This window comes from Saccopteryx bilineata, chromosome 1, assembly GCF_036850765.1.
Source record: "Saccopteryx bilineata isolate mSacBil1 chromosome 1, mSacBil1_pri_phased_curated, whole genome shotgun sequence".
In the NCBI taxonomy this organism is placed as follows: domain Eukaryota; kingdom Metazoa; phylum Chordata; class Mammalia; order Chiroptera; family Emballonuridae; genus Saccopteryx; species Saccopteryx bilineata.
In genome coordinates, this window is record NC_089490.1 from 239,126,858 (window position 1) to 239,271,036 (window position 144,179).

The following is a 144,179-nucleotide window of genomic DNA, read 5'->3' on the forward strand; positions in this document are numbered from 1 at the left end:
TGGCCTCTGCCTCAGGCGCTAGAGTGGCTCTGGTCGCAATATGGCGACGCCCAGGATGGGCAGAGCATCGCCCCCTGGGGGGCAGAGCACCGCCCCTGGTGGGCGTGCCGGGTGGATCCCGGTCGGGCGCATGCGGGAGTCTGTCTGACTGTCTCTCCCTGTTTCCAGCTTCAGAAAAATGAAAAAAAAAAAGAAAATGTTTTAAATGCATATTTACCTTTACCTAGAAAAGCTTTGGGGGATTTCTGTTCTGGTCCTGAAGTGCTATTTTTGATGTTGTTTTTACTAAGAGACTTTGTTGTTAAAGCCTTTTAAGATGTATTTGTTAAAGAGCAAAGTTTAACCGAGCACATCCGAAGGTCTAATTGGCTTTATTAAGTGATTCATGAATCGGGCAGCCTCCCATCCAAGGATTAGATGGGCACTCCGAAGAGGTCCACAGAATGGAAGGATTGGTAGAAGGAAGGGTGGGGAGGGGAGCTATTAACACAAGAAAAAAAAGGAGTATTTTTATTTTTTAAATTAAAAAAAATTATTATTTTTTTTAGCAAACTGCAATAAAATGTACTAGGTTTTGGAACTGTGAGTAATGATGCTCTTACCTCCTCTGATCGGAATACCATTCCACCCTCCTGAGCATTCCTTGGCTGTCTCTAAGGAAGGAGGGCAGGAAATGGGTCCTTCATTGGGACGCTGGAAGCCCCTGCAGTCACTGCTAACCCCTCCTGGCCCCTCCCAGTGAGTTCTCCAAAGCTGAAAACCATGCTGACAACCAGTTCAAACCTGAATGTCCCAGCACGGCACAGGAGGCCAGTGTGACTTGGCCTCGGCCTCCCTCTCTGACTTCATGTCCAGGGGCTCTTTTCTCCCTTTGCCTCATTCCGGCCACCCTTGTCCTCACCTGCCACTAGCCACAGCTGCTTTGTCCTCTGCTTGGTCCTCTCCTTCCATTTCTGGACAGGTCCAGCTCAAAAAAAAAAAAAAAAAGAAAAAGAAAAGAAAAGGATTATTTTTAGACTGGAACACTGCCTTGATAAGGCAGTTTTATACTTTTCTGAAGCTGGAAACGGGGAGGCAGTCAGACAGACTCCCGCATGCGCCCGACCGGGATCCACCCGGGCTCTGCCCATCCGGGGCGTCGCTCTGTGGAGACCAGAGCCACTCTAGCGCCTGGGGCAGAGGCCAAGGAGCCATCCCCAGAGCCCGGGCCATCCTCCGCTCCAATGGAGCTTCGGCTGCGGGAGGGGAAGAGAGGGAGACAGAGAGGAAGGAGAGGGGGAGGGGTTGAGAAGCAGATGGGCGCTTCTCCTGTGTGCCCTGGCCGGGAATCAAACCCAGGACTCCTGCACACCAGGCCGACACTCTACCACTGAGCCAACCGGCCAGGGCATAAGGCAGTTTTATGGTGCAGATTGCCTCTTCTTCCTGAGGTGGGGTGGAGAGGGTCCATGGGACCCATGACCTCATTGGCATTGACCAGAAAACTGCAACACTGGTTGATTAATTAAGGTGATGTTTCTGGGAGAGCTTGCCACAGCTACAAGGAGAGGTATTAAATCGGGCTTGGTGTTAGGGGTTTTAGCACAAGTGATGCCATATTCGACCTGTGGTTTTTTAACACATTGTTTTGTTAAATGAATTTCCGGTGAAGGAAAGACAAAGGGTGAAGTCCTAGTAACATCAGCATCCCTACCGGTCTCCTAGGGTGAGCCTTTGAAAAGCTTAGTGCCTGCAGAAGGGGTGGGGGTGGGTGGGGTCAGAGGAAGTCAGCCAGGTTAGTCTCTGCTTGCCCGTTCATGTCCATGTCTGTGCACACCCCTATTAGTCACGCCCCCACCCCAGACTGAGTCTACCTCCTGCTCACTCTTTTTTTTTTAAAGATTTTATTTATTTATTTTGGAGAGGGGGGAAGAGAGAGAGAGAAAGAGAGAATGGGGGAGGAGCAGGAAGCATCTACTCCCTTATGTGCCTTGATTAGGCAAGCCTGGATTTTTGAACTGGCGTTCTCAGCGTTCCAGGTCAACACTTTAGCCACCACAGGTCAGGTGCTGCTCACTCTTCTGCTTTGGGGAAGACCTGTGCCTGAGGATAGGAAGAGGTCTCATCCTCAAGATCCGCCATGATGCAGCAGTCTGGAGCTATGTCCCTTCTTATAGTGGAGGTTTGCACGCACATCACCAAACCCCTAAACTAGCTTTTACTGGCTGCTCTTTTTGCTCCACCCCCTCACACCACCCAACCCACCCGGGCTGCGCTCTGGGGATGCTGTTATTGCTATAACTCGGCATCTTTCAGAAACAAGGATGTCTACGGAAGGTTTTGTCATGACCTTCTGCCCCATGGCCTAAGCTATTTCTAATCATGAGAACAAATTGCACATACATTTCTGCTGAAATACTTTCAAATATCTGAAAGCAAAAAAGAAATAGTCCCCTAGACTCTCATCATTTGCTCTCCTAAACTTTGCCATTTTCCAAAATATACGGTTTTCGAAAGACGATGCTGTTGTGGCGATCAGCCATCATTGTTTAAATGAATAAAATAAATTAATGTGAAAGGAAAGTGGATATAGTTGGGGAACTGTTGTCTGCCGGGCTTTTCAGCTGGATGTCCAGAATTCAGGACTTTTGGGCAAAGTTCCTATTAATTGGCAGGAGTTAAAAAAAAAAAAAAAAAAAAAAAAAAATATATATATATATATATATATTCCCCCCCTAAGAAATTGTAGTTGCTCTTTTTGGAAAATGCCTACTTTCTCTGAACTCTTATCTGTAGGGCACAACATAAAATCATTTTTTCTTCCCGTCTTTCTTGCTTCCTTGCTATCTTTTTTCCTTTTGCAGCAGGGGACTGAAGCTTTATGATCCTGGTGGGTCCTCTTTCTCAGAAGGACCATAGAAGAACCTCAGTTTTGTCAATTTTATGAACACCTAAGACCATAGAAACAGTTTCCTGGGGCTTTGAGAGAGGCTTGAGTTAGCCAGGGCCCTGAGATGTGCATATAATGGGACGTTTGTTTTTATTTCTGCACTCTCCAACTCCAGATATTAATATTTGCCTTTATTTCTTTTGTGTGAAAACATTTTGGCAAAATTGACACTCGGTCAGGTAAGATAAATAATTTGCAGAGACCACGCAGTTCATTCATAGCAGAACATAAGACTACAGTCTAGATCTTTGGATTTTAGTTGAGGACTTCGCTACATCAGGGATTTTCCTGGTTCTTTCCTGAGAGCAGGTTGCTCAGAAAAAGGAATGGAACCAACCAGAAAGAAAGGCATTAGTGATGGTGTCGATTCACTGTTTTATGCATCAGCCACCCTGAGCATAATCGCACATGAGATATTGAGCAGGTTCTGATCCTTGAGGAAGAGAGGGAAGGTCACCGCAATCTTCTTTAAGAATCAGCTCCTCTTTTGTTCTGCTTGTTGGTGTTGCCAAGTCTTCAAATACTTAGAAGTGCTACTTTGTCAGTGGGGTCCAAGTCTAGCCATGGTGACCAGCTAACCAACACGGCTGCCAATGTTAGCGAGGATGGATAAATGGGACCACTTTGGTAAACACGGCGAGGAGAAGGGTGCTCCCTACAACAGCGCAGTCCTGAATTTGTTCTGGCTCATGATTGTGTGCACTTGTGTAAAGTAATAACATGTGCACCTCTTTGATTAGTTACCCCGTGAGGCGAGAGGGAATGTCAAAGACCCCTCTTAGGACGTGCGTAGGTTCCCTGGCTGATGATACTCTAAAGGAGTAGAAAGAGATTTTCACCGACAATGGGATAGTCTGGCTGACTTTTCTCATGGGTGAGCTTGCCTACAGTGTATAAATAAGTTTTTCCTTCGATGTGGAGGAAAATATGGTGTTGGAGGCTGCCGAAGTTCAGAATGTCAAATTCTTTGAAATAAAAACCCCATACTCAAATACAATCCCAATGGGGAAGGGAGGGACATGGGTCTAACTACAATCTAAAATTAGTTGCCTGCCAGTGCATTGTTCTTGAAAAAGTTCTTATCTGCCATGCAGACTGTGCACCTAGAACACATTTTTCTGGTCTACAAGTTCAGATATTTCTTATAGGATAGGATTCAAGTCAATGTGTCATGTCTTTGCCATGTCCGAAGTTTGCATCTTGAAGTGATATAATACTCGTAAAAGTGAAGCAAGACTAACATGTACAAGGAAAAGAATGTCCCTTGGATACCTGACTCTCAAAGACAAACACTGTTTTCCTCCTGGTAAACATACATTTGGACATCTATCTATTTCCACTGGGGTTACAGGGATGAATCTACTAGAATGAGTTGAATTCCTTTGGCAGTCTTTAATTCTATTTCATAACATACTTGAGAAGGTGAAGTCAGCTGTCATTAATACAGTCCTAGTCAACTCCTCCTCCCCCTTTCTTTTTCAATCGTTGGTTTGCCATTTTTTAGTCCACGACAGTCACGGTAACAAAGAGGGCTCTCTCCTCGCAGTTCTCTATTCCTGGTCTGACAGATGTTTCTAACCCATTGCAGGTGGTGTTGAGTCCCACACTGTTTATTTAAGAGAAGGAGGATCCTGACCGGAGTGGTGATGGCTACATTAGGCAGGGGGCAGGGATGTATGTGAGGGGAGGAGCTGCTGTTGTTAGCCTGCTTGTCACATACACGAGAACACTCATCTGTGGACATGTGAAAGTTAGAACCCTGGTTGGCCTCCACCGACCGCAGCCACAGGGGCCTCTAACCCGGGCACTGAACTCAGCTCTGAGCTCTCAGCTCTCAGCTCCAAGCTCAGGGTTGAGAACAACCTGTGCTGTGAACCCCAGCCTGCTGCTTCCTGCCCTGTGGCAACCCCCACCCCACTCAGCCACTGCAGAGACGTCCCCCAGGAGGACAACCAGTGGTATGAGGCGAGGCAGCCAGGGCAGCCAGAGGAGGCTCAGCTGCCAGCAGGTATTGTTAAAAGGGGAACCACGGACTTCCTGTGAGCGCTTTCCGGTAGCACCTCGCCCTGCCGCAGAGGGGGTGCTCTGAGCCCTGGCGGACCTCCTCCCAGGAGCTGTGACTGTGCTTGGCCAGGCAGGCATTTCACAGTGAGATAAAGGCCTTGTTCCTGTTGATGAGGGCACTGCGCCCCTTCCTAACTCACTGCCACAGTCATGGCTGGTGGCTCCCTAGTGGGATTCACAGCACTGCTCTGCAGCTGCAGCACCTGCTGGTCCCCGCGGGGTGGGAAGGCGAGGGGGGGGGAGGGGGGGGCGGGGGCGGGGGAGGGGGGCGGGGGCGGGGGCGGGGGAGGGGAGGGGAGGGGGTATTTGGGGGTAGTGGAGCATTTCAGGCCCAGCTGGTCTCCGCCCACATCAGAAGCAGCACAAGGGGGTGTGAAGTGCGGCATCAAGCCTCCGTGAGCTGTTTTTCATCTTGCAGACCAAAGTGCTACTTCCTACCCCATGTGTTGTGGGGCCCATGTGGGCATGGTGCTGGAGAGGGACTCAGCCCCGAATGTGTTCCCTTAGGCACCCTGGCTTTCTAGTGGCGTTCTTCCCACCAGCCCCCTGCCCTCTGCCCTCTCTGGGAGTGTATGCCACTCACACACGTGGAGGGCTTGGAGGAGAGGGAGTGAGGGAGAGAGCGAGAGAGAGAGAATGTATGCACCAAAAATTGCTTAGAAGGGACATGGCATAAAGAAGATGAAATTTTTTTTAAAAAATTGAGATGTTACCAAGTTGTCTATTCTTTTTCTTATTATCATTTGAAATTAAATTTTTGTTTTACCATCTTCCCAAGTCCTCACCTTTGGCAACCATCAACTTATTGTCTGTATCTATGGGTCTGTTCCTGTTTAGTTTATTCATTTGTGTGTGTGTGTGTGTAGTTGTTTTTTTTTTTAAAGAAAAAACAGAAATAAGTTGGTAGCCAAGAAGAATGAGGAAGTGTCTATAAGCTACAAAACAAGGAGTCGGAATTGAGTGTGATGAGGGAGGTCTTTGCTTTGACCCACCTCTACCTTCATGACGAGCATGACTGGTGGAAACACAGGCAAATAATCCAAGAGCTCATTACCACATCCCCCCCACCCCACTGCAGAGCATCCCAAATGGGTGGACCCAACATCTTGACTGTCTTTGGCTATTGGTTCCAACCACCTGACCCATGGTTTTTCCTTTGGCTCTGGCCTTCTTCATGGTGCCATGATTATTGTCCCTCCTCTCTAATGTCATGCTCTTTAGGCTATTGATTGGCCAAGATCACATTTCATCTCATATCCCTTCTTGCTCACAAGGCTTGAATGATCCTGCCCACCGGCTAAAATTGAAATGCGTTCCCATCCCATCTGAGCCCAGAGCCCGTCCCTCCCAGCCCCTCCCCTGCACAGTGAGGCTGCGAAGCTGAAGCACTTCCCTGCCGCACATAGTGGTCTAGGTGTGCCTGCCGCGATCCCCTCTGGGCACTGTCCCCGAGCCACTCAGGCATGGTTGATCACTTCCTCCTCCAGGCCACAGGGACGGTGCCTGTTCTCACTGCAGGTCAATGGTTTGCTTACAAGCCTGTTTTCACTACAGGCCGGTGAGCGCCCAATGGGGATGGACTTCGTCTGCTCCCACGCAAGTTTTCTGTTAGCACTGCCGCCGATGCACACACCAGATATAACGCTAAGAATATTTGTTAAAGAGCAAATTAGTGCCACAGCCCAATGAGGTGGCTCAGGGTATGAATTTTGGGACTTTCACAAAGCCTGACTTCTTGTAATTTAAGCAAAGAGGTGATCTGTTGGTTAGCATATTGGTTAATGTGAGCTATATATGATAGCAAGGACAGCTAGTACTAGATTACATGGGACTAGACTGCCCACCCAGCAAGAGGATGTTTCCCCCCTTCTCCCAGACCCCATCCCCGTGGTTGCCTGTCAGCTGTCTTGGCTTTTGATTTAGGATTGGAATGGTGCCAAGATCAAACTCCAGCCATTTTTATTGTTTCCATTTTCAGTCCAGCAGAAAGAAAAAATGGAAGGGCTCTTTCCCAGAAAGACCAGTTACAGTTGTCTGAACCGAATGGACTCTGATTGGGTTAAGCACCCGCCATGGAACCGGTTTCTCTGGCCAGGAGGATGCTCTACCCAGGTGGATGGAGACCTGGTGTCGCATGCTCCACCTGTGCGGTTGGCTTCTCCAGAGCCTGGGGGCTGAGCGAGCATGGAGGAGGACAGATGAAAGAGAGAGACGGAAGCAACAGGTCAGTCACAGGTACCGGAGAGCACACCTCTCCCTGTACACCTGGGTTAGGAAAGTGGGGCCTCATTTGTTGCTAATTTCTTATGGAAAAATCAGAAAACCCATCCCTACTTGATTCTAGTATAACTTGAATGTTCCAACATGCTTTTCAAGTGGAAACTTGACTCATTTTGACAGTGGAACCAAGAAAAGGAAATATGTGGATTGGTACAGTCAACATTATTGATTGAGATGGCCTGAGGGAAAAGGGCATCTGTGAGGGGTAAGACTAGTGAGATAGTCACAGAGTTTATTTATTTTTTATTTATTTATTTATTTTGTGACAGTGACAGAGAGAGAGACAGAGAGAGGGACATATAGGGACAGACATATAGGGAAGGGAGAGAGATGAGAAGCATAAATTCTTTGTTGTGTCTCCTTAGTCTCCTTTAGTTGTTTATTGATTGCTTTCTCATATGTGCTTTGACCTGGGGGGCTACAACAGAGCGAGTGACCCCTTGCTCAAGCCAGTAACCTTGGGCTCAAGCCAGCGACCTTGGGCTTCAAGTCAGTGACCTTTGGGCTCAAGCCAGCAACTGTGGGGTCATGTCTATGATCCCACACTCAAGCTAGTGACCCCACACTCAAGCCTGCACTCAAGCCGGCAACCTCAGAGTTTTGAACCTGGGTTATCCGCATCCCAGTCCGACGCTCTATTCATTGAGCCACCGCCTGGTCAGGTGATAGTCACAGAGTTTAAAAAAAAAATGTAGCTTTCTATTGTTGTGTGTGTTATGAATTTTTCCAATTATCTGTTGCTGCTTAATGAACTATCCTCAAAAATCAGGTCTTAAAACATGTATTATTATCATAAGCCATGAGTATGAGGACCAAAAATTTGACTAGGACACAACCAGCTGACTCATCCAGCCCGGAGTTGGGGGGCTAGAGGGAGGTGGGGGGGACTCAGCAGGATAACAGGTCTGAGAACAGAAACAATCAAGGGCAGAACATCTGGAATATCTTCCTGTCTCTCTGCCAAACCCTGTCTTCATCTTGTTCTCCCACAGCCCACGAGCTAAGAAGGGTTTTCAAGTGTGTTGATGTTTAAAAACTATCTAAGGAATAATGAAGTTCAAGAATGTACCCATAAATAAAGCTTAATTGGAACACGGCCACACATATTTGTTTAAATATGGTCTACTCTCTGCAACTGTGTATCCTGTGGAACCTAACCGTTATGCTCTGGCCCTTTACGGAAACACCGGGTGACCTCTGATTTAAATGTCCTCAGTCACGTGGCTCAAGGCATCAAGAGCGAGTATTCAAGGGGCATGGCACGAAGCTGCCACTTTCTTAAGACCTTTTCCCTTGTCCATTGTCTTGTTGCAGAAAAGGTGGCATCTTAAATCTCTCCACACTTGACCCACAGCCTCTTTCCAAAAGAGGACACTTGTGAAGGGCAGAGGGTATCTGTTGAACAACTTTTCTCCTAAGCTGGTGAACATTTTCACAATTACCCTTAGGTTAGTTAAAGGGATGAAGTCTCTTCGCCTTGATTTCAAACTTGAAAAAGAAAAACGCTAGTTTTATTTTACTTTCCCCTTTAGTTTGGAAACGAGGATCAAATGTGGAAACTGGGGACATTAGAACTCAAATAGCATTTAGGGTTCTTGACCTCATGCTAATAAACTTAAAAGCTTTTGCTTCTGATCTTACTGTTAGTATAGTTTTTATCATCCTGACGTTTCCAAACTAAGATAATCAAATCCTAGTTAATGAAGAGGTTTGGAGGATGAAATGGCAGTCCCCTTGATTTTCTAGTTTATGCTAATTTACAATGATATGAAACTTTATTAGCTGGTAGCCCTGTCATGTGTTCAGACTGGAAGATGAAGTTCAGTCCATCCTTCTTGGCCCGTGTGCTGATGAGAACGGTGAGAGTGGCTTCCTTTGACTGTCTCCCCAAAACTTAATGCTTCCTTCCAAGGCAGCAAAGGTCAAAATGCCTGAATGGTTCGTCGGAACCAACAGATTGCATGTGAGAGCAACGCTCATTGATTCAAATCACAGGTGCCTCTATTGGTACGATGGCAGGTCCCTGTTGGTTAGTGATGCTCAAGAACTTGTGCATGGTTCTTTTTTATTTTTTAGCAAGAGAGACAGACAGGAAGGGAGAGAGATGAGAAGCATCAATTCTTTGTTGCAGCACCTTAGTTGTTTATGGATTGCTTTCTCATGTATGCCTTGCCTGGGGAGGGGGAGAAACTCCAGCTGAGCCAGTGACCCCTTGTTCAAGCCAGTGACATTGGGGTAATGTCCATGATTCCTTGCTCCAGCCAGCGACCCCACGCTCAAGTTGGTGAGCCCGTGCTCAAGCTGGACAAGCCTGTGCTCAAGCCAGTGACCTCGAGGTTTCAAACCCAAGTCCTCAGCATCCCAGGCCAATGCTGTATCTACTGTGCCCCTGCCTGGTCAGGCTTGTGTACGGTTCTTAAATTGTTACAGGAAAGGTTGGAAAGGATGGGTTTGTAGATTTTCAAAATTCCTGTTTAAAGATGGTTCCACATTACCGAGTGAAATATTTTGAAAATTGGAGTAGAATCTCATTTGGAAATAGCATTTTAATGCTTGTTCCTCTTGACACCATTAAGATTCAGTAAGAAATTATTTTAAACTTTTTCCAATCGAGACCATGATGGGTTGTCTAATTCTTAGCCGAGGGAACTAACGTGTGAGAGAGAATTTTATAGGTAGGAAAAGGTGGAGAATTTCCTTTCAATAGAGAAATTAAAAAGAAAAAAGTGGCCAAGTGGTCACAGAGAAGGTCAGTGGGAAGTCCAAAAACAGAAAGAAGATCTTCTGGTTCCTGGGTTAATGTCTAGGCCACGGGCCAAGTTCTCTAAGGAAGTGACATTTCTCAAGCCCTTCCTGAGTATAAGACATTATGCTAGGTGCTTGATAGGTCATTTTATTGAGTTCATATTCTAATTGTGTCAAGTAGTATCCACCATTTTGAACGGCTAAAACTGTGCTGAGAAATGGTCCTGCTACATGTCGATAGCAAAATAACTTTTTCGTAAGGTCTCAAAACTTAATGGCAGCAGTTAAATTTTTTCGGAAGGAAAGCTGATGAGAAATGTCTATATATCATGCTATCTCTCTCTCTCTCTCTTCTTTTTTCTTAAGTGAGAAGCGAGGAGGCAGAGAGACAGGCTCCCACATGCGCCCTGACTGGGATCTACTTGGCAAGCCCCCTATAGGGTGATGTTCTGCCTAGCTGGGGTTGTTGTTCTGTTGCTCAGCAACCAAGCTATTTTAGCACCTGTGGGGAGGCCATGGAGCCATCCTCAGCACCCAGGGCCAACTTGCTCATTTGAACAATGACAACAGGAGGGGAAGGGGGGGGAAGGGGAAGGGAAGGGGTGAAAAAGCAGATGGGCGCTTCTCCTGTGTGCTCTGATCAGGAACAAACCCAGGACTTTCACACACCAGGCTGATGCTTTACCACTGAGCCAGCTGACCAGGGCCCTTCCTAACTATTTTTGAGGGGAAATAGTGCATTCCAGCTGAGTTGAACCCTTCACTCTCATGCTCAGGTCACCTGGCTCACATGCCCCTTCCTTCCAGCAGCTAGCAGGCTTGCACATGGGATTTACAGAAGGAATGGCATGGTCCAGTCTTTCTCTCCCTCCATCCTTTGATCTCTATTCCTTTTATTTTATTTTATTTTTCAATTACAATGTACAGTCAATATACAATGTACAGTGTACAATGGGTAGCTTAGATGCCAAACTATCATCTACTTGACAAAATGATCCTCCCAATATTTCCAGCACCCACCTGGCACCATGCATAGTTATTACACTATTATCGACTACACTCCCTATGCTGTACTTTACATCCCTGTGGCTTTTTTGTAGCTACCAATTTGTACTTTTTAGTCACTTCCCCGTTTTTACCCAGCCCCCCAGTCCCCCTCCCCTCTGGCAACCACCAGCCTCTTCTTTGTATCCTTGGGTCTGTTTCTGTTTTGTTTGTTGTTTGTTTGTTCTTTAGAATCCACAGTAGAAGGGAAATCATGCGGTATTTATTTTTTTCTGACTGACTTGTTTCACTTAGTGTATTACCCTCTAGGTCCATCGATGCTGTCACCAACGGTAAGGTTTAGCTTATTTTTATGGCCAAGTCATATTCCATTGCATATAGGTCCCACCAATTTTTTTTATCCACTTGTCTATTGATGGACCCTTGGGTTGCTGTCAGATCTCAGCTATTGTAAATAATGCTGCAATGAATGTACGACCATGTATGTCCTTTTGAATTAGTGTTTGGGTTTTTGTTTGTTTGTTTTTGGATAAATATGTGGAAGTGTAATCACTGGGTCACCAGGCAGTTCTATTTTTAGTTTTTTAAGGAAACTCCATACTGCTTTCCACAGAGACTGCCCCAGTCTGCATTCCCACCAATAGTGCACGAGGGTTCCCTTTTCTGCACAACCTCTCCAGCACTTTTTGTTTGTTGATTTACTGATGAACAAATACTTCTGTTTCTATGAGAGTTTTTATCTGCTGCATGCTCCGGGCCCAGAGGCTTGGCCCAGATGTGATAACATGGAGATTTCCTCAGATGCCCTCTGGAAAAGCCAGCTGCTCATTGGACTCCTGCCTAGGTGCCCAGGTTAGAGTTGCCCACCACCAAAGTGGCACTGTGCTTGGTCCCCCAGCAAGCTGCTTGGCCCTTCCCCTCACATCTCTGCTGACGGAAGTACCTGAGGGAGGCTATAGTCTGGCTCACCACTGCCTCCGTTCTGAGAGCAGCTGAACCATGTACATACTTACCCATCTATGCCTCTACATTAGGCTTTATTTGGTGATGCAATATACATTTTGCTACCAAAGTCCCATATTTTCTGTAGACACTGAACTCCATTTTAACACATTAAAATGATACTAGCCCAACTCACTTACTGATAAGTAATCTCTGTGTTCATTGGTAGAGTCTCTCTGCCCACCTGTCCATATGGACTTGAATCTCCTAAATGCCTACTATTTCTTTAAAGCCATGATCGTCAAAGTCCTTTTTAATGTCTCTTTACAGCATCTATAGCCCTGTCCCCAGCTTGTTATAGAGTATATTTTATAGACTTAACTCCCTTTTGAAAGATTGGATACTAGTTTTGCCTGGCTGCTGGTTTTGCCAGAATGGCAAGCTAACAGAACACAAGTATTTGCTTAAAAACAGTCAAAGCTAACCCCGAAATGGTTTTTACACTGAAAATGTATTTTCAGAACTAGGCTGTGGTACAATCAGACACCATGAGTTTGAACTGTGAAGGTCCTCTAACACTTGGATTTTTTTCAATAAATATATAGTTGGTCTTTTGTATCCTCGGTTTGCAAATCTGTGGATTCAACCAAGTGTAGATGAAAAACTTCATTTTCTATTTGGGGTTGGGAATCCCTGGATGTGGGCACCAACCATATACATTGCTCTATGTCCTTTTATAGAAAGAAAACACTTGAGCACCCATGAATTTTGGTATCCATGGGGGTCCTGGAGCCCATCCTCTTCAGAAATCTAGGGGTGGCTATAGATAATTTTTTAGTCAGTCAAAAGTTACACTTGAATTTTTGGCTGTGCTGAGGGCTGGTGCCCTTAACCATTGTGTTCTTCAAGGGTCAACCATACTTATATTTGTGACTTCTGACATATTTTTCAATAGAGCTACCTACTGAAACATAGAACTTATATTTACGGCTGGTTTATTTAAAACCATATTTGCAAAAAGAGAACAACATAATTTTTGTGGAACCAATGTTCTATCTTTTAGAGATTGAAAATTATAAAGAAGAAATTAAAAGAAAAAAAAGACTGCGGAATAAAAGGAGAAAATGGAGGAGATGAGTAAGGTAAGTAAGGAAAGGAAGATGAAACTGAGAGAAGTGTTCAAAGCATAACCTGTCCACTCCCTACCTGTGAGACCTTGAACGTAGCCCCTAACCTCTCTGAGCTTCACGGGTAAAATGAGGGATAATGACATCATCTATCTCAAACATTGTTGTACAGATTAGATCACGCAACTGAAGTGTTCAGCGCAGCCCAGGGTATGATTAACAGCCCTGTAAGTTAGCTATGATAATAATTATGATACAGTCATGATCAAAACAAAAATCTTATTATGATGTTTATAACACGTACCTTAATTTAAGTTGTAAGATTATTTCTGTTTGCACAAAGGGTGTGTGTGTGTGTGTGTGTGTGTGTGCGTGCAAATTTGGCTGTATGGATCCTAGCAGAGAAAAGTAAGAGTAAGACAAGTACGTTCATAAATATCAAAAGATTCATTTACTTAGAGTTCTGCTCCCTAACTCAAGACTGAGGACTTCCTGCAAGGGCCCAGTCTGTCTGTCTAGACGTCCCCGATGTAATCTGGTTCGAATAATCATGTCTTGTATTATTTTTAAATGAGGAAGGCATTGTGATGATTCATGTCATTGTACTGCTGAATTAATCGTGACTTTTGTGCCAGGGTGCACTCTGATGGACTCACCAAAGGTCCCCATCAGAACCACAAAGAGCATTGTGTGTTTATTTGTTGTCTTTTAATGAAAAAGGTTGGGAAGTACTGCTGCGAGGGGGAAAAGAAAATATAGCTCCCTTTTGTAGAAGACAGATCTCAGACTTTTCCTGTCATTCCTTTTCTCGTCAACGGCGCCAAGACCTCAAAGTCACAGAAGCGGTCATGGCTGGGGGCTAGGTGGGCTGCATAGATGTGAGTTCTGGCGGCATTCCTGGCCCCGCAAGGGTGGTCTGTGAGAGGTTGGGGGCAAACCTGTCAAGCTCTCAGAGGGCCTGTGCCTAGGAAACGGGTTGGACTGTCCAACCTGTCCCATTGCTGGGTGTGGAGTGCCCGAATGCTACAAAGTAATGGCTGCCCAAAATGACCAGATAGGTAGCCGTGGAGTCATTCATTTTGTCATCTAAAATCGAGCACTGGTGCTTTCTACCACTTAATTAGGGAATCCTCTTGTTACCATCCACCCCATGCCAAATCTGAATCTGTTTCATCATCTCTTAAGTAAGGAAATGATTGGTTATTTATTTGTTTATTTTTGGTGGGGAGGGGAAGATATGGTATTTTTAAACAGTTATGGATATTGGAAAGGAACATTATTTGGATACTTTAAAAAAGCTTAGACTAATTAGTTGAATTAAGGAAGTCAGATGCTTTTGCACTGACTTGGGACAACTTTCTTGACTTCCTGCAAAGAGGACCTTGTACAGTAGTTTTGGAGAAGTTAGTAAAACTGAATCTGACATCACTACCTAGCAGGGCGTGCAGCTAGCGAGTGGCTTGTGCTGCGGGCCCCAGAGGAGGAAATCGCTCTCCGTCCGATAAGACATCAGCGAAGGGTACGTGTTCGTGTCTCTTGTATTTTTCACTTGGTTTCAGAGAGGAACATTTTTTCAGAGATAACCATTATTTTTGCCCTTTCAGAAGGACGCATGCTGTTTCATAGGGATACGGCTGATCTCCAGATATGACCATGTCTTTGTGGCTTAAACTCCTGGGCTGTGTTTTTCTGGCCAGAGTAACATTCGGTCAGGGTAAGTGCACGCAGTTCTTATTTCCTTACCTGGTTTTTCTCCTCGTGGACGGGCATGGGTTTTGACATCAGCATAAAAAGTAAGGGATCAGTGACCAGAAGTGAGAAGGCCTTTGGTGGAATTGTTAGGGCTGTTGTAGCTCAGAGGACATGGCTTGCCATGAGACAGAATACAGAATTTCTGCTTTAAAAAGACATAAATGGTTTGGGATGGGGGATCACAATTTAAAAGGAAAACCTTGTCTATCTGTGTCTTTGTTTACAAATGGTTCAAGGGTGTTACAAAAGCAATTGTTACTTAACCCTTCAAAATACATGGATGTAAGTTTATGTAAGTCTAAGGAAATTTTAGGACAAAAAAGTGAATTTTTATCCTTAAAAAAATATTTTTAAAGGTCCTCATATGCCTTGTGTATGCAGCTACCCCCCTTTCCGGGCTAGGAAGTTGCTTCCTCAAATTTTAATTAATAGTAATATATTCTATTGAATATTAACCTATGTGATAGTTTAAAAGAATACACTTGACTATTTAATAAAATATTAAGTTTTTTGCATATTCTTATCACAGAATGTATTATAAATCAAGTTTGCTGGCTCCTTGCTAGTAGTTATAAGACTTCTTTGCTTTGAAAATTCTTACAGGGCCACCGCCCTTCCTGGGTGATGGGTAGATGTTAGACTGTCGTGAACTCAGCAGTCATGCAAATGCTGTATTCTGTAGGAAAATCTAACAAATCGGACTTTAGGTACCTATTTAAGTTGGAGATCTTTGTACACTTCTGGTCTATTTAATGAACATCTATCCAACAGTTTCAGTTCGGGTCATGAGCACGTTTCGGCTGATGATTAAACGTAGCTAGCAAAGTGTTATTCAGTATTACTCCTTATACTGTGGTATCTGAAGCTGTCTTTTTTTGTTGTTATTGAAAGGGCCTCAAAATGGTATTTTGGTAGAAATTCCAAATAAGTAAAGAAATAGAAAATTATTTTTAAAAATCTTGCCTGTCAGGCTTCTGAAATCTCTTTTTGACTGTCACCTCATTTCCTCTAAAGGTCAGGGTAGCAGCTACATTCTGAGCATATGGCATTGCCAATTTATATCTGTGTGACCCAGGACAGTGCATAGAAGTGTGAGATAGTGTGCTTAATTTTTTTTAAAACTGCAGAGATGGATAAACGTGATTTTATATGGGTACAGCACTTGGTCTTAATGCCGAAAATGTTTCTTCATTACCATCCTTGTAGAGTTGCTTTTCATTATCAAAAACAAAAATGATAATGTCAATAGGGTGAGAATATATGTATGATCATAAATCAGAGTAACTTTCCGTGAACAATTCCCACTCAAGAACAATTGCAAAAAAATTTCTAAAAGGGCACCAAGAAATGTGGAAATATTTTGTTGGCCACAGAATAAACCACCATAAAAATTTTAATTTAGTTTATTAAGGTTTTTTACCATAAGAAGCGTTTTTGAATTTGTAATCAAAATAAGAGTATAGAATGATCTCAAAACCTCTCAACCCATTCTGCTGCATAACTTATACTAGAAATTAATTAATAGATACAGTAGATTTATTTGGAAAGATCAAGTTTAACTTTAACTGCTCACATTAATATTGAGAACAAACACTTTTTCTAAAGGTTGTCAGTAGTCTTCCTGAAATATACACTTAGTTTTTTGGGGAAAAATATAGATATAATGATCTTTGTCTGCAAATCTTGTTTACCATGCTTTTAAGTTCTGACGAACTTTTTGTGATTTGGTGTGTCATTTGGAAAGTTCCTAATGCTTTAAATTTTACATTTTTCTCTATTAGCAGTAAATGAGTTGGATCATGTTTTATTTTAATGTGTTAAATCTGATTAGTGTTTATAAGAAATATTAGACTTTGTACTATCAAATTTCTATTGCACACTCTAAAGAAGTAGGACCCAATACAGACAGACACCCATGGATAAACATAGACATAATCCAGGTGTTCTCTCACCTCTAGAAACACAGCAGAGTCAAGTTTTGTCAGGAGTTACAACCATGCTGGCTGGAGTTTTACACAAAAGTTTGTCATCTCTTTGCTCTGGGCCTCTTTGGGCATGAAAAGTAGAAACCAAGACTTTGTTCAAAATTTCTAAGTTAAGTCCAAGGGGCAAGGAAGGTTTTGAGAACGCAGCAATGGGGCTGTGAGCTGTGAGTCATAACAGTCAAGATTCATTTCCTGGGCCTCATTCTTCATTTTTCCATCCACATTAAAAAGGAACCATCTCATGTTACAAACATGTTCTCTGTCTTGCACCTCACAGGTGTTTAATACAACTTGTGAACTAAACTTGATAAACAATCCTATCCAGTTCTCAAGACTCTACAATTTAGAGATTGTCAGGGGTTGGGTGTGTGTGTGATTATTTATTGATTTCTTTTAAAGTATTTTTGTAATAAAAACCTGCCCATGACCCTTACCATTTCTAAAATTTAAAGTGCATTGTGCTAGAGGATAGGTAAGGTGGGACTAAGGGTCTTTCTTCCTTTTCTGCCTTGTTCTACATAATTAAGCACAGGGTCAATTTGGTTAGCTTGGGCTGGGTCATATGTGTGAGTGATATACACGAGTTCTGTGTTATAAATATATATTTATAAATAAACAAACATATATATTTTATATGCAGTTATATTTACATATTATATATCAATCTATCACCTATCTACTGGTTCTCCATAGTTATCTAGTTTTAAAAATTAGAGTTCTGGGATCTTCCATCCTTGGCCATTTTTTCCTCTGTGTTTTCTAACACTCGGAACTTCTTATCATTACCCACTACTTGTGAATAATCTTGATTCTCTTGTCTCCAGACTCACGTCTGAGGTATAGTGGGACCTGCCTTCTTTACATTTAATCTCGTTCTATGTTTGCAGAAAAAAAAAGTCATCTGAAATATATATGTAAATGTCCCTCGCATTTTGGAATATTCTCTTTTAACCATCTATGAGCTCTGTCTCCTTGTCCCCTCCGCCACCCGCCCCTTGACTCGTGATCCATGTCCGTTCAGGTTCTTAATTTCCTCTGGAATCTCATGTGCTCCTCTCCACACTCTTCAGCTTAAACACATAAAAACGGGGAGGGGGGAGTAATCCGCTTTCTTCTCACTGCCTTGGGACTCCATTCGAAACCCCTGGCCACAGTCCCTGAGTCAGTGGCTGAGTTTGGGGCTGGCCCCGGAGCTCAGCAGTGATCTTTCTTTCTTTTTTGTGACTCATTCTGACAGCACAAGCATCAGGCCATGTCGACAGCAGGTCCCCTGCACTTCCTCAAAACCTTTGCTGCAGGTGCTGACAAATCCTGTGTCCTCTCCCACATTCTCTTTTTGCTTTCTTGCCACAAAATAGCGCCACTGAAATTGCACACTTTTTTTTTTTGCCCTCTTTCCTTAGCATTTCCCCACATACTAGTTCAATTTGCTCTTGGTGGTGTTTTTATTTTTATTTACCAACCAGGACATTGCCTGACATTGTCACCCACACGGAAGCAGAAACCGTGTCTCAATGCCTTCTTTTCTGTCTCCTGTACCGGATCGCTTAGTGGGCGCTGAGAAAGTAATGGGTGCTTTTGGATAAAACTGCAGATTCTGATAAAGGAGGAGAAAGAGGAAGAGAAAGAGTTCAGGAAGAGGGGAGAGAAAGGGGAAGAAACACAGGGCTGGGAACTTCCTCAGAGGCCAGCGGTGTAGGATGGAGGCAGTGAGACCAACCTGTTAGAAACTGTTTTGGATCAAAACAAAGGTTTTTCCTTTGTTTCCCCCTCGTTTTCTCTTTCCGCTCCTGTTTTACCTCTTGTCTGGAAAGATTCTTCTACTCTTTAAAAATTCAGAGTTTAGCCATGTTGTTCCTGAATTTTCCTTGGCTTATGCTGGGGGTGTTCTTGCTTGGGGCATTTCACTGGTGGGTCAGGCATGTTGTTCAGGTTCAGGTGCTCATAGGAAAACTTCCATGGCGGGGGAACAAGACAATGGGGCGGGGTGCAGCCCTGCAGGAGCTGACCACCCCAGACACTGGTGCTCGTGCTGCGGGGCTGTTCCAAGGACAGTGGAAGAGGTCACATCCAACACATTGTCTTGTGTACACAGGATGTTTGCAGACAGGCTGGGCATCATTTCTTATTAGATAACATGATGGTGAATTCCAGTCTGGGTTGGTCCAGAGCAGAGATGGATAGGCTCTTTTTGTTTCTTTTCTTTTTTTAAAATTTGATTGATTCATTGGTGAAAACACAGAGTTAATGTAGAAACGGCTTTGAGTACAGAGTATGGGAATATAAGTAATCTTGGTGCAGAAAAGGAAATCTCTTCCAGTTAAAAGTTTATGGGAGTATTTACACAGGGGAAAACTGGAATGACAATTTAACTCATTAATAATTTAAACTTAATTTCAATCTAGTCTAAATAAATTTGTCAGTAATGGATATCTACATCAGTTGCTTATTACAGAGGATTAGTGCTATGACTTATGTACTTGTAAACATAGTATTCTTTAGGCCCTGGCCAGTTGGCTCAGTGGTAACATGGTGGCCCAAAGTATGGATGTCCTGGGTTCAATTCCTGGTCGAACTCCTTGGCCATTTGGAGCCAAGAAGATGGAGAAACACCATTTGCTTCTCTCCCCCCCCTCTCCATTCTCTCTATCTCTCTCTTCTCCTCCTGCAGCCATAGCTCAGTTGGAGCAAGTGGGCCCCAGGTGCTGAGGATGGCTCCATGGTCTCGCCTCAGGCACTAAAATAGCTCAGTTGCTGAGCAACAAAGCAACAGCCCCAGATTGCCAGAGCATCACCCGGTAGGGGAGTTTTCTGGGTGGATCCCAGATGGGGCACATGTATGAGGTGTCTATCTCTCTGCTCCCCGCTTCTCACTTGAGAAAAATTAAAATAGAAAAAAGATAATACTCTTTAGGGAAAGATAAAGTAAAAAAATGAATATTGCAGGCTAATTCTTTGGCAAGATGATGTGATTGATATCTATTTCTATGTGATCCTGAAATATAGAGAAATAAAAATTATAGTAACTGTTATATTTTTGGCTACATGACTCTAACCAATATTTATATTAGAAGAATACATAATTATTGCTTAACATCTTTAATAACATATGATCCTTTTTTATATGTCAATGAGGTCCTTCAACTTCAGTCTGTCTAGATTCTTGGGAATGGCTATATTAAATAAGTAAAACATTGTGTGCTCAGTAACCATAACGAAGCCAAGAAAACATAAAGAAACAAAAACTTTCCTGCTCTTTCAGCCAGGACATTTCTAAGTATGCAATGTTAGTGAAATACATGAGCTTCTTCCATTCATAGCATCTTCAATTCATTCACTTTTGGAAAGAGAGTCACAAAAAGTATCAGTGTTGGCATTAGATTCATCACTGAACACCCAAACTCAAGCAAACTTGAACTATGATGCTTAGTTATGCAGTGCTTGGTGATAAAACATGCATTCCCTGCTAAAAAAGAATGCGACACAAGTCTCTGAAGTGAAAATTTACTTTATTAAAACTACAATTTCATGTGGAGTGTGATAAGATGGTACATTCCATGTAGTGATATTCAAGTGGAAGTGATCATCATTTTTATATTTTAAAAAATTCCTCTCCACCAAAATGTGAGCAACTGGTATCAACCGTACCAAAACGTGGTCTGCTGACTCGGGAGCAGCAGTCACGATGCTCATCTTGAGTGCCACTCAGATGAGACTTGGATGGATTAGGAAATGAACTGCTGGTAAACTGAACATAAAAATCACTGATAGACAAGAAGAGACTCACTCCATTATAGATAAAAACAAAGACAAAACATATAGAAAAATTCATGAAAGTAGGCTAGAGAAACCTACGTAGTTAATAATGATGCTAAAAGATAATATCAAAGAGACGATATCATGGCCATAACATGTGGTCACTATATTTTAATTATCTCCCCTTAAATTAAATATTTATATATACAATAATTTGTTTATTGACTAAAAAATATTAAGCATCATAGGAAGTGAGTCAATAGCCATTCCAAGTTGGAGTATACCTGTGCATTTGCAGAGAGAACTGTTTTGGAAATTTAATTCTGTGAATTGTATATTCTTGACCCAAATACTTTTCTATCTTGGAGACACATGTTCCTCATACATAGGGTCATAGGCATTTACAATTGGTAATATTTGTGAAGATGCTTTGGAAATCATGAGATACTCTGCAAAGTTGTAAAGATTATTTCTGTGATCCCGTGAAATCACAGCCCGTAGCTTTCTACCTGTGGACCGGGGTTCCAGATCACATCTCATCCTTTAAGTGACTCTGTGGCCAGGTGTAAGTGATGTAAGGCCAGGTGGCAGATGCATACACCCTTAAAAGGTCTTTGGATTCTTTTAACTTTGATTCCCCTCTTTTAGGGGTTCTTCAGGATAGTCTGGAGCTACCTTTTAAACAGTTTGCAAATCTATCCCCTTTTACAAGCCTTGGCTGGGATTCTTATAATTTCGGACTGAAATAGCCCCTTCCATCTTGCCTTCCTTCAAACCCTCCTGCATCATACCTGCCCCTCCAGGAGCATCTCTGTAGAAGGTGGAACTCACCTTTGTCATGCCTCCCTTCTGTTGTTTCCCGTGCGGGAGGGAATACATGGACCCCATCATTTTGATCCCAAGTGTTTTGACTCAGCTTTTATGAAAGTAAATATTTCATTAGACTATGCCAACATTTATGAGTTTTCCTTGAGGATAAGTTTCACAGGAAAAAAAAAAATTCTATGAAGCCAATTTAATTCCCTGAGCATTTTTTATATATAAACTGATTAGATCATTACCAAGTTTTTCCATTTTTATTTTTATTTTCCTGAACTACTGTTCAATGAAATCAATTTTCATTCAATTTTTATAATTACTATTAAATTTATGAATGAATTTTTATCCACATAATTTAACTGATTATATAGCTTATGCCTCTGGAAATTTTCCTTTATAGTTATGACTTTCATAAGTATAATAATACTACCTGGCAAATAACATAGATCTTAATTTTCCAAAAAGGTTTTAATTCTTGATTTTAGTCAGAAACATTTTTTTTGTGTGCAGTTTTAGCCACAGCTGGTTTCTTTCTTTTTTCTTCTTTCCTTTCTTTCTTTCTCTTTCTTTCTTTCTTTCTTTCTTTCTTTCTTTCTTTCTTTCTTTCTTTCTTTCTTTTTAATGTTACATAAAAATTTATGCAATTTTTACTTTTGTTAAACTTTAGATGAGTCAGTGTTAGCTATTCTCAAATTATGTGTTGACATTGTATCAGTAACATTCATTTTGCAATTGAGAACTTTTAATAAGATTCATTTTGAGATTTAGAGCATTCATGTGATTTCTTAGCCAATGGACAGCCGAATAGACTAGAATAGTTGTATTTTAGTTCTTATTCATGTGTGTGTCATTCTTCTGGTTCGCTTACATACCTGTGCCAACTTCTTACTCAATGGCAGGGCAAAAACTAAGGAGAAAAATCAACTGAATAAGTTTAAAATGTTCTCAGTAAACAGTGGTGGGCGGGGCCAAAATGACATGTCAAATCATCCTGTGTTGGTCTCTGCACTTAGCAAACAATACAAGCTGTCATGTGGCTCCCGCAGTCCTAATGCAGATTTTCCCAGCTCTGTCTGTAGCCATTTTGATGTAGATCGTGTCCTCTTGTTGTTAATGTGCATTTCCCTAAAACTCTATTGTTTTCCTGTCTCCAAGTGGTTGGCCATGCTGTTTTTTTCTTACCTCCGTATGTTTTCCTTTAACTGGGCAAATTATAATTGCTGTTAAAAGGTTGATTCTGGGCTTCTGGACAGAGGAGTTCTACTGTGGTGATCCCATGAAAGATACTATTGGGGGTCCCTTTCCATGGCTGTGTCACAGTAGCTAGTGAGCTCCTGCCCGGGGATCAAGGGTCACCATTTACCAGGGAGTCCCTGCAGATCTGGGAACTCCTTAGTGGAATGGATGGAAGGCCTGACACAGGAACCCAACCCAGCATGGAGAAAGGACTTACCAACTCATAACAGTTTTAAGGTTGTCTTTGCATTGCTTTTATGCATGACTCATGGTAAAATGTCTACAGACAGAAAATTTCAAGAAATAGGGAGAAGGAAAAAAATTGCATAAAATCCAGGCTGACCTCTTGTGTGTGTCTTTCTCTCTTCCCCTTTCTCTTTCTCTCTTGCAGTTAAACACAGTATAGGAAAATGAGTATCCTGAGTGTTTTCTAGATAAACTGTGATCATGGTAGGCAGTGTGAAAATTACAGAAATGAATGGCCCTGGCCGGTTGGCTCAGCGGTAGAGCGTCGGCCTAGCGTGCGGAGGACCCGGGTTCGATTCCCGGCCAGGGCACATAGGAGAAGCGCCCATTTGCTTCTCCACCCCTCCGCCGCGCTTTCCTCTCTGTCTCTCTCTTCCCCTCCCGCAGCCAAGGCTCCATTGGAGCAAAGATGGCCCGGGCGCTGGGCATGGCTCTGTGGCCTCTGCCTCAGGCGCTAGAGTGGCTCTGGTCGCAATATTGCGACGCCCAGGATGGGCAGAGCATCGCCCCCGGGGGGCAGAGCACCGCCCCTGGTGGGCGTGCCGGGTGGATCCCGGTCGGGGGCATGCGGGAGTCTGTCTGACTGTCTCTCTCTGTTTCCAGCTTCAGAAAAATTAAAAAAAAAAAAAAAAAAAAAAAGAAATGAATGAATAGGCAAGAGAAAGTTCACAGATTCCCAGGACCCCTCACCCACAAACTTCCTGAGTGTTTCAACAGACTGGCTAAATCTATATGTACGCTCATCACTTGATTCTGCGAACAAATATTTTGAGAGCTTTCCGCGCCCCACAGCTGTGAACACCACATCCCGAGCCTCCCTCGCGAAGTCTGCAATCTCACTATAGAAGTGGCTGCTTAGAGAAGGGATTTTAAATCTTCCAAATTCTCCACAATCTTTCTCCCCAAAGTAATCATACTGGTTTTGCAGCAGTTAAGTGTTTGTGCCCTCAGTCTTTAGAAGTTATACATAAAACTTTATTTTTAAATCGACACATAATACACAATTTACATAAAAACTCTGTTCTTGCCAGACTACACCAAGGCTCCTGTTCCAACCCAATTTCTTTTTTTCTTTTTCTTTTAGGTTTTAGTTATTCATTTTAGAGAGGAGAGGAGAGAGAGAAAGAGAGAAGGGAGAGAGAAGGGAGAGAGAAGGGGGGAGGAGCAGGAATCATCAACTCCCTAATGTACCTTGACCAGGCAAGCCCAGGGTTTTGAACCAGTGACCTCAGCTTTCCAGGTTAACACTTAATCCACTGTGCCCCCACGGGGCAGACCCAACCCAATTTCTTGTGCCAGCTTTCAGTTGTAGAAGTTCTGAAACTGCCACTGAGTCGTGTAGATTATTATTTGATATTTAATAAATAAATGTGGTCAGTGGGACCAGCCAATAGTCCCAATTTGTTTTGGTTGGTTTTGTGATTTATACTGAAAATAAAAGATTTATTTGGAGAGAAATGTTAAAACATACACACAGATACACCACACAAATAAATCCTGAAGGCTTTTTTTTTTTTGGTGATTTTTCACAGTAATGTTTTAAGGTCACCAGCTTATAAGGAGTGGGAGACAGGCCGGTGGGGGGGGTGGTTGGTGAGAATCAAGATTTTTATCCTGGGTCAATCTGATTCCAGGTTCATTCTTTCCCACTGGGACATGCTTAGTGGTACACGTAAGAGCCAGGGTATTGAGGACTGAACCCTTTGATGGTGGGCGAATAGCACCAACTAAGACTGAAGGGCTGTGAAGCCTTTCCTCGGAGGTCATCTGTGTGAAATATACATTTAAGCCCCATCCACCTGAATTAGTTATGTGGGTAAACCACTGTGCACTTAGCCACTTGCATATCTGTAGCAAGATCTAAGTAAGCTAAGACCACGTGTCCCTTATGAAAAGCTGCAAGAAGACGTCTTTGATGACTGAGTCTTGACTGTGAATGCCAATGCCACGTGAACAATGTAAAGGCAATATGTTCCATTCCCACCACCTTGAAAAGGGGCTGACGAAGCCTGGTGCCCGGTCTGTCTCGAGCTGAGTGCTACCATGGAAAGAATGGATTTCCCCCCACCCCAACGTTTTTGATGTCACCTAAAGTGAAAACCATTGAATAGTTTACCAAAATGTCTAGATTTTTTTTTCTAAGTGCAAGGGAAGTAATTTGACCTTTGCTGAATACTTTAATCATGAAATTAAGAAAACAACAACAATACATGAGGTTCTCATCTTGTTCCAGAAAGTATAGAGACCAAATAATCTCTCCAGAGTCATCCCACAGGCATAGTAAATGAATCAGGTGGGAGGGGTCTTGTGGATTTCCACTCCAGAACTAGTGGGCTGTGCCTTGAGGGCAACGAAAGAAAAAAAATTGTCTATGGTTTGGTTACTATGGTAAATGGGCCATTAGGCAATTTAGGCCCAATATTCTACTTTCACTTCTTAGGCACAGGTTTCCAAATCCGCCTTTGTTTTCTAAATGAAGATTGTCACTAATGTCTGATAAACCCTAAGTCTTTCAGCTTTTCAGTGACCGTGTTTTTATTATCTGAGTTGACTTATTGACACTTGAGCGATGGTCAAGATAGATACATAAAGGCAAAGGAAAAAAGGGAGCAGAGCAGATGTTGGTTCCACGTTTTGGCCATAAGAAGAAGTGGTCCTGGGGAAGTGGATAAACAAATGAGTAGGGTCAGGGAACTGATGGGTCAGGGACCTGCTGAAAGCCATTTGAAGACAGAATGCTTGAAATGTTGGATGTAGACAAGCTTTGCTTTCCAAGTGCTTAAGAGTCAGCCTTTGATGGCTTGCCTGGTCTCCATCCTGGGCTTTCCCATGGTGAGACATGAGGGGTTTACCTTTCAGAGCCTCAGTCTCCTTATCTGTACAATGGGCACAATGGCAGCTAGCTATTAAATAAGATGGTTTTACTTGTTGATTTCACGGCTGTGGAGAGAGCTCCTACTCTGTGCCAGGAAGTGTTAGAAGCGCAGGCGCATGGTAAATAAAACAGAAAACGAACCAACTTTCACATAGGTTACCACTTAGCGAGAGAGATAACAAGCGAACAAAAAAACCCCAACTAAATAAGGAAGAAAATTTCAGATCCTGACAAGTACTGAGAAATAAATGACACAGGGTGCTAAGCTAGGGACAGGCCAGACTGGGGGCGTGAATGGCCCCTTAGAGTTAACCCAGAAGGAGTCTTCGAAGAGGTGTCCTTGAGCTACCCCGTTGGCTGACAAGATGTGAAGATTTGTGTGAACAGGAACTGGCAGGTGCAAAGGCCCTTCAGAAGAAAGCAAGAAATTGGCGGGCTCCAGGCTCAGAGAGGCGGGCAGGTGCCTGTGAGCGGTGGGGAGAGGCTGAGTCTCACGTGGGAGGGGAAGCTGGAGGGGGGGCAACACAGGGTTGGGGGGCAGGGCCAGCAGGGCCTTGATGGGAATGGGAAGGGTTTGGATCACTGCCTGAGTGGCATGGGAAGAAGCCCTTTGGAAGCTTTAAGCAGACAGGTGACCTAATTTTATTTCTATGTTAGAAAGTGATTACCCTGCCTGTTTGAGGAGACTACATTGGAAATGAGTTGAAAGCCTGCAGGGCAGCTGGGAGCCAGCTGGGTGGGTGGGAGGGAGATGGGGTGGAGGTGCAGAGAAAGCTGGGAGCCACACAGGAGCAGGGACCCTGCTGTGCGGACAGGAAGTAGGGAGCAACACAGAAGCGCTCATGTTTTCCACCACGCGCAGCCCGGATGGGAAAGCACCCCAGTGAGGGCCAGGAGGCCAAGGGTTCTGCTTTGTCCAGAGTCATGCTTGACTTCTCATTAGATGCCCAGCAAAGAGGTTTAGAAATCCCTGGAACCATTCCTCTGCAAGCCACTGCTGGTGGAGGGAATTGAGAGCGAAGGGACCGGGCCCCAACAGGGAAGGAGGAGCATGTTCAGATGAACCAGTTCCAATGGGCAAGTTTAGAGGACTCATCCGGAGCCTGGCCCATGTCCTGTTTGGAGGGATTGGATGGAGAAGGCTGGAAAAGAGAGTGAGAGGAGCAGCCAAAGAAGAAGAGGAGAAAAAATATTTTGCTTTGGATGTTGGAAAAAAAGATCAGATAATTGTAAAGAACTTAGCATGCTCACTGACATGGAATGAAAATCTAGTCAATTCCATAAAAAAGCCAAAATCCTCATCTCCTCTTGAAAGATGGATTGTGAACATACTAATTATTGTCAAATATACCCTCCCTCCATTGAACTGTAACATTGTCAGAAAAGTAAATGTGAAGTAATTTATAACCATATTTGGAAAAATTTAATATCATATATATCTTGCTGGATTAGCTATTAACAAGGGAAAGCTATGTAGACTATATTGAGAGGCTAATGATTCAAAATTTAATTAAAAATGTCTGCAAAGGGGTAATGCTCTGTTGAGCTCCCCATGGTGTAGATTTTCTTTTGATGCGTATTTAAAATATTTTAAAAATACAATTGAAGCTAGTACTTGGACAGGTTGGAAGGTTTGTTGAGAGTTGCATAAAAGAGTTATTTCTGAATCAAATGTTCTATTTTTCATTTCCTTCAGAAATTTGAAAAATAATTGCTTACCACTTGGGGTTATTTTAGGTAGGACCTTACTTGTGTTGATAATTATACCATATACAAATAGAGATTTGTTCTTTTGGGAACATATGTATATAAAACTTTAATTTCAGACTTGGCTGGTTTTCTTAACAGAGATATATATATTTAGAGCAACTTGTTTTTGTACTAACTGGTAGTTAGTTAATAAGAGAAATAGTGAGCTAATAAGAAAAAGAGTGTTACCATGTGCCAGGCACCTGTTCATAGCATTTTATATAAATGTGGTCTCATTTAACTTAAGTATACCAATCATTATGCAGTCTAGCCTGTACTGTGCTGTAAGTATATTTGTTCCCGACGGTTATCATAAAATGTCCTGATCATCATATCCTAAAAGGGTAACAGTTCAATTTAATTTTCCTTGTCCTCATTTTAAGTACTAAAACTGAGAAAGAAGGAGTGAGGGGAGAGAATAGTCCCTGGGCTTGTCCCACGTGCTCTGCAAGACGTTTCACCTGCATTGTGTGCTTCAGACTTTGATTTCCTTGTACCTGTCGATTCTAATTCTTTCAAGTATTAAATAAAGGTCCAGATGATCCTTGGTCACTAGACTTATGAGAGGAAGACAGAACTGCAGTTAAATCAAAAGACTGGGCAATCTAACGTTATTGATATTCAGTTTTGTATGATAGTATTCTGCTGATGTTGACAAATGAACACATCAAAGGTCTTGGCATATATTGTGATCTTGACAATGGGATCATATGGCAAAGCTCAGCCCAGGAGAAAGTCCTGCCGTTTTCTCTTCCTGCTCTGCTTAGTTTTCATAAGGTCAGAAGGCAGTGGTTTGTGAACATCTGCTTCAGCTCCAGAGAAAAGGGAGGGGGGGCAGAGGGACGATTGATTGTCAATAGGGTAGTAGCAGCATGTGGGCATCAGTAATATCACACATATTGGTCAGTGAGCCGGAAGAAGAATTTATTGCAGTGCAGAAAAAAATCTAGCTATGTGTAAGTCCTCAGGAGATAAAAGCCTTGTGGACCTAAGTAATCCATGTTCAGTTGGGTTAGCTTAATTATGCATGCTTTTTAAATTTTTTAATTTTTGCCCATGGATTCAAGGATAAAGTTGAAGGAAGGAAATAAGTTTTCATCTCAATAAGAGAGGAGTCACATCATTCCTCCTGGACACCTGGTGAGTTGAGGACTGTTGGAACCTAGGAGTCCAAGAGGTTCTCACACAGGGAGATGTTATGTTCAGGGTGACCTGCCACAGAAGCCTGCCCAGGCCCTTGAGACAAAGAGTCCCCCTGTTCTGAGAATAGAAGGTAGTGTTGTGTGGAGGGCAGTTAGAAGGCATGGATTAGAGATGGGCTGGGGTGGCCAGTGGATCAAAGCACCGAGCACCTACCTCATGGTTCTGGAAGTGGGACAAGTGGGCACTTCAGAGACCGGAAGTACAGATACTAAAAACACCTTCAGTTGCTCAATGCAGGATTTGTGCCTGTTTTCTCACATTCTGTTTCTCAGGAGCACTGGAACGCTAAAGATAGTTTCAATTAACATCAACTTAACTATCCATCTTTTCTCCATCTGTCTTAGTCAGCTTTTGAAAAGTAAAAACCAAACAAACAAAAAAATGATGCTAAAAGGATCCAAAATGGCTTTTTTGGGGGTATTGGGGGGGTTATCCTTAAGAGAATACCTTCTCTTAGGCTAAATTTTATTTCTAAGTAGAGGAAAATAAATGTGAAGACACTGTATCAGTTACAGTGCAATGGAATAATACCAGAGACTGGAATGCTCTGAAGGGTGTGGAAAACTGTGAAGCAATGCAGTTCAGTTACGGCCATGCCGATCAGCTTCTCTTGTTTTTCCACTCTAAAGTTGGACTCAGAGTTGAGATCTTGATTTAAAGAAAGGAGGAATGGTTCGTTCACCTAGTAGCCTGTAAGTCTAAGTACAGACATAGGGAGTGTTCCGCCCCTGTTCGGGTGGATTTCTAGTCTGTAATTAAATGATTCTCCACCCATCTGTATTTGCTAAAGAGTGAAGAGGCAGAGGAAAAGGATCACTGGAGTCCCTTAAGCCATGGTGTTGTACCATCTTTGCTTCAGTATATGTTTTATCAGTTTATATATTTTTAAAAATGCTTATCATGGATCTATTTTTTGCTGAAGAGTAAGCTTTGTAGCTTCCATCAGAATATTTATGCAATGGTGTTTCTGGAAGAAGCATTCCCCGGATGCCTTTTATCTTAAGCCATCCATTCTTCCATTCGATATTGAATTTAGAAAATAATTGCTATAATTTCTTTCAAACAAAAGTGAAGCATGACTCATCAAAGAATCTCTTTGAGCTCTTGCTGGGGATGAATTTTCTCTGAAGTGTCACTTCTCAAAGCCATCAGGTACCGTAACCCGCCTTGCGCGCTGAGCCTCTGCTTTACGAGCTCGGCATCTGGATTTGATAGAGGAGAAAACATTTCCTTCCGCTGACTTTTCTAATAATCCTCTCCCACAGATACACATGCCTCATGTTTGTTAATAAAATTGACATGATTTTAATATCTAAAGTTTTAACACGCAATGAATTATGGAATTTTCAATGGCCCTTTTAATTAAATACATCTTACACTCCCTTGGGGGGGAAAAAAACTATATTAAGAGCCACTCTAAGAAGTATTATGACCACAGATGTTTTCCTTTATAGTGTTAATTGATTTAAGATCCATCAAAATGTTGTTAAAATGTCCAGAGGTTAACAATAATGATGGCACATGGGTCAGATTAAAATTCTTGTTGTGTTAAAAAAAAAAAGTAATAACGTGATAGCTTAATTTCTTCTGATTGAAAAAAGTTTAGTTAGTGGAATGTAGTAATCTGACATCTAAAAATTTATTCTTTTGTTTTTATAAGAAAAGGGGATTTAAAATGAGGACTGTGGAATTAGGTGGTACCTCCAAAATTTATGCACAAAGATTACAAGCACTAGTTTCATTTTCTCTTTCTAGCTGTTGTTTTATTGTATAATTGTAGCAGTTAATCTACTGAACTCTTCCATCTAAAAAATATAGCACCTAACAAACAACTCTGGGCTCTCTCCCATTCTAAACACATGAGTATTAAATCAAAAATTTTAAACACTGATCAATTTTTTTCTTACAACATTAAAATTGCTAAGTATGATTTACAGGTTCATGAATACTTGGGGGAAACTTTTATGTCATAAATAGATCGTTGGGTTGTCTGTGCCAAACCAAATCAATGAATTCAGTAACAACAGTTTGCTGTTCACATGGCTGATTTCCTTTCATTGATTACAGTTTTTATATTGCATGTGTATAGTCCAAAGTAAGTTAATATATACACAGGATATAAAAGAACAGGAAGAACTGGTCTTCCTATAAAAATACTGGACAATGAGCATGACTTTACTTTTGCCACTTTATTTTTAGATAACACATTTGAACTTTATTCTGTTCTTCACTAGTTACTGAAACTCAAGTATTGCTCAAGACAGTGGGTAGTTTGGATTAGTGGCAATATTTTCTGCTTTCATTTGGGTGAGGATTCCTCCAGAAAAAGTTTAAAAAAAGAGGGAAAATGAATTTGGAAATTTGGAGGCTGCCATAAAGGAAGCATCATCATTTACACGATAATGCAAATTTTAGAGGAAAGAAAAAAGAGACCTTAGAAACCATCTATTTTACAAGTGGGGAAACCAAAGCTCAGAAAGACTTAGTGACTTGTCCTGTGTTTACCAAAAATGAGGAAATTTGGACCAGGATTCCTTCAGTGCATCACAAGGGATCTTACCTGTTTGTCTGATGTGATGAAATGAATATTGGATTAGACATGTAGGGATGCATTTTGAATCCTAACTCTATAACTAACTCATCTTTACTAGACTTAGATTTTGAGGTGTGGTCTCTGAGACCACACTCAGAGAGTTAACTCTTGGACAGTTTGTCAGAAAGCACTTTTCGGCAGGAAGCTTGTTGGGAACCCTTTACAAGGACCAAAGAGGACATCATACAGTGTTTAGAAACAAAGAAGTAAAACATCAGAAGCAGTTACAGGGAGTACTTTATAGCAGCAATGAGATCTTATCAGAAAGGTCCAAGAACGCTTAATAAAACAATACAAAAACTCATTCACTGTAATGGCATACATTTTTTTTCATGCAAGAATTATCTATGGATATACACATTATACCCAAAGCATAACAGCAATTGAGTCATCATTTCATCCATGAATAGGGACCCACCTGCCTACCTGAGGTGCTCACAATCCATGTTTCTTTCTAAGACCATTTCCACCTTGTGGGTAATAGTTTCTGCTAAGATTTTGCTAAGACAAACACCCAACATTTCATAGTTACAAAGGGTCACAGATGTATTTTCATTCTTTGCACATGGAAGAAAGGGATACTTTCACTGCTTTTTTCTTTTTCTCCTGCACCTTCATTTTTCCCCCCATTGGGTCCAGACACCTGTCAGTAGAAGGTGGCCGCCTAATACAGACCCAGTGTACAGGCTACAAAGGGCCATCGGACACTTATGTTAAGTACTTGATGTCAGACCCGAGAGCTACAAGCGAACCCCGTTGCACCCCATAGGGGCACTCTGTTGCCGGGCATTGCCACAGTTCCCTGAGGAAGTTGACTCGAACTTGTGGTTTTACGAGAAATATGCATCATGGAGGTGGGGTGGGGGGCGGGTGCTTGGGGGAAAGTTGAGTCGCTGTAAAGTGGAAGCTGAGAGCTCAGATAGGTTGCTTTTGTTCTGCCAGATGGAGATAAGACTCAAGGCAGCCACATCCTGTGACTAGAACTTGTTAAAGTGAGCAGACTTCTATAGGGGAGCAGGGGCGATGTTCACTGGACCAACTTAGCCAGGGAAAATCCGTGTGGCTGAAATGGAAAGGTTCGTCTCTTGTGTTTGCAGAACACTTTAGTTCCCCCACAAGATGGTTCGGATCATTGCGTACCTACTGTATACAGTATGTAGAATAACTATCGTCATTTATCTTTTTTTCTGGAAAAGCAGACTTTGGACTGATGGCCACAGAATTTGGCTGCTAATGCACAGCAGATTAGCTATTTGTTTTTTAAAATCATAGTGTTGATACTCACTCTTTCAGAAAATTCAGTTTTGCCAAGGTCGCCGGTTGATAAAATGTTCTTGGAGAAAAGAACTTTTTTGATACTGAATACTGTCACTAGAGGACTGGCATTTTAGATTCTTTTTTTTTTAATTAAAGAAACCCAACTTTTATAAGCCTTACTTACCATTTTCTGTTTTTATTGGAGTCAAACAATGGTGATTTTCTTTTTCCACAAGCTAAGCTAAAGGATGTCAAGAGTAAATGAGGTTTTCATTTTAATAGAAATAGATTTATTATAGTCATCTACAATCCCAAACCTGCCTAAAGTATACTAAGTGTTGTTGATTTTTTAAAAAAATTCAATTATCATTGGAACTAATAAACAATGTTTTCATTTCTTAACTGTCTTGCTGCTTCCGGGTTCTGAAAGTACGGAAGCAGAAGTTGGGAAACATTCTGAGAAAACTTGCTCTCTCTCTTTCTGTCCCCCAACTTCCTGGGGACAGATTGACATGGGTAGAGTCAGAATGTGTGCCATGACTTAACTGTCTCCAGTAGACAAGAAAATACGGCTTTTGTCAAGTGAGGTGCGCTGTCAAGTCTTTCTTGACTTTTTACAGATGAAGGGAACAAGTTTTTAATGCCTCTTTGACTCTTTCCTGTTCTTCTCACCCCCAAAAAGGTGGTTAACACTTTGGTCTTATAGATAACACTTTGGGATAATAAATGGAAATTCTCTCTCTTTCTTATATGCGTGCACGTGCATACATGGGCATGCACACACACACCAACATCAAAGACAAGTTGATGAAATTTCTCTTCTGTTCTTCATCTGCTACTTTCCAAAAATCATTCAGGCCCCCTGCAAAGACTTTAGAATGAGTCGCATAGTTTCTGGTTGCTTTTCATAATCATTCTTAAAAAACCATATTCTCCCTTTTCTTTGGAGTAGGTTCTTAGAAGAAGTAGTCTTTCCACCCCAACCACTTGAGAACAGTGGGTGAGTAAGCAGTGTGGTCCACTTTGCAGAGGCAGGCAGCTGAGGGCCCCGGTGGGAGGCAGCTTCCGCCTTTGTGGCGGCGAATGAGAAAAAATATTTTGTTCCTAGATTTTTCAAGAAAACATTTTTTTTTAATGTCTTAATGATGAATTTACAATTAAGGAGCAAGTTGCCCCCCCCCCCAAGTAAAATGAACACTCTAGTGATGTGAGATTCGATTTCCTTAAGGGCAGAACTAGAGGCTGATTAAGACGGACCAGTGGAGACACCTGGGCCTAAGGCAGTGTCTGCAGGAGTCTTTAGTTCCCAAGAAGGACGTACCAGCTTTTTTGTATTTTGACTTTGCCTTATTCTTTCCTGTTTGTCACTACTGGACACACACTGTGTCATAGTAAATATTTGCTTAGTAATTACAGATGCACAGTAATTATATGCATTGTAGGGAACAATGACAAAGAAGTGACCAGACACATGTGGCTCCTCCCTGTGTGGAGCTTCTGGTGTGGCCCCCACGCTGTGGAGGTACTCCACCAGGAAGAAACAGCTGATGGGGGGGTGGGGGGGGGGGGTGGACAAGGCGTGTCTGGTGACCAAATCTGTGTAATTCAAAATGGTAGTTTGCTTAATGTTTCTGTAGAACTAGTTCATACGTTTGCAGTTGAAGAAGAATATATATATATTTTTATTTATTTATTTATTTTTCATTGTTTTCAAATAAGTGTTCATTTCAGAGCAGGGGTCGGGAACCTATGGCTCATGAGCCAGATGTGGCTCTTTTGTTGGCTGCATCTGGCTCGTAGACAAATCTTTAATAAAAAAATAATAACGTTAAAAATATAAAAATTCTCATATATTACAATTCATTCATTTCCTACCGCTGATGTTCATGGTTGCAGGTGGCTGGAGCCAGTCACAGCTGTTCTCTGGGACAACACCAAATTTTTATTGGATAATGTGTAACATACACGGGTCATTGTATGGCTCTCATGGAATTACATTTTAAAATATGTGGCTTTCATGGCTCTCTCAGCCAAAAAGGTCCCCGACCCCTGGGCTAGAGAGACCAGGGGTATTTTTTGAAATTTCTGTTTTGCATTTCAGATTTTTATTGCGTGTTGTTTTTCTTCATTGGCCTATCCTCACTTGCATTTCTTCTGTGAATTGCATTCACAGGCTTTGTACACTTATCTCTTGTGCAGCTGTTGAAATTTTGATGTAGAGCTTCAGGGAAGGGAAGCGGAGAGGAATCTATACATATTCTGAATTGATACAGGTGTTAGAGTCAGGACAATGAGTAGGGGTCACCCCGGTGTCCTCTGTGACATCGTCTGAAAGTAAATCTTATGGACTCTGCCAATTTTTCTCTTTGAAAAAGCTCTTTCTTAACTCTTCGTGGCTGGAATGTTCAGGGGGGACTTGTGAGGCCGTCTTGGAAGCTTGTCTCCATTGTCCCAGGAACAGGTCCCCTTACGGACTGTAGGTGACGTGGGCAGCGAGCCCTGAGCCTCGCTGCGCTCATTGGAGACCGTCCACCAGCTCAGTGACTCATACCTGGCATCCCCTGCTCCGTGCCTCAACCCTAACCACACGCCTTGCTGCCGATTTCTCATAAGCCGGTGAGAACCTCATTCTCAGGAAGGTCCCTTTTCAATTCCTTCCGCAGCGAATTGCACAATCGGGTTGAAAAGGAACTTGGAGGCCACCAGCGCCAGCGCATGTCTCCCCTGGGGCACGTTGCCTCCCTGTTGGATCAGTTTCTAAAAACCACTCTTTTAGAAAGAGAAGCCTAGCTTGCCGGTAAATAACTCCCATTATTAAAAATGTCTAGTTTCAACATCTGCCGTATGGCCGACCCAGTGCTTCTCAAACACTGTGGTCTCAGCCCTCCTCTGGCAGTGCCCTCAAAAATAAAAAACTCTACATGGAAACGGGCCTGTGGGCCCTGGAGAATATTTCTTTGTGTGAGTAGTATCTCAAGTCACTATAATGAAAGTTAAAACTGAGGACTTAAAAATATTTACTTACAATTAACTTAATGATAATAATAAACCCAACATATATTCATGTAAATGAATATTATTATGAAAAAATAACCACATATTTAAAAAACAGATTTTAAAAGAATGGTGGCACTGTTTTCTGTTTATACAAATCTCTTTACTGTTGGTCTGAAAAGAAGACAGCTGAATGATCAGATCTGCCCTTTTCATTCTATCTGTTGCCGTATCCCATGTCATCTGGCCTCCGGAGACATCCTTGTCTGTGAGTGAGAGGAATGAATGTAAATAATATCTTAATATTACTGTTAAGGTAGTTTTGACCTTGAAGACACCTTGAACGGTTCTTAGGGACCCTCTTGAGTCTCCAGAACCCACTTGGAGAACCACAGACTTAAGCCAACTGGATGAAATTGTTTCCATTACATAAAAGTCATAGACTATAGCAATAGTTCCATGTAACAGTATTTCAGGTATTTGGATGTATATCGTGTATTCTTACACTATTTATTCTCAGGAAAAAAAAAATATCCTGTGTTATCTTAACTTTTCTATATTCAGCATGCTGTGCCTTACTCTTCCTTACCCCCGCTTTCTGGTTAGCCTCTTTGGAATCCTGCATTTTTAATTTTTTATTTTTTTATTTTTATTTTTTTTAGAGAGAGAGAGAGAGAGAGAGAGAGAGAGGGAGAGAGGCAGACAGAAAGGGAGAGATGAGAAGCATCAACTCATAGTTGGGGCACTTTAGTTGTTCATTGATTGCTTTCTCATATATGCCTTGACTGGGGGGCTCCAGCTGAGCCAGTGACCCCTTGCTCAAGCCAGTGACCTTTGGCTTCAAGCCAGCAACCTTTAGGCTCAAGCCACTGACCATGAGGACATGTCTATGATCCCACACTCAAGCCAGCACCCCTGCGCTCAAGCCAGCTACCTTGGAGTTTCAAACCTGGATCCTCAGCATCCCAGATCAACACTCTGTTCACTGCACCACCACCTGGTCAAGCTGAATCCTCCTGCATTTTAATTCCATTCTTAATATGTGACATTTCAGATTGGACACAGCAATTCAGAAACCTGGTACCTAGACTCAAAAAGTATGTTATCTTCCAAAGGATGGATCTTGGAGAGATACCATGTGTGACTGGTTGGCCGACTTTTCGCATTGTGTTAAACACCAGTAATCTCCATGACAACATAATCAGGTTCTGGCCTTGCATTTCTTCCATGCTGTGTTGGGTATTTAACCAATGATATCAGTAGGAATAATCATTAATATTACTGACAATATTCAGCACTTATAATGTGCAAGGCTCTATGTTTTATGCATGTATTCACTCCTCTAATTCTTACAATAACCTTATTTGTACATATCCTTAATAGATCTTATAGGCAGAGAATGTGAGGCCCAGAGAAATTAAAGTCATTCAAGGTTACCTAGCTAGTCAGAGGCAGGGCCAAGATTTGATCCCAAACAGTTTGAGTCCAGACTCCTTCCAACTAGGAATTTTTGGGGAGCTGTGTGTTTAGGGAAATATATAAAAATATAAACAAGCTGATGTTAGTATAAGCATAAATATCAATATATGTTTTGCAACTAGAATGCCTTAAGTAGGAGTGGTTTATTTGGTCGTGGTGAGAAGATCAAAGAGGCAGGAAAGAGAAGGAAGGAAAAGGCAATTATGAAGCCTGAAAAACCTAAGAAGTCATCCTCTCCTGATTCTAGGTGCTCCTGACTTTTTTTTTCACCTTTAAATTCACAGTGTGTGACTTTGCACACACGCTGATGAGGTCCCCTCTGTCCTTCTTTGGGACAGCCTTGCAGATAGCTTTGTGTCTCTGTTCCTTTAACAAGCCAGCCTCTGTAAAACTGTCTTATGTAGTCATCTTCACAGGACTTAGGGAAGTTAGCTTTGGGTTTTTTTTCTTAAACTTCGAGGACCTCGGGTTAAGCCCACATGCTGGCTATGCGGTCCCTTTTTGCAGTTACTAGAACTCTGCCCTGTGTCCCTTGTACAGTCATAGGAGGAAGGGGCTGAGTCTCCATGGTCCCCAGGCAGGGCCAAGCCACTGGCCGTAGGAGCATCTGGGTCCTACTTTGCAGGCCTGTGCACTGGGACAATGTGTCGGACTTCTGAGTCCAAGATCACACACCTGGGGAATAAAGATATTCCTCCGTCACAATGGCACGGCAGGCAGCTTCCTCTGTGTGACTCTGAGTCCCCTAGACCTGAGCCCTGCGGAGAGCACCAGCTTCCCCTCAACCTTGCTGAATTTCATTCTTTTCAGTCCATTAATGGAGCCAATGCAAGCTGGTAGTGGAAGCCATTTGAACAATAATGGTCTTGAATGTTTCATCTTTCTTTAAAAAAAAATAGCGTTCTGAGTTACACTTTTAGCCACAGGTTTTCTTTACCGAATTGAAATATGCTTCAACTTCTTGTGAAGTGTTAAAAGGACACGGGTGGTGTGTGGCAGAAGGAACCCATCCGAGAGTCAGAATGATTTGAGGGACTGGCAAGCTTCCGGAAGCAGTCGAAGACTTTCCTTAGAAGCTTGGTCTCACAGATAACATCCTGCCTGGACCTGGGAGCCCAGCAGCCTCCTTTCAAATCCAGAGCTGACCCAGTGTCCTTGACCAATAGTATCAATTACAGAGTAGTGTTGTGGTTGGTTAAGATTGCAGACTTTCATAAAGAGACTTACTAGACTTAAATCTCAACCCTGCCACTTTCCTGTGTGTCTTTAATAAAGTTGCTTGACCACTCTGTGCCTGTGTTTTCTCTTCTGCAAATGGTGCTCATTTGAGCATCTACCCACCAGGGACTAAAGCATAAGTGGTTGGCTTTTAGAAAGTATGGCTATGCATGAACAGTTATTATCATGGCCATGCATAACATCACGTCACCTGCCTCCCAACAGAGGAGGTGGACACAAATGAAAGGATTTTTCTGTAGTAATCATTGCAGTAAATACTTTCAATGCCTTAGAAGCTAAACTTGTCCCCTCCCCAAATGCCTTTAGGTCATCTGGGTGTATTATGTCAAAAGTAGCAAGAATAGACTAGGATAAACAGAAAGAGACATGCTCTTATTTAAGGCAGTGTCTGGTGTAATTTTTATATATTCCCGTAAGCTTATGTGTTCTAAGAAAATCGGTCTGTGGCTCATTAAGAGGAGGGTGTGGGTTTAATTTTGCTTCCTTCAGACGGGGCTTGTGGCCCGCTGTGAGAAAAAAGGAACAGGCGCTCTTCCCACTTTTGAAAGGGAAGTGCTCAACAAGATCAGGAAAATGTCTGTTCCACACGGGCTGTTTGGTGTGAATTCTGCTGTGACTGTGAAGGGTGTGACCACTGAAGACATTGCTTGGTGGATCAGAAGAGATTTCAAGATGCCGTTGTGTGTAGGAAAACCAACTCCCTACCCAGTCTTTGTGAGAACAGGTTCCATTGGACAGAACATAGTCTCCTGGGTCCTTACAGCGACCTCATGTGGTGCCCAGCATGGAGCCTGTTTCCCTGCAGAAAGCAACTGTGTTTTTTTTTTTTAACTCTTTTGTTAACTAATTAATTTTAATAGTCAAGTCACTTGATGACAAAGTCAAGTAGATCATTACTGAACGCTTAGGGAAAGTTTTGTAATCTTCCAGCTCAAGGGAGACTGGGAGCTGCTTTCCTCCCCTCTCTGGTGTTCGCTTCTGGCTTGTGTGTGTCCAAGCTCCCACACAGACTGGGAAAGAATGCAAAACCTCCCCTTGGAGGCCATGCGACCTTGAGATTTACCAAGGAGGCGTCTGCACCCCCATGGCCCCTTCCCCGTGGATAGCGTACAGATGCTAACCCGGGAGGAAATGCTTGGTCAGTTCTTTTGATTTTGTGATGCATATCAACAGTGTTTATGGATAGAAGAGAAAGAAAGACAAATGCTCCCTTTGTGCTCTTCAGCCTGATTGTCTGGGGCCCAGCGTTAAAGTCCAAGCCACCCAGCCTGACCTGTGGTGGCGCAGTGGGATAAAGCATCGACCTGGAACACTGAGGTTGCTGGTTCGAAACCTTGGGCTTGCCTGGTCAAGGCACATATGGGAGTTGATGCTTCCTGCTCCTCCCCCTTCTCTCTCTCTCTCTCTCTCTCTCTCTCTCTCTCTCTCTCACTCCTCTCTCTCTAAAAATCAATCAATAAATAAAAAATTTAAAAAAAAGTCCAAGCCATTCAGTTGGGACAGTATCTTTTGAATCTGAACGGCACTGGAGCCAGTAGCAGGGGGACATGTCTGGAACTCGCCTGTAGCCTTTTAGAGCAGCTTAATAAGAAGTTGTTTGTTTGGATGTCGTGTGTCATAAGGGAACGCGTTTTATCATTCGCTATAGTTTTGATGAGCGTGTTTTGACATCAACATGGGCCAAAGAAGTCCAGTAAGGCTTGCGAGGGGCAAGAGCAGGCCGGAGCCTGGACCATGAGGCAGGGTCAGCCCCCAGGTATAGGCTGAGCCAGTTTGTAATGCAGGTGCCCTGGGCTGTCTGAGCCAGAGTCCTGACTGGAGGGAATGGATCACGGTGACGATACCTCATCCTGATCTCTCCACACAGGTGTGTGTCCCCAAGAACAGGTCCACTCAGGCACCTAACGTGTGTCCCTCTTCTGCGGTTCCTCTCCATCTGACCAGTGGAGACAACAACAGCGTTCCCACACGTTCAATACAGTGCCCGGCTATCGGTCCCAGGGTGCTGACCGAGGGAGGGAAGTAGTTGGCCAAGCACTGAAGTGTTGACAAATAAATGTGCTCCGCACTTAAAGATAAAATGAGAATATGAGGAAATATGCGTGGACCCTGTCCTGGGGAGGAGGCTTACAGCGTGCACTGTGTATCATCATTAGAATTCCTTTACCTCCAGCGGGCCGCTTGTCACCTTTTCCTCTGATCAGATCTCCCCGTTGAAAGATGGAAGGTGAGTTGTGAACAATAGGAGTAGACGAGTGTGTGTGTCTGGAATAGTGTGTCTCTTTACTTGGGTGGGACAGAGAGGTCAGGAACAAGGGAGAGATAATTTTGGTGATCATTGTGGCCCCAAAACAGATTCTCTGGAATTAACAGGTCTTTTCTGGGCCAGTTTTGGAAGACTAGTCTAGCTTATGAAGAAAAAGAAATAAAGCATTTGTGAAGCTGCCTATTAGCTGAGTTTAGGAGATGCTCTCAGCAGCTTTATATGAACAGAGGGTCGTAATAGAGGTTAGGCCAGACCCAGAAGTTAGGGGCGTAAAATATACCTTGAGCGAAGTGCTTTTAACACTATTCCCAAAGCAGGCTATGAGTGTTTCCACCATGGATAGACTATTTCAAATAGATTCCTTCTCATGTATCTTTATGAGTTAAACAGTCTTGCTTGGATACATGTAATTGAAGGAAACCTCAGGAATAATCCTGCCATGTCCCCTCTGTTGGTCAGCTTAATATTCAGCTTGCAGACGAAAGAGATGTCATTGCTGGTGGTCCAAATAAGGAGGGGCTACACACGAGCGATCTGGAGGAATCCAGTCTGTGCCAGCTGACACAGAGGCATGAGCATGCCTTTACCAACCACCCTGACCTCCTTCATGTGTCTTTCCTTCCATCCTGTTCTGGCTTGTGTCTTTCTTGCGACCTCGTGTCTCTCAGTGGCTGCTGTGCATCCGCCCCTTTCATCTGAGTTCTAGCAACAAGACAAGCATGGGCAAAGTGTCTAGACTTCTCGGCCAGAAATCTATCATAGGGCCGCTCATTGCTTTAAGGAGTGGAAAGGGGACACTGAGAAAGAAAATATTCTAGCTTGCCAGCCTCTCTTGTAACATTAGACAAGGACTAATGGGATTATGAAGTGCTTTGGAGTATTTGTTGTGTCCACCAGTTGCCGCAACTGGCCGTCCCTTCATGTGATTGAATCTCCATGAGGTCATTGTATCTGACAAGCTTACCAAGTGTCCAAAGATCAAAGGAAACCAGATGGGAATAATTCTATCTCATAATAGGTGGTGATGTAAGATGCCAGCTTCTCTGGCCAAATGCATCTGGAAAGCCAGATTTGCCATTGTTGCATTGTTGGTGGACAAGAAAGGGTGGACAGATTCCTTCCTTCCTTCCTTCCTTCCTTCCTTCCTTCCTTCCTTCCTTCCTTCACTCACTGTACAATGTGTTATTGAATTTTTACTTACCGTGAAGCAGGGAGCTCCACAGTGGGGGAGGGCACAGCAGAGGAAAAGTCAGGGGTCTCTGCCCTGAAAAACTTGCTCTCTATTCGTGGGGCAAGACACAGACCCATGTAAGAAACCAGCAAGTCACAACACACCACGGAAATAGAGAAACCAACATATCGACAACAGCTGGAATGCTCAGAGGACTATTCAGGTGGTCAATAGAACTTGAATCCTAAGATTCAGACTCATAGTCTCTGGGTCACAGCATTTTGGGCAGATGCTCAGAATGAGAAAATAAAAAATAAATACAGGAGAAGGAACGGATGTGTGTCCTATTTGTTTGCAGTGTGAGAGAATGTCAGAAAATTACACAGGGATTTAGTGGGAGTTCAAGAGATTTTAACAAAAGTCTGCCTTCCATCCACATTGGGAGCGCTTTAGGCAACCCCTGTGTTTTGGTCGTTCGACCACCGCTGGAGTCGCGACCCACAGGTTGAGAACCGCTGAGCTAGACGGTGTTTTCACATGGGACACGTGAACTTGGTGATGTTGAGTTGTTGCTGACTTACAAAAGATACCATTTTATAGGATTCAGCCTAATGTCACCTGCTTCAAAGTAGTGATCTCTGTGCAGATGACACGGGTGACATAGAGCCCACAGCTCACATGCTGGGCAAAAATCACAAAAGAATAGCTAATCAGTAGCCTTGCAACCACAAAAAGTGACCACACTTCTTTTCAGAATTCAAATCATGGTAGATTTTAGAGCGTGTTTGGAAATGACTAACCCTTTGAGTTGTTGCTTGTGTGAAGTTCTGTATCTCCAGCCATGCTCACGTCGGTGGGTGGCCAGCTCTCTGGGGCCGCCCCGCCCACCTGCTCTGCTTGCCTGCCCCGCCCACCTGCCCTGCTTGCCTGCCCCTGCCCACCTGCACCCAGCGCTTCCTTTTCCTGGGCTCAGCCTCCTCTCTGGCACTGTGTGGGCATCCCCACTGCCTAATCTGCTGTGCACTCTTAAAAATAGATTTTTTTAAAAAAAAATACCCTGAGACCTTTGGCCAACTGCTAATGAATCATTGTTTCACAGATGAAGATCATGTTTGCTTGTGTGTACCTGTGTGTTTATGGACAGAAGACGCCACTCTCATTTCTGACACTAAACTAGACACAATCGCATGCTTAGAAGATATGCCCTGTTCGTGGGCTGAGACATACTCTGATGACTTAGAGCACTGGTTCTCAAACTTTTTGAAGTCAGGTGCATTTAAAATCCTCCAAATAATTGTAGGCACACTATATACAAATTTCTGAGAAATATGTTATAATAAGTCAAATATTAAAAAAATATAAAGTCCAAGCATGTTTTTATGGTAATTAAATGAAATATGACAAAATAAATTTATTCTGACATTAAAAAACATTTATATGTTACATTTTTTGTTACGCTTTTTCGAATTTGTAAAAAGGAGGGGTTAAAGAATGACAAAAAGTTATCTTTTTATATATATAGATACATTCTTATAAGATTTAGTAAATTCGGCAGGTCCTGGTGCAAATGTGTTAAGTTTTTCATTCTTGTGTTTATGAGAAACTTGAGCCTGATGTGTCCTACTGATTTCTTCAATGTTTGAGCATATATTTGAAAGGCAAACTCTCATTTCCTCATCAATACATTGAAGAATTCCTCTCTTTTTACTCTTAATTGTGTTGAGTATAGAAAACCCCCACCATACACATCATCTTAACTTTACACCAAACAAAGGATAGACGAAACTTGCCTCCTGTCTTTCCTGGAAACATGGGGAGTAGTGTAAATAATCCAGCACCACAGCTTAACAGCCTTTTGCAACTTAATCAGGCAAGTGAGGTGGGGGTTGGGCAGACTGTCAGTTTACAGCCAATTACTCCCTACACCTCTGTCCCCCAAAAATCTAAACTCCAAAAACCCTGTTGGTTTTTTGGTCCCCAACAGGCACATATTTCTCTGGAATACCATAGGGCGCACCTGGAAATCTTCTAGGGTACACCAGTGCACCCTGGCGCACACTTTGAGAACCACTGACTTAGAGAGACAAGTCAACCTGTAGATGTCCTTGGTGCCGGGAGTGGAATCATGGAATGGTTTGGTCAAGATTTTTTTTCCTTCAAATTATGAAGTCTGAGACAATAAACTGACCTACCTGTTTTCAAAGAAGTTATGTAGATTTAAATGCCAAATGTTTCTTTAAATATATTTTCCTTCAATTTAACGTCTTCACATGATTTTTGTGCCCTGTTTTAATGTGAGCTGAGCATCCCGCTGCTGAGCCCAACAGACATGGAAACCAGGGATCCAGTCAGTCTTCAGCTTCCTGCTCTGGTAGAGGCAGGGACAGAGTCCAGTCCCCTCCATGATCCCTCTTCTCCCCCCAGCCAGTGAAAAACCTACTTCTCTTGTGAACAGATATCACTGGGAAATGTTTACCAATCAAGTTGTATTTCCACTCAACTAGTAACCTAGTCTTGCAGCTCTGAATTTCACTGAACAATGGGATCATTTTTCTTCCAAACGATACCCCCACCCCCTCTAATCCACATTTCATCCTGAAAATTGCATTTGCAAAGGGAATGAATTTAAATTAGATGGTTCGTTGGCCTCCCTCAGATGAGACCTTCATGAAGAAAATCTCATGTATGTTCCTCTTTCATTTTTTCCATTATATCTTAATTCAGAACTGTAAAACAAATGCTACTTCTATGCTACACGAAGCCTAAAAGTATTATTAGCTTCTGATTTGAATTCATTTTTATACTTACCTCAGGGGTGTTCACAGTGACAGAGACGTCATGCTTTTTGTCTTCATTCAGCGCATGTAAATCAGGTCACGAGCGAGGTGCGCCTGGCATAGTTTGGTTAGAGCCCGCACGACAGACTTAGCCTCAAATGCTAAATCTGAGTGTTTCTATTGTTGGTTTCTCTGAACATTTTTTAAAGAAAGACACTGGAATCCAACATCTCTGTAATAATTTAAATGACAACATTTCTGTAATAATTTATTATAGTTACATGGCCGTGTTTGGTGTAAGAATTATATTCAACTCCCAAAATACAAAACCTGATCATTTTAGGGGGTGAAACATTGGTAAGAAAAAGAAACACCATTGAAAAGAAACATGGCAAAAGGGACTCAAGATAGCTCTGGACATATCCAGTACTGAAAATTTAAACATAAACTTAAAAAAAAACACCAAAAAATGTTCCTAATGGATTTAGTATATAATAAACACCAAAAATGTTTACATTATATATATAACATATATATATGTTATACATATACATATATATGTAAATATATATATTAAATTATAGAGCTTTCTTTCTATAGACTCCAAACAATTTATAGATATTATCCTCCAAGCACAGCTTAAGAGAAGCCATTTAAATGGCGGACAAGTCAATGCAGAAACACCTGCTCCGCCCTCCATGTCTCTATCTAGTTACTGTGCTCTCTCTTCCCCTTCATGGATGTCTTGAATATATTCTTCCAACCTCAGCATCTACATTCCCTCCCTTCGCATTTACTTGTCTGCCTGCTACTTTCTGGCTTCTCCCAGGAGCCGCTGCTATGTCTTGCTTCAGTATCACAGTATCTTCAGTACCCCAGTATACCTGACATGACCCTCCAGTTACTAAAACACTCAACCCAACAGACCAAGCTTGAGCGGCTAGCTTCCTTTACCTCTCAGAGATGCTTGACATCATGCACAGCTTCTTTCTCTTTGAAAATCTCTCCCATCTCTATCCCACCCTAGTTTTTGTGAAACGCGAAACCGCCTTCAGTGGGTGGTCCTCTTTGCCTCAGTCCTCTGGCTCCTGTTTTGTTGTTTTGTTTTGTTTTTGCTGGGGTTGGTATCTTTCTGGTGACATCACTCACCCCCATGGCTTCATGTGTCTGACACAAGTTGGTGACTCCTACATCTCTTCCCCCAGCTTTGCATCTGCTTGTCCAACTAAGCTCTCGACACCCAGCTGGAACACCCCTGGCATCGCAGACACAACACCACCGCTGACCCCAGACTCAACGTCTTCTCAATGAACTTCCTCTGCTTTTGTGGTTTCTGTACAGTGAATTCTCTCAGCTTCCAGACAGTTGCCCAAGCCAGAAACTGAGAACCTACCCTGAATTTCTCCATCTCCCTTAGCTCAGTGAGAAAATATCACTCACTCTATATTGTTTGTATCTCTTGAACTGTCCACTTCTGTCAATGTCCATTGCTCCAAATTTGACTCGGGCTGCTTGGCTCGCTATAGTAGCCTGCCTGGCAGTCAGCCCCACCCTTCTGTGTTTCTCTTGCTAAGGAAAAGTCCCTTTTTAAAAAGAAAAATATTTTGTATCTAATTATTGAACGATTCCTGTCTTTCCGTGAGACTTAAAGTATGACGAGATCTTGCTGTTTCCCTGTGACCTGAACTGTGGTCCTGGTTAGTCAAAGTGAGTCATGGTGCTGACCTGTTCTTTGACAGCCTTGCACATTAGACCCATAAAACAATATGGGGGGTTTGGAAAAATGTTGCCTTAGAAAGAAACAAAAAGGAGAGATATATATTGATATATATATATATTTAACCTTTTTTATGCTCATAGTCAAGTCTTTCCTTTTCTTTTTTATTTTATTTTATTTCTTCATTTTAGAGAGGAGAGAGAGAGAAAGGGGGAGGAGCAGGAAGCAGGCAACTCCCATATGTGCCTTGACCAGACAAGTGCACGGTTTTGAACCGGCGACCTCAGTGTTCCAGGTTGACACTTTATCCACTGTGCCACCACAGGTCAGGCCTCTGGTTGATGTTTCATGAGAAGGAGTCATTCTGAGACCAAGAGGACTGTTAGGTCCAGACCCTGGGACGTCAGAGAAAGAATGTGGGACGGACCTGGGATCCAGAACATGACTGAGACATGGAATGAACATTTCTAGTGAAATAAAACATTCCTCAGTGTTTATTCTGTTTGAGTTACTTTTCTTAGTTGCACTTGAACATATTTGAATACATTTTACACGCATTTTGCAGCCCCCTTCCCCATATCCTCCAATGCCCCTCACACCGCAGATGGTACCCCTCTCTTTGGGTCCCCTCCCCTGCGTGGGGCTCTGTAATAGTTCCTGTTGCCTGAGGGTAACAGGATCTTATGCATAGTAGGGATTTAAAAATACCTATTGGATGGATAAAGAGTTGAGCGTTAGTTTTAAATGGATGAAAAGACAATTGTCTGGGTTGTGCCCCATCAGAAAGGGACAGTCTTACTCTTTTACCCTCAGTTAGTTCTTTAGAGAAACGAAAGAGTTCATGTTTATCACTCTTTCAGTGATATTGAGGAAAACAATCTCTTAGGAAAGTTAAAACATCTGATAAATGTACTCTCAGAGTGAGATAGACTTCCCGGGAATACAGTAGAATAAGTCTTCTGGCTTGTGATTTTTTTTTTTAATTGCTGGTATTTTTTAAAAAGCAAAAATTTTAAAAAGTGAACACAAATCTAAGAGTTTTGAAGTTGTAAGATGTTCATGATATACTTCTCTCCAAACATTGTATTTGTGTGTGTGTGTGTGTGTGTGCGTGAGAGAGAGAGAGACAGAGAGAGGGACAGATAGGGACAGACAGACAGGAAGGGAGAGAGATAAGAAGCATCAATTCTTCGTTGTGGCTCTTTAGTCTCCTTAGTTGTTCATTGATTGCTTTCTTATATGTGCTTTGATCAGGGAGCAACAGCAGAATGAGTGACCCCTTGCTCAAGCCAGTGACCATGCAGTCATGTCTATGATTCCACGCTCAAGCCAGAGACCCAGCACTCAAACCAGCAACCTCGGGGTTTCAAATCTGGGTCTTCCACGTCCCAGTCCAACGCTCTCTCCACTGTGCCACCACCTGGTCAGGTTCTCCAAAAGTTGTGTTAATTAAGTAATTTTTTACAATCTGGGCAAGTTATATGTATGTTATGAGGGTTACAAACAAGCTTTTACAGTTGATGAGTAGACTTTTGTGTATTTTTTTGGTATCATGTAAACTAATCATCAAAACTTTCTTTGGAAAATAATTCTGTTCATACTCCTTGCACCGAATGCAGAGTTATCTTCCTAACGCAAACAGCTTTCTTCCCCCACGCTTGCTCCTCCCTGCATTTAGTAGACGTGACGCTGCCTCTCTGCTCTAAGGCCAGGCCATCTCTTCCATGGAGCTGGCGCAGGGCCCCAGGGTCACTGTCAGGTCAGTTAGCTAGCGGATGCTGTTGCCATTCACAATAAGCCGTGAGTGAATTTTCAATGAAAACCCTGAAGAGTGAACTCACCACTGGTGACTGGAGATTTTATAGACCAATTTCACATATGGTGTAGATGGTTTGCCTCCTGGTCGGCAAACTGCAGCTCGCAAGCCGCATGCAGCTCTTTGGCCCCTTGAGTGTGGCTCTTCCACAAAATACCACACATGGGCGCTACCTTGATAAACAATGTACTTTCCTATATAGTTTAAGTTTAAAAAATTTGGCTCTCAAAAGAAATTTCAATCGTTGTACTGTTGATATTTGGCTCTGTTGACTAATGAGTTTGCCAACCACTGGAGACGATTAGGTAAGCCTTATTGTCTCTTCCAATTATGACATTTTACAATTCCTTAAACATGACACCACGTGTGTAACCAACATTGGTTTTGGAGCCATGGTTATTTCTACCATCTTCCTCTTGATGGGGTGACATCCAGGGTCGTGACTGCAAACATCCACCAGAGGCATTAGGCACCTGCCCCATTCTCCAAGATACTCTATTGGAAAATGAAAGAAAATTACTTCATCTTTCTCTCAACTCTAAATATAATTAAAAAAAATAACCTTTAATTTGGGAATAACTTCAAATGGACAGAAAAGTTGCCAAGACTTAGTTGCCACTTCCTCTCCCCTCAGCTTCCTCCTCTGTTTGCATTTGCATAACCAGAGGACATTTGTCAAAACCAAGAAACACTCTCTCAGGTGTCAGTCAGCAGCTCTGCCTCCAGCGTTGTTTCTTTCTGCTGCGACCGAGGCCAAGCCCCAGCCCATGCTGGGTTTACTCATCACGCCTCCTTTGGCTCCTCCAATCTGTGACCAACGGTCAGTCTTTCCTTGTGTTTTGCGGTCAGGAAACTTCAGAAGAGCAACTGGTTAGATATTTTGTAGGATGTCTTTGCATTTGGGATGGTCTCATGTCCACATGGAATTCTGATGCTAATCATAAGTAATTTTTAGGAGAATATTATTCTGAAAACCATTCTTTTTTTAGGACTGAGTAATTTACAGTATGGTCACTAACCTGATACCATTTAATAGTCACAACACAGAAGCTCAGCAGTATGATTAGCCAGTGGTCCCTCCTCGCCTGGATTGCACTGACCTCCTCTTTGTGAAGTTCACATACAGATTCCCTTCCACAAATATTCTTGAACATGGATTTTCTTATAGAAACTCTCAACTTGATGTGTTCCTCCACCTTCCTATCACTTAGGTTGGCAGTGGACGCTATCCACAGAGATCCAGGTCTGACAAGCGATGTCCCGAGATTCTAAATGGTGCCTTTTTTAGCATAGGTTTAACAGAAGCCTATGGTGCTGTTTGAATGTTTGGAAATCCCCAATCAGTGAAGAAGGAGTAACACAAAATGGACTTCAAAGCCCAAAAGAGGCTATGTCTTTTCTCCATCCAGCTGAGGAAGCCTGTTTTTGAACCGAATGGTAGATCTCTATCAGCCAGTTAGTTCGCCAGGTGGGTGGTAGGAAGTTGGGTCCTCAAGATGGCATGGCATTGGCCCTGTCTGAGCACCTCTGTCAGCAAAGGTCTGGGACTCCAAACCCAGGGGACACAGCTGTTAATGCTGTTGGCTCAGAGATAGAGTCACAGGTGATAGGTTGCCAAAAAATCATGTGTTTTTTGAGGGCCTGTGTCTTGATTGTCTCTCATGTGCCTTGCTTTTGATGAGGGGAAGTTCGAAAGGCATGTGATAAGATACAGCCTCGAGTGTGGCAAGCACGTGTGAGCAGAGGGGGGTGCCCTGCCCGCTACAATCTGAGAAGTTAGCTCGGGCTCTTCTCATCCGTTCCCAGCACAAGTTGCATGATTGAAGAAAAGTTAAGCAGAAATCCTGAATTCAAAACGGTTGTCACACAGAGACTCACCTAACTCATAATCAAACATGAAATGAGATTTTTTTGTACCCATTAAATGAATAGATGACTCAGCCCTGATAACATCCTAAGATACCTTTAACTATTACTGGCTTCCTGAATCTCATTTGAAAATTGTTCCCATTGATGGCCACCGAGCAGATGAGGCAGAGAAAATGGTTATCTGTAATGATCGTGCAGGCTATGCACCTTGTGAAGCCCTCGCTGGTCTGACTGCACCTGATACGCATGGCATCCCACAGAGATGCTAGCACGACGATTCTGTGTCTATGGAAAAAAATGCTCACAAATATTACCTAACCTGTGCACAAGGTCCTGGTTGGCTGAGCTGGACTCCAAACCAGGTGGGAGCACAAAGCAAAGCCAGCTTCTGCTGGCCACGGTTTTGCATTCTGCTCTTCATTGTGATGACACAGGTACAGATATGTATGAAAATGGGAAAGCACCTGAGCATGCCAAGAGGAAATGCAATGCCATCTTGTGAAATAAGAATTGACACATGACGTATCTTACAACGAGTTTCAACAAGATATTGCTCAAAGCTTTGCTGCCGTGGGACCGTGGGCACACACATTAAGATTAAGACCACAAACATTCGTTATTTACCTTCCACAAACCAGCCATTATGTAAGACACAGGGGGCACTATATCATCAGAGCATCTAAGAAAGAGACTTCACAAGTCAAATGTCAAAGGTGATCATCTTGATGGGGTTGATGAGAGGAGCAGTAATTGCTACCTTTTACTGGGTTCCTAAGCAGGGATTGATTGCTCAGTGCTTGCTTGCTAAGTGCTTCAAAAAAACTGTCCTGTTTAATAGCCACAGAAGCCCTGTGAATAGATAGGTACTCTGGATTAACTGAGAAGGAGTTAATGTTCAGAGAGGGTTTCTCACTTGTCCAAGGTCACACAGCTAGAGAAGGGGCAGTATAATAGTTCAAACCTGTGTGCTGTTTCCAAAGTCTGTGATAAACTGGAACCTCCATGTAAACATATTAACTAATTAGATAAACCAGCTTATCATCTGTGTACCCCATAAGTGGTACACATGGTTATTATGCTAAGTGTTAGAATGCCTGGGAAGACCAGGAAAATTGTCATGATGCTGGAATTTGAACCAAGTCTTGAGGATGGCTGTCATTCAGGGTCATTCAAAGAAGGAAAGACATAAGGTTATGTCAAAGTGGAAGGGAGAGAAAGACATGCATGGAAACCTTATTGGGGCACAATAGGTGCATTTGAACTAAATTTGAAATGAAATAAGCAATTTCTTTTTAAGCATGTGGATAATGTTAACCTGGCTTTCCAGATTGGGTTGTGGAAGGCTTTCAACAACAATAGTACAGATGTTGGAATCCCTACTCACATACCTTAACAAGAAAGAAACACTACATTTCAAGTAGACCCATGGGGTCGTATCTGGCATGCATGCCGAAGGGAAGGGGAAGCTGTCGTTTAGAAACTGAAGATAAAGTTTGGTAAAATAGGGCACAGTCAAAACTTACATGAGGGTAAAGGCAGTGGACAGGGAAGGCAGCACAGATTCCAGATATTAAGTATTCAAGGGCTGTGTACCTACTCTCAGTCACATGATGTGAAATGTATTTTCTGCTCCCAGGAAGTGGCATTAACATGGTTAGTAGGAAAGGCACAGGCTTAGGCATCTGGTAGACTTGAGACTGAGTTATAGCCCTTTTACTTACTCATTCTATAGCTAAACAATTCTTAAACTCTCATTGAATTCTTTTTCTCATTTCTAAAACAAGAGTAATACTACTGTCACATAGAGAGATGAGGATTCAAAAAACTGTGGGGTTTTTTTTTTTGGATTTTTTACTCAAGATAGAGGAAAACTATTCTCACATAAAAAAAAAAAAGCATGGAAAAAAACTGTCCCAATATAAATTTTACCAAAGCGGTTAAATCAACTGCTCCTAACCTCTGAACATTTTCCATGATTTATAATACATGAGTGTTCATATATTAGTCCAATATTTTCTATATTGTGAAACAATTAATTTTAATCTTAGTGAAAACATAAGACGAGCAGTAGATGTACTCAGCATAGAAAATGGTCATCACCCAGGGCTGAAACGTGTCCCATAGTGTGGCAAGGGGGCAGAATGACCCTGCGTTTCTGTGTTCAGACAGTGTCTCTGTGGGACTTTGAGGGGGGCTAGTGAGAAAGCCCTTCCCCTTATTGAGTTTAGGACATTCGCTCGCAGGGGGTCTGATGTGGTCGGTCCGGGGTGGAGTCTTACTCACTCGTGATGAGATGGAGTTCTGCGTAGGCATGGAATAGCTTTGCCTTGTCTGGTCATCTTATCATCATGAGGTCAAAGAACTGAGGACTCTGTTTACAAAGGAACACAATTATCCTGCTTCTGTTTTCTCTCTGTCATCCGCTTTCTCCAAGTGTCCGTATGTCAGTAATTACTCTCACTTCCTTGCTGGCCGGAAAGAGAGGACTACTCGTGAGTTATTAAAGACAGGATTGGCCTTCAAGTTTGGGGTGTTTTCCGCCCCATGAATATCTCATGGGCCAAGGCTTTCCAAAACAAACTCTTTCTGAGGGGATGCGAGTCCCCCTCATTCTCACCAACATTAACCCTGGAACAGGAACCAATGACCCTGACATTCAGTTTCACGGGGAGGGGGTGGGCCAGCAGGTCAGGGTCCCCTCAGACAGTGCAGTCGACTTCAAGTGGATGGAGAAACTGCGATTTCACCCTCCCCTCCCCCAGAGAGGGCTGCTTCTGCTGGTGCCATGGCAACCCGTTGTACCACGAGGAAGGACCTGTGAGCTTAACCACACACGGCTGCACCTCTTCCTCTCCTACAAAGACCTAGAGGAAGAAAAACAGAAGCAGAGGGAGGAGGAGAAACCGCAGGGCCGGCAAGGACCCATTGTCGTTGTAAGCTCTGACACGGGAAACTGCAGCATTCTCCGCAAGGCCTGGGCTCCCAGCCTGGTTCTGGGGGGTAAACAAGCGTCCCTGTTCAGAGGTGTCAGCAAGGGGCAGTGAGAAGAAGCCAGAAGGCCTGTCTCAGTCTTACGACCAGCTCCCGGGAACAGAGCATCCTGTCTGCGGGAGGGAACCGTCACTGGTGGGCAGACTCCCTGCGCCCGGGTGCACTGCCTGGGTGGCTCTCGCTGCCCTGTACTTGGCTCACGTATACAGAGAGCATTGTGGAGCCTTCAGCTCTGGCTCCTCTGGGGAAGTCTGTGGATGGCGCTTCCAGGAGCCGGTGGGCAGAGGGAAGGCACAGCCCTTCTCACCCTCCTCGCTCCTGCCGTCCCCTCCTGGAGCGGGGCTCAGCCAGTCACTTCCTCACACCACTTTTTTTGACAAGATTCCATTTTTTCCCCCTTGTGTGTGTATGTTTTAGCAACAGCATCATAAGAGTAAACCATTTTCAAGCTTCTTCGACTTTTTCCCTCCTTGAGGATCTGAGTAGAAGTTCAGAAGCAGAAGTTCATCCCACGGTTGTCACGAACCAGTTCATGTTACCCCCTTTCTCTCTCTCTCTTTCTTCCTTAACCCCATGAATCTACCCCGTGTGCTGTCATTGTTCAGCAATTTGCACTTTTTTGAAAAACAAATTGCCATCTGTGACTCTCCTGGTTCTCCTGGTTGGTACTTTGAGAGCCGTTCAGGATTACCATAGACTTTTACTTCTCCTGTACTGGAGAATCTAGTTGAATAAACCTGGGGATTTTTAGAGGCAGACAGATCAGCTCTCGTGGCTGTGAGCTCTTTAGCCTTGCATAGATTTATTTATTTTTTCAGCCTTCATTTGCATGGTTACCTACTTGTAGGGCTTCTGTAATTAGATCAAGTCATACGCACAATTATTTAGCATAGTGCCATCCACCTAGTAGCTGGTTATTAAATAGTAAATATTATCCATAGTATAAAGACTGTAATAAAATAATTCACTGCTGGTGCAGATGTCATTTTTGATTCTTTGTTTATTTCTCTGACTATGAGCTCACTCTCTCCCCTAGGGGAAGCAGAGAGCTACAAAAAACATGCCCTTACTTAAGGGGTTCATATAATTAAAAAGTGCTTGCTGCCTCAAATATAGCTGATAAGTTAGGTATTTATCCCAGGATTTAGATGAGTGGAAACAGATATTTTTTAAAATAAGAAACAAAGAGATTTCATATGAAAAGCAACCCATCCTGGGAAATGTTTTTCCCAGGAGTATATGCATAAGGAAGCCTCTTCACTGACTGTTCTGAGCCTGTTCCCCTCTATAGCCACCTCGAGAGCTTCAAGAAACACCACCAATCCCATCACACCTCAGATCTACTGAACCAGAATTTATAGGGCTGGGGCCCAGGACTTTCCATCTGATTTAATCTGATTAATTGTTATTTTCAAGTTGTTTGCACAGCCAAGAGGAATATAAACCCAGATTTCATATTAACCTGCATCACACGCCTGTTCATTCTCTCTCTCTCTCTCTCTGTCTTTCTCATACACACTCTCTCTTTTCACTGTATATGTAAATATGTCACCTAACTGATACCAACCAGAACCATAAACTCTGTTCCTAGGACACGGGGTTCCTTGGTCCCCACATTCCATGACAGTGTCTACAGTATCTCTGTGGGGAGAAAATATTGAGTCTGTGGCAAAAAAAAATTGGGGGAGGTATTAGATTTTCCAACTCCTTGTTATTTTGTTGTTGTTCATGGAGGCAGTGGCCTCATCCCTGGAAGCGAGAGTGGCACTTGGTCTCGGGGTTTCCTCTGTGGCTGGGTCGGCTCCGCTGCTCCCAGGGTTCCTTCTGGTCCTGTCTCTCTTGTCCTCTTGGTCTCTGTCTTTCTTGTCCGAGGTTTTGGGCCAGTGTTTCTGGAATGTCTAGTAGTATTTAAGAGTGAAGACCCCAAAAAGGTATGCTGCGATTCTGTGGCGGTTGGTGGGGCTCGTGGACTGTGCCTTTATTACATTGCACAGAATCTGAAAAGCATTTAAGCTCCCTGAGTCCATCGAAGGAACTGCACGTCTATAGCGACTAACATCCCATGTTTCTAAATGGGGTGAAATGTCTGAATGACCTTCTGGTGGTGAGTGGCACCTGCTTTATTCGTGGGATCCCAGCTGTACTAACAATAGAATCAACATTTTCACATAAAAAAGGGTGAGAAAAGTATTATCAGACACACTCTCCTTTCCACCTAACATTTCCTAGGCATGCAGCTACACAGTTGACCAACCTCTTGAAGTCTCAGCATCGCTCCCTGAGAAATAGGAACAGTAACTGCCCACTCCTTGGCTTGCTGGAGTGATGACCTGCACGGTCCTAGGTAAGGAGATTGGCATCGTGTCCGATGCCTAATAATGTTTCAGCCACTGGTGCTATCGTGGTTACAGGGACTGGGAAGCTAATGGAGGCGCTCTGCAATCCAGATAATAAACTGTCATTGTGGACAGCTCACTCCATAAATACTATCACTTGGTGTGACTTGGATTTGCTGTCTCTGTGCTGCGTATCAGGTTTATGGAGTGAGTCAATGCAGAGCCCTTCCCTTCTATTTATGTTGTATTATTGTGCCTTACGAAGTGAGGAAAACCATGCATATGTTTTAGCTGGCCCTTATTTTTTTTCTTCATTTGCTTTTTCCTTATTTTTTTTAAATGGGAGATGTTGAGAATCAACATTGATCTGATCTTGCATGTTCTGTTCCACCCTTCTGACCTTGAACTTGTCTTAGATTTGTCGAGCCAGACAGGTCTAAATACCTTTGGAAAAGACAGCCGGTTTCTTTCTTTCTTGAAGGGTGGGGGAATGGGTAGGAAGGTGGCATGTAAAGCCCAAGTACGTGTTTCAAAATGTCATTTTTGCTCAACCAATTTCCAGTGTTTGCTGAAATCTCCAGTGGGGACTCAGGGGGCGTGCCTTCAAGGTAACTGAATTGTGATCTCTTGAAAACATTTTGAATTGTGTAAAAAGAAACACACTGGGAAACATAAATTCAGTAAGGATACGTGTGTTCAAATAATGCAGCTTTAGAAGATCAAGTGCTCTGTTATCTACGTTCTCATCCCTTTACTGTCCCCGGTCAATTCCACTGGGGACTAGTAACACGGACTATAACAGGCAGAGCCCCCTGCTCAATGGCTGAGATATTTTTGGTGCATTGGTGCCACCTACTGGAAAATGTCTAGATATTCTTTTGTCTAAATGAAAATTCAGACACATTAAAAAAAGGCAAGAAAAGAAAATGTTCTCAGAAGTGTAAAGTCAAATAAAAACAATAAGCATATCACTGTGCTCTATTTTATTAAAATGTTTAGTGTGATTATGGAATGTAAGAGAGAATTCAAGAGCAGGTCATTCTTTCCGCAAAGACAGATGCCTTTTCTTCATTATCACACACCGATTCACATTCCTAATTTGAGATCTGCAATTCATGTGTTTGCTATTCAAAAAGATAACTGAAATATAAATATTATGTAATGTAGCAGCTATGGCTTCTTGGAATGCAATTGTTGTTTCAAGTTACGTTGCTGGGATGCATGAACATTTTCTTAAGAACACTGGCTTCCCTTTGGGAAGGACTGGCACTTGGGAAGCCTTCTCTTAGAGTGCTCGCATCAGTTCTGAGCGCCTAAATACTTTGCCTATGATTTTCATGGTGTGAACTGAAAGTGTTACAGGAACTTGAAATCTGCTGATAAAGGTTTTGCGACTGTGAGAACAAGCAATTTTAAGTTTCAGATGGAGTCTCAACTGTAATGCTGAACACTTGGCATTTTCTTTCAAGAAGATAAAAGACCGTGTGTGTGTGTGTGTGTGTGTGTGTGTGTGTGTGTGATTTACATTGTAAAGAAAGTGAACTGAAATATTAGATAGGCTACAGTGTTTTCATCTAGCCTCATAACCGCTCAGTGGAGGAAGTTAGAATCAGAGTCTGAGATCAACAGCTATGGAATAAAATAAATATTTTGTCTGAGAAGCCCTGCTGGGAAGAGAGCAGGCAGGCAGAAGGGGAAAATGTGATGTATCTTTGCATTGTGTCATTTTCCCTGGTGGCTACATTTTGTTGCATTAAAGATGAAAGGATTTGTTTCAGCCCTTCACCTGCGACTCTTGGACACAGATGAGTAGGGTGATGACCAGACAGAAAGGAGGGTGGGGGGAGGTGGGAGAGGGGAAAGAGAGAGAAATGCTGATGGAAGGAGATTTGCCTTGGGGGGATGAACACACAATTCAATATACAGATGCTGTATGATAGAATTGTAAGTCTGAAACCTATATAATTTTATTAACCAACGTCACTCCAATAAATTCAATTTAATTAAAAAAAAGAGTAAAGGATTTAGAGAACCACGATAAGACCAGAAATATAGACATAGATGGAACTATAGATAAAACTATTGAAAAGGATAAAGGTATATGTAAAGATATAGCTAGATAAAGACGGAGATGTGTAGATGACTTGTTTTTCTGTTCCCAAGCTCCTGAAGCCTCCCCACAGCTAACCCGGAGGTCTGCGGTCCACTGTCCCTGTAGTTTGGTTGCCTTTCCTGTCAAAATAATGTTCGGTCTTCAGTTAAATGGACAGCCCTCTGGATTCTCTATCATCCGTCGGTACCATGCATATGGAGTTGAATCTGAGTATCTCTATCTAGGGTCCAGTTTATTTTAGCATTTGTAGCCCTTTGTGTCATTTACTCTGTAGTTCAATTCTTATTTCAGAGGGCTTTTTTTTCTTTCTTTCTTAGCTTGTGAGCTTTTAATGAACACCAGTCTCTCTGGAGCCTAAAACATTGGCTGAGTGAATCTCCCCATGGAAAAGGCTGATGGAGAGAGAGAACAGGCTACAAGGATGAGGACCGCGGGGTGCCCGGGGGCTGAAGAGAGTGGCCCGCGGGGTCCTCGGCCTCAAGGTCAAGCCTGAGCAAGCTCACATTAGCCTCGGGAACCTAGCCAGACACTTGCTTCTTAGGGTTGCTGTGATGCTTAGGAGAGAATGTACTAGCAAAGGGCATAGTATAGTGTCTGTCACCCGGGAAACAGTAAATATGGGCAATTCATAATAACACACTGTTCTTACAATAGTCTTCAAAAAAAGATAAACCTCTACGAAACTGTCTTTGTGGTGGTAATCAATAATCGTGCTATCCTTTTCAAAACTTGGATTAAAATAACTCTGTGTCAGGTTTCTCCTTTTAAAGAGGCACAGCGTTGGAACCAGTCAGAATGACCTTGACATCTCTGAGGAGTCTATGGTGCCTGTAGGCTAATGAAGAATTGAAGGCATTTCTAGTGTATTCTCCCCTGATCATGCACAAGGCTGATGTGGGAAAGGAAATAGCTTTCTTGTGGTTCCAGCATTCTTTTTCTCATTTCCATAATAAATAAGTGATAGATTTTAATTCCTTTTTTATTTTTATTTTAAATAACATGCTCTGTACCTAGTATGGGTGGTACATCAGAGCCACAGAGCACAGTGGTCTGTGGGATGACTGATGGGGACAGAACAGGTGACATGACCTTCCTCTTTTCTCTGCTGCCAGATCTACCACCCAGTTTCCCCTCTGTGTCTGTGGAGACAATGGTGTTTGTCATTCAGGAAAAATTCTACCTTCTTATCATGGCCGGTTGCCTAAATTACTCTACGGCACTTTTTAAGGTTTTTTGTTTTGTTTTGTTCTAAATCTCACCCTGAACTGAGTTTATTTGGAACAGAGACTTGCTCTATCCTGATCACATTGCATCCTTGCAAGATGACGTTCTACCTAGCATACAGTCGGTGCTCAATAAATAATCATCGCTTGAAAAAGAGGTGATGCGCTTGGGAAAAAACTTTCCATAAGGTTTTGCAGGCTGGAAATTTGTCCCACTAGCTCTCTTTCATTCTGTGATTTTTCTGATTGTACCTGAGAATTCGATACTTTTGGCATAGCTTTGACATACTTGGTCTGTGTTAACCTAACATTAAGAGAAGGCGTATAGTTTCATTGGGGCAAAAGGTACAGAAGATTGCCACTTTGTGATGTTAACTAGCAACGATGATATATGTGTGTGTGTGTGTGTATAATATGTATACATCTAACTTATATTTACCTCTGTATGTATAAAATATGACGCTTTCTAAGAGATGTTTGTTTTCCTTTTTTTGCAGGAAATAACACAAGTACTATCACTCCTGGTAAGAATTAATGTTTGCATTTTACTTGTAAGAATTAGTATTTGCATTTTACTTTTTTTTGTTGTTGCAGAGTTTATATATTTAATATTGATGGAATTTTCTCTTATTAGCTAATAAAATCATTTTGTAAGGACAGACTTTCATGAGTAGAATATTCCCTTGTTCTTAACATTTCTGCTTGTAAAAAAAAGTTTGGTAAGTACCTGAACATATTATTATTTGTATATGTATTATTGTGCATGAAGTATAGCTTTTCTTAAACTTGACAGTAAGTCACATGACATAATTCCAATCTCTTTAAATTTTAACACTATAAATAAATCAACTCAAGTTAGATCACAAAACTTTATAGTTAAAAATAGGTTAAGGAATTATTTGAGAAATTAGAGAAAACTTTAAGCATAATTATCTATAAAACATATATGTCCCTTCAAGAGAAAACTTTGAGACTATTAAGATATTTTGTTATAATTTTTTTCCAAATTCTACTGTCACACCTGAATTTAGTTTTAACAAGGGCCCTAATCTGTGATAAATTAAATTTAAACAGTGTAAGTGCTGAAAATAAATGTACACATACTACATTGCAAAGTAAAAGAGGAACATTATGTTGCGTTTGGTTAAAAATAAATTACATCACTTAAATGTTTACTGTTATTGAAAACGTATTATTGACTCCCTGATTAATCATGTGGTTGGTGGTACAAATTAAAGAAGGTGAGTGTAAAGCCATAGGCTTATTAAATTCTGAGTTAAATTAAAGTTAATTATTAAATTCTGATTTAATCATTAGAATGCACGCTTCTACTGAGGCACATTCAAAATGTTCTGAGAAGTGGATTGTTAAAGAAATTGTTGTGATTAAATAAATATCCATTGCAAACTATGGAAACAAAGGGCTATGCAAAGAGTAACAAAGCACCTCCATATTCTTTCTTTTCTTTTTTTTAAATGTAGTATTAGAATTTTAGAGTTTTGCAATATGGCAGAGAAGTTTTATAACTGTATGAAAGCCACTAATACATACCACATTGTAATCGGCTTGTGCCACTTACGTGCAACTTGGCATCTGTGCCTTTTCCAGGACAGTAAGTTCATTTCAACCGTGTAACGGGTTGTTCCTGCAGGAGGGTGTGGGAATGGGGTGGTGTGGGAGCGAATGTTTAAAATGGTAGATGACTCGTCATCTTGTTGAGAGAGTTCCCACAGTCTCTGCACTGACTCTGTTATCATGAGCTTCCGAATGATGAGATGGGGTCAATGCAAAATCATAACCCAAAATTCAAATGAAAACTGTCTCTCCCTGACACTAGAGGGGTCTCTAAAGTGAGGAGGTCAGGGACCATGCTGACTTGGCAATGGAAGCGTGTCTTCTCACCCCCAATGAAAGTCTTATTTATGGAAGTAGGGAGTTGGCACAGAGCTGAGGACAGGTGCAAGGGCATTAGGGCATCCGGGTTTGCTCCATCCAGCCTGGCCTGGGTTTGCTCGGCAAGGGGTCATCTTCACGAATGCTGCTTGTCCAAATACTACGGCCCTACTGTATTGGGAGTGATTTTCCTTCTAGTCTCTGTCACCCAGATCTGACAGAAGAGGGGAGCCAAGGAACAAAGGGAGAATGTTGCAACATTTTCTTAAAGCGAAAGTGAGCATTGGAACTCTGCCCACAGCAAAGTTAGTGTCACCTAAAACAACAAACTCATCATTGGTCAAGGCTGTAATGAGGAAACTGAATCATGGTTAAGCCGTAGAATTTTAAGGTCCTTTCCTCCCTCCTTTCTAATCTGACCCCTCTCTCCCTTTCTTTCTTCACCTTCCTCTCTTTCTTTCATTCAGATAGAGCTGGTGAGAGAATGTGGAAGTTAGACTTAAGGTTTTACCTTGAAGACAGCCAGTAGTGACATGCCTATTTCTTGAATATTTTGGCATTAATGATGGGCAAATGTTTGTTAGCACATATATTTGTTTGTGCGCTATCAGGTTGTGAAATTTTAGGGACTGAAAACTTTTCTTGGGGAAAATTACACGATATCACTTTGGATTTCTGGAAGCACTAGATAGCTCTGTAGTACTGTACGTGCTCTGGGAGCAATTAGTTCAACGAGTCCAGAGAGGTTTTATCGGGATGTAGTAAAAAGTGGTTTCCCTTTATCTCTGATGGGAATAAATGAGGCGAGGACATCTCTGTGTCGTTTGTTTCCACGGCCTTCCTCCCTGGCTCAGGAATCTCTCTATTTCAGTTCCCCGTTCTTGCCTTCTCTTGATTTCTATTCTTTTTCCTTCTCCCATCCTCTCTCTTGTCCCGTAGCCATGCTGCTTTCCAGCACCCGAACTTGTTGAGCTGAACTGACTAAAATACTCAAAAGATGTAGCTCTGTTTTTGTTCATTAAATTCTGAATGGAATCAGCTTGCCATTCATGGAAGTAAATGCATGTCACACGCAGAACATTTAGAAACCATTTGTCTCTGTAATCCCAATAGCCACAGATCACAATGTCTTTCCAAAAAGAAAAAAAAGAAACAATTTTGGTGCATTTCCCCATTATTTCCTGTATGCAGAGATGCACGTCCTAAGCAAGCACCCGCACACAAAAACAAGGATGTTCTGACACGGGGTGGGCGAAGCTGCCCTGCAGGGGCTCGTACCTCTTTTCGGCTGTGCATGCTCTTCACACCACACAGCCATCTTGTTTCTGAAGACCCAAAACTGCGGGAAATGCTATTTCAGGACCTCAGGGGGCTTCCTTTGTTATCATGCGGCTGAACACATTTTTTGTAGACGTGGGTTGTTGGTAGATCTGAGGGTGAATTTGGTTTTCTAGTCTTCCACCCAGTCTTTGCTTTGTTGAAATTTGATTTATTTAAAAAACAGATAATAATGTATGTAGAGCATTAGCCTTTTCTTCCCCTTCAGAGAACCATCTTCCTCCCAATACTCCTCCTCCGATTCCATCTCTATTCTTTTCTCCCTGGGTCAGTCTTTTGTAGTTTCTTTGAACAGGCTCACCCTTCTGAACCCAACTGCACTGGACAGTTGGTTGCCTGGGAAGAGCTCAGGAAACAGGGGCTCCAGCTCCATTCCCCGGTTTTATCTGTAGCCACTGCTCTGTGGCTGGTCTCTATGTCGCATATATAGAGTCTATACCCTATCTGAGTCTCGATATCGTATCGACACCCCTGTATGCCTCTGCTGGTAAACCTGCTTGTGGGTGTATTCACAGCTATTCACACACTCATTGCATCTGGAGAGAGTGTGTGTGTGCAGACATGCGTGCCTATGCAGTGTATACACAGCAGGATGACTGGGATATGTTTTGGGATGTGGTTCTCATGTTCATTTTCTCCTCCTCTGTCTCTCATGAATATCACAGGACTGAACGCAACGGGGAAGCCCGGCACCCAGCCTCCACCTGCCCACTCACCCGCAAGCACCTCTGAGCCAGGGACTGGCTCCAGGGGAGAGACCACGCCATCTCTTAGTGACGGGGACCCTTCCACAGAAACACCCCAGAGTTTTGGGCATAACGCTAGTAGGCCTGATGCGACAGGTTGGCACAGATGCTACCAAAAGTGGGATGAGGGAGATGCCCCCCCCTCTTTAAATTCTAAACTTATCAGAATAGTGTTTCTTTACATCATGTGTTCAGTTCCTATGCATGTATTTCTATTAAAGTGCATTCAATGTAGACATCTAGGTGTTTATGAAATGTTAGCGGATCAAAGTAACGAATGCACATTGTTAGGGAGAGGGAGGGCGGGAGGGAAACTCCTGTGAGTAAAATCAGGGTGGGAGGTGGAGGGGGCTGTCTCTGGTTTCCTGGTTTCTGGTCACCTAGGTTTTCTGTAGCCCCGGACAAGTCACAACACCCTGTCTCGGGTTTCTGTCAATCTTGACCTTCTGGACTATTACCCCAAAGCAGAGTCTTCCTTAGTTTGATGCTAGATTCTCGATATCATAAAATTATTGGAGATAATTTATTTTAAAAAACCCCACACCTATATTGAGGATTAATAATCCAGCTTGGGTATTCATATCTCTTTCCTCTCCCCTGCTCCATGCGCAGGAATATTGCAATATTTTTTAAAAAATAAATTAATTAAATACAGGCAGATGCACATTTGAGTAGAGTAGGTCATTCCAGAGTTTGGTAAATGATAATAGTAACTGATACCCTCCTAGCATTTAACTTTTCCATCTGCAGTGGGTGCGTACTGATGATCTGATGTCGCTTTCTTACCTTAGGTCTTACAGCCACGCCGAGACCTCTCTCTACCATGCACGCAGCGACAGACTCGCAGACACCCCAGCAGGCTCCCCTTACCACACTCACCCCGGCTCTGGGCGGCAATGAGACAACAGGTTTGCCTGTCCTTTAGACTTGTGTGAACGTGCAGAGGTGTGAAAACTGCCTATGTTTCAGGACAGTCTGAGGGCATCCTACATCTGTTCCAATGGCTGCATCTGCCACGACCTGCTTTTGTTTCATAGTTAGCATGTGAGAATTCAGCGGGCAGGTCCTTGTAGCAGAGGCGCTGTGATAAGGAGGAGAGTGATGAGATTCAGATTAACCCTGCTCAGGAGGAAGCAGCTGTTCTAGGTACTCGTGTGTTTCTTAATATTGGGAGCAGGTGTCTGGACACTGACGACATTCAGCTAGTGCTGATAGGAATACAGAGTAACCTATGTGAACCTTTGCTTACAAACCTCCTTCCAATAAACCAAACAGGCAAGTGTAGGTAACTTTTGTTGTCACTGAGAGACTGGAAACACCATTAGGTTACTTTTTAAAAGAACGCTTTGAGGCATCAGGATGCTTTGAGTTTAACATAGCTAGATTTAAAAAAGGAAAGTGAAACAGTCCCTGTCCCCGTGGTCTTCCCAAAATTGGTATCTGAATCACTTCTTGGCACCCCTCTGGCTTTTATCCTGAAATGCAGGCACTATTGTCAGGTTACAAACCCTCACAGCCCCAGAGAGCAATGAGCGACCCCAGCGCCCAGTAGTTTGACGGTATAAATGAGCTTGGTACTCAGGTGACCTGGCGCTAAGTCGGAATCGCACATGGAAAAGTCAAACATAGCACATAGAATCACTGCCATTTCAAAGTAGTAAACCATTCCCTTGGCATAAAAAAATAAAATAAAAAATCATTCCAGGCAACCTAAAAACTTTAAACAGCTGGGAAAAGAGCTGTTCTCACCTCTCTGCCTCAATCCTGCTGCCATGGGAACCACAGTTAAAATGATTCAGAGCTTTCAGCCAAGCCACAGATTCAGACGCTTGTGGCTGGAAGGAGCCGGAAAATAAGCAGAGAGGACTGGCCCGCTGGGGCCGATTGTCACAGACTCGTCGGCTCTGCCCCTGATTAAGGGATTCTCACAGTGGCTAATCCCATGCATTAAAAACCTATTAGAATGAATTAACCTAATTAAATTGTAAATGCCACTCCTCAGCCTCCATGCAGATTCCTTACACAAGGGACACTCATTTTCAAACGAAGCAGGGAAGGAAGGAGGGAGGGGGAGAGTGGACAGGGTCTCTCTTGAAAAGAGAAAAGCAGAAAAGGCTGGAAACAAACCCACAGAGGGTCAATGCCCTGTCTAAATTCTTTTCTGAAAGGCTATGAAACCTTCCTCCTCTCCTTGCTCTCTTGGTGTCCTAGAGTGAGGACCTGGTGTTGACATTATCCATTCTTCAATTGTTTGGTTAAATGTGGGGCTACAGCAACTTTAGAAGACCACGCTGAGACCCCAGACTCAGAATTCTGCAGGGTGCATTTTCTGTCCTAATGGGAGGCCCGTATGAACTCGAGGAAGCGACGGGAAGAAGCCCGAGCGCTGGCACCACAGCCAGTTTCAGAGTGTGCCCATGGGCGTGTCCCTGTGTGAGAACACAGCTGCACATAGCAGTGAGCTGATGACCGTGACATCACGTGACGGGGACCGTGACAGAGAGATACCCAAGCAAGCTCAAACAGGGGCTGGCTTGCCATCCTTTTGCTTTGGCTATGACATCCACCCCATGGGTCTCCATTGGCTGCCTGCGATGAACTTCTGGGGCTGATGCCTGGGGGACCACGTGACAGGCACTGGGTGCTTCGAAGCTTGACAATACAAAGCCCTACTGAACACCCCGTGTGCGGCCTCTTCGGCTGCTGCGCTTTGTTCTGTACGGATGAGCTCACCTGTGATGAGGAAATGAGGGTGATGATGGCCATCGGACGGGGACACCTTTTGGTTCGAAGCCAGTTAGCTATTTCCTGGTTGTTGGGGGGGGGGGCGCTGACAGAATGAAAGTAGAATTTTAACTGTCAGCTGGAAAGGGAAACGCCCCAAGCTCAGCAGCTGCATGGGCAGGAGCCCTCTCAGCTCTATTTTAAGAAAACTAGAACAGAGCACCTGCACCAGCAACCCCTCCCCAGAGAGGTGCCCCCCCATGCGGGGCTCCCAGCATGTGGCGTGGAACATTTCCCCCCTGTGACAACACAGCTCTTGACTCTCAAAACACCACTCTCACTTTTGGGGTTTCAGCACCAGCAAGCCAGCCTCCCATGTCCTCGCTTTGGTGCATTTTTGATGTGGCAGGCTGGCCACACTGCCTCCCAAAGACATTTACAACTTGGGCTCAGATGGAGCAAAGCATCCTAGACCCTGAGCCGCCATCCCTTAACATGCATCTCTCCCATGGCCTGGATGTTTCCCGTAGTTTTGCAAAATGCACGCGTTGCAGTGTCACTGATTTGGCTGATTGACTGTTGCTTGGCTTAGCCTCAGTAACTTTCATTATGTTGGCTGTCTGGACACTGCCCTGGTGTGGCAGGGCCAAGGGACAGTACGATGGTCTTTCTAATTGCAGGTGCTCCCGCAGAGACAGAGCCATCCAGAGCCCTTCCTGCAGCCAGCGCTGTCCCGTCAGCAGCCGCCCCCAGCCCTACACACAGCAGCCCGGCTGCCTCACCCGCACGCACCTCCTACAACACCACCGGCGCCTCAGGTTGGCCCACAGCAGTCTGGAGTCTGGGTCACTTATACACGATGGCAAGGACCCTAGGACACAGCTCTGTTTTCTCACTCTAAATACTGTTGGCAGGCTTCTCACCTTACACTCGTTTGCATAGGCATACCACATTAGGCAAAGGACACTTGCCAGGGAGAATTTTTTCCAGGCATATTTTATTCTCCTCTTTGGCATAAAATTTCATGGCATGGAACAAAGAGAAGAGCCTTCCATATCGTGTAGCCCAGGGACCCAATCCGGCCTCTCACCTTCGTCACTGATGCCAGCATGAGTGGCTGGTACTTTCTGTGTTTCAGTTTTCCCTTCTGTCCAATGGGTATAATAACAGTCGTTTTTATAGGATGGCAGTAAGGAGGGGAAAATGTAAAAAGCCTGGGATGAAATGGAAAGTATGAGGGTGATTGGCATGTCTTGCTAGCAATGAAAACAAGGAAAGTTATAATGAAGGGGGAGGGAGTTGGTTGAAGATCGCATGTCAAGAGGGAATCCCACCAAGACACGGATGCTGGCTTTGCTGTCAACCAACACAATGTTTAGTTCCAACAATGGGGACTATGGGTTATCGGAAAGGGTTAAGCATAGGTAAGGCTGCGATTCATGATCTCCTTCTGAAAACAAACGACTATCAGTTCACAGGGGGACCCCTCTAGTTCGGCTAGGAGCTTCTCTTTGCTCAAGCGTCCCCCACTTCTTCCTCCAATGTGGCCTCTCGCATTAACTTTTGTTCTGTCCATTTCCTTGCAGATACGAGCATGTCCACTGCACCAACCAATCAGACCAATCCAACAATCAGCACATCTGTTTCCACAGACATAGGTGACAACCACACCCCCAGTCATGCAACCAAAGCACCAACACGTGCCTGGGACGTAATCCCAGGAGGAGGGTCTTTACTTTTGAGAAGTTCAATTGATGGTTCCTAGCCCTGAGGGTGGGAATGACAACCTTGTGACAACTGATGAAACCAGGAAATACTGTATAGAATGTATATGACGTTAATACCCGATCATGCCCCATAATACCATCCCAGAGGAGTTGTGTCCTTTATGAAATCCTGTGCAGAAATGATCCCAAATTGAATCTCTCAGTGTGGGGTTAGGGATTGGTGTAAAAATTAAAAAAGAGCAATTCTATCAATGGACTGTGCATTCCAGGGGGTGAGTAACAGAGGTGTGAGCTCTGGCTACACAGTATGGGCCATGGGCAGAGACCCTCCAGGGTATAACATGCCCAGCCATTGGGGTGCCTGCCAGTCAGTGGTCTCCAGGACCAAGCCTGTGAGGCCACCGACCTCCCACAAATTCTTCAGCCTGAAGGCCAGAGTAGCAGAGACCTCTCAGTTCTTGTGAAGCGTGCAGCCGCCCAGTTTTGCCGAATCCTACGCTCATCCAAGATAGGTCTCAATTTGTTGAGAGAGCGATTGATTGCGAAGAGCGTACAAAAACCCGACTAGAAGATGAAGAGGCCCTTGCCTATTTTCTGATGTCCCCCCCCCCAACAAACCTGTCAACTGAACTCTCTGCAGGGGTCCCCAAACTTTTTACACAGGGGGCCAGTTCACTGTCCCTCAGACCGTTGGAGGGCTGCCACATACAGTGCTCCTCTCACTGACCACCAATGAAAGAGGTGCCCCTTCTGGAAGTGCGGTGGAGGCCAGATAAATGGCCTCAGGGGGCCGCATGCAACCCCCGGGCCGGGCCATAGTTTGGGGATGCCTGCTCTAGAGGTTCTAATAATGTAAATGTATTTTGAGATAAATCTAGGGACGGAGACCTTGAAGATTTTTTGGCTGCCTGTCGCCACAGCATAATCAGATGTATGCCCCAAAAGTTCTTATTACTCTTGTTATCATGATTGTGTTGATTGGGTGAACTCACAAAAATGTTTTATAGAACTAGTTCACTCTCTTAGAACATCTGAAGTGTGCTGAGCTCAAACTTTGTCCTAAAGGCACTGCAGACCCTGTGTGATCTGTTAAACCTAATTTGGTAGATTCTACATACCGCCCCCGCCTCCAAATGACTATAGTAGAGATATTGTCTAACATGATTTTTTCCCCTCTATTACAGCTGCTACTGAACCTAAGCCAACATGTGGTAAGTGTGCCTACCGAGAGTTAGCCTATGTCATTTTAGAAGAGCATTTTAGTGATTTCTATCTTTGTGCTTGCCTTCCAAGACCACCCTCCACCCACCCCCCAGCCGGCTCAGTTCACTGACTTTAATTTCTCAACAATGATCATCTCCAGCTCTCAAGAGCCAGTCTTTTTTCGGGGGCAGGAGGCTTCGATGTCATCGTAGTCAGACCCCGTTTTGAGTACCGGGATTCACAATCACGAGCTAAACAATTCAGGGGAAGCCACATAGCTTCGGTTTGGGTATTTGTAAAATGAAGAGACAGTGAGTTTAGGGTGGAATTGAGTGTTCTGATAAATACAGAATGTGAATAATCCCGAAAGGCTTTATCATGGAGAAAAAAACACATCTCTGTGTCTCTGAGTCTCTGTCTCTGTGGTGTGCCTTAAAGCAGATTCCTTAGAGTACTTTGTATCCATCTTTTTTCCCCTCCTATGTTTCCTCTGTTCCCAGTGGTAACAAAGTCCTTCTTCATGGCCAGGGCTTAACCCTCTGCTTCCCAAATCTCCCGGCTTTAGTCTCCACCTTCTGTGGCTCTCTGTACATTCGTGGGTTTGCTTCATGAGCACACTCTCTGATGCATGGGGTCCTCTGCAACCTTTGCCTCCTTCCATCACTTCCTTAAGGAATTTGGAAGAAAACCCTTACAGGTGTTAAAGCAAAGCATGTGTCTTCCTGCTTCTGCTTTATCTTCCCCTCCTCGGCGTGGAGGTCTCATCTCTGTCTCCACCTCCTGGTCCTATTCTAAATGCAAACTGGTCCTTCATGGCTGGCAGCTTTGTATCCCCACAGAGGCATGAGATCATAGGGTCCTACACAATTTTTCTTTCCCATCTGACTTATTTCACTTGGCATGATATCCTCAAGGTCTGTTGGTGTTGCCACAAATGGCAGTATTATTTTACCTCTTCTGATGGCTGAGGTGAATTCCATTGTGTCTATGTACCACATCTTCTTTATCCAATCCTCTATCCAAGGGCACCTCAGTTGTTTCCCTGTTTTGGCCAACATGAATAATGTGCACATGAACATCGGGGTGCATGTATCCTTGCAAATAAATGTTTTCAAATTTTTTGCAGGTAAAGACCCAGAAGAGGAATTGCTAGGTCTTATGGCAACTCTAGTCTTAATTTTTCAAGGAGCCTCCGTAGTATTATCCCTAATGATGGTACCAATTTACATTCCCACCAGCAGTGAATGAGGATATCATAGAATTGTACATTTGAAACTATAAAATTTTATTAACTGATATCACCCCAACAAATTTAATATAGATAAATAGATAGATAATAGATAAATAGGCAAACAAAATATAAACTGAGTCATCTTCTCTGGAAAGCCCCTCTATCCCTCCCACCTGAATAGATTTCTCTCTTTAATTATTCCAGTGTACTTTGTGTAAAACCTTATTTTAGGTCTTTCCACATATTGTGTGATCACGTCTGTGTCTGTCTGCATGTTAGACAACAGCTTGTTACAACCTGATCATTCGTATTCCTTGTGGTTGGGACAATGTCTTAAATATAATAAGGTCTGAATTCTTTTTTTGTTGCATTATTAAATGAGTGAATAAATTAATACCGTATTTCCCCATATAAGAGACTCAACCTTTTTTGAAAAATTTGGGGTCTAAAAATTGGGTGCATCTTATACAGTGGTTGAGCCATTTCAAAAGCCATAAATGGAACTGAGGACGAGGCAGTATATGAAGCCAGTGATTCACCATGTGACACAGATAAGGACAAGCTAATGGATGGGAGTTTTGACAGTGATAAGGCGTTGTATAAATTTCATGATGAATAAGACTTGAGTTCAATAACTTTATGTAACACATTTTTTATTCACATTTCGGGCCCCAAAATTAAAGTATGTCTTACACATGGGGAAATATGTTATTTGTTGAAAGGATATGGTTTCCAGCCCACAGAATTTAAGTAAAGGCGAGAATGGGAGGGGACCCTAACAAAGTTGTTCAAGAGGGCTTATTCTCAATACTTTTATGTGAAGTCAGGGAAGGACGAGGCCCCAGGGAGGAGGGAGATCTCTAAATAATTACCACTTCCACATAGTTGGAGAAAGAGAAAATTGAGAACGGTGTTTTAGAATGCGAAGTGAAAAGCGGGAGGAAGCTTGTCCGACATGGCCTCCATTTGGTCACCAATTCAAGAAGACATTCTTGAGTTGCCCCCACCGGAGACAGTTCAGGCCCAGGCGATGGCCTGGCTATGTGGCGGTGATCACAATGCTCTGGCCTCAGCTCTCGTGGTGGTTCGTGCGGTCCAGAAAGGAGGACAGGTGTTAATCCTGTGACATCCAAATATGAACTGAGGAGCCGGGGCTCCTGGGTAAAGCAGTCACGGGAAGGTGTGAGAGACCCCCCACGGAGGCGCCAGGCATGTACCTTTGGTGCCCATGTTCCTGGGGGTCTCTGGGAAGCGGGTTGAGGTTTTGAAACTGTATACTAAGGGGTTTGCATTTGACGTAGGTCTGGCTGTTCTGGAAAATAAAATAACCCTCCCTATTTTACTTTCTTTCAGAAGAGAAATTTAAAAACATCACTGTGACTTACCATTATGACAATGGAACTGCATCATTTACTGCAAAACTAAATGTTGATGATGAAGTGACATGTGACAAGGGATGTGTCAACAAAATGCTCTCTGGCCTAAAAGAATGTCAAACTGTCAATGTTGAGGTATCTCATGCCTCCTGTAGACCTCCATTTAAACCCTTAACATTGTTTGTACCACCAGGTAAATATAAATTGATACTAGCTGTCTATTAACAAAAACAGTATTTTTCATGCGTGGTGGCTTCCAGGGCCCACGGGAGTCATCCAGCGACCGCACAGGACCGGGTGACCAATCTCCCTGCTCGGCTAACCCCATGAAGATCATACATGCCTATCAGCCATCCGCGTCCATCCCTCGCCCCCTCCTGGCCCTTCTGGGACAGAGGGGTTCATGTAGATCTGCTCTAACCAACCCCACTGAGTGATTATCTGCAGGAGTTCTTTTCCTTCCTGGACTTCACTCCAGTCATTAGACACAGATGTGCGCTTCATATCCCTTTGAACACAGGAGAGTCTGGGATCCGGGCTGGGAAATCACCAAGTCAAGGGTTTGATGTTCTTGGAAACAACTCCTTTCACACGGAATAGGAGAGTTACTAGTCAGGGCAGGGCCATCAAGTGGGTTCTGCTGGCTCAGCCGCTGCCGAGAGAAGGGACTGAGGTCTCACGCCGGCAGCCCTCAAGCAGGGTCTTGAGAAGTTTGGAGAAAGCGTTCAGAGACTGTGTAAACTGGTGGGATCTCTCACGTCACTGAGTAACTTAAGGTGATCGATCAGTTGATGAACACTTAAGTAGGTTAAGTCGGATGTTTTTCTGTGAAAAAAGTTATTTAGGTTATTCATTTTCTCTAGCTATTACTGAAATAGATTATTAATCCGGCCCTGGCCAGTTGGCTCAGCGGTGGAGCATCGGCCTGGCGTGCGGGGGACCCAGGTTCGATTCCCAGCCGGGGCACATGGGAGAGGCGCCCATTTGCTTCTCCACCCCACCCCCCCTTCCTCTCTGTGTCTCTCTTCCCCTCCCGCAGCCGAGGCTCCACTGGAGCAAGGATGGCCCGGGCGCTGGGGATGGCTCCTTGGCCTCTGCCCCAGGCGCTGGAGTGGCTCTGGTCGCGGCGGAGCGACGCCCCGGAGGGGCAGAGCATCGCCCCCTGGTGGGCAGAGCGTTGCCCCTGGTGGGCGTGCCGGGTGGATCCCGGTCGGGCGCATGCGGGAGTCTGACTGTCTCTCCCTGTTTCCAGCTTCAGAAAAATACAAAAAATAAAAATAAAAATAAAAAAATAATAAAAAGAAATAGATTATTAATCCAAAACAGAAAAGAATTTTTTTTTTTTAAAAAAAAGGCACTCGCCAAGAGGAAGACACCCCCCCAGCCCCGTACTCTGTGTAACAGTTGTTCAGTGATGAAATAAATCAACAGGTCAATGAAAAAACTGAAGACAGAAATAAAACAGAATGGATCTAGTGTTTTAAAATGTGTTTAAAAATGTAGTTTTATCTAGATGTTCGCTTGGGCTCTGTTTTTTAAAGGAGCATAAATTCTAAATAAAATGCCACCAAAATGTGTGATGTCAGAAAAAGAATAAACAACAGAACCCTGAATTTAGGCTTTTTCAAAAGTAATCTTCATGCTTGCAGAGTTTCTATTATAAGTATAGTTTCAGTGACCCTACCTGGGCATTGGACACTCATTATGGAATATTAATTACCTATTTCTCTATCTTCTTTTGACAGGTCCTGCCAATTTTCATTTACAGGATTGTGTGAAGGATGAGGAAGCAAACACTTCTATTTGTTTAAGTTGGGAGGGAAATACACCACTCTCTTGTGCTCGAACAATTGAGTACTGTCATCAGTGTGGTAAGAATAGAGCCTTGATCAGAGAATTCTTTTTGTAGTGAGAGGTTGTTCCCTTCCTTCTTTCTCTCTCTCTTCCTCTTTTTCCTTCTTCTTCCTCCTGTTCCTCCTCCTCCTTTCTCTCATATGTTTGGAGTCAAATCATTGTCTGCTCGATACCACTAAAATTTACAACATAGACAAATACTCCCCTGAAAAATTACTTTTAAAATAGTAAAAGCCTACTGTGCATTCCCAAGCACTTCCTTGGCTACTAGTAAATACAGGGCATTGTTAAAGAGATGAGCAGAGACGAGTGTTACCCATAAAACCATGGTGCACATACTCTGAGAAGAAAAGGAACAATAAACGTAAAATCATATGCATCAGAAGCTCACCTGGTCAGCCCTCCACCAGCAGAATTCACAAACAATGTGAAGAGCACCCAGAGGAAAGAAATATGTGGGGAAAGAACAACCTGTGCTCCTAAGAACATGAGTTTGGGTTCATGTGAGTGGGAGGGCACTAATTGAGGTAACATTTCTTTTTAGTGATTAATGATGGAGTAACTTTTATTATTATTATTATTATTATTATTATTCCGTTTTATTCATCTGAATTGATTGAGTAGGAATCTCGCTCCCTTTGCATAAAGCCATCCACAGTCTCATATTTGGGAAGACAGACAGACAGACACAAATCCACAAAGGATGAGCCCGCCAATGGTTGTCATCGCCCTGTTTCAGGGGAGACCCCTGACCATGATACAAGTGGTTCGAGGGAAGCAAGCCCAGACTTGCTAAGAGGGACTGATGATGACACAATGATCTACTAAACAGTCTGTTAGGTGATGTCTGACTCAGGTGTCGTCTCCATTCTGAACAGAGAATGGTGAGCTAATCTCATCACTTAAATTAGAGACACTCTTATGAGCTACTTACTGCCTAATAATTTCTTTGAAATTGAGTGTGACAGCCTGACCAGGCGATGGCGCAGAGGATAGAGCATCAGACTGGGATGAGGAGGACCCAGGTTCGAAACCCTGAGGTTGCCAGCTTGAGCGTGGGCTCATCTGGTTTGAGCAAGGCTCACCAGCTTGAGCCCAAGGTTGCTGGCTTGAGCAAGGGGTTACTCGGTCTGCTGTAGTGCCTCGGTCAAGGCACATATGAGAAAGCAATCAGTGAACAACTGAAGTGCTGCAACAAAGAATTGATGCTTCTCATTTCTCTCCCTTCCTGTCTGTCTATCCCTATCTATCACTCTCTCTGACTCTCTCTCTGTCTCTGCCAAAAAAAAAAAAAAAAAAAATTGAGTGTGACAAATGGATGGGTATAGTAGTTTTAAAGGATCTTTTATGTGTTATTTTGACTATTTGCATAGGTTTTTCAATCTGATAGGTACTGATTATAAATATGAAATCCAAAAAGAAAGTTAAATGTGATATATTGTATTACTATAGTCATGTGCTTATTTCTTTCAGGTAGCAATAATTCAACTGATAAGCAATTTAAACTAAAAGACCGTACACCCAAAACTACTTATAACTGTACTTCAAAAGTATTCTATGATGACTATGAAGTTACTAATGAAACTAGACATTTTGAAACAGATTTTGGAAGTGAGTATGGTTCTTATATTTATATGTAATTTTTATTTTCTCCTTTTACATGTCCTTTTATATTCTTATGGTTCTTTGAGCATCACAGGAATTGAGGTCATAGATTTGGAGAAAGGGTTTCAGAAAATGTACTTGTAGCTTATATTAACATTTTAAAGTAGAATTTAGAAATAAATGACCAAGGAGCCAAACCTCAGTCAAGTTGTTATTTGTCTATTTGTTGTGTTGTGTTGTATTCTGCAAACTGTTGGCTGTTGTGAGCTTGTGATGGAAACAAATGGTGAAGCTAGTGAAACACTTGTTCACTCATGGCCCACTTCCTTCCCCCTTTCCCGAAGCATCCCCCCTTTTTGGGGTGCACCCTCCCCTGCCCCTCTCAGATCCTGCCTCTGATGGACATAAAGTGGGCAATGCGCTAATAAAACACAGTGGCAAATCCAAGAATTGATGGCAAAGTAATAATCATGATGACTACAATGCCAGCAGTATTAGTAACAACAAGAGTGTAATAACTAATACCAGTTGGGAAATTCCAGAAAATGATAGCTTTTGAGAGACGGATGGGAGAACGAAATAAAAAGTGATAAAATTCCACTCTGAGTGGAAGTAGAGAGATTTCAATTAAATTTAGAATCTGCTAAAAAATGTATGTCTATCTGTATATGACAATTTATGATTAACTGCTAAAAAAAAAAGACAGAAATAGATAGCATTGCCAGTGAGCAGTAGAAGAAAGTTATAGAATGGAAAAAATTCTACATGTTACAGGAGAAAAAGATGTTGGAAAACAGGAGGAAGTGAAAGAAACAGAGAAAGAAAGGGGACGAGGCCAAGAAGGTAGGAGAGAGAATATTAACTAGAAAACAGTAGAAAAGATAGCAGGAACAGGTCATATTATGTAAAAAATCACTATAAATATAAATATAAATGTGTTAAATTTATCTTTTGAAATAGGTGCTCAGATTTGAGTCAAGTAAGGGCGTATTTGGGGGAAATTTTGTAGCCTTGTAGAAGATCAAGTCATAGTTTACAGAGAATTTTATCACTTTGCTAGAACAGTTAAAAAATATACTTATGCTTTGATAGATTTGCCTATTCTGGACACTTAGTATAAACAGAATCATAGAATATGTTGTCTTTTGTGACTGCCTGTTTTCACTTGGCATAATGTTTCCCAGGTGCATCCACGTTGTGACATGTATCAATAATTCAGTTTTATATTAATTGCCTAATAATATGCTATTGTGTAGATGTACATTATTTTGTTTGTCCCTTCATTGGTTTGACATGTAAATTGTTTCCACTTTTTGGCTATTATAAGGAACGCTGCTGTGACATTTGTGTGTTAATTTTTCGGGTAGACATACTTTTGTTTCTCTTCTGTTTATACCTAGGATTGGAATTTTGGGGTCATATGGCAACTTTACGTTTTGCATTTAGAAGACCTGCCCATCTGTTTTCCAAAGTGGGTATCCCTTCACATTCCCACCCACAGTGTATGGGGGTTCCAATTTCTCCACCAAAAGTCATTCTTCTGTCTTTCTTATTTCAAGCATCCCAGTAGGGTGTGAAATGGTATCTCATTGTAATTTGGATTCGTGACTAATGATTTTGAACATAGCTACATTTATAGACCATTTGTATATCTTTTATCAACTCAAATCTTTTGCCCATTTTTAATTTTTTTATTGAGTTGTAAGAGTTCTTATAGACGATCAAGTAAACTATGTCCCCACAATAACTAGAAAAAATGACTATTTTTGTCTTTTAAGTACTAAAATTATTATAATCTTTATAAATCAATGTAACAAAATAGGAATCCCAGAATAAAATTTTTCATTTTTTATAAAAGTGCAAAGGTAATTAATTCAGTGAAGGGGAAAGCATAGTTTTTCAACCAATGATTCAGGCACCCCTATTAAAAAAAAATGAACCTCAACCCTGACCTCTCAGCAAACACAAAAATTAACTCAAAATGGATTGCAGACCTAAACACTAACGCTATGACTATGAGATGTCTGCATGAAGACATTAGAGAAAAATCTTTGCTACTTTAGTGTAGTGAAAAATTTCTCAGACAAGGCATAGAAAGTCAGAATTTTAAAAATAGCTATTAATTGGACTTTATCAAAATCAAACATTCTTGCTTTTCAAATAAAGCCATTAAGGGAATTAAAAAAATCAAGCTATACACACTGTGAAAATATATCCACAATTAAGTTTTTCAACAAAGGAAGTGTTTTCAAAATACAGAGACCTCTTTCAACTACAAAATGAGACATCAAGTAACTCAATTAAAAATGGGCAAACATTTTGAACATATGCTTCACCAAATAAAAAGAAAAAGATATCTATGAATGGCCAATTAGCATGTAAAAAGAAGCTCGATGTCATTAGCATCTGGGAGATGCCAATTAAAACAACAATGATGATAACATCACACACTCACTAGCATAGCTAATGTTGAAAAGACTGGCAACACTCTTGGTGGGAATGTCAAGCTGTGACCCAGAAAAGTCACTCTAGGTATTGACCAACAAGGGAAGAACATGCCCACATGAAGGGTTCTACACAAATATTCATAGCAGATTCATTCATAATAGCCAAAAGCCTGGAAACGACGCCAGTGTCCATCGACACTGAATGACTAGAGACGACGCGGTATATCCTTACGTTGGAACACCACTCCCAAGTAAAGGGAACTAACCAGTGACACGATCTGATCCAATCACTGGCACATCACATCAATTGTTAGGTGCTGGGCACAAGAGGTACTTACCCCTTGATTTCATCTGTAGGAAATGCACGAGAAGACAAATTGAATCTGTAGCAACAGGTGACTGGGACGACAGAAATGTTCTATGTTTTGATTGTGATAGTGGTGCTATATAGGTGCGTGCGTGTGTGTGTGTGTGTGTGTGTGTCAAAATGCATCACACAGCACCTCAAAGGAGTATGTTTTAAGGTACTCTACATCTTGTAAACTTAATAGAAGCATGTATTGTATTCTTCATCTTGGTGGCAAGTTCCTAGAAACAAGGAGAGGTGATACTTAAGTGAATGACTGGGAAATTTATCGGCCCTACCAACAGCAGATTATCAATACAGGGCCATTGAGAAATCCCGAGACAGGTGGGCAGTAATAAACAGGAAAGGAAGAAGGGGCTCTCAGATATTTTCAAGTCAGTGGAATGTTTGTATGTCACAGAGACACTCTGGAATGACATTCATGCTGTTAAACGATCAGTAAAGCAAATTGAATGTGACCAGATGTCTTTTTAAAATCTTTTCATTATTAATTCAGGATTGATTAAAATATGGCTATTGACAATGCATGCTTATGATACAAAGAATGTTTTCCCCCATGTCTTCATTTTTTATATGTTATTATTTTTCTTTTAACAGCTCCAGGAAATGTTCGGGACCTTACCTGTCAGAATAAAAGTGCAGAAGAAGGAAAGGCTACCTGGACACCCCCTCAGAACCCTCAGAATGATCCTCTTAACTTTACTCTTTGTTATCTATCTAGTCCTCTACCAGGTAATTTGTGTAGAATTTAATTCCATATCAGGAAGGAGAAATCAGGAATTGGAAAGCACTAGAAATGGGGCTTGAGGTAGTCAGCTATGGCGCTCTAAACTGTGACAGCAATGACATCTGTACACCAGGTTCTAGAACTGCCTCTGCTCCCTGTGGCATCTCCAGACTTGGAAATGACTGACTATCCCAATATCTGCTTGCTTTTCTTGATCTGTCTTGGTTCCGATCATTACAGTCCAAAGGCTGGAGAAGGAATATCTCTGGAAGACAATACTATCTTCCAAATTTGATGGAAGTGAGTTGCAGTGGTTTGAACTTATTATTCGGGCTCACAAACACCCTCCAAAACTTGATACACCCCAAGGTAAAATGAATGGAAATGAACATATGCCCATTTAGTCACGGGGGCCACTTGGATGGCAGGTGGGATCTTGGAACACAGTTCTAGTTAGAATTAGACTCCTGCACAAACACAAGTACTTTCAAACAGGTGCTGTGACTAGTTCAATCATGAGTTCAAAACCTCGAGATGAGAGGCCATTGAAATAAAAACATCTTCCAGGCAATTGAAAGGATCTCAAATGCTTGTAGAAAACATTGAGCCTCAACGAACCATGTCAGAGCAGGCAGGACCTGAGATAGCTCACTTGCCAACCCTCTTCCAGAAGGTAGGATGGAGCTAAGCATATCACAGAATTCCAGCTTTGCTGGGTGGCTGTGGAGCAAACCTACATTCCAGCAATCAAAAAGTAGGAAACCATAGGCCTTCAGCCTCTTGTTTTATTTTTCGATAATATATGTATGGCCTTTGCTGGTTGTTTAAATCTTAACAGTGGAACTCCTGAAGCACAGGCTAAATACACATGTAGTTTTCCAGTGAGCAGAACAGGACTCACATGCCGCAGGGAGGACACATAGGCCATGTACCTAAGGTCAAGGCCGTAGCAAAAGTTAGGTCTATGAGGAGGAGACATGGAAGTTTCAGGAAGATCAACAACAAGGTGGTTAGGTAGTCTTGGCCTCACTGGACACTTCTTGAATGAATTCTGCTGGGTGTCTGTGTGAATACATTGTCAAGGGTTCTCTTCTCTCCTCCGGGGCATCTGCTCACTCCCCTCTCTGCGTTCCTCACTCCTGTCCTCTCTCCACTCCAGAGTAATTTGTATGCCAGAGCATATGGTGGAAATTTATGGAGCAATGGTTATGGTCCCTTTGTACTCTAGACAGTTTAAAATACCCAAATTTCCATATTTAGGCTAAGAAGGATGTCATGAGTTGGTTTTGAGCATTCTGATGAATTGATTATGGGTGTTTTCTTTTTTATAACTAGGACTAGTTTGTTTGTTTTTGCTATTAGTACGGTTCCCGGTTCCTTTCCTAGTTAGTGCTGCCCAATAGTATGACTGCAAACGTTAACACTTGAAAAGGCTGGGGGGGAGGGGGAGTGCAGGACCGTATCAGGCTAGAGGTTCAAAGCAGAGGGGAGATGTGATTGATAGGTCGTTTTTCTCTCTTGGGTGTTTTCATAATGTTTGAAGATCTTGTTAAATGTTTTGGTAACAACTCAGAGAGCAGAGGGGGCATAAATTCTTTCCTAGTTCACCTGATGCCGCTGAGGACGTCAGGACTCAAGATACATATTCAAGAGCCTGACACAGTGTGAACTGTGCTGTTTTTGCTACCATGGTGTTCACGCTTTCATGGGATGCCGTGGACAAAGGCAGTGTTGTGTATTCAGTGACAACAAAGCACCCTCAGTCACAGAGGGGTTTCCTTGCCTTCGAAAGACGACTTTTGAGAAGTCGTCGAAACCAGTGTTCATCCTTCAAGCTCACAAGGATGTTGCCGAGAATGCTTTTGTGCAATATCTTTTTTACTCTTATGAAAGAAAAGCTATCTGTTTTATTTTTAATTTTTGTTGGTGTTTTTTTAGCAGCACACAGTCCTTTAGGATCAACCGGTTACGCTGTTTGGCATAGTGTGCAAGAATACTCTTTCGAGCAGTTCAAATGGGGAAGCAGTTAGTGGATTTCCTGAAATGTTTTCTGAGAAAGAGAGGTGACAAATGGGGAAGCCATTGTCTCTCTAGACATTTCCAGTTGGATATGTATGATGCAAGGGCTAGGCATGTCCCTGTTGCCCAAAGGAAAAACAAATTTCAAGCCCTAAGTCAAATCAGTCCTTAACTTTTGCCTTGCAACTGTGGTTCTCACATAACAGTCCTAAGAAAGTGTTCCAACACACAAGGAGGCAGGGATGTGCAGAGAAGATATTTTGGCCTTCTACCAAACCTTGAAACCCTCAGCTATTGGAAGGGAACATTTAGAACTACATTTGTAAGCACTGAAAATTTTGACCCCCCTCAAACAGCAATGGCTCTCGAAAAATGCATCTTTCAAAATTAAATCAACAGTTTGACTTTTGTCAAGCAGGCTATGATAAAAGCCCCATACATAAAAGCTATTTTGATATGGCATGGTTGTGAGGTCCTTTGTGCAGATATAAGGAATTAAGTCACCGAATTAAAGCCAGATTGATCCAGAGAATGGGTCCTTGACCCTTGGATGGCGGCTGAGTTCAAGCCTGTCATTGTCCTAGCCGCCAGGTTCCACAGAAGAAGCTGGCAGACGCCATGAGTCAGAGGTGCCACCTGCCCCTCTCTGGAGCTCACACCTTTCCTGCCCTCAAAGAGAGTTCTTCTTCAAGACAGGGCAGAACTCGATCGGTGGTCCTAAGTCAGTTAACCCCAGCTTTGAGGACTTCTGAGAAGTAGACACCAAACCAGGCTAGAACAGACACTTTTTTTTCCTCACTGGTGAGCATCCCAGGGTGAGGTGGAGACATTGGATAAATAATGGAGACTAGCAACTTGCACATGTTGGAACTTCCCTTATACAGTGTCTGCATGTCCAGCTCAACCAGGGGAGTGGGGAATGAGTCCCCGACACTAGGAGAAAGCTCAGCCCCACTGCAGAACCTTGTCCCTCACCCACACTGGACAGCAGGCATGGTGGTGTAGACTAGAGCAGAGACCCCAGACCTCCGTGCCTGGTCCCATCCTGGCTCGTTCTTCCTTTCCGATGAAACCATGGACAGGTTGCTTCCAGTCTCTGTGGGTTAGTTGTCTCATCTTTAAAGTCAGATGAGGGGATGGTTAGTTAATTCACCCCCCCCCTTAAAACGGTGCTTGGCACATAGAGTGATCTCTGCATTATTATTATTATTTTTTAATAATTTTATTTTTTTAATGGGGTGACATCAATAAATCAGGATACATATATTCAAAGATAACAAGTCCAGGTTATCTTGTCGTTCAATTATGTTGCATTCCCACCACCCAAAGTCAGATTGTCCTCTGTCACCTTCTATCTTGTTTTCTTTGTGCCCCTCCCCACCCCCTTTCCCTCTCCCATTCCCCCCTCCCCCCTGTAACCACCACATTCTTATCAATGTCTCTTAGTTTCACTGTTATGTCCCACCTACGTATGGAATAATACATTTCCTGGTTTTTTCTGATTTACTTATTTCGCTTCGTATCATGTTATCAAGATCCCACCATTTTGCTGTAAATGTTCCGATGTCATCATTTCTTATGGCTGAGTAGTATTCCATAGTGTATATGTGCCACATCTTCTTTATCCAGTCATCTATTGATGGGCTTTTTGGTTGTCTCCATGTCCTGGCCACTGTGAACAATGCTGCAATAAACATGGGGCTGCATGTGTCTTTACATATCAATATTTCTGAGTTTTTGGGATATATACCCAGTAGAGGGATTGCTGGGTCATAAGGTAGTTCTATTTTCAGTTTTTTGAGGAACCACCATACTTTCTTCCATAATGGTTGTACTACTTTACATTCCCACCAACAGTGGATGAGGGTTCCTTTTTCTCCACAGCCTCTCCAACATTTGCTATTACCTGTCTTGCTAATAACAGCTAATCGAACAGGTGTGAGGTGGTATCTCATTGCCGTTTTGATTTGCATTTCTCTAATAGCTAAAGAAGATGAGCATCTTTTCATATATCTGTTGGCCATTTGTATTTCTTCCTGGGAGAAGTGTCTATTCATATCCTCTTCCCATTTTTTTATTGGATTGTTTGTTTGTTTGTTGTTGAGTTTTATGAGTTCTTTGTATATTTTGGATATTAGGCCCTTATCTGAGCTGTCGTTTGAAAATATCATTTCCCATTTAGTTGGCTTTCTGTTTATTTTGTTATCAGTTTCTCTTGCTGAGCAAAAACTTCTTAGTCTGATGTAGTCCCATTCATTAATTTTTGCCTTCACTTCTCTTGCCTGTGGAGTCAAATTCATAAAATGCTCTTTAAAACCCAGGTCCATGTCTTCTTCTATGTACTTAATTGTTTCAGGCCTTATGTTTAGATCTTTGATCCATTTTGAGTTAATTTTTGTACAGGGGAAGAGACTATAGTCCAGCTTCATTCTTTTGCATGTGGCTTTCCAGTTTTCCCAGCACCATTTATTGAAGAGGCTTTCTTTTCTCCATTGTGTGTTGTTGGCCCCTTTATCAAAAATTATTTGACTATATATATGTGGTTTTATTTCTGGACTTTCTATTCTGTTCCATTGGTCTGAGTGTCTATTTTTCTGCCAATACCATGCTGTTTTGATTGTCGTGGCCCTATAATAGAGTTTGAAGTCAGGTATTGTAATGCCCCCAGCTTCATTCTTTTTCTTTAGGATTGCTTCGGCTATTCGGGGTTTTTTATAGTTCCATATAAATCTGATGATTTTTTGCTCTATTTCTTTAAAAAACGTCATTGGAAGTTTGATGGGAATTGCATTAAATTTGTATATTGCTTTGGGTAATATAGCCATCTTGATTATATTTATTCTTCCTAGCCAAGAACAAGGTATATTCTTCCATCTCATTATATCTTTTTCGATTTCCCTTAACAATGGTTTATAGTTTTCATTATATAAGTCCTTTACATTCTTTGTTATGTTTATTCCTAAGTATTTTATTTTTTTGTTGCAATCGTGAAGGGGATTATTCTTTTGAGTTCCTTCTCAGTTGTTTCATTGTTGGCATATAGAAAGGCTATTGACTTCTGTATGTCAATTTTGTATCCTGCGACCTTACTGTATTGGCTTATTGTTTCTAGTAGTTTTTTGTGGATTCTTTGGGGTTTTCGATATATAGGATCATATCATCTGCAAAAAGTGATACCTTTACTTCTTCTTTTCCGATATGGATGCCTTTTATTTCTTTGTCTTGTCTGATTGCTCTGGCTAGAACCTCTAGTACCACATTAAATAAGAGTGGAGAGAGTGGACAACCCTGTCTTGTTCCTGATTTAAGGGGGAAAGCCTTCAGTTTAGTGCCATTTAATATGATGTTAGCTGATGGTTTATCATATATGGCCTTTATCATGCTGAAATATTTTCCTTCTATACCCATTTTGTTGAGAGTCTTAAACATAAAATTGTGTTGTATTTTATCGAAAGTCATTCCTGCATCTATTGATAAGATCATGTGGTTTTTGTTCTTTGTTTTGTTGATATGGTATATTATGTTAACCATTTTACGTATGTTGAACCATCCTTGAGATTCTGGGATGAATCCCACTCGATCATGATGTATTATTTTTTTAATATGTTGTTGTATTCAATTTGCTAGTATTTTGTTTAGTATTTTAGCATCTGTATTCATTAGAGATATTGGTCTGTAGTTTTCTTTTTTTGTGCCATCCTTGCCTGGTTTTGGTATGAGGGTTATGTTGGCCTCATAAAATGTGTTTGGAAGTATTGCTTCTTCTTCAATTTTTTGGAAGACTTTCAGTAGAACCAAGTCTTCTTTGAATGTTGATAAAATTTGCTGGTATAGCCGTCAGGGCCTGGACTTTTATTTTTAGGGAGGTTTTTAATGGTTTTTTCTATTTCTTCTCTACTGATAGGTCTGTTTAGGCTTTCTGCTTCTTCTTGACTCAGTCTAGGAAGGTTGTATTTTCTAGGAATGTATCCATTTCTTCTAGGTTGTTGAATTTAGTGGCATAAAGTTTTTCATAGTATTCTACAATAATTCTTTGTATATCTACGGTGTCCGTGGTGATTTCTCCTCTTTCATTTTGGATTTTGTTTATATGAGTTCTTTCTCTTTTTTCTTTGGTAAGTCTTGCCAAGGGTTTGTCAATTTTGTTGATCTTTTCAAAGAACCAGCTCCTTGTTCTATTAATTTTTTCTATAGTTTTTCTGTTCTCTAATTCATTTATTTCTGCTCTGATTTTTATTATCTCCTTTCTTCGGCTGGTTTTGTGTTGTCTTTGTTCTTCTTTTTCTAGTTCCTTAAGGTGGGAAGTTAAGTGGTTCACTTGGGCTCTCTCTTGTTTGTTCATATATGCCTGAAGTGATATGAACTTCCCTCTTATCACTGCTTTTGCTGCATCCAATAGATTCTGATATGTCGTATTATCATTTTCATTAGTCTGTATATATCTTTTGATCTCTGCACTTATTTCTTCTTTGACCCATTCATTTTTTAAAAGTATATTGTTTAGTTTCCACATTTTTGTGGGATTTTTTTCTTCTTTTTTGCAGTTGAATTCTAGTTTCAAGGCTTTATGATCAGAAAATATGCTTGGTACAACTTCAATTTTTCTGAATTTGCTGATGTTGTTTTTGTGGCCCAACATATGGTCAATTCTTGAGAATGATCCATGTACACTGGAGAAAAATGTATACTCAGTCACTTTGGGATGAAATGTCCTGTAGATGTCTATCATATCCAGGTGCTCTAGTGTTTTGTTTAAGGCCACTATGTCTTTATTGATTCTCTGTTTGGATGACCGATCTAGAGCCGTCAGCGGTGTATTGAGGTCTCCAAGTATGATTGTGTTTTTGTCAGTTTTTGTTTTAAGATCAATAAGTAGCTGTCTTATATATTTTGGTGCTCCTTGGTTTGGTGCATATATATTAAGAATTGTTATGTCTTCTTGATTCAGTGTTCCCTTAGCCATTATGAAATGGCCATTTTTGTCTCTGAGTACTTTTCCTGTCTTGTAGTCAGCATTATCTGATATGAGTATTGCGACACCTGCTTTTTTTTGGATGTTATTTGCTTGGAGTATTGTTTTCCAGCCTTTCACTTTGAATTTGTTTTTATCCTTGTTACTTAGATGAGTTTCCTGTAGGCAGCATACAGTTGGATTTTCTTTTTTAATCCATTCTGCTACTCTGTGCCTTTTTATTGGTGAGTTTAATCCGTTTACATTTAGTGTAATTATTGATACTTGTGAGTTCCCTATTGCCATTTTATATCTTGCTTTCTGTTAGTTTTGTGTCTTGTTTGATCCTTCTCTTTCGTTTTTCTATCTTTTGTTTTTATTTGGTTGTATTCCATACATCTTTCCTCCGTTGCTATCTTTTTTATCTCATGTGCTTCTGTGGTGGTTTTTTCAATGGTGGTTACCTTTGAGTAATGAAAAGGGTCCCTACCCTGTTCATTGTAGCGAACTATTTTGTGAGTACTTTTGCACTCCATCGTCCTTTGCTACTGTTAATCTCCATCTTCTCCCCCTCTTTTTGTTGTTGTCACAGTTTAAATTTGGTTTTATTGTGTTCTTCTTGGAGCTTTTACTTGTGGCTCTGTTTTTTTTTTTTTTTTTTTTTGTTCTTTGTATCTGATTGGAGAACCCCCTTTAGTAATTCCTGGAGTGGGGGTTTTCTGATGATAAATTCCCTTATCTTTTCTGTATCTGTGAATGTTTTTATTTCTCCTTCATATTTGAAGGATAGCTTTGATGGGTATAGTATTCGTGGCTGAAAGTTCCTCTCTTTCAGGACTTTAAATATTGGGGTCCACTCTCTTCTAGCTTGTAGAGTTTCTGCTGAGAAATCTGATGATAATCTAATGGGCCTTCCTTTATATGTTGTATTCTTCTTTTCCTTGGCTGCCTTGAGAATTTTTTCTTTGCTGTTGGTTTGTGTCAATTTCATTATGATATGCCTTGGAGTAGGTTTGTTGGGCTTAAGAAAACTCGGAGTTCTGTTTACTTCTTGAACTTGAGGCTTTAGTTCTTTCCACAGGCTTGGGAAGTTCTCATCTATTATTTGTTTGAGTATGTTCTCCATTCCATTTTCTCTCTCTTCTCCCTCTGATATACCTATTATTCTTATGTTATTCTTTTTGATGGAGTCAGATAGTTCTTGTAGGGCTATCTCATTTTTTTAAATTTTTGAGTCTCTTTCTTCTTCTCTCTGTTGTGCCTCAAGTTGCTTGTCTTCTATTTCACTAATCCTCTCTTCTATCTGACCTGTTCTATTAGCTAAGCTTGTTACTTCGTTTTTCAGCTCGTGAATTGAGTTTTTCATCTCTGATTTTTTTTTATAGTTTCAATTTCCTTGGACATATATTCTTTGTGTTCATTGAGTTGTTTTCTGAGCTCCCTAAATTGCCTTTCTGTGTTTTCTTGTATATCTCGGAGGATTTTTAGGATTTCTATCTTGAATTCTCTGTCATTTAGCTCCAAGGTTTCCAATATATTAAATTTTTTCTCCATAGATTTTTCCTCATCTATCTGTGTTACCTCTCTTTCTTTTGTATCCATGATATTCGATTTTCTCTTCCTTACTGGCATCTGAGGGTGGTTTTGTTGATAGTATTAATGAGATTTAATAAAAAATAAAAAGTTAAAAAAAATAAAAATAATAATAAAAAAATAAAAAATTGAAAAGAGTTGTTTTTTTTAAAAAAAATTAATAATGAAGTAAAGAAAAATAAAATAAAATAAAAATTTAAAAAAAAGGAAATTATTCCCCCCCCTCCTTTTTTCCTCTCCTCTCCTCTCCCCTCTTTCTTGAGAAAATCTTGTGGTGAACTGTGAATTATAACCAACAATGCCTGTGATGGAGGGCCTGAATTGGGGAAAAGTAATAAAGGGGCAAAAAAAAAAAAAAAAGAGCGTATGGACCCACAAAAAGCAAATAAGGAAAAAATTTGGGTCAAGAATAAAATGATTTGCTTTTAGGTGTTGGTTGTCTAAGAGTTATGATGAGAGGAATAAGAGGAAAACGGAAAAATGGGGGGACAAATTAAAAAATTACTATTGTATTTAGTGGAATAAGAACTAGATAATATGGAGAGCCAGGGATGGGAGCACTGCTAGTGAGTTAAAAAGGTGAAGTAAAAACCCCCCAAAATGCCACAAACATAAGTTTGAGTCCCAGATAAGATAATTTGTTTGTTATTGAGGTTTGAATGAGAGGAGATGTAAAGGAGAAAGGAAGAAACTAATATAGAGGGAGAAAAGAAAGAGAGAGAGAGAAAAAAAGAGGGAACCACTAAAAGAAGAAAAAAGAAAGGAGAGAGAGAGAGAGAGAGAGAGTTAAGGGTTTTGGAGTGCAACCCTCATAGAGAGAAAGGAAGAGAAGAGAAAAGATAATGGGAGATGTAACACTTATGGGTAGTGTAGTTCAAGGAGAGGAGAGAGTAAGACCGGCAGAGAGTTAATCGGCCAAATTGGAGGAGGAAAAAAAGTATCAAGAATGAAGATAAGAGAAACAAACAAACAAATATAATAAAATGGGATAGGTTATAAAGTCTGCAGATTATTCTTGATTTTGAGAGGTTATCTTCTTGCTTTTTCTTTTCTCTCCCTCTTCCTGGTCGGTGACTCTGTACCCTGGGTTCTGCCCCTTTGGCATGCTCAGGTAGAGGTTTGCAGTTGATAAGTCTCTATGGCAATGTCATGTATTGTGCTTTAGTCTCGTTGGCAGTCGAGGCTCATTAGCATTTATAGGCTCCGACAGTGAGAGAGTCCGTGTTCCTGGAGCCTTTCTCCTAGTCTTTCCTTCCTCAATTAGTAGCCTGATAATCCAGCTATGGGGTTGCTGCTGCCTCTGCCTGGATAGTAAGAGGCTCAAAAAGCTGGCAACTCCCCACTCTATTTCCACTCAGCACAGGGCTCTGGGTAAGGCTCAGTCAGTGAGAGCTGCTAGCATAATCAGGCGGGCTTTCCGCTCACTCAAAGACCTCTGGCTCTGCCACTCTGTCCGGTAACACAGGCGGGCGCCCACTTCCGGGGCGCTTGGAGGGAACTCTCACTCACTGTCTGCGCACGCAAACCAGGATATCTGGCCAGCAGTCTCACACTCTGAGTGAATCCCCCAACCGCAGGGAAAATTTCCACAGTTGGAATTGAGTCTCGCTCCGTCCCCGTGCGCGGCTTTTGCAAGGCGCTGGGGCGGCCTGAGATTCCGCTTTGGCCCACACAAAGGCCCCTGACTCTGCCCCTCTGTGTGATAACACGGGCGCGCACTGCCGAGGCACTCGGAGGAATCTCTCGTTCACTATCTGCGCGCGCAGACCAGGATATGAGGCCGGCCGCGTTTCCCTCTGAGTGAAACCATCACCAGCACGGAAAATCTCCACCGTTGGAATTAGTTCTCACTCCCTCCTGTGCGTGGCTTTCCTAGGGCGCTGGGGCTGCCCAGGGACTCTGCCCTCGGCCCACAGAAAGGCCTCTGACCCTGCCTCTCCGTGGGGCAACACGGGCACCCACTCCCGGGGCCTAGGAAGAAATCTCTCTCCCACTAACTGCGCGCACGCTGACCAGGAGACCGGGTAAAATGGCCGCTCTGCTTGTTTTTCTTTGTTTGGGTTTGGCACGAGTGTTAGCTTGTATTGCCCGGGGTTGCCACAGGATCAGTTTTTCCTCGGCTTGGAACTCCGTGCCACAGCCTGGTTCGGCCGTTTGTGCCGCAGCCTGGATCTATTCACCCCCTTTGCCCGCCTCAGTTTCTATATTCACAGTTACCAGAGAAAGCCACCCTGTTTAGGTTAGTGAGGAAGGCGGAGCATTTCTTACTCCCTATTTCCTTCGGGGTTTGGTTATATATTTAGCCAATTTTTCACTCGACCATACCTTTGGGTATATTGCGAAGCATCTGGAGGCTCCAAGTATAAGTTTTTCTGTTTCTGGTTGAAGATCTTGTTGAGTTTTGGGGAAGATTTATCGGTATCGCTTCCTACCCTGCCATTACTCTGACCTGCATTATTATTTTTTTAACATGATTGTGTTAATAGTATTATTTACATTGACTGAAATATTATCGTCGCTGTAACTGCTCTCTTAGGAGCATGATGCCACTCAGATCTTCCTTTGATCCCGCCTGGATGTCACGTGACTACTCAGAAACCGTCAGTGGCTCAGTGTTGTCCAAGTTCACAAGTGCTAACTCTTTGACACCTTTAAACAAGGTCCTACAGCTCACCCGCCTCCCCAGCCACAATCCACTGCCTTACTCAAAATGGTCCTTTTATCCATAATGTATGTTTTTTTTTAACCCTTACACCTACTCAGCCTCACTCACCTTTCAGCCATACCTCACTCAGAGGCTTCTGCCGGCATGGACGATCACCCCATGTCACAGGTGCCATGAATTGCCATTGAGTAACCTAGTGATTTGTGACGGAATGGACGGTGCATCTCAATGTCCACAACAGGAGCCAATGTCCAGGTTCCCTGTTTGGAGGTTAAGTTGTAGGAAAGGGGGCCGCTTCAAATCATCTTTCTGAAACATCGCAACTCAAAACTGGGCTAGTATCTACGGGGGGCTCTGTTTTCCCAAAGAAAGGAAAGAGACCATCTTCACATATGTGCCTGGCCCGACTCAATAGCCTATGTGCACCATGCTGATTCTGTGAAGCCATCCTTGTTTGAACATCGAGTGCGTTTCTCACGATGGTGTCCCGTCAGTCTAATCACTGACCGTTGTGCACACGTCTGACCACCTAGGAGGCAGTTATTTCTCAATCACTCAGTTCGGAGTTGGCTAGATATAAGTTCGTTGTAGATACCACCTTAAATCTGTGGTAACTTTGACTTGCGATGACTTAATAAATGTTTCGATTCTTTTTTTCCCCTAAGGTAAAAAATGCAGCAATCTAACTGGAACCCAATATGATTTGCAAGATTTGGAACCTTTTACATTGTATAAAGTCTTAGTACATGCCTATGTTATCGGAAGAGTGCTACGTGAAGGGAATGATGAATTCTGTAACTTTACAACAAATGCAGCAGGTAATATGCTTTTATGCTTTTTTTCTTCCTATGAATGGCAAGGAGCAAAGTAGAAACATTTTAATATATGATATATCTCTTCATGTTTCATGCATTTGGGAACGACATGGGACTGGCTCATTTGTTTCCATCTAGGGTTTAAAATAATTTAAAGTAGAATAAGTTATAAACTTTTCCTAGGTTCTCTGTATTCTTCAGGTATAATCATAAGAATTATAAAAATGAAGCCTGCGGACATATGAACTAGTCCATTGTGTAAACCTTCAGTCAATTAAGTACCTAACTGACTTAGATTAAAAATGCGTTGTTGCCTGACCAGGAGGTGGCACAATGAATAGAGCATTGGCCTGGGACACTGAGGATCCAGGTTCAAAACCCCGAGGTCACTGGCTTGAGCTTAGGTTTACCAGCTTTAGCATGGAATCGCTGGCTTGAGCATGGGATCGTAGACACAAGCCCATGGTCTCTGGCTTGAAGCCCAAGATGGCTGGCTTGAGCAAGGTGTCACTTGGTCTGCTGTAGCCACCCCCCCCACCCCCCGCTGGTCAAGGCACATATGAGAAAGCAATCAATGAACAAGTAAGGAGACTAAAGAGCTGCAATGAAGAATTGATGCTTCTCATCTCTCTCCCTTCCTGTACGTCTGTCCCTCCCTCTCTCTCTCTCACTAATAAACAAAACAAAACATTGTTTATTGGGGTTTTTTTGTTATTCAGAAATATTAAGTGCAATTAGACATCTAATAATGTCTCACTCACAAAGCACTTACTTGCTCAGCTCTGTTTACCTGACCCAACACCTCTTTCAACAAAATACTCAGCTAGCATTTTCCTGTCTGTGCATCACGTTGTCCATTGGGAGTTCCCTTTCAATGACATGTGGCTCTTGCCACCTGTCTGATGCATTCATCATTTCCAGACCCAGTGCTAGATCTGCTCTGAGGCGAGCACAAAGTCAGTTAGGTCAAGGCACAGAGACCCAGGGGCAAGGTCACCCCTGCCACCCCAGAGGCCCCTCACCAGCCCCGGGCTTGTGAACAAAACTTGTCCTAGCCAAGACCAGACATAAAATGTTCTTAATGTCATTGAACAAGCTTTTGGTTGAAAAAAAATCCAGGTCCTCGGGCTTTATGGGTTTGTTCCAAACCCGAATGTCTGTGAAAACACACAAAACAAGGACACTTTGCAGTTGCCCCTGAAGAATGCAGCCAGGTGGGTGCCCACCAGGCTGATGTAAGCTGGTGCAGAGAGGCGGGCATGGGTTGTACGTGAGTTTCCCATCGTCCCCTCTCCCGCCCCTCCTCCCCTTCTCTTCTCTCCTCTTTTTCTCTCTTCTGTAATTGTACACATCCCCCTTATGAGAGATCTTTTTTCACGTAGCTCTGTTGCAACTTTCTCATCCATACCCTCAGATGAACACCTAAAATTGTTTATTGGTACACACATAACATCGAATAATTCAAACAGCCATTGACCAAATCAGTAACTGATCTTTCTCCTTTTTGACAGCGCCAAGCCAGGTCAATAACTTGCGGGTTTTCCTGAAGTCAGATAACAGTATGACAGTGATTTGTGACCCTCCTACATTCTACCGTGGCCCCAAGACCGGTGATTACAAATTGGAAGTCAAAATTGGAGAGACTGTGGTTAAAAAGGACTCCAAGAAAACGTGTGAGTTTAATGTGGATGAGCTTCAATATTCAACATCATATAACTTTGAGGTAAGATTACAATTTCTGTCATCATTGTAGTATTGCTATCCGCTATAATGACTATTATGTAGTACTTAAATAACTATGACCATGGCTCCCATGAACTTGAGTGCTGAGGTCTATAGCAATCACACATTAAAAGTCTTAAACCTTTGACTCCAAACTTTTCACCCCTTGTGCTAAAAATAGTAGTTTAAAACAAATGTTTTTTGTCAGAATATTTTTTGATCTTTAATATGGTACCAATATATTACCTTTACATTACCAGTCTGTCATATATCATCAATATGACGTTCAATATATTGTCAACATTCTGAAGACTCAGTTCAGTAAACTGCATTTTACTTAGAGCTAAATTATTGCTCCTGTGTCATTTAAGAAAGCACAACATTTTATATAAGCACAATAGATTTTTAACTAGCCAAATCTTATTTACTTTGTTTTTTCTCTTTACTAATGTGAATTTTGTTCCTTTTAAAAAGGTTGTCCAGGAACATTAAGGTTAGAAAATAATAGAAACACTTCTGATGCTTCTGGTCACCAGCGTGTTTTCCCCATGTTAAGTGTGCCTGTACCACCCCAGCTGAATGTCCTACAATTTCATTCGATTCTGACACCATCACCACCAGCCCGCAGGTTAAGGGCTCAGTTCTACAAGACTGTCCGAAATAAGTGTTCTGGTCTCTTTAAAGTAGAGAAGAATTCTGTAAGAGCCATTGACACTTTCTTTTATATTTTTTTCAGATGACTTACCACCGTTAATTTTTCCTTTCAGAGAGGGAGAGAGAGACAGGCAGACAAGGACAGACAGACAGGAAGGGAGAGAGATGAGAAGCATCAATAGTTGTAGCACCTTGGTTGTTCACTGATTGCTTTCTCATATGTGCCTTGACTGGGAAGCAGCAGCCAAGCTAATGACCCCTTGCTCAAGCTAATGAACTTGGGCTCAACCCAGTGACCTTGGGCTCAAGCCAGCGACCTTTGGGTCCAAGCCAGCGACCATGAGGTCATGCCTATGATTCCAAGCAAGCTGATGAGCCCGCACTCAAGCTGGTGACCTAGAGGTTTCACACTTGGGTCCTCAGTGTCCCAGTCTGGTGCTCTATCCACTGTGCCACCACCTGGTCAGGCATGGTTTACCCTTTTTAAGTGAGTGTGCCATTTATATATTTCCAAAGATAGTCCACATAACAGAAATATTTTATTACTACACATCATTGCACATTGTACGTCACCTCCCACAACCTCCGCCCTGAGGAGCTCCCGGCACACTGATTTCTTTAGTTTCTCAAACACCTCCAGGTTTACAGGTTTATTTTCTTTAGGCAACATACTCAGTGCTCTTCTCTCTTCACAGAACTCACTTCTCCCATTTGTCAAAGAGAGTAAGTTATTCTGGAAAATTATAGGTAAAAGATCATATTAAAACGCAGCCTTAAAATTCAAACAAGAAGGTTATTACTGAGTTATGACCCACTCTTCACATCCTCATGGCTTTTCTTCACACTGTACACCATGATGTTTTCATGTTAATTTCAGCCTTCACTCTTACAGTCACACCTTCAGGAAGGAGCGGTTGTTTCAGCTTTGCTCATCGCCATGATCACCGTGTATGGAATCAAAGTTGCCTTGATTATTGTTCACTTATTACTTTTCTTTTTTGCAAGTTTATTTTGATGTCCTTCTGGTAGTTTTTAAGCCATTTATTTCTCATTTCCTATTTTACTAACTAAAGGAAATGAAAACCTTGGTGACATATTGACTATCTCATGTCTATATTAAGTGTCACTAATTTCCCAGTGACTGACAAAATTTAATGAGTGGATTGTTAGAGTGTTCTCATTATTGATAACTTCTAAAGAGTTTATAATTGCCATTTGACAGAGTTTTTAATTTACCTGTTGTTGTTTTTTTAAGACAGTGTTTCTACATTTTTGGTGCTTGAATTTTTTTTTCTTGATGTTATTGAGTTATAAAAGATAATTTATTTTTATGATTCCTGCTTTTTGGAATTTCTTGAGTATGTTTCACAGTTCAGTGTATGAGACACATATATGAATATTCTGTGATGAATTTCTGAGAGAAATTATATATCCTCCATAGGGTAAATGCTTAGTATTTTTCAAATTATTAAATTTGGACTTTTTTTATTTGTTGTCAATCTCTTTTAAAGATATTATTCGCTTAATTTTTTTAAATTAAATTTATTTTTACTTTTTTTTTCTTTTGCCAAAACTGTTACTGCTTTCTTGTTCTTGTCCATGTCCTGGCATATCTAAGTTGGTTTTGCTTTGTTTGTAGTCAATATTATGAGACACAGATATGTAAGCTCATTGTATCTTTGCTGTAGATTTCACTTGGTACCACTTAGTACATCAATCTGTATCATTTTAACACTTGTGAACTATCCCATTAATAGGAATAGTATGGTTCTAACATTATATTGTTTCGATTTACCATTTAAAAATGTGTATATACCTTTGATGTGTAACTCTTGTTATCACTATATGGTGGGTAGTCCCTTTTTAAATGAAACATGAAGGTAGTAGCCTACTAATAAGGAATTTAACTTTAAATTTTGAGTGTTTTTGATAGGTTGGATTTTATTCCTTCAGTTTCTTTATTCCTGTTGATTACATATAACTAGTTTATTGCTAACTAGGCTAAGATTTATTTATGTCTTTTTCACTGTTTTATGTTTTCCTTTAAAAAATATTTGATAAAATATTGACATAACCGTGAAGTTTCCATTTTAAATGAGAGATAACCAGTAAATTTTTAATGAAAATAAGAATCATTATATGGGCAACCTTGTATGTGTTATAATATGAAATACAAATTTACATTGGAAAACTGTTTTCTCTCTTATTATTAAAATTCAGGTCTATTACCACAATGGACATTTTCTTGGACAGTCAGCTCGTGATTCTAAAGCAACAACTTGTAAGTCATTCCTTAGGCATTTATCAATTAAAACTGACCAAGCTTGAATATTTTACCTTCATATAATGTTTCATTATTAAACAATTAAGTTATACATTTTTTATTGACAAAACATTTCAAGTTACCTGAAAATAAGAAAATATGTCTAGACTAGCATTGTATAAAAATACAATATCTTAAATGCCAATTAAGAAATTCAATTATTGAAGGATTGTTGATTCCATAAAATCAGTCCTACAAGGGTTAATCTGCAGAGATGGTTACACAATGACTGGGTTTCTGACCCTGGCTTATTTACTGTGTAGACTCGCTGTCTGACTTTCCTCCCGAGAAGGCCAGTTCCACACGGACAGGTTTCTTGGTGTGTTGGGTTCTGCGAGATACCTGGAGTGCTCGGAGCAGTGTTTGGCTCCAAGTAAGACTCATACATGTATATGTTTTGTGACAAGTGAATAATCAGTACTGACTGTTGCAAGCACTGTGCTGAGAGTGTATTGTCCATCAACTCATTGAACATTGTTTCAGGGATTAGAGAACAGAGACACAAAGGTCTACTAAGGATTCTGAGCAAAGTCCAAACTAGGAAGTGGGAAAGCTAAGATTTCTTTTTTTTCCCCCTCTTGTTCTTTGTTATTTTTCTTTCTCATTTATTTATTTATTGAGAAAACTAAACTTAACAGGGTGACATTGATCAACAAGAGTGTATAGATTTTCAGCAAATATCTCCACATCATTTGGACAGTCGATTATGTTGTATACCCATCACCCAAAGTTTCCTTATATTTGTCCCTCTTTATACCCTTCTCCAACCCCCCCAAAAAACAAAACAAAACTAGGATATCCAGTCTGGCTCCAGAGTGGAGACTCTGATGTCACTAAATTATTTTGTTGTAGTTTCACTGTAGATGAAAAGTCGGACATGCATTAATTTAGGGAAAGAGGTATTTCCAATACACTCTCTTTTCTCCGCCCTTCCTCTCGGAAAGGGCTTGATTTCTTGTGACACCGTGGTGAAAGTTTACATCAGGGTAAGTCTCTTGTTACTCAGAGAATGAAACACCATTGTCCCTTGGTCCGTTCATTTTACACGTCCCATGAGCAACTAAGAAAGTCTACACGTGGGGGGCAGAGGCCTTTCTGAAACACTTAGAAAGCTGCTCACTGGGCATCGAACATGAAACCACATGATTTTCTCTCTGAGAAGTTTAACTGGATTACTATTTGATTCTGTTGGAACAGAGTGGCTGAAAGCAAAGCATTAAATCTACATGACAGTGTCTCGTGAAGGGACATTCTTTCAAGGAAGCGAAAAGAACTGCTCCTCTCTATTTTAATTACTCTCTTAAGATAGAACATATTTTTATTGGTTCTGAATAACATAGGTAAAACTCACAACATTGGGGATTTATTATATTTGGTCTCATTCTAAATTTTTTTATTATTATTTGGAAACCTCAAAATAAGAGAAAATGTTGAAGTACTTTAAAGGTGATTGTTCAAAGGATCCGGCAAACAGTATGACATAATAATCTCTCCCTGCGTGATTTTTTCATTTTCAGATAATTCTAAAGCTGTGATTACATTCCTGATATTCCTGATTGTTGTGACATCAGTTGCCCTACTCATTGTTCTCTATAAAATCTATGACTTGCGTAAGAAAAGATCCAGGTAAGAGTTGATATCAAAATGAAAACAAAAAAATAAGAATAGTGACAACTCCTTCCCCTCTCCTCCCTTCCCCTCCATTCATCTCTCCTTCTCTCCTCTCCTCTCCTCTTTTCCTTTTATATCCTCCCTGACTTCCTTCCCTCCTTCCTTTAATACATTTGTTAAATAAGAATTGAAGGCCAACTGAATTCTGTATCTAAGGATAGAAACTTATTTTTCTTATTTTCACAGCAATTTGGATGAACAGCAGGAACTTGTTGTAAGGGGTAAGTTTGCCTGTGTTTTTAACTGATGAATTATTACCCCTCCCTGCATCACACATTTGTATTCATTTTTTTAAAATAAGAATTAAACACCTTTTATCGAACCAGGACCTCCTCTGTTGATACAGTGGCAACGCTTAGATTTATTTATTTAGTCAGTAAGGATTAAATCCAAGATGTAAATTTAATGACATGTGTGCAGAGATGTAAAAGAGAGATGTAGCATTGGTCCTGAATCTTTACTCTGCTCACAGAGGATGAGAGACAGCTTATGAACGTGGAGCCCATCCATGCGGACGTTTTGCTGGAAACTTACAAGAGGAAAATTGCTGATGAAGGGAGACTTTTCCTGGCTGAATTTCAGGTGGGTGCTCTTTGCAGTGGACGATGGAAAATTTTACTCAGCTATCAAGATAAATCCCATTGAAATGTGCCTCCCTGTTGTATCCCACATAATATTGCAGCAGCAACAGCGAAGCAGATATTCTTAGCAGAAACGTACCGATCCGAAGAGGTAGTCATAGTCGGAAAACTAGCCAGTATTCCAAAATAATGCTGCGTTGTATAAACAAACCTTACGAATTGTGTCACAAAACTGACCTGGCTGATTTTGTTCTTGGATTCTCAGTGATCATCCAACTATGTATTTTGTTCAGTTTTGTTTTTGTTTTGGGGTTTTATTTCTCCTTTGTTAAATTTATTGGGGTGACATGGGTTTTTAAACTATATAGGTTTCAAGTATACAAGTCATCAAGTATACATCATCAGTATATTGCATTATGTGTTTACCACCCAAAATCAGATCATCTTCCATCACCTTATATTTGACCCCCTTTACCTTTTACTGTCCCCCCCTCTGGTAACCACCATACTGTTGTCTGTGTCTATGAGTTTTTGTTGGTTTTCCTTTTTTTATGTTTAAATTACAGTTAATGTACAATATTATATGAGTTTCAGGGGTATAGTCCCATGATTAGACAGTTATAGAATTCACCAAGCGATCACCCCAATAAATCTAGTACTCATCTGACCCCACATATACACATTAGAATATTATGATGTTTTTAAATGAATTTTAAAGTGATAGAGCGATTAATTCTAAACTTCCTGTTACTGAGAATTTATTCTCAAAGGGTGAGATTTATCCTCAAAGTAGTCCACCCTTCATTTTTTTTAAAAAAGTGTTTTTTGGGGTGGGCATAATTCCTCTACAGTCTTTTCAGTGGCCACACACAACTGGTCCATCAGCACACAGTAGTACCTGGGGAAGGGATACTGTTTGTCTTGACACTGTTGTGACTGAGGGACCTTGCTGTCTTCCAGAGCATTCCCCGAGTGTTCAGCAAGTTCTCTATCAAAGAGGCTCGGAAATCCTTTAACCAGAACAAGAACCGTTACGTTGACATCCTTCCTTGTGAGTGCTCGCTGAGAAGGGGGTGTCCAGGAGCACAGGCTGCCTGGTTAGTCAGCACTGCACTGACTTGCATTTCTTTTCTCTGGGCAGATGATTACAACCGCGTTGAGCTGTCTGAGATAAATGGAGACCCAGGATCCAACTACATCAATGCCAGTTACATTGACGTGAGTGACATGCCAACTGTAGGGTTGGGCGACATCTTCAGCATTCTGATCATTTCTTCCTCAGAAATGGCAAAGTTTTAGCAATATTACAAGAGCTGGTTTGAAGTGAGCCCATATTACTGCTCTGAACAACAAAATCACTCATGTAGGCAGGAATAGTTATTTATTATTCACTGTTGGTGCTATGTATAATACAGGATTTTTCTACACACACACACACACACACACACACACACACAAGGATACTAAGCATCAAAACTCCTCTGGTGCCCAGGATATTAGACAAAATGGTCTAATGGACTGAATCGTATCTCATGGCAAAGGTTGTCCTTCTGAAGGGTGTCCCTGATTAATGAGGTGAATTTGAGGCATATTAGATAACTTGGGAGAAATTAGCACTCTATTTCATCTGCCTCTGTTTCCCGTCTTTGTCTTGGAAACAGGAGTGGGCAAAGCAGACACAGTAGATGCTGAAATGCATGTTATTATGTCTCTTTTCTGGAATGGGGTCTGGGTAGAAGTGGGAAGGACAATGCAGGATGATTTATTTGTTCAGAGAATTTGACTAAAGATCCCCAAAGTAACTACAAGTTGGGGAAGTAGGTTTGAATTGTGGCAGATGGTGTTCTGAGGTTGAAATGATAGAAACTACAGAAAAGCCTGGATTACTCTTATAAATTGCCATACCATCACCAGTGAGAGTGAAGTCTGGTGTTCGAAATTGTTCTGGGTGTTGAGCAAAGACACACGAATGTCCTAACTATTGGTCAGAAATGCCGCCTGACATGTTTAGCTGTCAGGCGATGGCAGATGGTGAGCTCCTGAAACCCCCTCCTTGTAACTGAGAATGGCGGGGAGAACCGTAACCAAGAAATAGCACTTCTAAATTTAGCAACTTCCTCTCCCAAAGGAATGACTGAGTGTTTGGTCAATAACATACCTTTCTGTGTGTTTTAAACAGGGCTTCAAAGAACCCAGGAAGTACATTGCGGCACAAGGTATTCTTTTGGGAGGCTCCACATTCTTTCTGGAACATTGCTGTAGAGTGCTTTAAAGAAGATATTTCTTAGTTTCCATCTGTTTACCTCCCAGGTCCCAGGGATGAAACGGTGGATGATTTCTGGAGGATGATCTGGGAACAGAAGGCCACAGTCATTGTCATGGTCACTCGATGTGAAGAAGGGAACAGGGTAAGGACCCAGAAGGTTCCCAGGGTGAAGGTTGAGGTCAGGAAAAGAGAAGGTTGAACAGCATTTCCAAAGCCCCACATGTGTGCCTGACTAAATGAGATGGTCCTCATGTTAATCAGTATAACACTTGATTGAAAATTTTCACCCACACGCAAAGATAAAGTTTCTACATATATCATATATACCTTTATGGACCTGTGAATAATGTTTCTGGTTACCTGCTGGATTTAAATTTGATTCCTGTTTCCTTGCAGTGTTGTTATAAATTCAGTACGTTGCTATGAGACGATTTCACAAGTACTCGTGAGTGCTTGAAACAAAACTTGTGCAACCTTGGGCAGATGGGTGGCCATTTGTGTCCTGTGACTTTAGGAAGTGTGAAACCCTCCCACCCCCAGCCTGAAAGGAAGCACATGCAACCACTTTGGTGTTGCAGACCACGAACACAGTTCCTCTTCGTCTGCAGCTAACCTTGGGAAGGTCATGTTCATGGGACATGTTCATGGAAATTGAAAGCTATTTCAGGCTTCCAGCTTAAAGTGTATCTGTGCTTTGAAAAACAAAAACAAAAACAAAAAGACAATACTAATGTTTAGAGAATTTCTGATGACTAGGTTTTTATTTTATTAATTTTGGTTAAAGGATGTTTTCATAAACACATTTGTTTAAATGAAAAGCTGGACTTATTCACGGTTTATGGTTTTTTTTTAAACTATAGAACAAGTGTGCAGAATACTGGCCATGCATGGAAGAAGGCACCCGGGAATACGGCGATGTCATCGTGAAGATTAGTGAGCACAAGACATGCCCAGACTACGTCATCCAGAAGTTTAACATTGCACACGTGAGTTTGTTTGATCACAGAATGTTCCCGTTCCTGCTGATGGTCCAAAAACACATTGAGGGTCTATGCAGTGTGAGGAATTTAAGCATACCTGGTAGAAACACTTTTTTGCTGACCTGCAGGAGGGAAAGTTGGGTTGCAACAGTGGACACGAGCCTCTTGACCCCCAGTCAGAAAACTATGAATTCCATGTCTTATAACCGGGACACCCATGAACCGTGTCTGGGTTGACTTTTCTCCACTCTCTGTCCACAGTCGGCATTTCTAAGATGAGTGGGCCTATGGAATAGAGTTTAATCAGATCGTTAGTCCCACGTTCTTCACTGGACAAGGCTCCTCCTGTTTGCTGGCCTCCCAGGCAGACGTATATTGATCAGCTTGTGAGAATGACCTTCCCTGGATCTCTCTTCACGCCCTCCCACCAGCCCCATGCTTTGCACTCTTGTTTTCATTTGTTTGTCTTGGACTTGGTGGCGGAAGAGGGCCTGGCAGTTTCCGCCACACACGTGGTATCTCGCTGACCTTCCTGGTGGGTCACTTGTGGACCAGGGAGCACATGCCACCCCTGCATGACATCACAGTGACTTAGCTATGCATTAGAAAAGAAAATGTAACCACGGCTGAGAAAAAAAAAAGTGCCTGAGGAGTTATTTGCACTGCTCGCCCATCCCACTCATTATTAATGTCAGGTAGCGTGCTTTGGGGAAGAAAAAAAAATCAGCTCAAAGAACGTGTTATCTCTCCACTAGAAAAAAGAAAAGACCAGCAGGAGAGAGGTGACGCACATTCAGTTCACCAGCTGGCCGGACCACGGGGTGCCTGACGACGCCCACCTGCTTCTCAAGCTGCGCAGGCGAGTGAACGCCTTCAGCAACTTCTTCAGCGGCCCCATTTTGGTGCACTGCAGGTAAAGGGGGGCTCCTGCCACCGGCCCGGGCCTGTTAGGGCATCGGCCCCTCCGGTGATGGCTCTCTTGCTTCTCTCTGCCCCCCTCCCATTGACTTTCCCCTCCCTCTCCCTGCCGTGCCCGTGCCCTCACTGCTGTCCCCACCTTCAGCGCTGGCGTGGGGCGCACGGGCACCTACATCGGCATCGATGCCATGCTGGAGTGCCTGGAGGCTGAGAGCAGGGTGGACGTGTATGGCTACGTGGTCAAGCTCCGGCGGCAGAGGTGCCTGATGGTCCAGGTGGAGGTACGCGCTGGCCTCTGCTCACCCTCTCCCGGGGGCAACCCAACCTGACCCACTTTGTGGTGGGCGTGGCAGTCTTTCAAGAAATCCAAATTCTTTCTGATCTCCAAGGGGTGGGGGGGAATGAGAATCCTTCTCCTTGCATTTCCTGAAAACTCAAGTGTGTGCAGCATGGGTGGCTGAGGGTGCCGAGCAAGCAGGAAGGCTCTAAAAGATGGTTTTCAATCAAATTTCTCTATTTTAAGAAGTTCTAGAAAACTCTTCTAAAACTAGGCTCTAGGGAATACTGTATCAGCTTCCTGTTTTTCTCTCTCAGAGATGTGAAGTTTATTTTAGCGTTATTGATCCGTAATTTGATTTACTGACTCAAGAATAGTTGTAGTAGAGCGTCGGCCTGGCATGCAGAAGTCCTGGGTTTGATTCCCGGCCAGGGCACATAGGAGAAGCGTCCATCTGCTTCTCCACCCCTCCCCCTCTCCTTCCTCTCTGTCTCTCTCTTCCCCTCCTGCAGCCGAGGCTCCATTGGAGCAAAGATGGCCCGGGCGCTGGGGATGGCTCCTTGGCCTCTGCCCCAGGTGCTAGAGTGGCTCTGGTCGCGGCAGAGCGACCCCCGGAGGGGCAGAGCATCGCCCCCTGGTGGGCAGAGCGTCGCCCCCTGGTGGGCGTGCTGGGTGGATCCTGGTCGGGCGCATGCGGGAGTCTGTCTGACTGTCTCTGCCCGTTTCTAGCTTCAGAAAAATATATATAAAAAAAAGAATAGTTGTAGAAGGAAGTAACAGGTACATTTTCCTTTTGTAAGTTTTAGGAGTAAGATAAAAGCTAGGTGCTGCACTTTAGATGCCTCATCAATTTTGCCAGCTATTTTATTTTTTTTCTGGAAAAGAAATGTCTGAGATGAAACTCTTTCATATTCCAAAGAACTAGGAAAACCAATACCCAGAATATTTATTTATTTTATTTTTTTATTTATTTGTATTTTTCTGAAATGAGAAGTGCAGGGGGAGGGGAGGGCAGAGTCCCACATGCGCCCCACCAGGATCCATCTGGCATGCCCACCAGGGGGCGATGCTCTGCCCATCTGTAGTGTTGCTCTGTTGCGGCCAGAGCCATTCTAGTGCCTGAGGCAGAGGCCATGGAGCCATCCTCAGTGCCCGGGCCAACCTCGCTCCAGTGGAGCCTTGTCTGTGGGAGTGGAAGAGAGAGACAGAGAGGAAAGAGAGGGAGAAGGGTGGAGAAGCAGATGGGTGCTTCTCTTGTGTGCCCTGGCTGGAAATTGAACCCGGGACTTCCACATGCTGGGCTGAAGCTCTACCACTGAGCCAACTGGCCAGGGCCCCAGAATATTTAAATGTTAGCGACACAGTTTTCTTTTCCTTGCATTGTCCCGATGTGAGCAAAATTAGGGGAATGGGTAAGTCCCATCAATGTGATTGACAAGACAGTCAGTTCTCTGTTAATGATCTGCATTTTCCCCTTTGAAATCATAGGCACAGTACATCCTGATCCATCAGGCCTTGGTAGAATACAACCAGTTTGGGGAGACGGAAGTGAGCTTGTCTGAACTGCACCCGTATCTCTCCAACATGAAGAAGAGGGACCCCCCCAGTGAGCCTTCACCACTGGAGGCTGAATTCCAGGTAAGACCCGTGCTGACCACGAGGGTCCTGTTGATGGGTTACACTCGTAGAGTGCTGTTCCCCAGTGCCGTGGAAGTCACACGACTAGGACATAGACGAGGCTTCAATGTAGACATAAGAGAAAGGGCCGCAGTCTTAGGAGAAAGCCCCAGGCGTGGTCCGCCCAAGGCGATGCAGCATCTCGCTTTTGGAAGTGCATCTGGCTCTGCTGTGTAATGGAACCATCAGAGGAGTTTCTGACTCTTCAGGGAGTTGACCTGGTTGGGGCCGAAGACAGAAATGGAGAAAGAAAGACGTGTGTCCCAACCTGGCTTGGAGGCAGTTACTCTGAAAGCTGATGCAGGATGTTATTCACCAGGTGGTCAGAGTGTTGGCATGGTCGTCTTCAGGTGGCTCACATCTAAAAAAAGAAATAGCTTCTGTAACTTCCCTTTCACCTCTGGTTTCCAGTTCACCAAACCTTTCTGTAAACTGCCAAATGGGTCAGTTCAGAGAGTTCTACAAGACCAGGAATGTGCTTTTAATCAGAATCAGAGTCGTTTAATGCTTTGGATCAAAGGGGGAGGGCTGAGCAGGGGGTGGGGGGGGGAGCGTGTTGTAATCACAGATAACACAATCCCACATGACCTGCCACAGGGGAGGAGTAGCTAGCAGGCCACCAGGGTGGTCGTCAGCTCAGGGCGTGTCATTGTTCCTGTCCTGCTCATTTAGCTGATGAATCAATCCCATCCACCACTCTAACCCTCCTAAACCACCTGTGCACATGTGCTGTTTGGAAACACATGTTCAGTTTAAACCAGGGGTCTCAAACTCGCGGCCCACCAAACAATTTTGTGCAGCCCGCAGACTAATCCATGGCTGCACAAAATTGTTCGGCGGGCCGCATGCGGCCTGTGGGCCGCGAGTTTGAGACCCCTGGTTTAAACGCTCATATGTCAAGTCACTAAAAGAGAGAGTGAATTCTTTCTCTGAACAAATCTGATGGAGTCTTTGCTCCGTGCCCAGTACAATTCTAGAGCCCGGAGTCAAAGAGATTCTGGGTGGACGTGGGGAGGGAGTATGGCCCAGAGCTCAGGTAGTGACTGTAACTTGATAGGAACGGTGAGATCATCCTTCTGAGCCCAAGGGAAGGCAGCTAATGACAGCAGAGCGGTAGGCTGATTGGCAAACTTGGTGATGGGAAATGGAGGCAGTTTTTTCTTGTCTAATTACCTTTCTTTTCTGAAGAGAATATGAAGCCAGGTCATCAGCTGAGAGCTTAGGGGCAGGAGTGAGCAGAGCCCAGGAGAGTTATGCCTCAGGGAGGGAAAGGGTAGGACATGTTTCCATCAAGGTGGAAAAGCACCCTCACTAGGCAAAGATGGTAAAATGCCAGAAGGTTGTGTTGGGTCACTTGAAACGTACGGTCATGAGCTTAAAGAGAGTTCAGTTGGTGGTTTTGCTTTTCCTGTGGCAGCAACGAGCTCTCTGCCGATGTGCGCTGTGCTGGCAGAAAGTTGGGTTGAGCCCATTGAGGATTTTTTTGAAGTGAGTATTTGACAGTTGGGAGACAACAGAGTAGAGGGTGTTTGCAAATGAATGACACATGGGTGGATGATAAAAAGAGAATCGGGATCTGGAGAAAGGAACCAGGACAGTGGGTGGGAGGGAGGTCTTGCTAGAATTTCAGATTTCTAGGTTGAAGATACTAGGATTAATGCCTAGGAAGGAGACAGGTAATTTTCAATAACAGGGACGACCGAAATATCATTTTCAAGGGGATGCAATGTTTGCAGTCAGACCTACAAAGGTAGAGTAGAGAAAGCGGATGGCTGAGGCATGGAGGGGACCGGCAGAGGAGGTGCCAGAGCTCAGGGCTGAAGACTAGAGGGCTGGGCTGAGCACCTTTGTCAATGCTGAGGAACCAAGACTGATGATGTGCCATGGGGAGATGGACACGTGTTGAGCCAGGGTGACCCTGAGTGAGGGGAGTGGTCCAGCAGGCGGGACCTGGCACCTCCAGCCGAAGGGCACAGGAGGTAGCGTGAAGGTGGGACATTGTAGTTGGGGTTTTTGAAGGAGAAATGATGAGAAATGGTTCACAACTAGAAGCAGCAGAGAGCACACATGTCTTTTCTGTATTTTCTCCAAGCTGTTGAAAAATAGGACAGGAGTGGGGAAATCAACTTTTTGAAAAAAGCTGCTACATTCATTGTGGTCTTCAAGGGACACCTAGGTTTCACATGGTATCCTCCACTCTCCCCAACACACACTCCCCCCAATTTTTTTTTTAATTATGAGGTGAAGGGACTGTTGCAAGAAGATGAGAATGGGTGGGAGATGGTTGATGACAGATCACGGCCACCAGAAGGCAGTCAGGAGCATGGATTGGCAGCTGCTTCCTGTTACAATGAAGGCAGGATGCTGATGGCCCATGGAGACCTGTGCCATTTTGTGTTGGATGGAGAAATGACAGTGAACTTGACTGAGTACAGAGGGAGAAAGGGAAGAGGGTTTGAGAGTGTCACCGGTAGAAACGACAGGTCTTGAGGGCAGATTAGCGACTTTAAGTGAGAGGGACAGCAGTCTGGGAAGGAATCAATAAACGAAGTATCAACTCTTTAGCATGAGCCGCATCTTCTGCGAATGCTCTCTCTGAAGGGTGTGTTTCTGATCGTTTAAAATCATTTACCATTGCTTTATTTGCCATATGGATAATAATAGGCCTCTGTAGAGTGTTTATAGCTAGGACAAAAGCAAACCATGCTACTCTGCTATCCGGGAGCCCTGAAGGAGGAAGCATATCCTGTTAGGTAATTGTATAGTTTTAGTTCAAACTCACCATGTCAAAAGAGGCCTGAGCATCTGAGAAGAAAAATTCAGAGGCAAAGCTAAAAATTGTGAGCTGTAAGGGGTGCAGGCAGATTTCGCAAAACTTGACGGAAGACCACTCTTGGCGCACCTGTCATGCCAGGGTCATAATCTCAGCCCGTGTTCGCCTTTGTAAGAGGATTTTCCATTCTCTTTGGTTTCCCTCAGAGACTTCCTTCGTATCGAAGCTGGAGGACACAGCACATCGGAAACCAAGAAGAAAATAAAAGTAAAAACAGGAGTTCCTCCATCATTCCGTGTACGTACTTGATTTTATTGCCTTCTTTGTCAGAGCAGCTTAAGCCCCTTTATCCAAAGTGTTTAATGTAAGACATCCCCCTACACACACACACAGATGATCTTGAAGCAAGTTTTCAACACTGTGTTGACAGTAGAGAACAGTGAACAGGCTGTTTAAAACTCACAGCCAATGCGCTGAACCCCACACATTCTCCATGGGCTTTGGAGGAGTGACCGTACTCAGTGAGTTCTTCCTACCAAGTATTTCAGAAATAGGGTTGTCAGAAAGGTGGAATCTCAGAAGCCAGGAGAAAAAGAAACAAACAAACAAAAGCCCAGGCTTCTACACTAGTCTTTTCTCACCTTCAGTTTATTCCTGTTATTTATGCCAGGGCGGTGGCCAAACGGCAAAGATCCACCTGCTTGCGCTCCCTTTCTGTTTTTCTCTTTCTCCATGCTTATATCTGGGAAGAGGAAAGGGGGTGAAAAGTCCTCTGTAAATGGCCCATTGTGCAATTTCACAGATCAAAGCATGCACGGTTTTCCAGACCCTCGTTCTGCTGGATAAGCAGATGGAGAGAACCTCATCTGGGACAGCTATAATTCTGTTTGGTCGTAGAGAGTAAAATTAGCCTGGGGAAGCTATAACCCCGGCTAATAAACTAGACAGCCAAATAAATTGGATCAGTGCATGGTAGACCTAGTTAATTTATAGAGAAGTCTTTATGAACGTAGTTTAAAATATGAGATTGATGGTGATGCAGCTAATCAGATCATTATTGGATCAGGTTGTTAATTTTTTTAAATTGAGATACTGAGGAATTACGGACTAATTCTTTTTATTAAATAATAATTTATCAGAGATACTGATTTCATGAAAATTAATTAAATGTTAATAGAATACAATTGCCAAGTAAGTTTTTACTTAAGCAGTATATCTTATTAACTTATATATGTATTTTTAAAATGTAGATCAAGCAGAATGCCAATATTCCATGGAAAATTCTAGTGTGTTGTGTCAAAGATTGAATGATCGCATGGGAAGCTGTGATAGCTGTTTGTTGTTTAACATTGAATTAGGTCCCGTGCATGTTTCCTGGAACATGTTTGGGGACTTATTTTTCACAGATGTCTGTTTTAATAATTTGTTCATTGGTAAGAACTGCATTGTAGGTAGGATCTCATTCAGTAGATCAATACATTTATGTAATGCAGTTGGTCCCTTCTAAATTCCTTCCTGATTTCCACGTGACAGTCAAGCTGAGCTGTGGTGTTTTATAAGGAGACTTACCACTAACTTATTTTGCACAGACGACTTTAACAGAGTGCAGCTTAAACACGAGCTAGACATGAGCAAGGAGAGTGAGCATGACTCAGATGAATCTTCCGACGACGACAGCGACACCGAGGAGACTAGCAAGTACATCAATGCCTCCTTCATCACGGTAGGTGCCCAAGTTTCCAAAGCCCGGGTTCTAACCCTGGAAACATACATCTATGTCATGATGTGACTATGGCCATTTGTAAGTGATTTTATAAAAGAACGGTGAGCTTGACCTGACCTATTTCTTAATGGACATGAAAGCTTCCATTTTTAATACTGTATTTTTAACTCATGGAAAGACCTAAAGATATTAAAACCTAATGAGTTGACACAAGATCAGACGGTGCCATTAGTTGCTGCTTAGGACACATACAGTTCGAATCGTATTAATGTGAAAACTAAAATTTGTGCAAATAAAAGTATTTGGAAATGTTTATATTTACTCAAATACCTAAATTGTAAACAAATCCAAATTTGCATATTTGTACAGTTAAAAAATTTTCATTCAGATTATCTGAATTATTAGTGAGTCTGTGTCATATATCTTTTTTCAATATACTGAAAATTCAAACAAAAGGAAAAACTTTAGTCATTCAGTAAGTACTTCTTATATATATACTAAGTTGGCCTTATTTCTTTTCCAAATTTTCCTAAAACACACATTCATAGAATTTTAATTTAATGATGGGCTATTGTAGGAATGTGTAGACATCAATAAAGTGGAGACAAAATGAAGAGAATTTGAAATGCTTATGTAATTTCCTTTTACAATCATATTAACCTTTTTAGGGGGGAAAAAGGCATTTTTGGAAGGGATAACTAGATAGTATTGTAAGCTATGTTCTGAACTTGATATTACATTATTGGCTAAGTATTAACTTTAAATAAGTATTTTACATGTAAATATCACATTATTTATTTGACCTAAGCATCTTAATTTTTTTTTTTTTTTTTTTACAGAGACAGAGAGAGTCAGAGAGAGGGATAGACAGGGACAGACAGACAGGAATGGAGAGATGAGAAGCATAAATCATTAGTTTTTCATTGCGCATTGCAACACCTTAATTGTTCAATGATTGCCTTCTCATACATGCCTTGACCATGGGCCTTCAGCAGGCCGAATAACCCCTTGCTCGAGCCAGTGACCTTGGGCTCAAGCTGGTGAGCTTTTTTGCTCAAACCAGACGAGCCCTCACTCAAGCTGGTGACCTCGGGGTCTCAAACCTGGGTCTTCCGCATCCCAGTCCAATGCTCTATCCACTGTGCCACCTCCCAGTCAGGCGCATCTTAATATTTTTATGCAACAACTTTGATATAAATATTAAGTGACTGTATTTCCAAATGGTTATTTTCAGAATCCACTGCTCTGGTCAGTCAGCAGTAATAACAGTCCCACTTTTTTTTTAAAGAGTTATTGGAAGCCTGAAGTAATGATTGCTGCTCAGGGACCCCTAAAGGAGACCATTGGAGACTTCTGGCAGATGATTTTCCAAAGAAAAGTCAAAGTCATTGTTATGCTGACAGAGCTGAAGAATGGGGACCAGGTTTGCACTTTGCATAATCTTTTATTTTAACACTTCTGTCCTAAAAGATCACTGTCCGTCCTTGGGTAACTTATTTGATTGCGATACCCAAGTCTTGTTGTTCCCTCTGCCATACAATGTCATTTGCTCATGCTGTCGGTCGTCCATGAGGTGGCCTCCAGAGTCCTGTGTCTGATTCTGAGTCTCCCCTCCTGCACACCGCTCACAAGGCATTTAAGGTTGACCGACCCAGGGTCACCTTGCTAAAACAACGAAAAACAGCCCCATTTTCCTTATTTCCTTCAACATAAAGACCAGACTCCTCAGTCTAAGACGTAAGACCCTTGATGATCTGGCCCCCCTGCATCTGTCATCCCATTTTCCTTCTATGTCTGTGTTTCCCATACTTCTCACTCCAGACCTGTAAGTTTACTGATGGAATCTTAACACCCCATTTCCCTTGTCATCACCAAGTCCTCATTCACCACCATCCCGTGCCTGTCGTGGTTGGCAGCTGTGAGCAGCTTTCAATTTTAAAGCACCATTAGAAATGTTAACTTGAATGGAACAGAGGGAAGGGGACCGAGGAGAGAGGCAGACAGACGAGTGACAGGGAGCACGTGCGTAGGGGTTGCCGAGCCCGGTTCTGTCTCACCCAGGAGGCCTGTGCGCAGTACTGGGATGAGGGAAAGCAGACGTTCGGGGATGTGGAAGTTGAGCTGAAGAATACCTCCGTGTCATCGGTGTACACCCTCCGTGCCTTCGAACTGAGTCATTCCAAGGTACAGCAACAATTTTTGGGGTGCCCATCTCTAGTGTCTAAATAACCTGGCGTAAAAAATAAAAATGAGAAATTGATGTGCATTACTCCATGAAAACAAAGCAACTGTCTCTCTCTGTCAGTGAGCGCAATGAGAGTTGTGGTGATGGGAACATGACCGTCTGGTTACTCAGTGTATGCCCTTCCCCACCTACTTTCAGAGGAAGGAGCCCCGGACGGTGTACCAGTACCAGTACAGTCACTGGAAAGCAGAAGAGCTTCCCACAGAACCCAAAGAACTGGTCTCTATGATTCAGGACCTCAAACAAAAGCTGCCCAGCAGGAACTCCATGGAAGGGAGCAAGCATCACAAGGCTGTGCCTCTCTTGGTTCACTGCAGGTGGGTGAGGCTGGAGTAGATGTGCTCTAAAAATCGTCATACCTTTCCACTTCCTGTTAACATCTACTTATCTGGACAGAGAGAACGCACGGTCACACACATGGCCTCACAGGGAGTCAATGACGTTCTCAGATAGCATAACCGTTATACACATAGAGTAGCAACATTGTCATAATGCAGTCATGTTAGGCTGCACTCCTTTGCACCAGTATCACCTTTGAGTCCCCAGGGCCTAAGACTGAACCTGGAATGTCATAGGTCCTAAAAAAAAAAAAAAAAAAAAAAAAAAAAAAAAAAAAAAAAAAAAAAAAAAACAAACAAATGGGAGGATATATGAACAGACAGATGGGTGGGTATTATGTCTGATTTATACTTATAGGCATCAACCCAATTAGCAGGTATCAATAGAGTCTAGAGCAGGGGTCCCCAAACTACGGCCCACGGGCCACATGCGGCCCTCTGAGGCCATTTATCCGGCCCCCGCCGCACTTCTCGAAGGGGCACCTCTTTCATTGGTGGTCAGTGAGAGAAGCATAGTTCCCATCGAAATACTGGTCAGTTTGTTGATTTAAATTTACTTGTTCTTTATTTAAATATTGTATTTGTTCCCATTTTGTTTTTTTACTTTAAAATAAGATATGTGCAGTGTGCATAGGGATTTATTCATAGTTTTTTTAATAGTCCGGCCCTCCAACAGTCTGAGGGACAGTGAACTGGCCCCCTGTGTAAAAAGTTTGGGGACCCCTGGTCTAGAGGACTGGATGCTGTGTCCTCAATAAACATGTGACATAAAGTAACAGAAATCTTAATGCTTAGCAACTTTGATTTGAGACCTATCAGCTGATTTTCTAAACTGACCCAAAGGCAAAAATTTTAATATTAAGTAATACTTCATTTTTATTAATTAGCTATGCAGACCGTTAATTTTCATCTGTGAAAGATGCCTACCTAAGCCACCTTAAATAAGAGATATTGAAAGAAGGAGGCAAATTGTAAAATGTTTTACATAAAATATTAAAGTAAATGGAGAAATGGGTAACTCCAGAGAAATGCTTTAAGAGTTTTTTTCATAATAACAAAGCCTCGTTATTATTATCATCAGAATAGTCTAGAATTGCACCCTTAGAGATATACTACTTTTCAGGATTTATTTGAGTTCTCAGAGGTGACATTTATGTGGAAAGAAATCTGAAGAAGGGAAATGTAAGCTTTTTAAACAGTACGTGTGACTCAGGATGTGGCTAAACACCAATGGTATGTTACCTAGTTATGCACAATAAACAAACCTTGCTAATAATACATTCTTTAAATTCTATATTTATTGTAATCTAACACACCTCTCACATGTTAGTAAATCATTTGGTTGCTCACTTTTTTTTCTCTTTATTTAAAAAAATTTTTATTATTATTATTAATTTTAATGGAGTGACATTGATAAATCATGGTACATATGTTCAGAGAAAACATCTCCAGGTTATTTTGACATTTGATTATGCTGCATTCTCATAACCCAAAGTCCAATTGTATTCTGTCACCTTCTAACTGGTTTTGTTTGTGCCCTTCCCCTCCCCTAAACCCCTCCCACTCCTCCCCCTCCACCCCGTAACCACCACACTGTTCTCCATGTCTCTGGGACATTTTTATGGAATCATATAGTTCTTAGTTTGTATGGAATCATATGGTTCTTAGTTCTTTCTGATTTACTTATTTCACTCAGTATAATGTCATCAAGGTCCATCCATGTTGTTGTAAATGATCCGATGTCATCATTTCTTATGACTGAGTAGTATTCCATAGTATAAATGTACCAAAGCTTTTTAATCCACTCGTCCACTGATGGACACTTGGGCTGTTTCCAGATCTTTGCTATTGTAAACAATGCTGCCATAAACATGGGGGTGCATTTCTCCTTTTGAAACAGTGCTATGGTGCTCTTGGGGTATATTCCTAAAAGTGGGATAGCTGGGTCGAAAGGCAGTTCGATTTTTAATTTTTTGAGGAATCTCCATACTGTTTTCCACAGTGGCTGTACCAGTCTACATTCTCACCAGCAGTGCAGAAGGGTTCCCTTTTCTCCACATCCTCGCCAGCACTTACTCTGTATTGTTTTGTTGATGAGCGCCATTCTGGCTGGTGTGAGATGATATCTCATTGTAGTTTTAATTTGCATTTCTCTAATGATTAGTGATGTTGAGCATTTTTTCATCTGCCCATTGGCAATCTGTATGTCCTCTTTGGAGAAGTGTCTATTCATTTCTTTCGCCGATTTTTTGATTGGATTGTTTGTCTTTGTGGTGTTGAATTTTACAAGTTCTTTATAAATTTTTGTTATTAACCCCTTATCAGATGTATTGTCGAATATGTTCTCCCATTGTGTAGTTTGTCTTTTTATTCTGTTCTTATTGTCTTTAGCTGTGCAAAAGCTTTTTAGTTTGATAAAGTCCCATTCGTTTATCCTGTCTTTTATTTCACTTGCCCAAGGAGATAAATTGGCAAATATATTGCTGCGAGAGATGTCAGAGAGCTTACTGCCTATGTTTTCTTCTAAGATGCTTATGGTTTTATGGCTTACATTTAAGTCTTTTATTCATTTTGAGTTTATTTTTGTGAATGGTGTAAGTTGGTGGTCTAGTTTCATTTTTTTGCAGGTAGCTGTCCAATTCTCCCAACACCATTTGTTGAAGAAGCTGTCTTTACTCCATTGTATGCTCTTACCTCTGTTAAATATAAGTTGTACATAAAGGTGTGGGTTTCTTTCTGGGTTCTCTGTTCTGTTCCATTGATCTAAATGCCTGTTCTTATGCCAGTACCAGGCTGTTTTGAGTACAGTGGCCTTGTAGTATAACTTATTATCTGAAAGTGTGATACCTCCCACTTTATTCTTCCTTTCAAGATTGCTGAGGCTATTCGTGATCTTTTTTGTTTCCATATAAATTTTTGGAATATGTGTTCTATATCTTTGAAGTATGTCATTGGTATTTTAATTGGTGTCACATTAAATTTATAAATTGCTTTGGGTAATATAGACATTTTAATGATGTTTATTCTTCCTAACCATGAGCATGGTATATGCTTCCACTTGTTTGTATCTTCCTTGATTTCTTTTTATCAATGTTTTATACTTTTCTGAGTATAAGTCTTTAATCTCCTTGGTTAAATTTACTCCTAGGTACTTTATTTTTTTTGGTTGTAATAGTGAAGGGGATTGCTTCCTTAATTTCTCTTTCTGACAGTTCATTGTTAGTGTATAAAAATGCCTCTGATTTCTGAGTATTAATTTTATATCCTGCTACCTTGCTGAATTTATTTATCAGGTCAGTAGTTTTTTGACTGACACTTTGGGATTTTCTATATACAATATCATATCATCTGCAAATAATGATAGTTTTACTTCTTCTTTTCCAATTTGGATGCCTTTTATTTCTTCTTCTTGTCTGATTGCTGTGCTAGGACTTCCAGAACTCTGTTGAATATGAGTGGTAAAAGGGAGCACCTCCGCCTTGTTCCTGATCTTAAGGGGATTGCTTTTAATTTTTGCCCATTGAGTATGATGTTGGCTGTGGGTTTGTCATAGATGTTCTTTATAATATTGAGGTATGTTCCCTGTATTCTCACTTTACTGAGAGTTTTGATCATGAATTAGTGCTGGATTTTATCAAATGCTTTTTCTGCATCTATTGAAATTATCATGTGGTTTTACTCCTTCCTTTTGTTTATGTGATGAATCACATTGATTGATTTGTGAATATTGTACCAACCTTGCCATCCCAGAATAAATCCCACTTGATCATGATGTATGATTTTTTTTAATATATTGCTGGATCCAGTTTGCTAATATTTTGCTGAGGATTTTAGCATCTAAATTCATCAGGGATATTGGCCTATAATTTTCTTTTTTTGTATTGTCTTTGCCTGGTTTTGGAATCAGAATTATGCTTGCCTCATAAAAGGAGTTTGGACATCTTCCTTCCTCTTGAATTTTTTGAAATAGCTTGAGAAGGATAGGAGTTAGTTCTTCTTTGAATATTTGGTAGAATTCACTTGTGAAGCCATCAGGCCCAGGACTTTTCTTTGTTTGGAGTTTTTTGATAACGGTTTCAATCTCATTTGTTGTAATCGGTCTGTTTAGGTTTTCTGATTCTTCCAGGTTAATTTTTGGAAGATTGTATGTTTCAAGGAATTTGTCCATTTCATCTAGGTTGTCTAGTTTTTTGGCATACAGTTCTCCATAGTATTTTCTTACAATATTTTGTATTTCTGTTTTGTCAGTTGCTATTTCTCCAGTCTCAGTTATAATTTTATTTATTTGAGTCCTCTCTCTTTTTTTCTTGCTGAGTCTGTTTAAAGGTTCATTGATCTTCTTTGCCTTTTCAAAGAACCAGCTCCTGGTTTCATTGATCCTCTGTATTGTTTCTTTAGCCTCTGTGTCATTTATTTCCATTCTGATCTTTATTATTTCCTTTTTTCTACTACCTCTGGGCTTTACTTGCTGTTCTTTTTCTAGTTCTTTTAGATGCAGGGTCAAGTTGTTTATTTGAACTTTTTCTAGCTTCTTAAGGTATGCCTGTAATGCTATAAACTTCCCTCTCAGGACTGCTTTTGCTGTGTCCCATAAATTTTGAGTTGATGTATGCTCATTATCATTCGTTTCTAGGAATTTTTAAATTTCTTCTTTGATCTCATTGTTAACCCATTCTTTATTTAATAACATGCTATTTAGTTTCCAAGTGTTTGAGTATTTTTCAGTTCTTCTGTTGTGGTTGATTTCTAGTTTCATGCCATTGTGATCAGAGAAAATGTTCGATATAATTTCAGTGTTCTTAAATTTGTTGAAACCGCTTTTGTGCCCTAACATATGGTCTATCCTAGAGAATATACCATGAGCACTTGAAAAGAATGTATATTCTGCTGCTTTAGGGTGAAAGGTTCTGAAGATATCTATTAAATTGAGTTGATCTAGTGTGTCCTTTAAGTCTGCTGTCTCTGTTAATTTTCTTTCTTGATGATCTATATAGTGATGTTAGTGGGGTATTGAAATCCCCTACTATTATAGTATTGCTGTTGATCTCGCCCTTTATATCCATTGAAGTCTGCTTTATATATGATATTTAGGTGCTCCTATATTAGGTGCCTAGACATTTATAATGGTTATATCTTCCTGTTGGATTGCTCCCTTTATCATTATGTAGTGACCTTCTTTATCTCTTACTATAGCCTTTGTTTTAAAGTCCATTTTGTCTGGTATAAGTACTGCTACCTCAGCTTTTTATTCATTTCCATTTGCGTGAAATATTTTTTCCATCCTTTTACCTTCAGTCTATGTGCATCTTTTGTTTTAAGGTGTGTCTCTTGTAGACAGCATATGTATGGGTCCTGTTTTCTAATCCACGCAGATACCCTGTGTCTTTTGATCAGATCATTTAATGAATTTACATTTAAGGTTATTATTGATATGTAGTTGTTTATTGCCATTTTATTCTTTAAAGCTGTATTCCTCCTTTGCTATATTCTATTCCCCCTTTGAACAGTACCTTTAACATTTGTTGTAGCACTGGTTTGGTTGTAGTGGATTCCTTGAACTTTTTTAGTCTGGGAAACTTTGTATTTCTCCTTCAATTTTAAGGGATAGCCTTGCTGGTTAAAGTAGTCTTGGTTGTAGGCTCTTGTTCTGCATTACTTTGAATATTTCTTGCCATTCCCTTCTGGCCTCAAGTGTTTCTGTTGAGAAGTTGGATGTCATCCTTATGGGGGCTCCTTTATAGGTGATAGCCTTTTTTTCTCTAACAGTTTTTAATATTTTCTCTTTATCACTTAGCTTTGGTATTTTAATTATGCTGTGTCTTGGTGTAGATTTCTTTGGGTTTCTCTTTAATGGAGTTCTTTGTGCTTCTTGAACTTGTGAGACGTTTTCCTGCCTTAATTTAGGGAAGTTTTCAGCTATAATATGTTTGAACAAAGTTTCTATCCCTTGTTCTTTCTATTCTTCTTCAGGAACCCCTATGATGCAGATGTTATTTCTCTTCATGTTATCACAGAGCTCTCTTAGAGTTTCCTCACACTTTTTGAGTCGCTTTTCTTTTTTCTGCTCTGCTTCCATGCCTTCATTTATCTTGTCCTCTAACTTGCTGATTCAATCCTCAGCTTCATCCATCCTGCTTTTAATTCCTTCTATTGTGTTCTTCATTTCTGATATTGTATTTGTCATTTCTGACTGATACTTTTTTATTATTTCAATGTCCTTTTTTATATTTGCTATGTCTTTATTTAGGTGTTCATAATGACCATCTATTGTTATTCTAAGATCTTTGAGTATCCTAACAATCATTATTTTAAACTCTGCATCCGGTAATTTGGATATATCTGACTCATTCAGTTCCTTTTCCAGGGATTTCTCTTGATTCATTTGTGTTACATTTCTCTGCCTTCCTATTTTGTTGGTGTATAAGAAGGTTTTGGCTACTGGAGTCCACTGGGTGTGGCCTCTGTGTTCCCTAGATGTGGTCTGTCTGCAGGCCCTCCACCCCCTCTGCTGATGCTGCCTAGGGCAATTGAGTATGGACATTGCTGGTGCCAGCCTACTGGGGCTGTTGCTGTGGTTTCTGCCTTTCCTTCACAGAAGGGGCTGTGATCATGTGCCTAGGTGTACAAGCCTTGGTGGCTTCAGTCTTCGCCCACCCCTGCGGGTGGGGTTATGAGCCATGCCAAACCGCAAGCCTTCGGCCTTGAGTGCAGGGGTGAGCACCTTTGCTGTGGGTCTCCGCCTGATTCTGGGCTTTTGCTCCACCCCCCAGGAGGAGCTGGCTCCTGTGTTGGGCCTCAAGTCATGCGCTGGGTGAGGTTGTGTGCCCGAGTTCTTGCTCAGCGCCAGGTCTCCACCCCTTCCAGGGCTCCTGCCCTTCCCCCATGGCTGGATTGCAGGCGGCCAGCAGCTGAACAAGGGATAGAAACCTTCACGTGTCCCTTCCGCCCTGGCAGGGCAAGACTGATCTCAAACCTGGACCTCAATCATGGCCGCCGGCTTCTGCCCTTGCAGACAGAACTGCACTTCTGCGTCCCACCACCTCCCGCCCTCCAGAGAGCCCTCAGCTGTGTGGGTGGGGGCACTGTAGCTCAGACTCTAACACTCAATACTGTAGTTCTGAAAGCTCCCTCCTTCTATTTTTATTTATTTTTATTTATTTATTATTATTATTATTATTTTGTATTTTTCTGAAGCTGGAAACGGGAAGAGACAGTCAGACAGACTCCCGCATGCGCCCAACCGGGATCCACCTGGCACGCCCACCAGGGGTGAAGCTCTGCCCACCAGGGGGCGATGCTCTGCCCCTCCAGGGTGTTGCTCTGCCGTGACCAGAGCCACTCTAGCGCCTGGGGCAGAGGCCAAGGAGCCATCCCCAGTGCCCGGGCCATCTTTGCTCCAATGGAGCCTTGGCTGCGGGAGGGGAAGAGAGAAACAGAGAGGAAGGAGGGGGGGTGGAGAAGCAAACGGGTGCCTCTCCTATGTGCCCTGGCCGGGAATCGAACCCGGGTCCCCCGCACGCCAGGCCAACGCTCTACCACTGAGCCAACCGGCCAGGATGAAAGCTCCCTCCTTCTAAGCGACTCTACTCTGAGTGCCGCAGAAGAGCTTGTTTGGCTGGTGTCCTACTTCCCTTTGCTGGTATTGCTGTTTCCAGGGGTAATATTTGCTTCAGGTTTGGGGAGTGACTCAGCCCAGGGGTTAGGGTGGCTGTCCCTCAAAGTGTTTCTGCCTGTGCCTCCTAGAGTACACTTTCTTCCCACTGCTCTGTTCCTCTCCTCTCTCCCATCCCCTGGAGCCCTGGGTGAGTGGTTGTGAGAGAGGTTTTCTGTGCAGTCCCTTTAAGAAGAATCCTGAGAAATCTGTCTCTTTCTCACAAAGTGTATCCTGACTTGTTTTGCAGCTAAATACTGTCTAAATACGTCTCTTCTAGGCTCTGGGGCTGCAGGCTGGGGCTTTGGTTCTAGGGCTCAGGACTCGCCCCTCTCTGCCAAACTCACCTCCCATCGCATGAGTCTCTCTGGGCTGCTGTTCACCCCCAGGCAGCCCTCTCTGCATTTCCACTTTTCCTACCAGTCTTGGTGTGGCTTCTTCAGTGTTCCTTGGTTGAAGAGTCCTCTTAGTTTATTCCAAAGTTGGTTTTTCCAGATGATGGTTATTAAAATTAAGTTGTAATCCACTTTGGTTCTAGGAGGTGGAAGTTGGTACGTCTGCCTACTCCATTGCCATCTTGTTGCCCTCCTGGCTTTAACAAATAATTCCACCAGTACAATTTTTCTATGGATGCAAAAGTGTAAACATTTGGAAAAAGCAGTAGAGAGGCAAAAGGGAGGAGAAAAGGCACATGGTCAATCAAGTAGCTTACAAAATATCAGTTCCAGTATTTCCGGCATTGTTAGCCACTAGCTATGACTGTAACGTCCCTAAATCTTGGTGCCTTCACCCATCAAATTGGCATTGCCATATCTGTCCCAACAACTCCAACATGTAAATAACAATGCATGATTACCTGTAAAGAACTAAACAGAAGTCAGTATATTTTTAAAAGCCTGAGACAAATTTTTTTCTAAACTATAGGATTATTATATTCCTCCCAACATTCATTTAGCATATATATGTATATATTTGGCCCTCAAGAGATTGGACTACAATAATATAATAAACACAAAGTGAAGACGATGTTATCTCTGTTTCAATTTTTATTCTACTATTGTATTTGCCATAAAATGTAGAATGATTTTATTTTTTTAATCTTTTTTCCCATTTATAGAGATGGGTCTCAGCAAACAGGAATATTCTGTGCTTTGTTGAATCTCTTGGAAAGCGCGGAAACGGAAGATGTGGTCGATGTGTTCCAAGTAGTGAAATCTCTACGCAAAGCCAGGCCAGGAATGGTCCCTACCTTTGTAAGTTTATCTCACCTTTTCTTTTAACGTGTTTTGTATGTTTATTTTGACAGTTTCTTCTCCCTCTACCTCCCCTCTCCCCTACTTGTCTGTGCACTTTTCCCTTCCTGCTTTCTTTTCCATTTTTTACATGATAACTCATGTAGAATTATTCTCAATGTAATGAGAGCTAATTAGAGTCCACCTGTGGTTTGTCATGGCCATGCAGGAGGAACATTTCTCTCAAAGCTCATGAATTCCCTCATTCCTCCCACCTGTCATCCTTTGTCATTTGGTGAGATTTAAGAAGGACAGCAGCAAAGAGCCAGACCTCATGGGGTCCAGGGTGGGAACTGGCATAACTCGTCTTCCTCTTTCTGCATTTCATTTCCTAAACAAGTCACAGGCCAGCTCAGGTGCCAGGGGTGGGGCACTGGGCTCTGCCTCTTGTCCAGAGGGCCCGCAAAGTCACATGGCAGAGACGTGGAGACAGAGAGAAGGATAAGTGTGGCATTTCTGTCACTGCAGGTGATAGTCCTGGAATTAGTCACTACTCACAATGTAAGCTTCACTACTCACTCAAACACATGCAGTTTTTTTGTTTGTTTGTTTGTTTTTTGCATTTTTCTGAAGCTGGAAATGGGGAGAGACAGTCAGACAGACTCCCACATGTGCCCGACCGGAATCCACCCGGCACGCCCACCAGGGGCAACGCTCTGCCTACCAGGGGGCGATGCTCTGCCCTTCCTGGGCATCGCTATGTTGTGACCAGAGCCACTCTAGCACCTGAGGCAGAGGCCACAGAGCCATCCCCAGCACCCGGGCCATCTTTGCTCCAATGGAGCCTCGCTGCAGGAGGGGAAGAGAGAGACAGAGAGGAAGGAGAGGGGGAGGGGTGGAGAAGCAGATGGGCGCCTCTCCTGTGTGCCCTGGCCGGGAATCAAACCCAGGACTTCTGCACACCAGGCCGACGCTCTACCACTGAGCCAACCAGCCAGGGCCAACACATGCAATTTTTAATTGTTCGAGACTGAGCTTGCATATATCGATTTTCAAAGTGTATTTAAAAAGCCTACTAAGTGGTCTTGCCATTCAGAGTTTTCACTGTGAGTGTAAGGAAACAGCAGATATTTATTCAACAACATAGTAAGTCCAGTGACAGAGAAATCCTAAGATGAATGTGAATGAGGACACTTTTTAACCTGTGGGGATCAGGTTAGGCTTCCTAGAAAAGGTGACTTCTGCTCTGAGGTTAGCTCATGTGTCCATTTTAGCCAAGAAATTAGGTTCCAAATTTGGCATGAAGAATGTGTGGGAGTGAGACCACACGGCCTGGGAGGGGATGAACACCTATCAGGGCAGGCCACCAGGTAAATTTTGAAGCGTCTCCTGCAGCCCGCCCTTTAGAACCGCTAAGGACAGTCAGCCACTTGAGATGTTCATTTCCATGAAAATGCAGAAAATGGGCATTCTGTTACCTAGGACTGCCACAAGGGCGCCAGGGCCCGGAGCTTCCTTTACAGAATTTCTTGCTTCTTTCCTACGCCAGGAGCAATACCAGTTCCTGTATGACGTCATTGTGAGCACCTACCCTGCCCAGAATGGACAAGTCAAGAAGAGCTCCAACCAAGAAGATAAAGTTGAGTTTGATAATGAAGTGGACAGGGCAAAACAGGAGGCTAATTGTGTTAGTCCACTCGGTGCCCAGGGAGGAAGCAAAGAGGAGGAAGGTCTCAAACCCACCACTGGCCCTGACGAGCCAGAACATTCGGCCAACGGTTCAGCGAGCCCGGCGATGACCCAAACTGCATGAGGAAAGACAGGAATGGAGCTGGCTCAGTACCTCACGTTATATGTTGTTCCTATTTTCTACAAGTAGTGGGGATTCATGGAATGCCTCGGACCCAGTTTTGTGGAGCTTCTTCTATTTTACGACTATAGAAGATATTTAAGACAATTTTGTACAGTCTCAGGTGTATCATTCACCCAGAAAACCTCTTTGTACTCTTTGTGTGCACATATGCGTGTGTGTGTATGTGTGTAAGAGAGCAAGAGAGAGCAGGGGGGTGATTTCAAATGCATCTAAGTGCTATTGGCAATCTTTGCCTTTTTTTATTACTGGAACTTGCAGCCTTTATTTTATATATATATATCATAAATTGCATTTGGGTTCTGAGGCAGAGGTGGGGGTCACAGGGAGCAGAGGGACAGCTGTCAGAGGGAAGGGGGGTGAGGGGATGGGATCAGAGAAGATGAACAGATTAGTGAAATGATATATACATAACACAGAGATACAGATAACAGGAGAGCAAATCCCAGAGGGAAGGGGGGAATGAGTTAGGGGAAGGGGCCAAAGGGGGTATAAGTAGGGACGCAGGGAGGTCGGGGGCTGAGGATGTTATATTCATGGGACACTTGAATTCATCTCAACACCATACATTAAAATTAAAAAAAAAGAATAACATGTATATTTCTAGAATGGCCTGAAGATGTCCTCCTTGTTCTACCCATATAGATTGTATGGTTTACCACTGTTCTTCTATTAATAGAAATAGGCATATAAGTAGTAAGTGTGTGTATAGTTTCTATAAGAAAGCTATCTAAAATAAGAGTTGGAAGCCGTGGAGTCCATGTGTTAGCATTTAGTGTAGTCTCTCTTCAAGCTTATTTAATCTAATTTAAAATTTCTAGCACGCCTATCTCGGTACCAGAGGTGTTTACATTTTGTGACAAAGATTATTCTTTGTATAATATGTGAACTTCATGGCTTGATCCTTTTGACCCAAATTATGTTTGTTAGACTTTATCTTAAATAAACATCTTTAAACAAATGCAGTATTTGTATTAAATCCATAGAATAAAAATAGAATCATGCAAACATATACCTGTGCTAAATATTTACATATGAAACCTAATATAGCTTTTTATGAGACATATAGTATTGCAGTATTTGTGTATTTTTCCATTTTCTTTCTGAAGTGCTCTTACTTTGAATTTCTCAAATGCTTAGATTGCTTTTTACCAAGAATTGATATGAGTAATCTTATTAAATTTTAACCATGATCTTTTCTTGTCCATAAAATAGTATGTTACATGTTCATAAATGAATTATATAAATACATAATAAAATATAGAATATGCAATTAACATTTGTAGAACAATCTTACAGATCTAGATATTTAAAAATTATCTATAGTTTAATAATTGTTTAGGTTCTAGAAAATTCAAGAAAAATGGTATTTTTCAAAAAATAAAGAGAACCCCTTTTATTGAATTTTGCATCAGTTTATACATTAGTCACACACGATCTTTAAGTTGGTTTGGTTTTTTCATATCTTTCCTAACTGATTTTATTATTTTTATTTTAAAATTTTTTTATGAAAATGTAGTCAACATACAATATTATGTTAGGCTTCTGACTGATTTTAAATGTCTTAGCAATACATCATTAATTGCTTTCCATCTAATTCATATTCATCTTGTGTTCATCTTTCTAATTATTTTTATCATACACACAAAATTAGCAACTAATCCTTGCATTATGGTACAGTACTTTGTTAGCATAAATTTTAAGAGTAAAGCAATAGTTTTTAATTTATATTGTTTACTCACTATATACTTACCAAGAAGAGGTAAGTGGGGAATCATTAGTTATGAGCTTATGAGCACCAGAAACAAATAAATCTTTTACAGCTCCTATTAGTTACCATATTTCCCCATGTATAAGATGCATCACTTTTGGAAAAATTTGAGGTCTAAAAATTGAGTGCGTCTTATACGGTGATTGTAGATTTTTCTACTTGCATTTGACAGTGATGAGAAGTTATATAAATTTTATGATGAATAAAACTTGAGTTCAATAACTTTATGTACTACATTTTCTTTTTCAAATTTCAAGCTCCAAAATTCAAGTGCATCTTATACATGGGGAAATACAGTATTCAAACTCTCATGCCTCAGTTTATGCAAGTGAAACTTGGCCAGTTTCCATTTACTGGATAATGTAGTTAAAATGTATAGATCTCCTATTAAATAGACTAGTGTTAATAGGTATGAGATTGTGTTAGGATTCTTTTAAAGTTTATTTCTGGTGCAAGAATTATTTGGGACTAAGAGATACATTTAGTATTCTCAAAACTCAGCTCCCAAGCCATTAATTTTTTTGTATAGTACATAGTAAGTAAGAAATCGTTTCTTTTTCAGTAATATTTATTTTTACAAAAAATATCTTACAAATAAATATTTGCAGAAAATTTAGGTTTTAATATTTCCTTGTAGTGATAAAACTGTATGATGCGATTAGCTGAATGTCTTTGCAATGATAATTTTTTTAGATTATATTTATTCATTTTAGAGAGAGGAGAGAGAGAGAGAGAAGGGGGAGGAGCAGGAAGCATCAACTCCCACATGTGCCTTGACTAAGCAAACACAGGGTTTTGAACCAGCGATGTCAACATTCTAGGTTGACAATTGACCCACTGAGCCACCACAGTTCAGGTGCAATGATCATTTCAAAAGTGTAAATTTCTACTCAGAACTCTAATGTCCATAGCAATTTTTGTTCTTTTTGTCTTACAACATTGAGTATGAAGTTTATTATTGCTTATAACTAACTAGAATTGATCTTTTTAATTTATACTGGAGATTTGCTACAGAATGTTCTAGCACTGTATCAGTCTACATAGGTGGTGGTCATCGCCTTGGCTCATGCACAACTTCAAAGGAAAACAGTACCTGTTGAAACCAGTAGGCTGTGCTTTCATTCTCTGAGGCAAATTCTTTACCTGGAATGATGTGAAAGTTCTTCAAAGAGACACATTCAAAATTGGGATTTTTTTCTCATTTCCTACTTCAGGTGGAAAGATGCACTCTGCTGGGGGTCCATCTTCTTAGCATCATTCTTTTGTAAACCATTTAAGTTCTCTTTTACATTTTCTTGGTTCAGTACTAATGCAAACAAAGGGTATGCATCCTGTACCATTATTTCTAACTAAAAATCTTATTGTGATCATAACTAACACTCATTGAGGCAAAATTAATTTGGCCATCAAATCTTCCATGACATCTCATGCATTGTGGGTCTTCATAGGCAATACCTGAGAATAGATAGCTGTTTATGTCCACATTCTGTGGAAAGTTTTAGCAATGATGATCTTTATATCTTTACAACATACAAAAGGCATTGTTTTCTTTTGCTTTTTTTCAGTAGCTCCAGCCATATGAATTTCATCATGAAATACACATCAGGGACATAACTGCAGTTAGCTTGCAGTCTGAATCTGTCAGTCTGTGTGCACATGTCTGGATATGCCCCAGGATAGTCTGAGGTTTCTCCTTGGGGCTCCAGTCCGTTCTAGTTTTAGAAAATGACTTCTTAAATGAAACAAATTATTTTTGTAAATAAGGCATGCTTTGGCAGTTGTCTCTTTGTTTATGGAAGCATTAAATCATGGAAGTCTAATTTCTTTTTGATGAGGGTCTGTGGGAACTAAACTCTGTTCATTCAAGAGGTAGCAAAAATATTTGTCCACAATTTAAATGCAGGAAGTTAAAGGAGGTCAACATTAGTCAAGTCAACAAGTTTAGTCAAATTACGAAAGCTCGCCGAGTTTCTCTCCACGGATTTGGTGGTGAGTTTTTAGTTCAATGCTCTGCAGTTACTCGGAGAACAAATGACTTTCAGAAATAAAACCAACCTTATATTTATGCAATTTAAAGGGAGAGACTGATACTATCTAGCATTGCACAATAGCAGACTTTGTAGGCTCTTCATTACTAAATTTAATTCTGTGGAGATTTGCATATAAGATATCTTTCCAGGAATATTTTGGACATTTGTGTTTTGTTATTTGTGTAGCAGCTGAAATTATTGTATGTGAAAAACATGCTGATATTACGCTTCACAAAAGGAAATGAAAACAAAAAATAAATGCTGGGTATGGTCTGGAATTCTTGGTTATTCCCTGGAGAATGCTTCTCCTTTCTCCCTGCATGTTTCTTATCTGCCTTCCATGCAGGACTTTAAATACCTGGCCAGCAGCATTATTGGATTTTTTCTCTATTTGGCCCCCAGTCCTCTGCTCATGCCCCTCAGATTTCTCCCATCTCTCTTCCCGCCTCCATTCCTGCAGTTCTCTGGTAGGAGCTACCATCATTTTTAAAACTTCCTACCTATTGGCTGATTTGGAGATAGGCTATGGAGCAAAATGGCTATAATCAATAAGGACTGCAAGGTTAACTATTAAGTAAGACCAACTCCTGATGGATGTATGGCTTAGAACCTGCAGAACACCAGCTGGAATCAATACAGAGAATCATCTCACCTTGGGTAACTCCTACCCTCAGGATGCGCTCATTGTAATACATTAGCATCCTAAAGATACAGCCACGCATGAGTGATGGGAAACTGAAACCCAATAAGGACACCATGCAACCCACAGGGCTCTTCTGAGAAGTCTTCACCCATTTCCCTGGAAAAATCCTGAGTATTCCTCCCGCTTTACTCTCCTTCCTTGGTTCTCTTCCAAACTTCAGTCATCTTGAGAGCTGCTACTTGCTTCAAATGCCACTGTCTGGCAAAAACAAAAACAACAAAAATAAAACATATATATATAGGTGTGTGTGTGTGTGTGTGTGTGTGTGTGTGTGTGTTCACTTGCCTTAATTTCTTACTATGCATTAAAACTGTATTTCTCTCCTCCTATACTTGCTTTTCCTCTTACCTCAGAGGTGTTTACCAGGCAAACTCTTCTTTATCTGTACTGTGTTTTCGACTATTGTTTTGTAAAAGCAAATGCATTCTTATAAAAGCAAGCCCTATGGAAAAGCACCAATAAAAAAGTAATGACCCATCCCACATCCAATTGAAAAGAGGCAAAAGAGGAGAGAGTTCACTAATGAGGACAATGAAAGCCCCTAAATTCAGGAGAGAGGCTCCCGGTTCCAGCAGGAAGGATCCATGTGAAGGTGCCGACTCTCAGGGAAAATGCGCCTCGCTGCTGGGGCTGAGGGGCACGTAGGGCTTTTGTGATTTTACCTGTACAAAATAACAACCTGCAATGTGGTGATAGTGATTAAATTTACAGATGCATTCTCACTTTTACCTGGAAACCTCACGCTTCATGAGATACCGCCCTGCAATACCGATACAGTCACCCAATATCACAGGTGCAGCTGATTCATGACATCCTTCTTGATTTTTTTTTCTTTAATTGCATTTACTAGGCCACAAAATTATGCAGATATTAGGTGCACACCGTTAAGATCCATCTTCTGGGTATGCACTGTTGAAATTGGAAGGGATTGGAGACAAGCCACACTGTTTCTGGTCCTGGTTTGAAAGGCCCTGACGTGTCTGCACACCTGAGCTATGTCAGGATTGATGCTTGTTTTCCAGGAACCGGAAAGGAGTGCTGACTGCAGAGACCAGGGTGCTGGGGGCAAAACCAAAGGTGCTGACTGCAGAACCAAGATGGCGGGGGACACCTTGGGCAAAAAAGGCCCTGAGCAAAAAAAGGGCCGAATGCAAAAGAAGAATGACGAAGCCCTTAAAAGACCAGAAGCGTCGCCCGCCAGCCTATAAATAGGGAGGCTCCTCCCATCCTGGACGGAGCAGCTGTGGCAGCACCAGCTCCGCGTCCTCCAAAGCTGGAGTGAAGACCGGACCCTCTGCCCTGTTTTACCTGACTCGGGCTCGCTCTACGGACGGGACTGGCACTGGGTAGGTGGCCCTTGCTTTGGGTCCCCAACCTGGAAGGTCCGATCACGCATTGTCCTTCTGCTGGCATCAAGATAAGTTTCTGTCGTCATCTAGAACCCCATGTGTTCTTTTTTTCCCTCTCTCCCCCTTACACCTATCTCGTGTGTGTGTGTGTGTGTGTGTGTGTGTGTGTGTGTGTGTGTGTAATGGCCATCCTTTTTGTATTGAACCTGCAAATTCCCTAATTTTCTTATATACTGTGCTTTTTATTTTTTAAAACTCGTCTTTTTGGTTTCTTGTCCAGGAGTCTTTTTTTTTCTTAAATCTTCTATTGACTGCCTCTAAAATATAATGCTATTAACAAAATTCTTACTTATTACTTTTATTTTCAGGGTCGCTGTTGGAAAAAGAGTGATGTTAGGCTTGCTCGCTGGTAGTCGACCTGACTGGTGCCAGGCAGCCTCGTGTGTGTGTGTGTGTGTGTGTGTGTGTGTGTGTGTGTGTGTGTAAGGTGTTTGACTTTGACTTTGGGCGGGTGGTGGATTGCGTTGGCCCCGCCTGTTGGCTGTTCCCTGGTTGTGATACTCTATTCAAGGGGAATTGCCCAGCTTTCTGGCTTCTCTGCCATCTGGAATCCCATGTGCAGCTGCCTGGCTTCGACGTGGCCATGGGCGTTGTAGTCATTTTTCCAGTCCTCTCCCATGGTGATGAAATGCAATGTGCGAGCTCTAGGCTTTGTTTTTACGGGTGCTTGATGAACATTTTCTTCACAAACTATTAAAAAAATCTTGTTAGAGTCAAAATTCTTCGAGTTCTGATTCCAGTCATTTGCCATCTAAAACCTCAGAGGCAGTGAGTCCCCTGAGTGCCCCTGAGAAAATCATCTGCCGGAGGTGGCAGCCTGATCCCTGCCGTAACCACAGGAGCAGGCCTGTCCTTGGCTTTATGAGACAGAGATTTGTTGTATAAGTTTTTAAGTAAGTTTTGTAAGATGTTACAAGTGTATGAGCTTTCAGATGGATTCGGTGGGGTTTGTCTGCTAGGGTGCCAAAACCAGACAAATAAGTTATCCCATTACTTTACTTTTGTGTGTGTGTGGTTGTTTTACTCTAAAGTGGAATGTCCATTTATTAGTGCAACAAAATATCAATATAAATATTCAGTGTTTAAATTTGGGCTTTCTCCTTGGGTAAATATGGGATTTATGTAAACAAATGATCATTAGCTTATTTTGAAATTCCTACTTCTTTTTTTGACTAAGACCAAATTATTAACTTCCATAATACTTTTACATGTGTTTTAATTCAAAAAAAAAATTTTAAACGTGCTGCAAATCGGCTGGAAAATCATATTTGTGCATTTATTGCAAATAGCATAATTCGCTTGTCACAACAATTAGAAAATGAATGTACCTTCCACAGCAGTGGAAATAAAGAAGATGCACATTCTCTTACATATATCTAGAGCAAAAGTACCATGCCAATACACATTTATGGTACTTTTCAAATTTATGACGTGGTTTCAGGTCTATCCTTTGATTTTTCTCCTCATTCCAATACTTAGGCTACACAGAGACTGTTTTACTCTTGGGACACATTTAAAGTTAATGCTTTAAAGACTAGATTTTGCAGCCCAGGACACTTTTTTATACACACACACACACACACACACATACATATATAATATATAATATATGTGTGTGTGTGTGTGTGTGTGTGTGTGTGTGTGTATCTCCTTCCTGAATGAGTGCTGACTAAAAAAAAATTTGAGAAAATGTATGTTTTCTTTTACTGGTTTATGCTTAGAATTGTATTATTAAATAACCCAGAATAGTAAGCTTCATGGGACTGACTTCTATTTTCTCTGGGAGAATTTGGTCAGGCTGAAGTCTTTTTGCATCATGTGTGTGTGAGAGCCTTTCTTCCCCTTACTGCAGAATGTGGGCCGACCACCAGGCTGTGCTAAAACCTTTGCAATGGGTTTGTTCACATGGGAGGGAGGGAGGGTTGGATAAATGGAACAGCCCATGTGTCTGTTAGGTCAGTCAATGAACTATATGGTCTGCTCATATGTGCTTGTATTACACGTGTTCGTGTGCATGCTGATACTTTATATGTACTTAGCATGGTATGACCAGAATAAAGCAGTCATATTCTTTCTGTGGAAAATGATTTTTCCCCCCAGACCCTCATCCCAACGTGGACCAGCCTGATATTTCCACATCCCCGTGCTAGAAATCCACTCCTATCACTGACACCAAGACCCCTTGCCCTGAGGGCTCGTAGGGTTCGAGCTCCCACACACAGACCTCAAACTTCTGGTCTTGACATGCACATCCTGTAACCACCCCACACAGGACAGGCTCCTTTCTAGTCAGAAATCTTGTAAGGAGCTCCAGGTTGAGTCGTATTTTCCTTTGCCCCGAATGAGAACAGTGCTGCCAACGCCTTGTGTCTGTAACAGATATGGAAGCACTCCTGCGACGTGCCTCTGTGCAGTGTGTTTTGGGCTGCCACAGCAATTCGATATATATCAGAAGGGAGGTTGGGTTTACGCAAGTTTAAGTGTTTAACTTCAGCATCCCCTGTGGGTAGCTTTTGAAGCAAAAGAATTGAGAACTAAGAAAATAATGCTGGTGAACTAAGTACATGCTTAATAAATCTGACTGAGGAAATAAGGGTTTTAGAAAAATACATGCACCTAAATATAGGTGTGTTTTTTAAATTAAATATTTAATTTACTATGTTAATGTGGATTCAGGTGTTCCACTCATTATAACACCCTCACCCCCCATTAGACACCCTTTGTCTCTTGCCCTAGACTCCCTCCCCCCTTCCCTCTGGGATTTACTGTACTGTTATCTGTATCTATGTGTTTATTTATATATAATTTCACTAATCCCTTCACCTTCACTGATCTCATCCCCCTTCCCTCTGACTGCTATCTCTCTGCTCTCTGTGACCCCATCTCTGAATCTATTCTGTTCCTCAGTTCACTGTGTTCATTAGATTCCACATATAAGTGAGACCATATGATATTTTTCTTTCTCTGCCTGGCTTATTTCACTTAGCATAATAGTCTCCAAGTCCATCCATGTTATCACAAAAGGTAAGATTTCCTTCTTTTTCACAGCCACGTAATATTCCATTATGTATACGTACCAAAGTTTTTTAATCCACTCCTCCACTGATGAACATTTGGGCTGTTTCTAGATCTTGGCTATTGTAAACAATGCTGCAGTGAACATGGGGGTGCATTTCTTCTTTTGAATCATTGATGTGGTGTTCTTAGGATATATTCCTAAAAGTGGGATGGCTGGGTCAAAAGGCAGTTCCATTTTTATTTTTTTGAGGAATCTCCATACTGTTTTCCACATTGTCAGAACGTGTGCATTCCCACCAGCAGTGCAGGAAGGTTCCCTTTTCTTTACATCCTTGCCAGCACTTGTATGTTGATTTGTTGATGAGTGCCATTCTGACTGGTGTGAGGTGATATCTCATTGTGGTTTTAATTTGCATTTCTCTGATGATTAGTGATGTTGAACATTTTTTCATATGCCTATTGGCCATCTGTATGTCCTCTTTGGAGAAATGTCTATTCAAGTCCTCTGCCCATTTGTTAATTGGATTGTTTACCTTTCTGGTGTTGAGTTTTAGAAGTTCTTTATAAGTTTTGGTTATTAACCCCTTATGAAGTGTATCAACAAATATGTTCTCCCATTGTGTGGGTTGTCTTTTTATTTTGTTAATGGTGTCTTTAGCTGTGCAAAATCTTTTTAGATTGATATAGTCCCATTTGTTTATTTTGTCTTTTATTTCACTTGCCCATGGAGATGTATTGGCAAAAATATTGCTACAAGAGATATCAGAGTTTATTGTCTAGGTTTTTTTCAAGATTTTTATGGTCTCGTGACTTACTTTTAAGTCTTTTACCCATTTTGAGTTCATTTTTGTGAATGGTGTAATTTGGTAGTCTGGTTTCATTTTTTTGCATGTACCTTTCCAGTTTTCCCAGCACCTAAATGTAGGTGTGTTTTAAATGTTTCTATAAAAATTTAGAAACTCAGACTAGCTCTCAATATTTTCTTACTAGGAACAACTTCTGTATTTAACAAGTTGTGGTCTTGTTTTCATACATTCCTTTACATGGGCCTCAAGCTTCCCTCCACTGGGAGGGTCATCGTTACAGGTTCTGCTTCTAGAAACGTTGGCTTCCTGGTCTTCCCGGAGCCACTCCAGAGCTGGTCTTTGCGAATTCACATACCTTCAGAGGTTAGGAAAACAACGAAGTGTGGAGAGGAGGCCGCTCACGTGGGAAGTGCTGGCAGCTTAGAGCGTGGAAAGCGCACACACTACCCTAAAGCACTCCCATTTGGTTGTTTGAAAAGATGTGTCCAGCCCGATGAGCACGCCACCGGTAGCCTGGGCATTTGTCATAACTGCATGGCGTTTGCCAGTCCTGCCTGTGGTCTGCATTGTGTGAAGCCACTGCTGGTGGTCAGCTGGGGTGCTCGTGTCATCTGCTTGTTGAACAAGCTGAGGAAGAGGGGGAGGGAAGCGCTTCCATTTCTATCCAAAGAAACAATGACTTCTTTTGCTTCTTTATCCTTTGCACCTGGAACATCTAATGCTAATCTGTGGGGCTCAGTTTTTCTGCACAGCCCTTTCCAGGGCCTTCTATTTAACTTGGTCATTGGTTTATATTCGTTGTTTTACTGTGTGTCTGTCTGTCTCTGGGGTAATTATCTCTGGAGATCTCAAACCATCCCTATAGCTAAGCCTCCCAACCAGGTGAGCAGATTACCTTAATATGCTTAGACATTGATCTCCAGGGTTCTGAAGCCTCAAGAACCTTGAGGCTGGTCCTGCACAGGGACCAGAGACCTCATGTAAGAGCCAGAACTTCTCTGTTAGAGAGGAACCATGGTCTCAAGGTCATGGAAGGTTTCACTCAATGTTATTCTTGCTCAATGTTGTACTGTAGCATAATATTCTGCAACGCAGCTGCAATCGATGAACTTGACCAGAACCACAAAGGGCAAGTGTAGCCAACTACAAAGAAGACAATGTGTAATTAAGCAAATAATGCATATACGCAATGACTGAACCTCTGTTCCCGGAGACAGAGCTTTGGATGGGAGACTCCTGTCTCCTTGCTGCAAGTAAATTAAAGTACCTCGTGACAACCAGGTCTCATTTTGAACAGAACACCCCAAGCAGCAAACCCCTTACATTTTTAACATCTCAGTTTACTATTCACTCCCGTGTGCCTTTTAACTATCATTTATCTGTGCTCACAAGGTGGGCAAGTCTGGGAAGCACTGCCTTGAGAAACAGAATGTGGCTTCTTAGCCACATGGGTCAAGTGTTTTTGGTCCACAGAGCAACTTAAGAGGATCAGTCCATCTGTCTTTAGGACCTGATTTCCGACCCATGGTTGCATACCTGTGGCATTTTTATAGATCCCAGTGCCGCAGACTCTGTGTAAGAGCCTGTGATCTCCCCACTCAGACTGCCCCCAGGAGCAACATGCCCCAGAGGGACAAACCTTTAGCTTTAAGGGTTTTTCTTCTTTCACTAGCATTCCCTGTTCTCCATGGCTTTGTACCAGTGAGCATAATGACCTTCCTTTTTGTACAAATGTATTTTTTCTTTTGCAAACTACTGCTGTCGCCAGAGAGAGAAATTCTTTTTATTGATGGGCAGTACTCTGAGTATTCCTTGATGTGCGCTCATAAGGGCCTCTTGGAGCCAACTGAGCTCACAGTTTGGATTTGGGACCTTTCCCTGCATTTGTGTCACTTTCCTGCTCCAGGACATAAGGTTTTATTTCCCTTCTGACCCTTTCCTGCTCTCTACTCAGGTGACCATCCACCATTACTCCGAAGGACACTCATCCTGTGTAGAGGCACGACTTCCCCCTCCTTTTGTCCTTCATTGTCATTCTAATTTTTGGTGCTTGCCTTGTCTTCCTGGAGTGTCTCCTCTTGGCCCATCTGACCCTTTCTTCCTGAATGATCTGTTACCACTTCTGGTTTTCCAGGGAGTCTTGGCATCTGCCTTGAAAGTCGACCGGGGTTTCTCCAGAAGTTATTCCCAGAGCATTTAAATTCATGAATGCAGAGTTCTGCGCTCTGCCACGTGACCTTTCTTTGGAGAAAATAACTTTTACTTAAAGGAAAATGTCAAGTCCTGTTCTACTTCTGGCCGCATCTACCTCATTTAGGAACCTGGACTTGCTGACTCCTCTCACCCCCTCCCCTCTCCCTAAACGGGGCCCCTGGAGCACAGGAGCTCCTGCCCAGTGAGGGGCATTAATCTGATGCACCCTGTGGTGGGGGAATCAGCCAGGTGGCATGAATGTCATTCAGTCTTGAAAAACATAAGGGGGATTCTACATCTTTAGATGTGTGTGTATACATCCATATATATATATATATATATATATATATATATATATTTGGAAAAGGGTCCCATTTTCTTTAGAAAGCATTATGTGGACACAACAGACTTAAAAAAAAAGAGAGACAAAGCATTTTAAGTGTTCAATTGTAGTTTTTACTGTATTCACTCTTCCCTCCATGTGCCCAAGTCTTCGCTTCTTGCTGACTACTGTGGTATATGTCCATTGAGTCTCAGAAAAATCTCTCCAGCTCTCACCTTTGGCTAAAAATATAAATGCATACATTTATTACTTAACTCTTCACATATTTTTTTCCCTTAAGTAGTGTATTGTCTAGCTTACCTCCCCCCCCCACCCATTGGTCAAATAAGTTTGTAAATATGATATATATGTTTGCTCGCTTATAGTTTGCATTGGGTGTGGGGGACAGGGTGTAAGCAGGCAGGGTCGTTATAGCCTAAGGCTTAGTTTTAAGACTAAGCTTTTCCCCACACCCTTGACTGTTGGATGATGTGGGGTGGTACACTCCCTTGAGGAATCTCATTATGCCTCAGATACGTGACTTTGTATCAGAGACTTCCTTGTTTGTATATTGGATTAAAGGTTTTGATTTCTACACTATAAAATGGGGCAGAGGAGCCCATGCTGGAGGAGAGCAGAGAAAGGCCACGTGGAAGAGAGGAGAAGCGAGTTTGTGCAGAGAAGGAGATGGGGAACAGAGGTGAATAAGGCTGATAAGGTAGAAACCTTTGATTCTAGGAAACTCGGATAAGTCAGTGGCTTTGGGAGCCTTGAATGGAAAGGGAAGTGTTTTCCCACTGTATGTATTTCTTGCCCACCGGGTGCAAGCTAGGATTAAAGCTAATGTCCCACCAGTTTTTGGCTCCATTGTTTCATTACCATCTGTTTGAATCAAATGCAAACCTGCCTGGGCCAGGTGGCTATGATGGTGGCTGTGGCTACTGGCTTTACCTCCCACCCCCCAAAACACCACAAAGAGAACCAGGAGGGGAACAGAGCCTGTTTGGTCTTTTTCCTCTCCCTCCTGCTTTTAGAACCAGAACTCACTAAGTTGGTGACAGCGAGTTCTGTGCAGCCATCAGCCATCTAACCGACAGGGCACCCTGGGTACTGAGGGGGTTTCAATGTCTCCCCGCCCCAGGTTGATTTAAGGTTCTCTGGCAGGAGCTTGTGCAGGAAGAGACAGCTTCTTGGATGCTTTTGCTTGCAATCTGACACCCGTTGGTTTTCCTCTTGGCTGAGAAGTGCCATAAACAGAAGTGAGGGGGGGTCACGTGATGGGGGCTCGGGGCAGCTGGGGTCTGCATGGGAGGGGCAGGCAGGGCCCGTGGGATGGGGAGGATGTTGGCTGCCTGGGAAGATGCATCCAACAACAAAAACACCCTCTCTGAGGAGGACAAGGCTGTGTCCGTAGGGGTGCAGGCCCTCTGCCTGCCCTGAGCTGATGGAATGGCAGGTCCATCCTGGTGAAGGAACTGCCCTCACCCCCTAGTGAAAGCACAGTGTGGGCCAAGTGAGGGCTTCACAGTTGGGAGGTGATGCCACTGGAGGGGGGGCACCACTAAGCTGTTTCTATCTTCAGTTTTTCACCTCTAAAATTGGGTTAGTTATTTTTAAATTACCATTTATTTAAGGTGCTAACCTAAGTGTCACATTCAGCATTTTGGGTTTTCTCAGTCTTAATTGGAAAAGCAGCGAAGCTGTAGTTTTAATCTTGGGACGATTTTCTGACCTCCCCAAATCCCAGCTCTCGCATCTGTACAGGGGGTCCTTGGCTTATGACAGTCTCAACATACATTTCAGGTTTATGGCACAATGCCCCTTTCAGTGCGCAAGCCAACCACAGGGAAAAGGTTGTTTTTTGGGGTTTTTTTTTTTTTTGTTTTTTTTTTTAAGTGAGACAGAGGGACAGACAGGAAGGGAGAGAGATGAGAAGCATTAATTCTTCGCTGTGGCACCTTAGTTGTTCATTGGTTGCTTTCTCATATGCCTTGACCAAGGGGGTGTGGGGGGTGCTCAAGCCAGCGACCTCAGGGTTTCAAACCTGGGTCCTCTGTGTCCCAAGCCAATGCTCTATTCACTGCACCACTGCCTGGTCAGGTGGAATTTTTTTTTTTTACACTCATTTTTTTGGTCACTTTTTTCTGTTACTGTAGTATAGTGCATTATGTCCTTTTCCTTTTTCTGTGGCTTGTTTTGTTTTAAAGGTTTTATTTATTCATTTTTAGAGAGGAGAGAGAGAGAAAGGAAGAGCAGGAAGCATCAACTCCCATATGTGCTTTGACCAGGCAAGCCTGGCGTTTTGATCCGGTGACCTCAGCATTCCAGGTTGACACTTTATCCACTGCGCAACTTAGTTGTATTTTTATGTTCTAGTAGACTATGGTTTTACAACTGTTAGGATAGGTAAATGACTTAGGCTAGGGTGAGTTTTGACTTACACCAAAATTCGGGTTGCATCACTGTTGTGGGAATGGAACTGTCGTAACCCGAGGACCCCCTGTACCTGGAGATCATGAGCATTCTTACCTCCTGGGCTGGCTGTGATGATTACCTGAGATGATGTGCAAAAATGTTTGCAGGGGTGATTGACAGCCCCCAGAAGGTCGCTGTTGTTGCCCCCACTTTAAAGGTGTGGAAGTTGGTGCCAGGAGCAGATGCTAAGTCGTGGGCATGGGCGTCAAGCATTGGTCCATTTGTCCACTACGGAGACCACCAGGCTGACGCATTTCCAGCTGCCAGGCCCACTCCTCCCCCTGCCTTGGGGGCCCCGGGTCTCTGAGTCACCCTGACATTCAGACTCACACTCCCAGTTCCCAGATCAGTCCAGACCTGAGGAGGAAGTTCCCGACCTGACTCAGCTTCTCCAGCCTCTGAGGCTGGATGTTGAGTCACACTTCCTGTTACTGTGCATTCAGGACAAAGCGCCTGGGCCAACCACAGAGTCCCTTCTTGTTCTCTAAGGAAACCCCCCATGGGGTTTCCGTGGAGGGGAAAGCCCCCGATGCTGGCCACCGCCTCCTCATCCCCGCAGCTCCCAGTAGCCTCTGTGCCTCTCTGGCTCACTCATTCCCCCTCGGAAATTCACAGAACCCAGCGTAGCTCGCTGTTCACAACAGAGACAGCAGGGCAGTGGCAGGCACCATGTCTGCATCCCACCTAATATGCATTATATCCCTTAAGACAATGGTTAGCACCTGGAATTACAGGTTGAGGACAGAATGATTTACCTCATGATTTTCACGTTTTTCTTTTTATTCTAGATTGGGGCTAACAAAGTCTCACTTCCTGTTCTCATGTGGCCAGGCAAATAGAGGGACTGCTGATTGAATGGTTAGAATGCAGAGGTTTTGACTGGGACTTGGGCGGGCCAGGTACCGCACACCCCAGCTGTGGCCAGACTGAGCTGTGTGTCTTCACCTTTCTCATCTGCAGTGCTCAGGGAAAGGACTTGGTGGTCGTTAAGTCCCATGGAAGTAATAGCGTTCTATAAAATGTTGGTTTCCACAGCCAGGACATCAAAGTCAAGGCAAAAGGGTGATGCTAGACGGGCCAGGGTGGGTGGTGGTCTGTGCAGTCCTGTGTGGATCCCACAGCGGTTGCCGCCTGGCAGGCGCTCTGGTTCAGCTGAGGTCCGGGCAGAAACAGACCCGCCCTGCAGCCTGGGACCGAGGTGCCCCGAGGGGGACAGACGGTGTTTACCCAGGGCCTGTGAACCTCCCACTGCTGGGCAGATTAGTGTTCCCCAAATTTTCCCCCAAATGAAAAGAACTAACAAACTGCATTACAAAAACAAACAGAATTTGTTTTTTCTTTTAACAAATAAAAACTAATTTATGCTAAAGCTTTGTTGCCTTGAACCAAGCCAGCCACACTACTCCCTGCCAATGCTTCCCTGTCTTAACTTCTCAAGTTCACCGAGCTTAGCCTTTGCTGGAAAAAGTATAGGCTTTGCAAGCCACTAATTGGCCTAAAATGCTCCACTATTTTATATAAACACACAGCATAGGATCAAAAATAGAGTTGCATTCATTAGCCTAAAACTGAAACTTTTTTTTTTATAGCCCTCAAAATTTAGGTCTGCCTCTGGAGTCAAAAGAAAACTTGTTTTTTAAACGTGTACTCTGTAATTTCACATAAAAAAAAGAGATGGCTTTGATTTCTATTTTTGCTTATTAATGTATTTTATAAGCAGGGAGGGAGAAAACTAAAATTTTCCCTCTGCTTTTCAGGGCTAGTATTATAGAGGAGCCTCAGGCTACGACACAGGTCAATTCCTACAACAATGACGTTACCCAAATTTTGGTGTAAGTCAAAACACCCTAGCCTTAGCCTAACTCGGGTACTTATCCTAACACAGTTGTAGAATCATAATCTAGAACATAAAAACACAAGCCAAAGGAAAAGGACATAAATATATTGTACTATAGTAACTAAAAATGAGTGTAAAAAAATTCCTTTACCTTTACTCCTGTGGTGGACTTGCACACTGGAGGGGGAACTGCAAGGTGGGAGAGAGTGACCTGTTGGGAGGAGGAAGCTGGAGAGGCAGGAGAACCTGCAGAAGGTGCCGGAGACACTGGGTCAGGTGACTCAGGATTGCCTAAGGAACATGCAGGAGATGCTGGAGATGATCCTACTTGCACTACAGGTGTTTCAACTCGAGAAGCAGCTGATGCAGAGGGTGCAGGATCTGTTGCAGGCCTCTCTACCTTAGAGAATTAGTTCCAGGCTAGTCGGGAAGGTTGATGACTTCTTCTCTTCCAAAACCTGCCTCCAGCATTGCAAGGCTTCCATAACAATCGAAACACTTCTCATTTTTTTAAAGTTTTTATTGGAGTGAGTGTGGTAAACTTAAAACGTCATGTAGAGACTGTTGTAACCAGAGGAGCCCCTATATTGGGAAAGGAAATCTGAAATGAGACAGAAATGTAATAATAGGCAACAACAACAGTAATAATAAAAGATGCTTTTTTTAGACTCCTCACCAGTTGTTCGGTGGGTTAAAATCTACCACCTGGTTTTGCAAAGCTGTTTGTAAGCTTTTCTGATTCCCTTGAATATTCAAGGGAATATTCAGGAAATAAAGGAAAAGATCAAATGCGTTGTTCTAGTCCTTTAAAGGGACTTCTTTCTGGCCAGATATTTGTCTTCAAAGGGCATTCAGCGGCAACGCATTTATTTTAGCCATCACGGGAAACATTACCACCATGGTCTCAGTGACCAGGACGTGGGAGGAAAAGAGCCCTGGTACATATTCCTGGGCAGACGCAATGGAATTATTTCTCCAGAGTTGCATGTACATTTAATGCTTTTCCGATCTATTGGACACCCGTGATTCCCCGTGGCCAGAGCCAGCAGCAGATGGCTGATGCGTGGAGAGAGGTCTGGGCTGGAAGCAAGCACCTTCCCCCCCTTTACCTGGAACAGCCCGGCTCCAGCGCACTGAGTTTTAGCATGCTGCCATCATATCTTAGCGTGAAAAGGTAAATGGCACCGATCTGGCGAGCTGTCTCCAAGAAAGCTCATAGTTAATTCAAAACAGGAACAACCTCTTCCCCAATATACATGAAATTGCCTCAATCCCTAATGTTTTCACCCACCCCCACATAGATTATTAATTTCCAATCACATGCCCGGGGGTTACATGTACCCCGAGCCTGGAGGCCCCCTCTTCTCCATGATTTAAATACATGGCGCTTTTGTGTTGTCCTGCCTTGTTATAAATGTGGAGACTTAAAGACACACTTCATATCACATTAAATATGTCAGTGAGTCCACAGCCGAGCAGCACTGTTTTCTCAGGCTCCCCGACATGTGGGACCGTTTATGCTGTTTGAGCACAGCGCTTAACACGCAGAGGATGTTTACCGCACTTGGGCAAGTTTTGTCTCTTCGAATTTTGAGTTGGTTGCCAGTCGCAAGCTGGTGCATTTGAAGCAATAACTTTCCATCAGCCGAGCCAAAGGCCTCCTTTCTCCCTTTTGAAAATCGTGGCTGATTAAGTCTATTGCAACAGCTGTTAGTGATCATGTGATTGATGTGTTTTCAAAGACAGATGTTGAGTATTAGAGGCAGAGCCCTTCAGATTTCTCTCTTGTCCCATGAATATTTTTAAATGGCTTTCTTTCTCCCCTTTCCACCTGTTTTCTTGTTTTACTTTTCTTGCCCTTTTTTCTTTTTTTATGGTTGAGCAGAAATAATTTTAAACAAACATGAGAAACTGTATGCAGTGCCATTCACTCCAAAACAAATACTGGATAGACTTCAACTTTGATGGGGAAGAATTTACTTTTTTTTTTTTTTTTTTTTAACATAATAGTTACCAACCCTTCTGGTTTGGGGACATAAACCAAGGTCCTCCTGCCCAATGCCGTTCACACCAATAGCAGGGGACTTAGGGCAGAGCAGAAACTTCCTTCTTTGACCAAGGAATTAAGAGAGGAGCTCATGCCTTCTGGGCAACTCCTCCCTGAATGGGAAGAGCCTCCGTATTTATAGGCTGGGGGATGGAAGATGACTCAGTTCTTTTAAATGCTTAGTCATTCTGTTGCACACTATGCCTCCCCACCCCATCCTAATTTTGCAGTAGGCACTTCAGTTTTTGCACTTGGCACCCTGGTTTTGGGGGTTGAGACTCGTTTTCACTACCTGCTAACAAGAATATCTCCTGACATGGTTCAGGTGTTGAGAAACCTTAATTTAAGGCAGGGGTTGGGAACCTTTTTGGCTGAGAGAGACATGAACACCATATATTTTAAAATGTAATTCCATGAGAGTCATACAATGACCCATGTACGTTAGGCATTACCCAATAAAAATTTGGTGTTGTCCCAGAGGACAGCTATGATTGGCTCCAGCCACCCGCAACCATGAACATGAGTGGTAGGAAATGAATGGATTGTAATACATGAGAATGTTTTATATTTTTAATGTTATTATTTTTTTAATTAAAGATCTGTCTGCGAGCCAGATGCAGCCATCAAAAGAGCCACATCTGGCTTGCGAGCCATAGATTCCCAACCCCTGCCTTAGGGCCTTTTGAGTGGCTACTTAGTGCACTGGTCCCCAACCTTTTTTGGGCCATGGACTAGTTTAATGTCAGAAAATATTTTCACGGACCAGTCTTTAGGTGGGACAGATAAATGTATCACGTGACCGAGACAAGCATCAAGAGTGAGTCTTAGATGGATGTAACAGAGTGAATCTGGTCATTTTTTAAAAATAAAACATCGTTCAGACTTAAGTATAACTAAAACGAAAATAATGTAAGTTATTTATTCTTTCTCTGCGGACCGGTACCAAATGGCCCACGGACTGGTACTGGTCTGCAGCCCGGGGGTTGGGGACCACTGACCTAGTGGACAAACTCATGAAAACACCATTAGTTTCCAAGAACATAATGCAGTGAAATTCAGCAACCATATGCCCCTCCAGTTGTCTCCAAGTTTCTCGGTGGCTGAAATTGCCCAAGAACAAAATATGTGCTAATAAGAACCCATATTTGTACATAACCTAAGTTTTCAATGTTACAGTTTTCCTGAATGTGCTCTTAACCCCTACATTAGAGACATTTGAAAAAAGACATGGATGCCCTGCACTGAACTCTGAATGTTCAAAAAACCCTTGTGGCTTTTACTTGTTCCTTCTGCATTTGCTTCAACTCCTTGGATCCTGTCCGGCGCTCCTTGTGCCTGAACTAATGACGCAGTGAATTGTACCGTGACGCTGAAGCCGGCTCAGAAGGAGCTGCATCTGGCGCAGCTGCTAGAAGAAAGGAGAGAAATAACAGTACCTTACCACGCATTTCACAACTGCACAGAGCTCTAGAGATCAGCAAGAGTATTTAAACCACTTGCAGTGGAGAGGTTAGGACTGAAAGGTGATTAATCAGCAGAAACCACAGGGCCCACAGAGGGGTTCTGGGACACATGTGGCTGGGACCTTTCAGGTGACTCCAGCTCAGGAGGTCCCAGAGGAGCTTGGCCCTCTGGCTGGTTATCCAATGTGAGTGGAAAAGCCATTAGTTCAGCCCCGATGAAATCACCACAAAAGGTAGAAGGCCCGGGCTTATGCTAAATACGATGCATTTAGGTCAGCCCCTTCACCTTCAAATTATCTGCAGAAAGCCACAGTGTTACTCCCACTTCGCACAGAGTGTGACACGGTGATTTGTCAAAGTGCCCAAATATCTCAAGTTTTCTGTGAATAAAAAAAAATGCATTATTTAAAAGCAAGTTATCCTTTTAGCTCAGTCCTTGGAGAGTAGCTTCTCCAAGGACAAGCAAGGCTTTGCACACTCAGGTCAAGAGCTGTTTTGTTTGTTGCAGGAGGCAGCAAAGTTATACCAGAGTGATTTTGTCTGTGCCAGTGATTTATTTAGCACAGTTTCGCTGTGGGAATCACACTAATTTCACAAGCCAACACATACAGGATGATACCTCTTAATAAGCCAAATAAAGAAATAACACCCCCACTCCACATACACACACAGGTGATGTATTAGTCATACTATTGTTCCAGGCAAGAGGAAAGGGGAGGGAAAAGCCCAAGTTTAACAGAGGTGAATCTTTTTATAAGAGGAGTAAGTTTTGGGGAAAGATAGTGACCAAATGAGAGCCAATTTCCAGCTGCCAACACAGAAATTAAGGTCCTGCGTTGCTAGGGAACAAAGATGCAGGTGTGAGTGGTTTTTTCCTCTGTCAGTAAGAAGTACCCCCCCCCCCCCCGCCCAAACAGGAGCAATGCCCTGAGGGTCTTTAGACAGTTTTTAGGTTAGCAAGACATCTGTCCTAAATGAAATCTTTGAAAGACCTCACAGACTCAGTATTTACAGTCTAAACGTTCCCTGGCCAGAGATGCTCCCCCACATCCCTCTGGACAAGCCCCCTGCATGGCCTCAGTAGCTGGGCTGCTGGCTGCTTAACAGGGACAGGAAAGGAGAATGATGTCTTTTATATTTAGCATGTGTTTATGACAGAATCAGAGAGGGGGCCTGTTAAGACCCGAGGGGCCTCTTAACTGGGGTAACTCCCTTCTTCCCTCTGTCTCAATCCACAAATCTCTGTGGTCCCCAGACTCCAAGCTCGGCTCTTCCTCTCCGGAATGGACCAACATTCCCCACCTGTACTCAAGCCTGGGCAGAGCCTGGGGTTGAACACGAGGTTCATTTTGTGTGTTTCCTTCTGCTTGCTATTGTCTAGTACCTTCAATGGTTGCCTGTGTAATTGATTCAGTCTTAAGATGATTTTCTGTCAGAGTGGGCCAGGTGGTTAGGTTCACAGCAGGAACCCATCTGGTTGGGAGTCAAAGTTGAAATGCACAGGCTGTTGGTGTTGTCTGACATCAGGAACCACCACAAACTTCGTTTACTTGTAAAGCCTAATAACAATTCATCTGAAGACTCCTCATCTTTGATAAGCCCGACTCTCATTTCTCTTAAAAACCAGAGCTGATGCCACTGATGCGGCAAGTGGCCCAGTGCCGAGTCTGGGCACGTCTCTCCTTCGTTTCAACTCCTGCACGTGGAGCTATCTTGTTTATTTGAAATGATAACTGAGTAGGCTTTGAACATGAAAAGACCCAGGACGAGGCACAAAAATACATGCAAATGAAAGGAAGCTCTCATAGGAGGCTTGATTCTTCAAAAACAAAACCGCATCAACGCTACACCAGCCAAGGCATGCAGAGCACACAGTTGCAAGAAACTAGTTCAGAGAGAAGTCCAGTTTCTTTTTCAGATAGCCCTCGGTCTCACCATCCATTCATGCCCGCAGAAGGCAGCAGATGGGGTAAAATGGTGAATGGCGTGAAAAGATGGGTCCCAGTGTAGGTATTTATGGAGTCACTGGTTCATTTAAAAAATAAAGTCACTTAGCATGGCATAGGTAGCTTAAGGGTAAATTCAGAAACTTGCGGAAAAGCAGATACTATATCAGGACAGATAAAACTGAAACAACCTTCCAGAAAATGGCGGTTCTTTGACCATGGGCTGTTTTACTCTAGAGTTAATACTACCTTTTGGGTAAGGAACTAAGATAAAGCTTACCAAGTTGCTTTTAGTAGTGCAGATATTACATTATTAAACAGAACTAGATATACTGAGGAAATAGTAATAGCTTCCTCTTTCTCCCAGAATTTGAAATGGATTTATCCATACTTACATTTCAAGGATTCTTGATGAGTCGAAGGAGTTAACCTAGAGTCACCCGCTCACAGTGTAATAAATATATTCTCTTGAACTCAGTAAATCAGTGATTAGAAGCATGAAATAGCCAGCTAAAGTTAATTAGCTACAGCGAGACAACTCTAACAACTGGTCTCTGCTTACACAAAAGCACTCTGATGGTAGAATCTGAAACCTTCCAAAAAGTCAGAACCCTGGCTGGTTGGATCTTGGGTGGTCACAAAGTCAAGCAATGTCGGGTTCAGAAGAGACTGACATACCTCCTATTTCAATGAAATGTTGCTCCCTTGCCCGATCTCCGTTCCACACATCAACTTCCCCAATAACCCTGAACTTATTATCAGTCCAAGGTCCACCACGGCCTGAGGGTGCCACCTTTGGAAAGTTATTTAATCTCTCATTCTGGTTTTAAATGGGGAAGACCATCCTATTCAATTCGAGGGTGATAATATGGATTAAATTTCTTAATTCCTGTAATCAGCAGTTACTGCAACAGAGTTATTTGACACATGCTAGCCATTATTATTTCTCTGCTCCAAGAAAAAATAAGGAAGGGTTCCATGATGTATCACCCACATGGGAACAAGGAAGGAGCCCTGCTGGTAATGTCTTCTTCTCTATAAAAAATGGTTCTTTTTTTTTTTTTTCCCCCTTAAGTGAAAAGCAGAGAGACAGACTCCCACATGCGCCTGACCAGGATCCACCCAGCATGCCCACCAGGGGGCAATGCTCAGCCCCTCTGGGGCATTGCTCTGCTGCAATTGGAGCCATTCTAACATCTGAGGCAGAGGCCATGGAGCCATCCTCAGTGCCTAGGCCAATTTTGCTCCAATGGTGCCATGGCTGCGGGAGGGGAAGAGAGAGCTAGAAAAAAGAGGGGAGGGGTGGAGAAGCAGATAGGCGCTTCTCCTAAGTGCCCTGCCTGGGAATCGAATCTGGGACTTGCACACACTGGGCCTATGCTCTACCGCTGAGCCAACTAGCCAGGGCACGATGGTACTTTAT

The 144,179-nt window shown here is 42.3% G+C and overlaps 1 protein-coding gene across 6 annotated transcripts; it reads left to right on the plus strand.

The window, feature by feature from the left end:
• The first annotated feature begins 14,461 nt into the window (after positions 1-14,461).
• PTPRC (protein tyrosine phosphatase receptor type C) lies at positions 14,462-121,461 on the plus strand. Of its 6 annotated transcripts, XM_066238631.1 has the most exons (33): positions 14,462-14,611; positions 14,697-14,806; positions 59,052-59,078; positions 62,451-62,627; positions 63,323-63,439; positions 65,936-66,073; positions 66,842-66,913; positions 68,167-68,193; positions 70,770-70,985; positions 72,538-72,663; positions 74,120-74,257; positions 77,663-77,797; positions 89,686-89,838; positions 91,347-91,558; positions 94,432-94,492; positions 96,052-96,160; positions 96,392-96,426; positions 96,678-96,787; positions 97,747-97,837; positions 97,928-98,004; positions 98,966-99,002; positions 99,097-99,194; positions 99,913-100,038; positions 100,788-100,945; positions 101,096-101,231; positions 102,716-102,865; positions 105,884-105,974; positions 107,267-107,400; positions 108,689-108,823; positions 109,462-109,584; positions 109,784-109,962; positions 118,752-118,887; positions 120,416-121,461. In XM_066238631.1, exons 2-33 carry the CDS (start codon positions 14,740-14,742, stop codon positions 120,677-120,679), a joined length of 3,855 nt encoding a protein of 1,284 aa, XP_066094728.1. In that variant the 5' UTR covers positions 14,462-14,611; positions 14,697-14,739; the 3' UTR covers positions 120,680-121,461. The 6 variants fall into 6 exon arrangements, with proteins under 6 accessions (XP_066094728.1, XP_066094736.1, XP_066094745.1 ...); XM_066238639.1 differs by lacking the exon at positions 65,936-66,073; XM_066238648.1 differs by lacking the exon at positions 62,451-62,627.
• The last annotated feature ends 22,718 nt before the right edge of the window (positions 121,462-144,179 follow it).

What these genes read in the sequence shown, in the direction of transcription:
- PTPRC (XM_066238631.1), top strand. Translation starts at nt 14,740, where the DNA reads ATGACCATGTCTTTGTGGCTTAAACTCCTGGGCTGTGTTTTTCTGGCC. An exon ending in CACTGGAGGCTGAATTCCAG is followed by an intron (nt 102,866 to 105,883) that starts GTAAGACCCGTG and finishes GGTTTCCCTCAG; the next exon opens with AGACTTCCTTCGTATCGAAG. An exon ending in TCAATGCCTCCTTCATCACG is followed by an intron (nt 107,401 to 108,688) that starts GTAGGTGCCCAA and finishes TTTTTTTTAAAG; the next exon opens with AGTTATTGGAAGCCTGAAGT.